This window comes from Stylophora pistillata, chromosome 7 (genome assembly GCF_964205215.1).
Source record: "Stylophora pistillata chromosome 7, jaStyPist1.2, whole genome shotgun sequence".
Taxonomy (NCBI): domain Eukaryota; kingdom Metazoa; phylum Cnidaria; class Anthozoa; order Scleractinia; family Pocilloporidae; genus Stylophora; species Stylophora pistillata.
The window spans coordinates 29,650,455-29,791,324 of NC_142525.1; the positions used below are offsets into that span (position 1 = coordinate 29,650,455).

Here is a 140,870-nt window from a genome sequence, read left to right on the forward strand (position 1 = left end):
AGTATCCGACCACAGCCCCTCCTTGAGGCAGGCCACGCCCCATTCAAAGTAAACCGCGCGTGGTACAAACTCTCGTCAGGGCCCCCACATCGGAACAAAATCACAACTTGATGGGTTGGTAGGGAGAAAGTGGAGTCCTCAGCCCCATCACGTTGTTTTTTTAGGAGTTTTTTCTCGCTGGTGTCCGGGGTAAATCGGTATCGGGGAGAACATACAGTTAAGTTAACTGTGTTAAAAAAAAAAAGAGATGAAATGCTTAACAATTGCAGTCACGTATTTCCTTTGCTTTTGTAATATCTACTTATTAAGAGAAGGGAGAAACTGCGTTAACTTGAACGGCTCCGGCGTTTTTCAATGTTTTTCTATGAAAGAGCGCGCGAGACAGAACTTGTCATATGAAAAATGGAATAACTGCTACAAAAATGATGTTTCCATCTAACAGACGACATTTCGAAACCTCAATGTCTCCGTAATGATATGTTCATCATCACTTTTGAAAGAGCAATCAGGCTAGTGTTTCTGTAATCTATTCTTTCTTAGCTTTGCTTTCAGTCAGTTTGCAACACAAACGACAACAGCATCTACACGTAAACCAAAGCACCACGAAAACTAATGTTATTATGGTAACAAGAAATGCTACGACGTCGAGTAAGTGGTGTTGGTACCATGGCATGTTAAACACTTGGGCTCTGAGGTGCTGTGCCCCTTTGTATCTAATACATACTCCAGCCATGGCCAGTCGCCGGTTTCTTCTAAAGGTGTTCGTCGACGATCCTTTAACAGGATAGAGATGTGTAGCACTTTTGTTTTAAATCTGAGGAGGGAAAGGAAAATCATCACATTTTACTGAAACGTTCTATAACGAACTATTCAAAGAACACCGAGGAGATTTGCTGATCCTTCCATCATTACCGTGACAGTGGTCTCCTCAGATCTCTCCCTTTGCCGCTCGTAACAAGGTCACGCAACATTGCGTGACATCATAGCACCGGCTGCGAAGAGCACTACATGACTGTTGTATCATCGCTGTACATCGGTCTTACCTGGGCTCACTAATAACGCGTTGAATTGTGTCGAAAAGATCCTGAGCATTACATCCTTTAGGATCCACAGCCAAACCAATACCCAAATTTTCTGCATGTTTGGCATTATAGTGTTGGTCTGCAAATTGAGGAAAAGCCACCAAAGGAACTCCGTGGTATGCCGACTCATAAAGGCTGTTGTGCCCAACATGGGAGACAAAAGCTTTGATATTCTTGTGAGCCAAGAGATCATTCTGAGGTAACCACTCCACTACTTTGATGTTAGATCCCAAGAAGGATGGAATGTAACCTGAGAGAGCAGAAACGAGCTTAGAGAAAGCACAAGGAATGAAACTGTATCAACAATCCACAATGACAAAGGAGGACAAATAAGTATTTGGATCTTTTTCTGTAGAAGAAAGCTTTGCATATACGCCTCCCTCGTTCATCAAAAAACATTTCTTTCAAGCGAAAGGCTTATCCCTCTCATAGGGGCTGCATTCGATTTTCCAAAGTTGTTATTTGCATTTCGTCCCAATTTTCCCATCTACAGTCGAACTAACCAGACGAAGTAGTCCGGATAATCGTGGGTCTGGATAATCGAGAACATGCCGGAATATTAATGAGGAACAAAAAGTGATTCAATTAAGAAAGCGACATTTAATCTTCACTGTCCCACGAGAATACCTCTACACGTGTGTATTAACAATTAAAATTAATGAAAAAATATTTCTTCATAGACCTAAAATGTTGAAGTACGTCAGTTTGTCTTAAAGAAGAACATCGCCTTTACTTCCCTTTTGAATGCTGTAGCTTTAAAAAGAATATGGCTACGGATCTGAATCATGACTAATAAATATTCATGAAAAAAGAATGAGAGCATAGAAAAAGTCCGGATAATCGAGGTTCGACTGTATTCAATTTCCATGGATACCACTACAGGGTGTGTGAGAGTGCGCACGCGCGTGTTTGTTTGAGTCATCTTCCTGCGTGATAGTTTTCTGTTCTCACCAAGCTGAGGAAAGAAAATTAGGAAGTTGCAAAGTCATGACCTAGTTTAAGTCATTGTTCTTCGGTATAGTAAGGAATTTCTATCTGTACGAAAACAAAATTGTGTCATTTAGGTAAAAGAATTATTTTAAAGTAAACGTCTAAAGCAAAGTTGTGAGACAAATACTATTGATACCTATATATTGATACCTAGATATTGAGGGAGGGGAAGGAAAAAATACATTTTTTCCTTCCCCTCTCTCTCCCCCGTTGCCCATTTTTCCACTTAACACCTACTCCCTCGGCAAATATTTCCTCGCCCCAATCCTCCACAGTTACTAAATCTAAGATGGCGGCCTAATACGAAAATTTGCACTCGTGCGCAGTCTCGTGCGCCCAAAATACGCCGGTACTGCAGGCTATCAAATACCACGTGGTAATTGCTGTGGTTGTCGCGCAATAGCTCGTTCGCGTCTACAGCTTTTTTCGGTCATTGGCGATGTTCACTTTGCTTTATTCGCCTCGAGATCGTTTTAAACTCTGTAGCAAATAAAAACAATTGTTTTTCACTAAAGATCTTGTCTAGCAAGCCAATTTTTCTTTAAAAATCTGACTGATGGACAGGATGAGTATTTACGGTGTTGTTGTCACACTCGTTCGCGTCTGAAGCTTTTATAGTCGTTACCGATGTTTATCTTGTTTTATTCGCCTTGAGTTGCTTGTAAACTTCGTTGGAAATAAAAATAATTGTTTTCTAGTAAAGATCTTAACTAGAAAGCTAAGTTTTCTTTAAAAATTCTGACCGATTGACATGGTGAGTCTTTGCGGTGTTGTTGTCACACAATAAATCTAATTTATTGTGTGACAACAACACCGTAAAGACTCATCATCCGAATGGGTCAGAATTTTTCAGAAAATTTGGTTTTCTAGAAAGATCTTTAGTAAAAAGCAATTATTTTTAGTTCAAAAAAAAATTTAGAAGGATCTCAAGGCGAATAAAGCAAGAGAAACATCGCCAATTACTATAACAGCTTCAAACGAGAACGAGTTGTTGTGGACTCGAACGACACTAAAGACTCATCATGTCAGTCGGTCAGACTTTTTTAACAAAACTTAGCTTTCTAGACAAGAGCTTTAGTAGAATGCAATTCTTTTTGTGTCCAATAAAGTTTTTAAGGATCTCATGGCGAACAAAGAAAGATAAACATCACCAATTATGACAGATTACGAGTTATAACTCGTTCGCGTCCGGAAGCTGCTACAGTAAAGCGGTGCAAATCAACCGCCCCCAAAACCCGTCCCAACACTCGAGACAACATGGAAAACAAAAGAAATATACATACATACAAAAACAAAAGAAATATACATACATACATACATACATACATACATACCTACACACATACATACACACAGACAGACAGACAGACAGACAGACAGACAGACATACATACATACATACATACATACATACATACTTTATTGACTTTCCCCAAAGGAGGCTTTTCAAAGACAATATACAAGAGTTACTAATCACAAATAAGAATAACAATGACTAAAATACGATCCCAAGACTCATAACATATACTAAGAAGGTTCTAAAAATTATAAAAATATATAAATAGAAAATTACATTTCTTTGAGTAATTTGGTTTTCAGGCGATTTTTGAAGACAGTGACTTAATCGCACAATCATGAAGAGAGTGATCTAAAGAATTCCATAAGTTAACTACTCTATAATAAAAAGTTCGTATATGTGCACGATCCTTCGCAGTAAAGCACTATTTGAGCAATAGTGAAAATCAGACCTGAAAAAAAGCTCAATTGGTAGAGCGCTGCACTAGTATCGCAGAGGTCAGTGGTTCGAGTCCCGTACAGGCCTGAAATTTTTTTCAGGTCTGATTTTCACTATTGCTCAAATAGTGCTTTACTGCGAAGGATCGTGCACATATACGTTTCATAACCGCAGTTCATACATATGTTTCATATGTTTGTTGTTGTTTAATAAAAAGTTCTTTGGCCGCTAGCGGTTTTAAAAAGTGGAGTATTCAACAATTGAGAGTTTCTTGTATTACGACCGCTCACCTCTGCTCGCTTTAAGAATTTTGAGGACATGTATTTAGGGGCGTGGCCCGTCATACATTTAAAGCCCATTGTAGCACTTCGATAATATAGCTGGTTTGCCACAGATAGCCAGTTAAACTCTTTACGAATGGGCGTAATATGATTGTACTTACGCGCTCCGCTCACAATGCGGCAGGCAAAGTTTTGCATAGCCCGCAGTTTGTTAATATTACATTTCGATGTATTTGCTCATACATTAGAACAATAAAGTAATTTACTGAAAACTAAAGAGTTAATACTCAGCAGGAGTGTACTTTTATCTAAAGCATGCCTAACGCGGTTTATTTGGCCAAGGCGGGACATGGATGAGGACGCGGTCTTAATTATGTGTTCATCGTAAGTTAGATGGGAATCTAAAATCACGCCCAAGTCTTTAGCAGTGTCTGAGGGGACAATGTCTCTTCCCATAAAGAGAATGAAGTGAAATTGCAATTTTGCACGCATTTGCCTGCTGCCAAATATAATTAACTTGGTTTTGCCAGGGTTGAGTAACAAGTGATTCTTAGAACACCATTCTCCTATTTTGAGCAGGTCATCGTTCAAAGCCGTAATTACATCCAAGTTGTCTTTTAGTTAAAAGGAAGCAATGAGTTTTGTATCATCTACGTAACGAGTGAGGGAATATTGTTCGTGTATATGATCCCAAAATACTCCCTTGAGGTACACCGCTGATCACGGGCAAAGGCTCACACAGCTTTGAGTGGATTTGTACGACAGACGATTCGTACTACTTGTTCCCTGTTGCTTAAGTAGCTGCGAAACCATCGTAGGGCGTCACTGGAGATTCCAACGTCTTGCAGTTTTAAAATTAATGTCTCGTGATCGACACTATCGAAGGCCTTACTCATATCTGAGAACTCAATAGCAGTTAGCTTTTTTTATCGATAGCGTTAAGAACTGTATCAGTAGTTTCGATGAAAGATGTTTCACACGAATGCCATTTCTTGTTACCGCTTTGGGTTTTTTGATAGGGTGTCATTTGATTGCAGGTGCGAAGTGAGTTGAACATGTACGACTCTTTCGCAAACTTTAGGGCCTGATCACATGAGCCGGGCTGGCCCTGTTAGCCGGGCTGATTTCTTTTGTTTTGGTGTTCGCCAAAGCGTGAAAACAAAAGAAATCAGCCCGGCTAACCGAGCCAGCTCGGCTCATGTAATCAGAACCTTAGATAACACTGGTAAAAGTGAGATGGGCCGATTGTTGTTAGCCTGTTCATGGTCGCCGTCTTTTGGAATCGGTATAACCTCGGCTGTTTTCCATTTTGATGGAAAAACACATGTTTGAAAGGATGTGTTAGTAATAGACGTAATTGTGTGAACGGTTGAATTTTGACAGTCTTTGATGAACTTTATTCATCTGACTTTAAAACGTTAAAATCTGCGTAATCGTGAAATATTTCCCTGTTGTAATAGTGGTATTTATAATCTTTACAGAGATTGGGTACTAGCTAGCCTCATCTTCATGTTCGGCGGGAGTTTCCCAGAAAAAGTACCCCATCCTTTTCCCCAGTAAACGAAAGCACTTCCGCCACTGAATCTGCGTAGTTTAGAGACATCTGTGATTCTCTTTTGGTAATTTACTCAGAGATTGATAAAAGCACACAGTCCTTGCATTTGTTCTCTTTTAACATGAGTTATTCGAGAACATACAGAAATTCAAACGGTGTCGGCGCCTACAGAAGAAACAGGAACGAAGGACGAAATGAAGGTCAAGCCGCTACTGGAATCCAAGCGGAACAGCCACAACAAGAAGAAACGGCTGCACCGAGCTTAGAAAGGCAAGTTCTGTTAGAGAAAAATGATTTAGACCCCTTGCATTAGAATGTATCAGTATACGAGTCAGTAATGGAGTTAGTAGAATATTGTTTAGTTATCAACGCCGTGAATCGATCGAATAGAGAACCGCCCCTTCAACGAACTTCTTCAACTATAAATATTGCAATTTACCCCAACACTTATAACAATTTTGTTTGATATGTTTGAATTCGAGAAACCATCCTTTTGAAGTATACACCGTTGAATCTTGTGGTTGAATTTTAGTATGGGAAATTCACGCTGAAATTAAGATTGACGATTGTGATTTGTTTCCAATTCGCTTTCGATCGAGACAATTGCCTTTAAGCTTTCATCTATCATCGATTGCTTGGAATTGCAAGTTTTAAAGGTTGTCAATTTTCAACATTCACCTTAGGGTTAACAGGAGAGACGGATTCACCATGTTTAGACCAGACGAAAAGAAAAGGGCTCATTTGACGGAAAGTATGCTTTTTTAATTGATTGCCCCTAAAAATATTATCTGCATGTAAAGAATAAGAAAGACGGTAGGTTTTGAGCTCGGTAAAGAAATATAGAAAGATGTTTTTTCGTCTTATGACGAGCGCGGGACAAAGAAATAAATTCTGAGTTCCTATGAGGGACACCCCATTCCCTCACCTGTAAAATTTTTAAGAACTGCAATTGTCTCTATAGGTTTAAATTTGATTCAGTTAAGAGCAATCAATACAACTCAGTTCAGTCCATCTAGAGAATCTGGAAAAGGTAAACACCAGTCCATTCTAAACTGGGTTTACAACTTTTAATGCAGTGGCAAGACAGGAAGAAGAACAGGCCAATGCTCACAGAGAGGCCAGACGTGTTCGGCGTGTTCATGAAAGACCAGCCCGAGTGGGTGGTTCAACTGGCTACAACACTGTCATAAACCAGAAACAGAAGGCTGTTACATCAGCAAGTAAAGGGCTAGAAATGCAGGTGATTGCCTCAGATATTACTGTACAAGAAAGTTAGAGGTGTGGTTATAAGAATGGCATGCATGATGAGTAGAGGTTATCCCATCCCAGTTTTTGTAGCACAGTTTGACCAGGGGTATTCTGTCTCCTTCTGATTGAGATGCTTTTTCATAAGAGGTAACTCTCAGTCTTAGAATGTGTTTTCTATGTCACGGACCATGAGTAACACTCGGGTGGAGTGAGGCACCTAGTGAGTAAGTCTCCTTCTAGATAACTTAATGAGGGGGGCTTTGGGATTTTCGGTTTTCAGTGTTTTTTTAATCGGTTTTTGGACCAAAAAGGTTCGGTTTTTGGGTTTTGATGTTCAGAGCAGTTTGCGGATTTTACGTGATTTTGCATTCAGTTTTTGGTTTTCACGAAAACTCTGATACGGTTTTCGGTTTTTCCTTTTTGACCCCTTTAAAGATGAAAATGTGCCTGTTTTGTCAGGTTTGCATGCGGTTTTCGGTTTAGCTGCCTTTTTTTGTCGGTTTTTCAGTTTTGGCATTTTTTTTCTCTGGTTTTGCAGTTTCCCAGTGGCCTCAATGCCCCCCTCCTTAACACTGCAGTTACCTCTACAAGGGCTCAATCTCTGATTATTGCAGGGTTTGACACTAAAGTTTTCAACTTACCAGCCAATTGGCTAGTGACATCTTAGATTTTACAACAATTCAGTTTATTTACTAGCCAAACTGGCTGGTAGAAATCAAAAACCACTAGCAAGAACTGAATTTCTACTAGTCTGTGGCTAGTGGGCTACCGTTAGTGTCGCGCCCTGTATTGGAGGTCCAGCCTCCCTCCTCTCCAGCTCAACAAGAATTAGTGTACATATAAGTGTACTGTGAGATGCTTGACATTAATTGCTTCCCTTGGAAGTGTTTACTCAGGGTTCAGGGGAATGGGATATTTGTGAGGTCCTGCTTGTTCAAGCTTGTGGTGGCCATTTTGGAGGAAAAAAATTGGGCACTGACTTCTGAAGGACAGGGAAACATAGATAGGAGCATTAGCAATGAATATTTGCTTTTCAGTGTTGGTTTGTTTTTTTGCCAGTGGTAATGTCATCACATTTATGTTTGTTATTTTTAGAAAAAACGAGAGAAATGGCAGCAAGAAAAGCGGGAAAGGGAAGAGAGAGAACTACAAGAGAAGAAGGCAAAAGCTAGGGCTCAGGTAGCCAGAGTGGGGTGTGAAATATTCAGAGCTTTCCTAACACTGCACACTCTTACCTAATTATGCACTTTCTCCATACTATTCTCTACACATTTCCTAAGGTGTTGACAAGGATAATTTGATTTACAGTCAAGAGTTTTTTTAGTTTGGTGATCATTTCCATTATTCTAACTTGTGACCTAAATGTTTGTCTTTGGGGGTGAAATTAGATGCTGGTCACTTTTGGGGTTCAATGGTTAACGACTTATAATTAATTAACTGCAGTTTACAGAGATTAGAAACTTTCCATGAACATCCTAATTGCAATGTGTCCTTCATTTCAATTGATTTCCTAAACAAAATACTCTTAACTTTGCTTGTTCTTTCTGTTTCCTAGCTTCATTTATGAGTATCTTGCCTGTGTCAGACTATTATATTAAAAAAATTTAACAGATTTTGTAAATATAATTGTTGTTCAATACTGAATCCTTTCTAATGTCTTCTACTGAAGTCAGAAAGAAATGAAGTTCTGAGGGCTGTTAGAGCCGAGGAAGCCATGGAGCGACACAGGGATGAACACAGATGGTATAATTGTAATTAATTATTTCATTTATGATGAAAACAATTAAGGAATATAGTATATATATCTTATTAACCAAGCGCGAGGGCCGTACTGGGAGAATATCGGCCTGAAGTCTTGACAGTATGGACCGAGTGCAGCGAGGTCTGTACAAAAAAGACCGAGGGCCGATATTCTTCCAGTGCGGTCCCAAGCAAGCTTGGTTAATAAGAGATTTATTATACGACTGAAGTTCAAAGGGACACAAGTGCGGTATCATTCGGGACCATTTGGGACAGTGCCCGGTCCAATACTTAGAGAATATTGGACTGGCAATAGAGCATTTTGATTGGTTGATTTTAGTTATTGGCCCTCTGACTGCCCGAGTCGTGTAATAAATAGTCATTGTGTTTAATGTATATTTATGCCATTTTGTTATTTTATCATTCACAGGAAGAATCAAGAATTTCTGGATAAACTGGAGAGGGGCAGCCATTACAGATATGATCATTACTAATGGAAGGTACAAAATCAAATGGTTAGACAGCAGCTACATTCTTATTGAGATGTATAGATTTCAAATGTAAATGAAACCCTAAAATGTATATGGTATGTTTTCAGGCAAATTAACTGTCAAAGGATCATGGTGAAGATTTGGCATGGGTCCCACTAAAGTACTCAAACTCATGACCAGTTTCATGGTTTAATGCCCCCCCCCCCCCCGTTATGCTTACAAGTGACTTGTATACTGCCGTTAACCATTTGATCCCTACGAGTGACCAGCATCCAATTTCTTCTTACTACATTGCCCCCAAGTCACACATTAACTCTCCCATGAGTGATCAAGACAGAATTTCTCCTTACATTATCAATACAATTTTAAGAAGACAAGTGATGAGAATAAAGAAAAATATCAAGTAGGGAATTACTAATTGATCAGATACCAAATTCTCCAAAGTAACATTGTAAGAATTGTATAACAGAGAGTAGAGAGAATTACTTATGAGATCTCGGAAGTGAAAGGGTTAAGGTCACAAGAATTAAGGAAATTATCACCAACTAAAGAAGCTCTTGACTTTTAAAACAAATCTCCCTGTTAGCACCTCAGAAAATGTATGGAGGACAGTATTTTTTAAATTATTTTTTTAATAATTTTTTTAATATAGACTAGTGAGCAGCACTTCTGCAAACAGCAGTTGTAAAACTTTTTTATTTTCTGATGTGTTTCGTCTAAATGTTGTAGACATCTTCAGGGGTTTTTTTTTTATTTTTTAATTAATTTGTTAATTTTTTAAATATAGACTTATATATGAGCAGCACTTCTGCAAACAAGAGTTGTAAAACTTTTTTATTTTTGCTCCGACGAAGGGCTAACACTCAAAACGTCAGCTTTTATAATCGTAACAGTGGCCAATTTACCATTTCAACTTTGTTGATATATTCAAACTATTTTGTTACCCCCACCGACACCGCCCCAAACAGTTTCTTTAGAAACTATCAGCCTTTATTCTTTTTTATTTTCTGACGTGTTTCGTCTCACTGTCGTAGACTTCTTCAGGGAGTTTAACGAGTATAACTAAACCCCTGTATTTATAAGCCAAAGTTACGGGAGCCAATGACCATGGAGGCTTGGTCAGACTTACAAACAGGAACAGGCAAAGTTGTGAAAAATTTTTAATTTAAAACGTGTAAGGCAAGGTGAGAAAAATAATTTAAAACTGTGGCCCCCAAAATATTTTTCTCACCTTGCCTTACACGTTTTAAATTTTTTACAACTTCACCTGTTCCTGTTCGTAAGTCCGGCCAAGCCTCTATGGTCATCGGCCCCCATAACTTTGGCTTATAAATACAGGCATTTAGTTATAATTGTAAAACTCCCTGAAGAAGTCCACGACAGTTAGTTTCAAGTGGAGACTTTGAGATGACTTAAATACACTGAGCCACTGACCTCATTGACTGTTTTTCTTTTTTTCTGTTGTTGAGTTTGAGGAGAAAAGCACATGGCACGTTTGTATTGTGTTTTCCCTTAGTTTATTACTTTCTCCGTTATCTGGGTACGGAGAACTTTGAATTGTTCTTTTGTTTATTGGATAAATTGTTTGTTAGTTAATTATTTGTTGGTTTGAATGAAACGATACAATTCAACACATGTAAAGAGTTTTGTTGTCCTCGATAACGGAGTAGAGACATTCGGTCTCTACAATGACAGACTAAAAATAAAAAGATGGAAAATAAAAAAAGTTTTACAACTGTTCACAGAAGTGCTGCTCACTAGTCTATATTTAAAAAATTGTGAAAAAAAATTGAAAAAAAAAAACCCTGATTTTTAAAACAAATCTCCCCGTTAACACCTCAGAAGAAAATGTATGGAGAACAGTATGGAGAATATACAAACTGATGTTAGGGTGTAAAAAGATTACTTCATGATCCACATCAACAGTGATTACACCCTGATTATACTCAGGTATTAAATTGTTTCAGTTCACTTTGTAACACTGATTGACCACTTCCATAAATGGCTGCCGGATTGATATTCTTTTGTTTAAATTTAAATTAGCCTTTCTGGCCTCGTTCTCCAGTTCAAAATTCAAAAGAATGCATTATCTCATGCGTGGCTAGTGAGGCTAATTTGAATTTAAACAAAAGAATATCAATCCGGTAGCCATTTATTAAAGTGGTGTATAATGTTCTTGAATGGATCTTGCAGGGTGTGAAACAAATTCAAGAGGAAGCAAAGTTATTGAAAGTCTTTCAGTGACGTGCTCAAGCCCACCTTGTTATTTTGTTTGATTGGTGCCACCATTTTATTTTCGTGGCTTGAACCTCTTTTTCATATGGTTAAGTAATAAACTTAAAGTCAAGGCCAATTAAAAGGACACTAGAGTGGTACACTCAAGCCACATACAGTTATTAAAGAGTTAGCCTTGAAGGGAAAACAAGAAATATTACACTGCATTCAATGTACTGGTATATTGAGCTTGATTACTAGCAGTCTACACACACGCCCAAAGTTCCTTCTTTGGGGTATCAAAGACCAGACTCAAGGGAAATGAAACCATCTGGTATATAACCTTGCAAACAGGCTTTCACTGGTCCATCATTTACTTGCGTACTCATTTCTTGCACCTTTTCCACACTCTCCACAGTTGAATAAAAGCCAGTTTTAGATTTTTGATGTACTGACCTATGTAGTTTAACCTTGGTTAACCTCATCATATAACTTTTTTTTGGAAAATTTACACGTACTAATGGGTTTGAAACATTGAAAATCAGACAGAAGTACAAGTTTGAATTTTATTGTTATCACTACTTCTAAGCTTTTTTACTTGAGTTATTTATATCCTCCCTACCCTAAATGCATCATGGAATGGCACTTCTTACCACAAACAAACTTATTTACCAGGAATTTAATTAAATATTTCAACATGTTATATGTATGCACAGAAAAGTAAATAATTTTGTTTAAAAAAGAATGGTGTGAGCTACTTTTGACTAGCTACTTAATTTACACAATTGTTTTCCGATGGTACAAAAAATGATCAATTCTAAAAGAAATTACAATTTCTTCTCAGTGTTGTGTCAATTAAATACTATACAGTGTATATCATTATTCCTAGTCATCAAACATTGACCTCCAAAAAAATGATTTTTCCCAAAGGGTGTCAGTTTGGTGCCAGTGGCATGACCACTTTTTGCTCCAAACGTCATAACTAGGGAGTCCTCATCTTGAAAGCCAAAGGTCTGTGGAGAAAAGTAAGAAAAGTTACAAGGCGTGTGAAATTTGAGAGAACCTTTCCCCTATACTCTTTCCTTTCCTTGCATGGCAGCCACAGAATGCCAGAAAATTAAACACTAATGACCTTTAAACATCACAGTTCCGCTGCAAAATCTCTCTTAAATACAAAGTTGAAGAGAAGGTAGTAACTACATGTAGTAAAATTAAAAAAAAAAAAAAATTGTGTAATTCAAAGCACTCCCCTAGAGTAAAGGGAATAGAAAAGTTTGTTAGTATTTTGTTAGCTGTGGTTAAAATACTGAAGTTATTGTAAGAAAGGTAATGCATGCATGGAAGCATGTTATGAAAAGGGAAAAAAAACTTTGTAGTTCTAGTAATTACAAAAAGACTTAATGTGAAGGACTAAACTTGAGCTGATTCTCTATGATCTGATGAAGCTCATTGGGGTTAATTACAAAAAGACTTACTTAATGTGAAGGACTAAACTTGAGCTGATTCTCTATGATCTGATGAAGCTCATTGGGGTTAATTACAAAAAGACTTACTTAATGTGAAGGACTAAACTTGAGCTGATTCTCTATGATCTGATGAAGCTCATTGGGGTTAATTACAAAAAGACTTACTTAATGTGAAGGACTAAACTTGAGCTGATTCTCTATGATCTGATGAAGCTCATTGGGGTTAGGAAGGCGACCAGACTCGAGTTTGGACCAAATCGGCATATCTGAGAACAGAATGGAAACGAACTTCACATCTTGACTTAAATGAGAATGCAACTGCAATTTTCTGAGGCAAAGTTTTGGAAACTTGTACATACCATTTAGTGAAACTTCAAAAGCTCCAGTGGATATTAACTGCCCTTCAATCATATTTGTGACAAAAAATATTAGGATGCAGGCATACATCTGTGAAAAAATAAAATTAAACCCTCGTGACTTTCAGCTTTCAACAGTCATTATTGAAAATGTTCTGTTAAATAGTTACTTAGTTCAGGTGTGCATGTTTTTTTTTTTTTTAAGTCAAGGATCACAAGTTAAGCTACAAATTAGCCTGATTGATCATCCACGCACACAGTTCATACAGGGGGCATGGTGGTAGCATAGAAAGAAAACTATAATCAGAATGTATACAGCTGTATCTGTTTGGTCAAATGTGACAATTTCTGTCTGCGAAAGGTGTCACAAGCCTGGAAATCATGATGGATGGAGGGATGGAAAAAGATTGGATCAATCATACAGCAGACAGTGTTTTCTAGAGAAATTTTAATAGCCAGCCATAAAAAAAGCACTAGCCCACAGATGGTCTTACTTTAAACGTCTTGTTCAATTAGCCCATGAATGAGAAACAAAATTGATGAAATCAGTAAAAATGTTGGGTGCTAGTGCTTCCTGAGAATACTGAGCCAAGCATGCTCTGCAAAGTTCCAAAAAGGTTAAAAGAAAAACACACGATTGAGAACTTTCTGCACAGTGTTCTGCTCAGTGAAGAACACCCAGACTATTCAAAGAATCTTGTTGCGGAGAGAGATGTGTATGTAATCCTCCAAATATGGTTTCTGATAGATTAAAAAGAATGCATCTAAATACCTTATTCTGTGTGGCCCAAATATAAGCTTGAGGTGGGTCAATATTAAGACTTTCCCATATCTGTAACCGCTCACCAAGAAGAACAATTGCCATGACTGCTAATTTAGCAATACTGAGAACACTGGCTAACATCTGACGGGGACGGGGTGGGGGATAATTGTCCCCTTCTATGCGGACCATTGGAAAGTTTTGGTGAATGAACTGCGCATACTCTTCAAACGCCTTCCTGTACCCTCAGGAATAACTAGAGAGAATAAGATAAAATAAAACTAAGGAGACAATGTGACAAAGTTTTGTCCAGGTAACAAGAATCAAATTTATTCTGCTTTTTTTCAAACATATGCTCAGCTTGAACATAGTTAATCAAGGCTTGAATAGAACACTTTCCCATTTATAATGAACACATGGTTGAGTACAGCAGCCAGAGATTAGAGTTTTCTCATCAACCATTTCAATTTTCTCCCTTATTTTAAAAGCAACTGGTAAAAGCAATTTCCAAACCAGCCAAGCAATCCTTAAACCTATTGAAATTTCAAGAATTTCGATTGATTTTAGGCAGTAATATGACGACCATTTACCTATTCCTTCCTGAAAAGGAGAACACCTTGTTCGTAAGATAGATCTACCATCAAAAATCAAATTCACAGAAATTTTTGCCAACATAACGAAGGTATACTGTGATATAATTAGTACCTGGGCAAAAAATTATTTTTAAATATCAATCTTTTCGTATTCAATCAAACAAAGTTTTCTTTAAATATGATAAGGTCAATCGCTTTCTCGACACACGCAAATGCCTGTCCTGCTTTGTCAAATCTTGTCAAGTCATATTGTATGTCCTGATAAGTTCATCAAACGAGTATTAACGTTTGTGGCAAAGAAAGATCCTTCCAACTTAGAAAATAAATTCAAAAATAGCTTCCTCGGCTAAAATATAAACAAACTGTCCTTTCAAAACATTCGATCCTCGGGAAATTACTATGAGACCTTGCTATCATTTCACCAAAACTAAATAAAACTCCTTATTCTAGCGTGGTACATGCTATTTTAGCCGAGCTTTTGTTGATAGACACAACGTAGATCTTAGCAAAAAAGAAACATAAGTAGACATTAAAAAAAAAACTGGTCATGATTTACACGCAAAGATGAAGTTTGTGATATTTCTATAAACCGTCGAGTCAATCTAAGTTACGTAAACCTATTCACGGAATTCGAGGAACTCGATTATAAGTAAACCACTTACCAATACAGAAATTTGATCGTTGGTCCTGTAAATGCAGCCGCTTTTTGTAATCTGTCCATTTTATCTGGATTTGAAGCTTGGACATTTGTGGGAAAGATGATTTCTTTAACAGTCATGAGAGAGAAAACCGACAAAACGGCCGCAACGAGATACACATTCAACGCCATCTTGAAGACGGCTTCCTTTGTGACTTGCGCAATGTAAAACTCTGACGTAAGAGAGATGAAACTTGCACATTGTGATCACGAGGGAAGGACTGAGAACGAATTTGATCTGGTGGCTGTCATCCTTGCCTTCCCATGAAAACCATCCAACTCTCTTACAGAACGTGAAATTTTCGTGTGATCGTGTGTTTGTATTTTGAATAGGGACTTGTTTTTCGTGGCCATCATGAGTGGTATTTGAGAATTATTAAAAACTTTTGCACACTGGATAAGCTTGCCTAAAAAGTAGACTAGACCGATCTAGTCTTAATCAAAGATTATCCGGTGTACAAAAGTTCAGATATTTCTATGCTGATTCTTCCCCGGATAGATGAAATTCCTAGATAGTAAGATTTCATAAATTTTAAGTGAATATGCTACGTGCAGTTCCTGAAGTCATTTACACATGCATTCTCACCTATGCATTTGCCCAAAAAAATTAAATTCGCAAATGATTGTGTTACACAACTTTACCTCCGGTATGTGCACCTTTTGTTCGGGAATGCGTGTTTTGCGATTGTCTTTCAAAGCTTTCGTTCCAAAATCATCAAAATATTTTAAAAGAAATATTCTAAAGCTTCTTAGAGTTTGATTGTATATAATTTTTAATGAATAATCATAGCTCTTACCGCAGTAGTTATAAGTCAGAGCCCACGATGTTTTCAGACGAAACACTTACGCTAACTGATGCTATATAGCATGCGCAGATAAGCGTTCGCGAAAAAATCACTGGGTTTCTCGTTTTGCCCCCGAATTTCAAAACTGTTCAATGTTTCCGAAATGTTTAATTCCGATTTTATCGGAAACTGACCACCGTTATCTTTGAAATTTCCTGGATGTGACAGATTTTTGCTCAAAAACCATGAGTTATCCAAACGAAGATCGACATGAACGTGATGTCGTTGGCGGCCAGTCTCGGAATCCTTCCCAAGACGGAGAAAAACACGACAAATCTAAAGTTTTGAACGCCAGTCCAGGAGGTATTCAGTTTTCCGTCTTGTCTGTGTAGTATTTTTTCTAATATTTCCTAGCATGAAGATTGCCATCCAATTTAATCGTTTCAGCGAATACGTAGTTGTCTTGAAATCGAACAGACTCCGTATAAACACTCATCGCATTAACCATATTTGAAATTTGTAACAAGATTTGATATGGTCGAATTCCCCAGTCGTTCAGGATCCCTCTCTGTATTTGAACATCCTGGTCGATTCCGAGCATGCCTGTGTTTTTATATTTGCTATTCAGGTTTTCATCTGAGAACAATTTCTTGAATAGCCGAAGACGTATCCGTCATCCAATAATTAACCGTAAATTTGCTAGTTAGCATCGCTTAATATTTCCCTAATCAAAGCGACACACACACGTGGTTCCTTAGGCAAAGTATGTCAGCAGTTATCACTTGAAGGCAGATTAGAACATTGCTCCTCCATTTTATAGAAATTGTAACGAACAGTGCTCAGCAGTTATTAGTCCACTCTATCAAATTCGTGTTCATGTAACGTGAAAAGAAGTATTATTTCATATCCTTGTCTTAGTATCTTAATATTTTGATCTGAATAATTGTTTACTGGTTGCTGCATAAGTATTTAGAACTTAATAAGTATTTCGGCAGCATTGAAATTTTGCAAATGTAGCTGTGTGTGTGTTTTTTTTCAATTTATAAATGTTGTTCAAATAAATCACTTCCTCCAGGTGATTTTTAACCCCTCCACCTCCAAAACCTGACAACGAATTCTGCTAACTGATGAGAATAGATTTAATTGCTGTCCATTCCCTGAGAATGTGGTGTTACATCAAGAGTGTCTTTTCAACAGTTTATAAAACTGCAAAGATCTATTATTTATCATTTTATCACCCCCACCCCCACCCCTGGGAGTCAAAGGTTTAACACTTTCACCCTCTATCATGACCAGTGATTGATTTCTCGTTATAGTATCAATACATTTCCATGTATAAGAGTAATGAGAAAATAGAAAGCTATCACTAAAGGGTACTAAAGTTCTTAGAGCCAAAATTTTTAAGAATTGTGTGGCACACATCCATAATGGTTCACCTGCATGGACCCCCTTATTCTCCAGGTAGCGCAGAGGTACTGAGAGAGGAAAGTATCTCTCTCAAGAACCTCTCTAAACGGTTTGAACCTGTAGTCTTTTAAACTGAGTTCCACTAACCCAGCCAATAGGACACTGAATTTTCACATTTTTATTTTGTACAGTACATACACCTAAAGATATTTACTTTCAGTGCATTATCCACCAATCCACCAAGTTTAGTATTTCTGTTAAATTATTTCCTTTCAAAACATTTTTTGCGTCAATCTAATACTGGACATTCTTTATTGAATTAAGTTCCAATGACAGGCCCAGAGAGTGGAAGTTATCACAGAGCACATGTTGATCAAGCAAGTATCAAGGTTTGCTGAAAGGAGTTTTTGAATCTTTAGTTAATGACATTGTCAATTTTTATCAGCCTCTCCTATTCATTATAGAAGGCCTTCAAGTAGGGACACTGCCTCCACAAATGTGTGACAAATGGATTTATAGAAAGCTTTTTTGTAGCACAGCTCTATTGCTGTATTTCTGTGTAATTTACAGAGTTTCCAGCTACAAAATCAGGACTGAGTAACAGTCAAACTCTCATGGAGTACTTTAAATTTTTCTTTATCTCTCACATTTGATAAATGATTGGTATCTCTTTTCACTTACATGTAGACTTTTTTTTTTTTTTAAATTTTTCTCGCATAGATGGGAAAACCTCTTCAGAATCGTCCTATAGCTCCAGCTTCAGGCTCTATTGGAATGATCCCTAGTCACCTTGCACCGGGTCTTGTTGCTGGTGCTGTGCCAGGATTTAGTGCTGGCCATCCTTTGATTGCTTCAATGATGAGGATGCCTCAGCCGGCTTTCTCACATGTCCCAGTGGGAGCTGCTGCAGGGGCACTTGCTGGCGTGACGCCCAGGAGTACTTCTTTACGTACCCCAGCAATGCCAGCTGCAGTGAAACCTATGGGACTTAACAGTCAAGCTCTTAGCAGCGGACAGTCACAGTCGCATGCTCCAGTAACAACAGGCACCTCCCGTCCTTCATCCCCTGGGACATCTTCCCATCTAGCTACTGTCGCAGTCTCCTCATCTTTGCATCAGCCTGCAGTAGAACACAAGTCAGGTGAAATGCGAGAGGCAAGACCAGGTTTGATGACTGATTTGGCAAGAAGAGGTGCATCACCCACAGTTCAGTCGGTGACAACAGCGCATCCACCTGCTTCTGTTGGTAACAAAGTCATCTCTATTGTCCCATCAGCACCTCTCTCACAGAGTCATCAAGTACCAAAACAGTCTGCTCCCACAGTGTCGTCACACCATCCCATTTCTGTACATGGCAGTGGACCAGTTACAGGTGCAGGGACATCTGTCAGCAGCGCCATTTCTCACATGCCATCAGCTGCTGTTGGCATGTCCGGTCATTCTCAACCGTCTAAAATGGTCCCGTCAAACACAGTCAGTGTGACGCCTGCTGTGTTGACAACAACAGCAAGAATTTATACTCCACCTCATATGGCATTTACGGCTCCAAGGCAACCACCGATCTCAAGCTCAGAATCTACCATGGTATGTACAATATTTTACTCCAGGCAGAAGTTGGTTTAAAGAACAGCAATATTAATGTTTTGTCAAGTCTTTCAGGCTGATCTTTGCAAATCATTTGCTGCTTCCTCTAGGCAAATCTTTGATTATTCTTTCCTCAACCTGGATTTTTGGGGCGTGATATATAAAGGCTCATTGGGTACATGTATGTGTCCCCCAAAATCCCTGTTATTTTTACTGTTATTGTTATTGTTATTGTTATTGTTACGCTGCCAGTTGGCAGCTTCATGATGATTCTTCTGCTACTACGGTTGTCATGAGATTCCAAGCTTCAGGGCAGTACTCTTTAGCTTACAATCTTTTTGTGATTTGTACTTTTCTACCTGGATAGATCAGTTTAGTTTAGTTTAGTTTAGTTTAATCCATTTGCCACGGGAGTGGCAGGAGAAAGGAACAGAACTTTCGTCCCAATTGACACCTAACCCCTTTGTACCCACCATCCCACCCAGGGGAGGACATCCATCATACAGTAATCTCGTGCGTGGGAAATTAACGTCTCCTACCCCCAACCCTGCAGGAGATGGGACCTCCATTTATTCGTCCCTATCCGAGAAGACTAGAATATCTAACCATTTCTAGATGTAATAGAAAGGTAGCAAACTCTTCTCAATTATTTTAAGACCTTGAGTGTTGGTCCGGCTGGGGCTCGAACCCTCGACCTCCCGCACAACAGTCCAGCGCACTATCCATTGGGCTAACTGGGCAGCGGTTAGCCACCCAGTTCTGGTTTCTTTCTCCTGAAACCCAGTTGGTACAGTCCTCTCACCAATTTAACACTCAAAAATTCTTTAGACACTTTTTGTGCAAGCTACCTTGGCTTCATAGTGTGCTACTGGTAATTGGTATTTTTTAAATAATTTTTTCTTAGAATCCAGCAGCAGATCACGCAAGGTTGAGCAAATCAAGTGGGACAGCATCACCAGCAACAGTGTCTTCTCACCATAACAGCACCATTTCCACAGTTCCTCAGATGGCTGGGGCTTCTCTTAACTCAGGTTCCATTTTTCCTAATCTTGTTTTGGCTATTTTTGCATTTGGTTTTCATGAAATATAAATTAAATTAAATTATTTTCACTTTGTACTAGTCAGTGCAAGTCTTTCCTCACTGTTCAAGAAACTCACAAATAGTGACATGATTTTGTGTTGTTTTTTTTTTTTTTTCCGGTTTTCAGTAGTTGGAAATGAAAGTCGAATGGACAGGTAAGGAACTCCGTCTTTTTGTAGAGTGGGTATGGTTAAATTTCAGCTGGAGTTGCCTTGCTGATTCTTTGGATATATCAACAAAGTTGAAATGGTAAATTGGCCACCGTAACGATTACAAAAGCTGACTTTTCAAGCGTTAGCCCTTCGTCGGAGCGAATAGAGGAATTGTGGGTTGTGTGTGCTTTTAAAGGCAGAAAGTGGAGCTACATTATTGGTGGGAACATGGCAACGAGAAAAACAAGAATAAATTAGTGGAATGAAAAGCGTTCGTTGATCCCTGTGGGATTTAGACTGCCGGTTTGAAAGATGAGCTTTTGTTCAAGATTTTTACGGCTTTCCGTGCTAAGTGTAAGGAAAGACCATAAGTTGCTGATTCTTTGGCACACTTATCCTAGGCAAGACTATTTCACAAGTCTGAGGGGTTTGAATGTGGTCTACCACTGCCTGTAAGGCTTCTTACCACTGTCTGAATAGCCTAACAGCAGGCTCCTATGGTTGGGTTTTTTCTTACGGCTCTCTCTCCAGGTACAGTGTTTTACTTCACCATTGACAGCCACTTATGGAAAAAGTTTTTGCAACCCCAAGAGTCTTGTAAATCTTAGACCAGACTATGGTCAGGTTTTTCTTTTTGGATGAGATTATAGGGTGACAGTCATACTGGAGGCTTAAGGTTCTTTTAGACATTTCTATCAAGGCTGTCGTCACTTATCAGCATATTTGACGAACAAAGCTCTCTAGGGAGTTAACCTTATCCCAGACAGAGTTGATAGGCTCAAAAGTTGACCCTTTACCAATTCTCTATCCATTTACTTTTTTTTTTTTGTACTCCAGGGCCCATCAGGCCTTGCCTCAGTTTCCTTATCACCATATGGCTGGGATGGCAAGTCTGTTTTATCAGGATGCTCTATCTGGTGAGTGCACACTTTGCTCCACTAATCATATGATCAAATTTCAACTTCTCCCAACCAAAATTTTGAGATAAGAGGTGCCGCTTATATCTTGTATATCAGTAATATCTTCTGGTTCAAATTCCATTCTCCCATGTGTTTAGTGATGGTGGAGTATGATAGTGGGTTTGATACAAAGAAGAACTTGAAACATTTATGAACTAATTGCTTTGATCTTTTGTTTCTTTTTTTGTGTGATGACTAGGAAAAGATAGCGGATATGTATATATATATATTTTTTTCAATTTTGCATGGCTGAAATTGCAAAATTTGAAAATTTGAAAATGTTTAACAAGAATTGCCTTTTATTTTTCCAATCGGTGGTTGGCGAAAGCATTCTAACTACATTTTTATGATGTCACAGTGCATCCAGGGCTTCATCCACAATATCACCAACCAGCCTTTGGCCCAATGCAGTCTCTTGCCAGATCACAGGGTGTGGTCACGTCCGCCGCGGCAGCTGCCGCAGCTGCGGGAGTGAACCCTATGCAGATTATGGATCATCCAAGGCTGATTTTCCAACCCTCTGCAGCACTCGGTGTCGGAGGTGGGTAGTCTGTGAACGCATTTACTTTTAGAGACCTTAGGTGGGATATCTGTGAACGCACTTTCGTTTCATTAAAATTGTCGCGGTAGAAAAAAAAAATACAAATATGGAAATAGAGAGAACTTCGGAAGGCAGTGGGATTTCTAATTTTGAAGACACAGGCATGTAATTGTGGGATTTTTGGACAGTTTGATATGCAGACTGTCTATTTCAAAAGGTTTGCTTGTTAAACTGGAGGGTAAAGTTTGCCATCCAAAAGCCGTTTCTCCGACAAGTCTCAATTGATTTCAGAGTATTGTCCACGATAAACTGGTCAGGAAACAACGTGTGATTGCGAACGACGCGATAAGAGCGCGAAAGGGAAAAATGTGGGAGGCTTGGGTCAGTTCGCGTTCTCTACGTTACCCGACCCGACCCGTTCCGAACCAAACTTCCCTCGTTTACAACGACACGTCGTCAGGCCTCGTTGCGCAGTATTTTGACCTTGCGGTTCAGTGTAAGGAAACTACCAGTTTTAGAAAATATTGATATCTTTTTTAACAAGAACGTCGAAAATTTGGTATCGTTGCTATGAAACCTAGAACCTATAAAATGGCCGAAGAATAATTGCACCTCATGTACACGTTACAACAGTTTTCAATTGAGTGTCGATAGTGATCCAGATTGCGTTGGTTTTAAGTTACTTTGCCCTGTGATTGGTTCAGAAAACTGACTCCTTCCTATCAACCAATCAGATGCAAAACTAAAAACAAACGCGACTTGGTCGCCCGCGTTTCCCCGCGCTTCAAGCAGTTTGCTTGTTTTCGCTCGGAGTTCTCATTGGTTAATGATGATTAAGCCTTTGTTCTGATTGGTCACTTTGATTGCTTGTTTTCACTCCGAGTTCTCATTGGTTTATGATAATTTAAACCTTTGTTCTGATTGGTTTTTCGACACTCGGTTGAACACTTCTCCTGATCAACAATTCTGATATTTGAAGGTGTAGTCTGATCGTCCGGGTGAGTGTAGTCCTGAGAAGGACTGTTGTCGGTGGTAGTGACTGATGTTTCGACAACCTGTGCGGAAGTCATCATCAGAGTCAAGTCAATGATTGTTGTCAGTAGAATGTTCTTATTCCAGTTAGTGTGAAATGATCGGTTGGTTTTGCCGTGATGTTATTGGCTGTAAGACTCAAGTGACGTAAGTTGGTCGTGATTGGTCTGTTTCGATCTGTCGGTAAAGTTAGGTCGTTCTTTTTCGGTCGTTTGTGATCTTTATGTCGTGAATGAGTCGTTTGTATGGAGCGGGTAGTTGTTGACATCTGTTTAGGGGAGTTTGTTCTAAGTTAGTAAACCAGCTTTCCAGAGTCAGTCGTTGAAAATAGTCAGTGCTGTAGGTTAGGCATTGCGCAGAGTCCCAGTCAATGTTGTGGTTGGTAAATCGATGGTGTTCAGCAATGTGATTGCTGATATCACCTTTCCTCGTCGCCCGTCTGTGTTCAGTCAGTCTTGTTGTGAGGTTTCTGCCAGTCTCACCGATGTAGGAGGCTTGGCAGTCGGAACAATTGATTTTATAAAACGTTCCCTGTCTGTTCCTCGGTTCGTCTTTGTCTTTAACGTTGGTTAGTAACTGACGTAGTGTGGTGATGGGTTTGTGGGCGACGCGGATATTGAAGGGTAGTAAGATGCGCGAGATGTTTTCAGACATGCCTTTTATGTACGGTACGGTTGCTGTAGTCGTAGGGGTTGCGGTGTCGTTTGTTTCGGTAGTGGTAGTGGGTCGGTGAGTGTTTCGTCGGATGAAGTCGTTGTTGTAGTTGTTCTTCGTAAAAACACGGTGAAGGTATTTGTTCTCGTCGGATAAGCTGTCTGTCGAGTCGCATACTAGTTGTGCGCGTCGTGTTAGAAACAGACCAGTCACGACCGACTTACGTCACTTGAGTCTTACAGCCAATAACATCACGGCAAAACCAACCGATCATTTCACACGAACTGGAATAAGAACATTCTACTGACAACAATCATTGACTTGACTCTGATGATGACTTCCGCACAGGTTGTCGAAACGTCAGTCATTACCACCGACAACGGTCCTTCTCAGGACTACACTCACCCGGACGATCAGACTACACCTTCACATGTTACCCTCGGGTTCAAGCCATTTACTGCAATTCTGCTATTAAGCTTCAGGTATAGCAAACTTAACAGGGACAGATACGCCAGCTAGTGCTGGTATTATGGACATCAGTGGTGCAATTGCTGGTACGTACAGTGTTCCAATCTTCAATGTCCCTCCTTCAGCCGGAATTCAGGCCACACAGCTGGCAGCTCCTAATCCCAATGCGACATCTCCGCGGCCGAGCATTCTTCGAAAGAGAACTTCAGAAGGGTAGGTGAAATAGAGAGCTATCGCTTTGATGTTTCTTTCGATCGTTTGGTGTCACGACCAGGGGCACACCTTTCAATAGCCTGAAGGTCTCTTTTTGAAGCAATGTTATAGGCGGCGAGACTCAGACTTGTAGCGTTCGTGAGTTGTGACTTCAGCTTAAGTTTCTGGTTGTCAATAGAGAGCTTACTCACAAACGTTGTGAAGACGTGGACGGCAACCGGAAGTTAAAATTTCTCGTTCTTGGTGTTTACTACACCTTTTTGGTCTGCACAATTTAGTTTTAATTGCTAAAGCGGCCACCGTATGGTCGATATATTGGCATCAAAGCCGGCGCGTCAGAATTAGTTTTATTCTTCTACCGGTTGCCGCCCGCTTCTCACAAAAGTCTCTGCTTAAGCTCTCTGATGTTGTATAGAGGGAATTTCGACTGATTGCTGTATAACAAAAAGCAAGAAAATCACGACGATCTATTAGAGCAAAGGGAAATAACCTAAAAAGCTCAAGTACTTAGTTACTTTCCATAACTGATTAAAACTGATCGCTCTCTAAAAATTAATTTTCAGGATACGTAAACCTCCAAGCCAGCTGCCCTTTACCGCTGAGATGCTGGTATCGAATCAAACGGAGGCGGCAGCCAGCCCAAGATCAGACAGTACACTGTCTGCACCGCACTCCACACAGAACTCGCCCAAACCCGCAAGGTATGTATGAACAAACACTACAATGTTTATGAAGACTGTTGGAAAGCTCCGGAAAATAGCGCGTTTATTTTTTTACTCTTGGAAGTAATAACAAAGTAATTTTTTACAGTAATAATGCGTTGTCACACAGACAGGTTGGTTAGAATAAAGAAACATTTGATGACCAAGTTAATACCAAATGATCGGCACTAACATGTTTAGAAATGTTTGTAATCAGTGAGGAGATTTTATATTCAGGTCTTAGAAGTAAAAAAAGTCTTCGAGTAGGCCCTCATTTTTCGCGCTTTGGCCTGGGTGTTCTTTCGCTTCTTTTAACATGAAATTTGTGGCCGCAGTGATTCTGGAAGTCAATCGAACGAAACTGCGGCTGTGACAACAGCCAGTGTTGCTACAACAGAACAGTCAGCTGTCAATCAAACCGCTCCCATGTCCCCGAGTAAAGTCAAGCGAGAACTGTCAAGTGAGGCAGCACCCACCCCGAGTGTGGCTACCACTGCTGTTATGAACGGAAACGTTCCTGCCGCCCCTGCCGCGCCCTTACTCCCAAATGCTACAGCTACGAGCAGCGAGGCGGCCTCACCGAGGAAAAAACCACGAAAGCAAAATGTGTAAGTATGCGTATCAGGGCTCACTCGTTCAGAGAGCGGATGTTATCCTACGTCAACAAAGCCTACTTTTTTGTTTTTGTGGTTGGTTTTTTTCTTTTGCAACCCAAGAGCGTTTAATCTTTGAAAACCTCACATTTGCAGTGTCGCTACGGAAGATAAGTTTGGTAGTAACGTTAACATGGAACCTGATTCGCCAACGGATGAAGAAAAGAAAGCAAAACAAGATGAAGGTAAGAAAAATGTCCACATTACAGTCTGCTGTGTCGGTGCATTTTCCGTGGGGAAACGTAAAGGACAGCTGAGTCAAAGGCAATTAAACTTCTACTACGAAGCGGGGGGGGTGGGGGGCTGAGTAAGTCGATACACGAAAGGAAGTAGAGGGGTGGGCTAGGGAATGTTTATTTTATTCCTCGCTCTCTCCCAGTGCCAGTTTTTTCAGTTCTGTATTCGCATATATTTGTTTCTTTTTATGCTCAACAGCAGATGAAGATTTGAAGTTCATACTACTAAAGAGACCGAAAATCTCCATTGTTGCGAATTACAAGATCAACACTAAAGCCGCTCATAACCATTTTCAGCGTTATTCTGATGTCAAGGCCAAAGGTCAGTGTAACTACCTCGTGGCTTCTGTGAGTCTTCTCCCCAGCCGTTCTTTGTGATGTCATGCAAGGTTCCACTCCTCTTCTCCCCCTTTCAAGAGAGGCGGGAGGAGTGTTGCTTTACCTTTCAGAGAAAGGCTGCAAAGGAGACTGGGCCAGTGCATCTTGGTCATTTTGAGATATCATGCAACTTTCCCTTCCCTCCCCCCTTCCGCCCTCCCCCTCCCCCCTGAGAGAATCGGAAGGAGTGTCGTTCTTGTTACCTCGCGGAGAACGGCTTCGAAGAAGACAAAACCAGTGTACCTTGGTCGTTTTTCGATCAACTGGACAATCCCTGAGATAGATGTCTTGTACTGTCTTTTTCCCTTGTTAATTGAGTTACGAGATGGTATTTTGCGGAATTTTGTTTTCAGATTTAGTTAGTTAAGTGGACGAACACATTGGCCGTTTTCACGCTAGAGGACAGACAAATCGTCTGATGTGAAAACGGGACGAACAAATTTTTCGACGAACAAATCGTCTGATATTTGGCCGTCTGGAAAGACGATTTTTTGAAGACGATTTGTCCGTCGAGACGAACAAGTTGACGACAGTACGACTTAAATTCATATCAGACGGTGAAATGTTCGATTTTCTCGCCGCGAAGAAATAGGACTAGCAACAGAGCGAGGTTTTATGGGAAGTTTCAACACAGCGGAACTCAAGAAGAAGTCAGCGAAATCGACGAAGTCAGCGAAAAACAAAGCATATGGCCTTCTCGAATTCAAATTCGATGAACAAATGCCAGACGATTTGTCTTTCCAGACGATTTTTCCGTCCTCTAGTGTGAAAACGGCCATTGTTTTCCAAAATAGAGAAACTTCAAGGCTGTAAGAATAAACCAGAGCGTATTTCGAGTGAGCGTCGTTAAAACCAAAGTTATCACTTTGGCCAATCAGCAAGAAAAGAAAAAATTACAAGGAGCGAATCATAATTTAGATTTTAAACAAGCAAACTGCCAAAGCGCGGGAAAACGCGACCGACCAAAACGCGGTTGAATTTTTTTTTTGTATCTGATCGGTTGGGAAAGTGGCACGAGTTTTCTGGACCAATCACAAAACGTGTTGAAGCAAAACCGACACTCAGTTAAAAATTGCTTTGCAAGGGAATAAGCAAGGCTGCAGTAGATTCTCACGTACTTGAATTTTATTAAAGATGTGCAAGTCGTTATGTCACTCGTTGTAAGAATACTCTTAAGTAACGTTACCAAGGCTCTGCTTATTCATCGTCTGTATTTTGTTTCTCAGAAGAAAGAAAACCTTCCATACAAGAAATCGCCAGTCAGAAGGGAATTATACAAAGAGCAAACGGCTGGCGGGTCCAGCATATTGCTGGACAAATGGACGAGCTGGTGAGGAAGAATGCTGGGGTGAATCCCACTCATTAACTTGTCCCTGGGGTCTCTGGTTCCCTGAGACTCTGGGAACGAGGCTGTCTTCATTTGTCTTCAGTGACCTGTCAAACTTTTCATTCGGCCCTGAAATAAACTGCTCCTTTTTGTTTTTTTCCAGATCGCTGCAGAACAGGAAGTGTTGAAAAAGATGGGAGAGATCAGAGAAAAGATTCCTAAGATGAAACCGGGTCAAAAAACGAAATTCCAGGACGATTTAGTGATGTTAAATGAGCTACTTCAGGTGAGACAATATTCCGCTGACATTAGAGTTCCTATAATAGAAATGTTGACGCATAACTCGTATTTTGACGTTTCGGTGTAACTCGATCAAAGCAATAAAAGCACAAACAAACAACTCCCACCAAAACCATGCAGTATCGGGGTTTTTTTGTCTAGTAAGTTACAGAAAATCCTTCCTGCTTAACAAGTCCTTGAACTTTGTAAACAGGCTGCCTAACAGAGAAACTGCATTTTGAATAACCATATTCAATGGTCTTTTCTGTTTTTTCTTTTTTTCTTTTTTATTATTATTTTCAGGGTAACATTCAAAGATCACAGCTGGTTGTCGAACAGCTTGGAGATTCGCGAAAATCTATGATCAAGGTGAGAGTTATTAAAATAGATAGATAGATAGATAGTTTATTAATAACCGATTTGCAACCAAAAGTTGAATTATACGATTATTAGTAAGTCTTAATACCTACAACCACCGATCACTAAATTGTAAATCTCAGGAACTATCGCAGTCACAAATATTTTCGTCCAAGTTAATTCATCAGTTGTTAATCTCCCTGAAGATTAACTGTTGGATTAAAATGGGGCGTCTCTGGGGTTGTTCGAAGGGAGCAATAACTCGTACACACCTTTGTAATTCTTTGTAATGATGATAATGGTATAAAAATGAATGATGACGATAATAATAATAATAATAATGTTAATAATAATAATATTAATAATAATAATATTAATAATAATATTAATAATAATATTAATAATATTAATAATAATATTAATAATATTAATAATAATAATAATAATGAGTATGATAATAGTATTTTTCGTAATGTTATCACAATTGCCAGTATTTGTTGGATTTACGTTTCCGATAATTGTCTCATTTAGTCTGCGTTGGAAATTGTACTTTTCTTTTTACAGATGATAAGTTACTGCTTTCAAATAAAACAAGCAAAATTATAGATACCATAGCCGCTCACTCGGAAAGAAAAAAATGTTTTTTTTTTTTTTATGTCTGGCTAGCACGGAAGAAGACGCCGTATGACAAGATCTGAAAAGTTGTTAACTTTTTGTCAAAACATTATGCACTAGGGAGGTGATGAGAATACAGAAGCTTATCAGCGAGAGAGTGTTATCTTGATTGAACACTAGGTTCTCATAACTTATTTACAAGGAAATGTTCAGAAGCTAGGTGGGAGAATTACTGGTTATATCTTGAGGACTAATAAGTTCGTCTTCTTATTTCTCAGGTTTTAGATCACAGGCCGCGCGTAATGGATATAATTCAAAAACAGATGAACAAGCGAAATCCCAAGAAGAAGAGCCAGTAACTTGATCTAAAGCCTGGACATCTTAAGATTGAGTATATTTTGATAAACTGTACAATTCTCAAGCGATGGTTTCATGGCCGAATGCCATGAAATATCTCCTGATATAAAAAAAGAGAGACTTAATCTCTTTGTTTAACATGCGGGTCTACCAGTTTTACTTTCCTTTGAACATCCATTTAAACTTGCTTAGCTGGCAGTTTAGTATGTGATTTGAAGTGTCAAGCGAAAGGCTCAGCTACAAGCCACAGATCGTGAAATGAGCCTGTGCTTCTCCCAAACCATCTTGGAAAGATCGAAGACCGCACTCGAGAATACGACGGAAATCGAGCCAAGTCAATCGGCGGTGCCGTCAAAACGGGCAGCGAAGCCGTGAGAGGTTAAAAACCGCAAATAATGGTAACAACCCAACCGAACGTTCGCTGGTTAATTTCGCCCAACTAGCGCCCCAGAAGCTGCCTGCATCACACGCTAGCTGTCTGAAAAACAAGTCTTTTCGAAGTAGGAAGTGCCAAGATGGTTAGGCATTTTTTCTTTGGTTGTTCACGCAACGTTTCTCTGAAAACTTGCTTTGATTATGATCGACATCTCTGCATGTGAGCCGGGAAACCTCGGGCGAGTACATGAGGTCGAGGTAATTTTCCCAGAACCATTTTCCCAAGGCAACTGCACACCCACCGCTCCCCTAACCCAACAAGTGGTGATTAATGTTCTGTTTGGGGAGGGGTAGGTGCGTAGTTTATTTTCCTGGGAAGTTTTCAAGTAATTGTGTCATCCAGTTCTCCCGAGTTTCCGTAAGATTCCAAAACTATCGTCGCACCAAATAAAAATAGAGTCCATGGTAGAAGTAGCTAAGCTTAAGTTTTTAAAGGTTCTTCTTAATCCTATTTTTAATGAAAAGTAGCTTCCTACCTCACGCGTCTGTATAAACATTGTGCCGTCTTGTACATACTACATGTTGTCTGGTTAAGGTAAGGAAGAGACTGTGATTGGAGAAGAGTACAAAGTGTAAACTTATGAGTTTTATCTGATTAAAACAAAATATTACCTCTAACAATTCTAATCGAATGAACGAAGCTTATAGACACACTTATTTTTCTTGTGTTATTCGAAATTTCATCCCCGCTTAAATTATCCTCATCGATTTTCGGCAGCGAAATCAGGTATAGCTATCAGGTATTGTCCTGCAAGGGGCGGTGTAACTTTTCACCTAGTCTCCTTCCCAGGCCTTTCACGGCCAAGCGGTTGGTTAGTTCAGTTATGGTAGGATCTGGCTATGAAATTACTTCTCACCAGCACCATTCAACCCTACAGGAAGTGGAAAAGGAGAAACGTTTCTCTTAAGGGTTGTTACGATCTTGATATTGTACCAGATTCTCTTGACGAATTTGTAAGGAAACATCAGATCTTGGAAGCTTAAAAGTTTATTGTAAATCAAACAAAAACTGTAGACTGATTGTAACCAGACTCGTATCTAGAACTTTACCGTTGGCTCATGTGCATTCGTTGTGCTTCGATTGCACTGAGGAACATATCAATTTTTTCAAACTTCACGTCCATTTCACACCGTTGCAAATTCCTTCTCTAAATTGTCAAAAAGGTAAATTGTCCTTAAAGGACACAGGAAGAACATTTTGCCCATTACACCATTACACTGTTTCGTAACGCCAGGAAAAAAAATTAGAACGATTCTCTGACAAGTTTTGATGTTGCCGACTTTGAGATAATTTTTAGATCTCTCATCTTATCACATTACTGAATGGAATGGGCTCTAATGCCAGTCTGCATAAATAGCAGTAAATCCTTAAAAATTCGTTTCCAAAGCCCCGATGCTATCGGCCAGCATCACGGATCAACGCGCTATGGAAAGAACCGCGATTTCTGTTGACAATTGATAATCCTTCGTACCCAGAGAGGTACTAAAAATCTGATCGGCTGATAGAACCAATGACAAATTAAAACAATTAGGTCACGGTCCAAGGGACGAGGTTTTCACTTCATCCTTTCAGGTGTAGTATTTTGTGTTAAGCTTTCTTATTGGGCGTAGGTTGCTGTTTTGGGCAGGGCTCCTCACATGTGTTGTCACGGTTACCAGGGAAACAAGGCTTACACGCAGCTGAATGTGACGGCAGCTCTGACTCCTGGGTGATGATAAGAACAAATGAGCTTGCCTTGATTAGTTCTGCGATAATTGCGCGCGGCAATATTTCTCTTAATAAAGGCTGATAGTTTCTAAAGAAACTGTTTGGGGCTGCGTCGGTGGGGGTAACGAAATAATTTGGATATATCAACAAAGTTGAAATGGTAAATTGGCCATCGTAACGATTACAAAAGCTGACGTTTCGAGCGTTAGCCCTATGTTGGAGCGAATAGAGGAATTGTGGGTTGTGTGTGCTTTTAAAGGCAGAAAATAGAGCTACGTTACATGGCAACGAGAAAAACACGAATGATAATTCTCTTAATATAGGGAGCTGTATGTTTTTCATACATCTTCATCAACTTTTCTCTCCTACCTCGTCTTGAGTTAGTCTGAGGTATCCGTCGCCTCGTCTGTTAAAAGTTTCTTCCAGCGGACTTTGGCAATTCGTTCCCGATGATGTGTCAAACTTCAGTAACCTGAACAAACGGGATCTGCAAAAGCAAAACACATTCACGTGTCATTAGAGCCTTGTTAATCACCAGCACTCTTACTTAATTAAGTGAACATGCATGGGGAAATGAAGGCACAAGATATGCAATCCAAAGCAGATGCAGAGGGGGGTCTCCTGAACACCCCCACCCCTCCATCATCATTTTCAACCACAAAGATGTGACAACAGTATCGCCTATTACTACCCAACTGGATGATTTGTCTTTGCGTGTGTGTGTGTGTGTGCGCGTGTGTGTGTGCGCGCGTACAACTGCGATTGAAAGGAGGGGAGTTGATCGAGAAGGAATTTTGAACCCACCCCCACAATATATTATTTCTGACCCGCCCCTGTGTAACTCCGTTCCATAACTAGTGACAAAGTTCTTACTTGAGACACGAGACGAATCTGTTGAGTATCAGAGACAGAACAGCGACAAGGACTTCATAAAGCAGTACATTTTCAAGCGATAAATTCACGTAATAGAGAAAGAAGAAGAACGTTGGCGCTGTAAACCACACCTGCAGCAAAGAACAATCAACACATAAAAATCAACAAAAATGGTTTCAGATTAGTTGGGAAATGTGTTAAATGGCTTGATACTTTTCCTTCGTTGTTTAAACCGAACGAATAAAGCCATTTCCAAGAGCCGGAAGTCCGATCATTCGATTTAAATCCGAACTGGAGTCTAAATCATACTCGATTTTACCCAAATCCGAATTCAGTTACATCAGTCCCGACCCGAGTGGAATCCGTGCCAAACCCGAGTTCATGTCGAGTCCAAAACGCAAGTCAACTTTAAGTGAGAGAAAGAGCATCGGAACACGGAACCTGAATGTCTGCGGTTCGATTCCGCAAGGAGACTCCGATTTTTTTCTTTGTCCCATGCTCGTGACAAGAGGAAAAACATCTTTCTATACTCCAAGTAAGACTTTCACCGAAACTCAAGTAAAGTCTGAGTTAACTTGCATTGGAGTCAAAAGCAAACTCCGGATCAAATCCGGGGGCATGTCACATCCGATCCAGAGCTGAGTCAAATCCGAGGTCTACTTCGGGCCAAAGTCAAAGCTTCAAAGTCAAAGGTGTGCGGCGAGATTTGCTACGGAATATCGTGACAAACAACGTGATAGGATATCGGCTTTCATCATTGCGATTTAACCATCCTATGAATAAGAGAGTAAGTTCTATCTCTCCAATGAGGTAAACAAAAGTAATTCCTACCAGCCATTCTGTGTAGCTGTAGAATGTATCTGCATAGTAATAGTAGTTTTCCCGTTGAAGTCTCAACATAACTATCGTAACAATGAACGAAGCGAAAATAAATCCGTAGACTCCGACCATAAAGCGATCAGCCAAAGTTAACTCCTGCCAATGAAGCAAAACGAAAATTAAATATGGCTAACTTATATACGGAAAAACACACTAAAACAAGGGACGAAATGGCAAGCATTTCTGTTGTAAAAATTTTAGAATTTCCAAATGCCAAGTTACCGGTGTGTCGGGTGTTTGTTCGCTGACAGTGGCGTGAAACATAACGGCAGACACCAAAAGCGAACTATGAGGAAAGAAGAAAAAGAAATAATTCAATTAAAGAAAAACAAATATGAAACAAAAAGTTGTACTCAAGACGCCGCTAAACGAAGAAAATTTAACGCAAACAGTTTCAAATTGTGATCTTTTCCTTGTTTAGTCGAGCGCACACCGCAGAATCTTTTCTCGAAAAGGAACAGAAATTGTTTGAGAAAGAGAGAAAAAAAGAAACAAATTAAAACAGAGAACAAACCAGCTCTTCCATATCGAATTTTCAATTTTTTTTCGCGCACAATATACTTTTATTACTTATTGAAATTCGCCAGTAAGAAAGACGTTTGTATTTTGTATTTTCATCAAAAATCCATCAATTGAGGCAATAATGAGCTATTCTTTGTGACTTATTCGTTTAAAAGAAAAATTGACATGTAGTTGGTCTCAGAAACACATGTATTTCATGCACTTACCCATCGATCCACAACCGCATTGAGGCGTCATTTGGTGGAATAGAAAATGAAAAACAGACCTAAGGAGAGAAGAAGAAAGTACATTTCATATGCCACCTTACCTCAATGGTAGGTTTTACGCCTTAATCATTCTGAACAGCAGCTCTCGTGTCGCAATCGGAAATAACTTTGCCAAGTCAAGTAAGAGACCTCGGTGACAGTATTTGCACTTTAATGCATCCTACTCGCTCGCAATTTAAATGCGAGCTAACTGACACCACCAATTGTAACGGGGGCTAACTGACACGTTAGGATGTTGCACCAAAGGAATGTGGTAAAATGCATTTAGCTCTACATGATGGGTTATGTATAGCTCATAGGATACCAAATAAAATGGGCGGGAAAAGTCAGCGAGAACTTGATTTTCCGTCGCTATCCCTCCATGCATTGCACTGGTGAATTAAGACAACAGATGGATACTTACTACAAGCACAATAAAAAGAGGAGGTAGAAATATCTTGAAAAACGCTGCACGCTTGTGTCTTCTCATGTGAAATAAAAACTCATAGCGTGACACTCCTTGGTCCAAAAACGGGTTGTACCTGAAAATCGTTTCATAGCAAAACTCATCTAAATCACTGGTATGTACAATATCTCTGATAAAGCTTCTTTTAATTGGTTATCGAAAGTAGAGCAATTTTTCAATTATATGACGAAAGTAATCTGGGATTGCATTGGTTTTGCTCCACTCCTCTCTGTGATTGGTTCAGAAAACTTGCACCACTCTCTCAGCCAATCAGATACACATCTAACACCAATCATGACTTGATCACCGGTGTTTTCCCGCGCTTTATGCGGTTCACTTGTTTTACTTTGAGTTCTCATTGGCTGTTTGGAAAATGCACTTTGCTTTACTATATACGCATTGTGATTGGTCCAGACATCTGGCACCAACCTCACATCAAATCAGATGTAGGTAAAACCAGTCACTGATTGGAATCAAGTTCTGGTTTATTACAGGTTTGCATCTGGTTGGTTGAAGAAGGTGGTGCATGTTTCCCAGGCCAATAAAAAAGATTGGAGAAGAAAAACCACTGAAATCCCAAATTCCAAATAAGTTATTAGTACTGATTCACTGGTGATGTACCTTTCATAAACCATCTGTGACCAAGAGTTGGTATCAAATAACCAACCAGTATAGTTTAACGTTGGTGAAACTCCCCCTTGGAATTTGAAATCACTGTCATCTGATCCCTACAAACAAATTTTAACCAGGAAGTAAACTGAAGTTGATTGTTGATGACCATATTGTAATTTTAAAAAGAAATCAACCAGAAGCACAGTGATGGTGCATCTTCACCCCATATGACCTGCTTTTATTAAGAAACATTGTCGATGAAAAGACACCCTGATAAACTCAGGATATGGCAGGGTTTTAACCAGCCTCCCATTCACTGGTCGGGTGAGCCACCACCAACTGAGCTAAGAAGTCACATGTCAGGAGCAAAGTAAATTTATCCCTTTAAATTTAAAAGAGTGATTACAGTGGTGGATCCAGGGGGAGGGTCCGGGAGGTCCAGACCCCCCCTTACAGACCTGACGCTTGCAACTTTGAAACTGAAATTCTTACATCGACAGGATCGTATATCCCTTTTTAACTGGCTGATCTTTTTAATGAATCCAAGTAAACGGTACTGAAGCAGCCAAGGAATTATAACGTGCAACCGCGACTGGTGGGAGGGGGTGTGGGGAAGAAGTAATTTGCCTCAAAAGTCCAACAGTCCTTTCTGAACCAAAGTTTGGACCCCCCCAATCAAAAATTACGGGATCCGCCACTGGATTAAGATGTAACTTCTCCCCATAATATCGATCCATTATCCACCAAAGAGGTAATGAGAATACTTGAACTTATCAGGTAGAACTTTTTACCTTATCTTACACCAAATTCTCAAAACAAAGAAATGTGTAGCTTCTAGAGGGGAGAGTTAAAAATCAGTTCTTGGGAGTTATACGGCTGTCATTTCAGTTAATGGAATCCAATCATGATAAAACAAAGTAATTAGTAATACTTTGATCTGGGCCCAGTTGTTCGAAGACCAATTAGCACTAACCCAATGTTAAAATTTTAATCTAGGTTTCTTTATTTCTATGTTTAAAAGCCTTTTGGGGATAATTTCCTCTATTTTTTAAGAGCATCCATCAACCAAATTCTAGACAAAAAGAAATATACTAGATTTCCTATTAAATCTTTCAGATCTGAAATCATTTTTCACGGTAACCATGGGTTATCTTTACCACAAGTTGAAGTATCAAATTCACTTGAACAAGTTGTATTAAATGGAGAATGGAATACTTATCAAAAAGAGGCAGTGCCTAACTGCATGCCCAGTATATGGAAATGAATTAACAGTACACTTCAGATTTTTTAAAATACGTATACCTGCATAACTTTCCATCTGAGCTCCTTGGCTGTCATTTCCATATCTTGTATTACAATTTTCAGTGTTTGATTGTCATAGCTGTACAAAAACAAAATTAATTCAAGATCTTTCATTCCAAAGTATTGGAACGATTGCTAAATATGGGCACAAATTGTCAATTAGTGAGTTTACCACACTTACGGATAGTCCTGAAGATCTGCTGCAAAGTTAAAAGCTGATTTCACCCTGAAATACTTTCCCTCATGGCTGGAAACCTGCAATAATTTTAAGTGCAAGTCAGTTTTTTTTTTGTCATTATTCACCTTGTTTTATCCATCTTCTCATTTTTCCATTCACCTCATTTTATCCATCACTTTTGTATTCTGCTCAGATTTATGGCCTGCGTGCTTTGTACTTAGCTGGGTAATAAATCCAGGGGGGAAAACAGTGGGTCAAAAACCTATGGCATGGACCTCAAACTCAGTTAATAAGAGGTATTAATGTTTTTTTTTATGAGGAAAAAATTTTCCAGTAAGTTGTGCCAAAAAATGTCATAATTGATCTAACTCCAGAGTTAACATAATAGAACATCTCTCTCTCCCAGAGATAAGTTATAAGCAATAAGTTCTGCTGACCTCTGCTTGGCCAGCAGCATTTACAAGCTCAAAGCAGGCTCCTCTAAGACCATCTTTACATTTCTGTTTTGTGTACATTGTCTGTCCTTCAGGTACTGTGTTATAAGAAAAAGAAATTGTTGCCCATTTAGTTCATCTATATTTCTTAAATATGGCAATATTCTAATGTTCAGTTAGTCCAATGTTGCTTAATTTGGCCAGCCTTCTATCCCCTTCTAGCTAGTTACTTAGTTCAAAATCTTGTTTTTGATAGTACTTAGACCCTTTATATAGTTACCCTAATATCAATATACATATTCTCCCTTTTGCTCTTTATACATTTATTAAGGTGCTGAAAAGGAGAATTTGTTTAACAATCAAGTGTTCTTTAACTGGTGATCATTTCTTTTATTCTCACGACCTTCATGTGAGATTCTTGGGTAAAATTTTGTAAGGAAGAATTAAATGCCAGCCCCTCTTTGAGGTCAAAGAGTTAATGTGACAATTAGGGGCAGAGACAGGAACCAGAGCAAGCAAGTATTGGCCTGAGGATTAGGCAATTATATACCACCATTGCCATCATCATCATCGTTATTACTGTTTTTTTTTAAATTATTTCTTCTAATGTTTAAATCTTTATCACTGTTATACTAATTTTATTGGTTTTTTCTGTTTTGATCATTGTCTGCATATCGCTATAATTGTATTTTGTGATTTTGAAGCTCCTGATAACGCATGCATAAAGGAAGGGGGGTAAGAAAAAGCTATTTGTTTCTCTTTAGTATGATCATATCTGCTGGTGATAAGCAAACAGTTAAAACCTAGAGTTTGAGATAACTCTTGTGTGTGGGAATTTTTTAAAGTACCTGAGAGATTGTCAATTCAATATAGGAATTTTAAATGTAGCACACACCTTTGAAGTACAGATAGAAATCAGCATGAAAGGTTCCAGCCTTTAAATCCACTGAGTGGAGATTTATAAGATAAAGAGCTATCTCAACGTACACAGTCTTCTGTTCACTGACAACCTCTGGGCATTTCTCATAATAATACCTGACGAGATAGATAAAGAATAAAGATAGGTAAACTTATTTTTAAAATTGGTACACTTAACATCTTAAAATTAAGAAAATAATTAAAAAATTTTTTGTCTAATTCAAAACTTAAGCAAAGATCCTGCGACAAGAGAGGGTGCTTTTTGTCAAATATAGATGATTTTCATCCTTTGGGATGTTTATAGGACAAAATCTTAATTTTATTTAAGGGTGCATTTCACAAAATTCCATGCTGAAGATATGCCACGTGTTCGCTGATTTCGTGAAAAAAATGTGAACCCATTTCAAAGATATATGAAGCTCAGCTTTTATATTTGTCCATCCAGAAAAGCAAAGCTTCTTTAATAATCTTTAATTCCCATGTAAAGGAGATACTGTATTCCCATGTAAAGATCTCATTGCGTGGAAGTACTTCATACAATTAAAATATGAAAATTAAAAAAGGTTAATAGAAGAAATTAGCAAAGAGAAAATAACGAAAGAAAATTGATGAATAACATTAAAAAAAATTTCAACTCAAAAGTAATTAACCACGTGAGTTAAAGTGGATTTTAACTTCTCCAATAAAGACAAAACCAGGCATTAAGTTCATTGAACTTCATAATTACCTGAAAATTAACAGCGTTAAAACAGAAAAATAATTTTAACATCTTTTACACCAATCCATTTATCGAAGTCGTATGAGGTGAAATCACGCCATCATTGTACAAACAGACGGTCGGACAAGACTGTAGCATTATTAATTGCCTTTTCTTTATTAAAATGTTCTGTAACACTCTTAACGTGGCTTAGTGGTAAAAATGGGATTCTAAATGACAGGAAAGTCTCATGTCCACCGTGGAACACTGGAAAAGCGCGGTTGTTGAAGCGAGAAAGTGTTTACTTTGATCGTGGATAAATAGCTTGTAATCGATGGATAAGCTTACCATTCTGCTCTGCAGTCGTAACCCTTCTTTGAACCCGCAAGATTCCCAGGAATACAAGAAGCACAGTTTGTACAGTTCTCTAAAGAATGGATTGCTCCAGGTTTGTGGCAATGATCACCGCATTTGTCGCAAAATCCGCAGTTTCCATCGTTCAGACACCAAGTGCAGTTTCGTCCTCGCGATAAGCAATCATCATCGTCAACATCGGCGACGGACGAACATAGTTTTAACGAAATTACGATTCCAACTATAATGCAAAAGCTGTTTACAATCCTACTTGAACACATCCCGAGTTAAAATTAATGGAAACGTACGTTTCTCATAAATTTCCATAAAGACAGACCAAGTTCCAGCAGAAAACTTAAATTTGGGGTTTTCAAAATACTTAACTACGCATGTCTGTTAAATTTAAATGACGTTATCTAAAACATGCGATTGGTTGCACTAGTCCCGCCAAATAAAGTGGCTTTTCCCTGAGAAGAGGAATAATTCTTGCTGATAATTTTTAAGAAATTGTCCATTTTAATTTTGTTCCATGAGAGCACTCAACTTAAAGAATCAAATAATTACTAAAATGAAATCAAGATTGAATTTTGGTCAGGTTTTGCATAATTTATGAAGAGGAAAGAAAAACAAATGATTAGAGTTCGCCACCAGCGACCAGATGCTACTATGAGCATTCAGCGGGAACTGTTCGATATAATCAGTGTAATATGTTTAACCTTACCACGAAATATTGCTTTCAGGGAAGGAATCGCGGTGAATTCTATCGAAAAAAAAGTGATGATGCGAGGATAGACTACTAACCTAAAAAGCTTGACAGTCTACCACGTATTGAATTTACTTTTAAGTAGAATTTTATTCTTTGAAAAAGGAATGGTAACAAGAAAATAGAAAAAAACATTCATCGTTTAAACTGGCAACTAGCATCTCCCACCCCTCCCCCATTGTTAAAACAAGGAAGCGTTCTCCATCAGAATGGTCAGCGGACAAGTAAGGACACAAGGTTAATCATAAATGACATGCCTGAAAGGGTTTTGTTCTTCCTGAAACAAAATGGCGGAGCTCAGTGCATATCGAGATCAACATTTTCGGGTAAGAATAATTCCAGAGATATCTTTTCCCAAGGTGATTCAGATATTGCGCTTGGAAATGAATGGAAGTTTCTCCTTTGTTTCGTTGTTATCATAGGGCACTCGCGGAGAGCTGGAAAATAGGCTAGAAACCAGTTCGACACTGTACGTCGGGAATCTGTCATTTTACACAAGTGAAGAACAGATTTATGAGTTATTCGCCCGGGCTGGAGACTTGAAAAGGATTATAATGGGACTGGACAAACTTAAAAAGACTCCTTGTGGATTTTGCTTCGTAGAGTATCCTTTTAATTTTACATAAAGCTTGGAGTGACAACCTTTTCTTGCTATAGATATGTATAGATGATCATGAAATCCGCGTGCGCCTGAAAACGCGACAATGAAAGGTTGTTGCTCATTAATTTACCACTGAATCAAAAAAATTATGAAAGAAACTTGTCACCATTCTTTAGTTAAAAATTTTGCCTCTGAACTTTTGGCTTTTGTTGTATTTGTAATGTTCATAAATCAGAGTGATTTCAGTCTCAAGTAAAATTTGTTAATTCTAGTAAAAAACCTTCACACGCCAGCTTCTGCATACATTTTTCAATACTGTTCTGTCAACATTTCCTGTGGTACTGACCAGGAGAATTTGTTTGACAATCAAGAAGTTCTTTAGTTGGTGATCATTTCTTTTATTCTCATCACCTTAATGTTTAATTTAGCAGTAATACTGTGACGATAAATAGGATAATAGTCACTCTTAGAAGTTAAGGGTTTACACATGGCTGTGCATGGGAGGTTGTCGAGTAGTAAGATGTAGTTGTGCAAGGGTTATCTTGTATTAGTTAAAATGATTTCACTTCCTTAGCTTTGCACAAGGTATTACACACGTGAAGATGCTCAAAATGCAATGTGGTACATTAATGGCACAAGACTAGATGATCGTATTATACGAACTGACTGGGATGCAGGTTTCATAGAAGGACGACAGTATGGACGTGGGAAAAGTGGAGGGCAGGTGGGGCCCTTCATGGTTCATGCACACAGAAACATAGACCACTTTCATAAATGGCTGCTGTATAAATATTCTTTTGTTTAAATTTAAATTAGCCCTACTGGCCTCGCTTGAGATAATGTAATCTTTTGAATTTTGTACTGGAGAACAAGGCCAGCAGGGCTAATTTAAATTTAAACAAAAGAATATTAATCTGGCAGCCATTTATGAAAGTGGTCTATATGATGTTACCTGTGCATTTCTCAGGTTTTAATTAAAAGCCTTCCAAGGGAGTAGGTAGCCTGCAGTGCCGGCGTATTTTGGGCGCACGAGTGCACATTTTTGTATTAGGCCGCCATCTTAGATTTGGTAACTGGGGAGGATTGGGGCGAGGAAATATTTGCTGAGGGAGTAGGTGTTAAGTGGAAAAATGGGCAACAGGGGAGAGGGAGGGGAAGGAAAAACTACTATTTTTTCGTTCCCCTCCCTCTCCCCCATTGCCCATTTCTCCACTTAACACCTACTCCCTTAACAAATATTTCCTCGCCCCAATCCTCCCCAGTTACCAAATCTGAGATGGCGGCCTAATACGAAAATGTGCACTCGTGCACCCAAAATATGCCGGCACTGCAGGCTAGGGAGTAGGCAGAGACTAAGGGTTAGCATTATTTCTTGTGGTTTTTTTTTTTTTTCTCACTGTGTTAGTCCCTTTGAATTGTGTGCTTGTAAGATATTAGACAATAGTCCCTTTTTACAGTTGTGGGCTTAGTGGCCAAGCCTTTGAACAGGAGTGAGGCTAAGGGTGACCCTGTTGTGATAGAGACCTGTATCTAGTTAGCATGATAACAAAGTAATTTTCATTTGAAAGGCAGCAACATCTCTACCATAACAAGGTCACCCTAGGCCTCACTCCTGTTCAAAGGCTTGGCCACCAAGCCCACAACTGTAAAAGGGACTATTGTCTAATATCTTACAAGCACACGATTCAAAGGGACTGACACAGTGAGAAAAAAAAAAAACAGACAAGAAATAATGCTAAAAAACAGACAAGAAATAATAACCCTTACTCTCTGCCTACTCCCTTGGAAGGCTTTTAATTAAAACCTGATGGTATGTGTAGGGTTTTATTGTTTAAGCAGTGAAAGAAACATTTCTCTTTCCTTCATTTTCAGGTGCGAGATGAGTATAGAACTGATTTTGACCCTGGCAGAGGGGGTTACGGTAAACAAGGGCAGCAGAATTCAGGAGTTATAACTAGTCCTCCAGTTGCTTACTCAAAGCGGTGACACATGCTTAATATTCAACGTTCTTGACAGTGAAAAGAAAATCTGTTCTTTCTCAAGCTTCTAAGCATGTGCAAGTTACTACTGATTGTAAAGAACAACATCAATAGGGGTGCAAGTCCAAATGTATGTTTAGCGCTTTCTGACACAGCTTTCACAAGGATTCTATGTGCAAGTGTCAAATAACAGAACAAATATTGAAAAGTAACAAGACTGAATTTGGTTCAGGCCTCGTAAAAAACACTTTGTTTCCTCAGAACTTTCCTTAAGTAGAGGGCAAACAAGTCTGGAGTAAAGTTAAGGTAGAACCATTTGCCATCATGGTGTACAGATTTTCTTAAGCACCAAAGCTGTTACAGTGATATTAGAGAGCACTACTCAAAAAAATCAACTTCTCCACATATGTTATAAGAAAATACAAGACTGTTTGGGAGGGAGGAAAATCTAGCAATCTATCACATGCACTCCTTCTTTTGATAAGGAAATTGGCATCACCATACAAAGCGATGGATTTTTTTTAACTACACTAAGCAGTAACCAGTGCACAAAAATATTCTAAAATTAAGTTGTTTTAAGTTGTAATATTTTTCTTTGTAGAATGGGTAGTTAATGCCATACCAATTCATTAATTTTAGTATCAAAGATGTCTTTAATCTTACAAAAAAATACAGTCCATAAAACCATGTACCAGTATCTTTCCAGTTATAATTGATTTTCAAACTCATCAAAATTTCAATGATTGACAACATTTTCTGAAACACTTGTATCTCCTACTATGAAGAATTTTTTTTTTACAATATATCGCAAACACTGGAGAATTAAATTTCTTTCATGACGAATATCTGGTGCCAACAACTGTGAGGAGAAAATAAAGAAAAATAGTGTTAATAACTTCTGATTAGATCATAAAACACTTTAATGAGTTGGCAGTAATGTAAATTTAGCAACAGCTTTTGCTTCCTTCAGATCTTTCTGTAATCTCACCTTTTCCAGTAGAGTTGACTTCCTTACTCCCACAAAGTTAGACTTTCCCTGGATGAAACATTTTAAAACAGAAAAGAACTCTAAGGAAATGTGGGTTGGAGAGGTCACATAAACAATAGCCTCCATTTGGTCCAAAAAGATGCTGGGATATTTGCCTTGGATACTATATACAAGCAAATTTTGTCCAAAATGGAGGCTTACGTGTTTTTTTTTTTTTTTTATCCTTTCAATATTTTTGCAATGCCCCCCCCCCCCCTCCACCCATGTTGATCAAAGCCACACTGAGCTTACTAAAAGAACTGTGCAAATAGTGTCTGTAATTAAAATACTTACCTTTGAAACTGGTTTTCCTGATCTTCTGGTACGTCGTCTTGTTCCTGTGAAATGATCTTTTTTCACATTTCTATCAGCAGATGTACATTTGGTGGCACCTTTCTCTTCTGTTGTTGATGCTTGTGGAGGGCTGGCAGTGTTGTTGTTTATTTCTACTGGAAAAAAAAAAAGAATGTATGGCTTGAATATCTTTACAAAATTACTTTTTGTTTGACAAAATAAAAAAAAAACATTAAATTTTTCTTTTACTTTATTGATTACAAAACTGACCAATCTCAGAGTTTGAATAGCATTGTAAAATAGAAGATATCAATGGTCTTACAAATGTCTTGAAAGATGGAGCTGCCAATCTACAAGCCCAACATCAAATGACAAATGAACTGCACCATTCATCATAGTTTTTGTTTATGGCCAGGTACTGAAACTCATTCTTTTGACCAAGCTTCAGTTACACAGTCAATCAATTTATAGTTAGTCATGCATACAATGTATAATAATATCAAACTAACCACCCCATGCCATCCTATCATTATGACCAGATTTCAATTTACAAGAGATCACTGAACAGCTGATCAAAATAGCCTGTCCAGGACCAAAAGGATAACTACCTACCAGTTAACTACAGATGGTAAATGGACTGTAGAAATTCTGATTCAACTGCCCAAATTTTTGCATTTACTGTTGACCCTATTAACTCCCATGTGTGACCAAGACAGAATTTCTTCCTACAATATCAATGCAATCTCAAGCAGACAAGTGATGGGAATCAAGAACAAATAGCAGTTAAGTGATTATTAGTTGATCCAGTACAAAATTTTCCAAACTAAAATTATGAGAATTACACCCATATGGCAGACAGTAAGGAGAATTTCCAAAGAGATCTTGGGAGTGGAAGGGCGAACAGTGGTACAGGGAAACTCCAAATGATACCTGATGGTTTGTCTTCTTCTGAATCACTGGCATACATTGTGCAGAGTGAACTTAGAGCTGATATCCCAGATGTTCCACTACAAGAAGCTGGGTCAGATTTAGCTGGGGTTTCTTTCAACAATCTTTCTTGAGATGCACACTCCTCCATTTGATTTCCTGCAGGAAAAAGTATATGTCTTGGCCATGCATGTCAAAATGGCTAAATGCAATACAATGTATACTGTAATTTGTTTTATTTTGCATTCTTATCAACTGATTTAATGTTGAAGTTTGCAGGAATTTAGGGGAAAATAGGAAGGAAGGAGTTAAGGCTCTGCGGCAAATAAGTAGGCATTCCCAGGTGGGCAAAGCAGGCCCAATTTGGTCAATAACCAATCATAACACTTGACTCACTTTATCTTGCACCCTTGTGGGGGCAACTATGTACATTACTGACCAAGCATGAGTAGAGATCGTGAGCCAAGTTTTTCTGTGATCCTCTTTCCAAGAAAAAAAGAAGGTAATTTGCAGTCAATATTGGTGTCTGGAATGATTCATAGTTTACCTCCTGATTAAAAGTAGAACTCACCTTGCCCATTTACCACACAATCATCAAGAACCAGTGAAAGTGGATCTTCAACATTGCATTGTCTATCAGAAGGTTGTACTTCCTTCTCCTGGTTCACATCTCTGAATTGCTTTTTTCCTTGGTCACCACCAGCTGTGTGGTCTAGCTCATTTGGTTCCTGTGGGAACCTCTTTGGATGACATCTGTTGTTAAAATGGTTCCGACCACCTTGCTGAAATGATCTACCTCTACCCTGGCCTCTGCGGTATCTTGAAATTTTAAACACAAACCTTTAATAGCTTAATTCTGCAGATAAGATTGTAGAGCTCCTTCTGGATGTGCATCTGGTCTAGCATAAGTTACCCCTTTGCAACAAATCCCCACAATTCTTCTCCTGCAGTATTCTAGGAGTTTTTTTATGACAATTCCCTATGACCCCCCTTTTTTTTTACCTGGGTAGAGAGAGAGAGAAAGTCACTATGAGAGTGAAGTATTTTTCCTTAAACCTACACTTGGGGCTTGGGCCCAGACCCTTTTGATCAAGAGTTCAGTACCCTCACAATTTTGCCATCAAAACTTAAAAAAAATTATAAGAATCTCTTTACATATTAATCAGCCTAACTACTGTGCAGATTCAGTTTCCAAATCTCTCACTTGCCACTCTTACTTTACAAAAATGTCAGTCTGTTTACTTAAAAGGATGGGCTAGCTAAGTGAATTAGATCTCTCCTTTTCCATTGAATTGATCTCAATAAACGTGTCACATTCTCCTATTCAAACCCAGTCCTTTCACCAGGCCCCAGGCCCCCAGTTGTTTGAAGCTTGGATAACACTATCCAGTAGATAGCACAGTATGTCTGATCACTAATCCACTGGATAGCAACAAATCTGTTGGATGGAGTTATCCTCCGTTTCTACAAATGGACCCAGACTGAAATTTGGACAGTAATGCTCAAAAGTTCCATCTGGATACATACGGAAAGGGTCTCCTGGACACATGAATTCTTAAGCTTACCTAAAATTCTTGGTTTTTAAAACTTGCCCAGAGGCTTTCCTCTTTGCATCTTCTTCCATTTTTTTCTGTACATTGGCCAGGGTGGGATACTTCCTTTATCAGATGTACAAGAAAAATAAAAATCAAAAATTGTTTTTTGACAAAAATAATACAAAATTTATAGAAAAAAATCAGTATTCTCAGAAAAAAAATCAATATAAATGTTAACAAAAAAAATCTCAAACATTATTTCAGGCAACTAAAACAGCATGGGGGACTCTGCAGTCAGCCTTCAGGGTAGCCACAATATAGGCTGCAAAGATACATTGTATTATAAAAAAAACTCTAACTGATTGATCTTCAAGCAAACCTTGAAGCCTTTCCCTGACATCCATGAATAAAATTTTGTCTTTAAATCCTCAAAGACTAACTTAGACTTGCAAAGATTATTTTGAAAAATAAAATGAAAATCATTGACCAATGATAAAGGTTTTGCTCCACTTTCTTTGCTCGGGGCCTCACTTTAGGCCTTGACTAAATTGGAATCCTAGATTACTTTAAAACAATTTGCTCCAATTGGGCATAAAGAATACTATCAAAAACACCTTTTTCTTTCCTCTCTCCACTTTTCTATTTCCTCAGGAGTATCCAACTTAATCTTCATTCTGCCAGTTTCATGAGTCTATAAAAACAAATTGTTATCAATTGATATTGATACATATATTTTTAATTTATCAACCTTTTTCCTCCCAAGATCTTACAATCAAATCTCCTTGACTCCAGCAAAACATTTCTTTCAATGCTAGTTTAGAGAAACTGGTATTTCATCCAACAATATGCTCTACATGATGTTTTTTTTTTATTCTCACCATCTGTCTGCTTGACAAATGTGATGATAATGAAGGAAGAAATTAGTTATTGAACACTCCTTGGAGTGAAAAGTTGCCTTTCTCTACTAAATGCATCATGCAACCGAATCTTTCCCAAGTTAAAACTGGGGAATATCCCAGGATAATATCCCAGGATAATAAACACAATTATTACACCACTTGGGAAGTCAGAGGGCCAATAACTAAAATCAACCAATCAATATGCTCTATTGCCGGTCAATATTCTCTCAGTATTGGACGGGGCGCTGTCCCGAATGGTTCCAAATGATACCGCCCTTGTGTCCCTTTGAACTTCAGTCTTGTAATAAATCTCTTATTAACCAAGCTTTCTTGGGACCGTACTGGAAGAATATCGGCCCTCAGCCTTTTTTGTACGGACCTCGCTGCACTCGGTCCTTACTGTCAAGACCTCGGGGCCGATATTCTCCCAGTATGGCCCTTGCGCTTGGTTAATAAGATATATTTACAGTATCTGTTCCTCAAAGCTCACAGTTATTCTCAAGCTTTACTCTCGGAAAACTATTACCAACTTGGAACAGACAATATCTAAATATCTATAATAAATAAATAAATAATTTAGCAATGGACCTCCACTGGGTAGCTATTCTTGTCCACTGTTCCAGATCGAATTGGAATTTGGAATGTTGGTTTTTAAGGAGGGAGGAAAACCGGAGGACCCAGACAAAAACCCTCGGAGCAAGGAAGAGGACCAACAACAAACTTAACCCACATGAGACGCCAGGTCTGGGAATCAAACCCGGGCCACAGTGGTGGGAAGTGACTGCTCTCACCACTGCACCATCCCTGCTCCATATCAACGCATATTTTCATGCCAAATAGAGGCTATTGTTTATATATTGCAGTAATGACACTTTTTAAGTTAAAATTACATTAACCCATTAACGTCCAGTGCGCCCGTATGCGCCCATGGGGACCCACACCCTTTCTACGCCCTGTGACGTCATCAATTTTAACTCTGGAGCACGAATTCGAGCATGTACTTGAACGGGTTGAAAATATCTTGCAGACGATACCAGAATGAGCGCAATTGAGTGGAGGAGATTGGAGAAATAGCCAAAAAACCGTGTCACTTTGACTGGAAAATCTGCACGAAGATCGTGTTTCACTACCCACCTACCTTTCCGAGCATGTGCTTTGAAAATAATGAGTAGTTTCTGAAAAATCTCTACACCAAAATGAAGCCTACTCAATTTCCAGCAAGTGAGGAGAAACTTTAGGCAAGGAGAGGGGAAAAAAAGGGCAGGAGAAAGAGAGAAAAGTAGAAGTCGTAAGTGGGGCGTGACTTTTCAACCCAAAAACTATGTCGAAATTTTGCTCTCTGCGCGTGCCCGAGATTTTCAGGCCGCCATTTTGCATTTGGATCGAAAGGCCGTCGAGTGCACGAGCTGTCAAGTGGTTTTTGGTAAGTTCGAGCTTTTAAAACCCCAACAGTGACCCGAAATCTGCTGGACTAGCTTCAAAACACAGTTTTCCACAAAAGCTGCGGCCATTAATGGGTTAAACAATAAATATGTTTTCAAAAAATAAAATATGAGCAATAAGTTTGACTGTTGACTGTTTATTTGACTGTTTATTATTATTATTACTATCATTATTATTATTATTATTATTATTATTATTATTTCAGAGAACATTAAAAGCAAATTTACACAACCTGCATATAGCATTAGCTAGTCTTGGCAGGTATTAGTAATAAATAAGTATTAGTAATAAATAAGTAAATACAAGTGACCTGTATCCAGTGAAGTTTCAAGACTTTCCTTCCAGCCTTGAATGTGCACCCCTCATAACTACACTGTTAAAAAAATACATGAATATATTAATAGTCAAAATCAATAACATTTGTATTAATTCAATGTTATCATGAGCAGAAAAATCAAATGTGTCAAATAACGTTAAGTAACCTTCCTAGGGAGATCCCTACACTTAATTTTTTTATGACCCCATTTCCCAATATCACTTAACTCCAGCCATATAAATTTGAGAACTTTCCAAAACTGTACCTCAAAATATAGATAAAGGGATTCTTTCTATGTCATTATCATCAACCAAATCATTGTCGCATGATTTTTAAACATTTCACAGTCTTCACTAGCTGATGCCCATTATACTGACAACAAAACTCTGTCTCAGGTCCCTAAGATGCGGGCTGATAACCTGGCATGGTGGTAAAAGCAACATTTGAGACATTGATCAACAATGCTACATTTGCAGCTGTCCACACTTCACTTCCAGGTCAGCATTTAAAAAAAAAAAAAAATCAAGTTTGAGCTAGTTCCATACAGGATTACAGGACAGTTTTCAAAAAGCTCTGTCCCTAGTGATCCTGTAATTTTAGTATGGGGAAGTCTGGCAAAACTGGGTCTATCAGCAAGATGTAGTTTAATATTGTTTATATTAGTTTAGCTTATGGTATAGAGCACAGGAGTGCCCTGCGAGAGGTTGATGGTTCAAGTGCCAGACCAGAACAATACTCGGTCTTAATATAACCAAAGAGAACGTGCTGTCTTTTATATGACATCTGCTTATAGTTAGACATTCTAGTCTTCTCAGATAGAGATGATAAAACATAGGCCCTATTTCCTGAATCTTCTCTGTATTTGCAAACAAATAAATCAAATAATAAACCTTTGCAACCTCCCTATGTTATACCTGAATGTGGGATCCTAAATGTGCAGTCAGAGTTTCCTTACTTGAAAAATCTTTCTGACAAGCATCACAACTGAACTCTTTCCTCAAGGAGACATTTTCCCTAATTTCTGTTGTTTTGCTTGCTGATCCCTTCATAAAACAGAGAATAGGATATCATTAATCATTAACATATTTTACAAAAATATAAGTAGGCTTTTTGCATACATGCCGTGATTTGACTCTCAGTGGTGGCGAGTTTAGTGGAGGCGAATTGACCAGATACCTCACAGAAATGTTGTAATATCCTTAATTAATAGCTAATTTGCAAAGCAAATGTTTATATCACACAGGTATACCAGCCCCTTACCCTCCATAACGCAAATCAAAAGATCTGATATTTCATGAGCTTTCTTAGTTTAAAATGACTAATTCTCACAGATGAACAAGTCAGAACAAAAAATCTTGTATCGATTATCGATCTAACAACGCAAATTACTTGGACATTGGTAGCCAGTGATCTTTGTTGTTGTAACGATGGGTTCCTTTCCTGGGATACCACGTGGTTGAAGGGAGGTCGTAACATGTGTATATTTGGCTGTAATCCAGGCATGATGTGACATCCAGGGTAGCCAGGAAAAGAGTGAATAGGTAGTAAGGGTGAAAAACTCATCGAAGAGCTGTGTGGTCTTCCAAAAATCGACGGTGCAGTTTGCATTGGCCAACCTGGATTTCCACCAGTGTTGAAAGCCGGTCGAAAGTTTCCAAAATTTGGTAAAGGTAGCTGTGACATCCTCGATTCAAATAATCTCTATGACAGAAAAATACAACGACGGGGAAAGAAGACCGAGCTTATCTCATCTGCACGTTGATCGTCGATTTCTTCGCGTCTTCATTCCTCGAGCCATCGGGGCCATGTGCATGTTTCGATCTGCAGAAGTCAGAGTTTCCGGCACCTTCGGAGAGTCTCCGGCAATCCTTCGGATATTGCCGACAAAAATTTATACGTCAAGTAACGTGCGTGAATTATCTCAACAGCCAACAGCTGATCAATAATGTATGCATTGTGGGCTCAAGTATGGCGGATATTTCGACTTTCATAAAAAGACAAATTTTTCGAAGGAATGAAACTTTTCTACTACTTCTTCTATTTGTTGCGTTCATATTTGCATTCTTCCTGTACCAGAAAGTCGGCTGTGATATGAAGGATGACTCGCTTTCCCGAAAGGAAATCAAAAGAAATGAACAGGCAATACCAGTGGAATTAGAATCGTTTCTATTTATTATGATTTTAACTGCTCCCAATGGCAAAGAAAGACGAGATGCTATGCGGAAAACGTGGCTTTCTAATATAGATACTCTTCATTCATCGGTAGTTCCAAGATTTGTGATTGGAATCAGGGAATTACCTCTAGAAGACATGAAGAATTTGGAAGAAGAAAACAATCGACACCACGATATTATATTCCTTCCTGAGCTTAAAGATGCGTACAAGGAACTACCCAGCAAAGTTTTGCAGGCACTCAAATGGATCGATCAGCATGCGAATTTTTCATATCTTCTTAAGGTTGATGATGATAGTTTTGTGCGGTTGAATGTTATCCTTAATGAGCTCAAGAGCACCTATTCCATGGAAAGACTGTACTGGGGTTTCTTTCGTGGCGATGCACATGTCAAATTTGCAGGTCCGTGGGCCGAAAAAAACTGGAATCTCTGTGACAGATACTTGCCTTATGCACAAGGTGGTGGTTATATACTTTCTAGGGATCTGGTTAATTTTATTGCTCGGAACTCAGATCTCTTGCAAAAATATAACAGTGAGGATGTATCTGTAGGTGAGTGAAGTAGATCAAGGGACGGTAAGCTATACTTTCAGCTAAATTAGGTTCCTTTCATTTGTGCATTGATAACCTGGTCCCAGTTGTTAAAAGGCTGGGTAATGCTATTCACTCAATAAATCACCATCTGGTGGATAGCCAAGTATCTTTTGTTTACACTTGTCCACTGGATAGTGATTTGTTTGTAAGTTGGCATTATGTACCCTTCACACAACTGGACCCAGGCTGGCACAGCCTCCAAGATCCTTTTTAACATCTCTTTCCTTTGGGTTTTAATCTAGGAAGTCAGTTTCACAAGATTATATTTTTCTGTAGTTGAGATCCAGGTACCTGTAATCAGGGTAGAATAAGTCTAAAAACTTTCCCATTGGAATACTTCAAGTAAGACATATATCTTATTAACCAAGGGGGAGGGCCATACTAGGAGAATATCGGCCTGAGGTCTTGACAGTACGGACCGAGCACAGCGAGGTCCCTACAAAAAAGACCGAGGGCCGATATTCTTCCAGTACAGTCCCGAGCAAGCTTGGTTAATAAGAGATTTATTATACGACTGAAGTTCAAAGGGACACAAGTGCAGTTATCATTTGGGACCATTCGGGACAGTGCCCAGTCCAATACTGAGAGAATATTGACCGGCAATAGAGAATTTTGAATGGTTGATTTTAGTTATTGGCCCTCTGACTGCTCGAGTCGTGTAATAAAATGGCAGTATCCCTCCTGGCCCATCTCTCTCTGAGATGAAATTTCCCGTGTGAGTTGTACATCTTAGCTTGCTGCTTGCTAAACAAGCTTTTCCTATACAAATGAAACAGAGTTTTGCTTGGTTGCTGGACCCAATCATTGTAACTGAGCCAAACAATAAAACAGCCCATAGAACTCACAATAACGCAATTTCCTGGTTTATTCCACTTCAATCTAATTCACGAAACTCTCACTAAATTCGATGGAAAAACTTTCCATAAACTCGCACTCTCGCAACCTTCTTGTTATTTTTTAACACGCACATGCTCACCACCTTATTTGGTAGCCCTAGCTCAAATTTGGTGGTGCTGCTCAACGTCACAAAACTGTGAGGGGTAGGCCTGGTAAAACTCTCGTACATAACTGCAAATTACAGAATGAAAGAAATGAAAACTACAGCAATCAGAGACTACTTGCAACACTCAATCAGAAATTTCCCTAATAAACAAGCTGGGGGGAGATGTGCGGTTGGATGTTCAAAGTACCAGCTGATGTAATGATGATTTCATTTATTCTAAGGGAAATCACAAATGGATAAATGACAATAATGATGATGTTATTACTGAAGAGTTTTTATTGATAATATATCATTCAAGGTGATTCCTAAAGTAATTTGGTATATCAACTAAGTTGAAATTGTAAATTGTGCACCATAAAGAGTTAAAAAGCTTTTCAACTCTTTATGGTGGCCAATTTACAATTTCAACTTAGTTGATATACCAAATTACCTTGTTTCACCCACCGACACAGCACCACAGTTTCTTTAGAAACTTACTCCTTTTATTCCTTAAGCAATCCACCTTGATTTCAGGATCATGGCTGGCTCCTCTCCGAGTTAATAGAGTCCATGACTACAGATTCGACACTGAATATCGTTCAAGAGGTTGCAATAACCTTCACATTGTTAGTCATAAACAGTCTGTTTCTGATATGTACCAAAAACACCGCCAATTAAAGGATGGAAAGCTTTGTCTTCAAGAATCTCATCTCATGAACTCGTTCATTTATGACTGGAGTGTGCCACCAACAAAATGTTGCAAACGAATTGGAGGTATACCCTGAGACTGATGTTTTTAAGGTGTAAGAGACACAAGAGATGGTAATGATTATTATACATGGCTGTCATTATCTCATTCCTAACTAGCTACAAGCTTGCAGCCAACAATCATAATTTTTTTCATTAGCTCTCTTTACTGGCAATAGCTTTATATTTTTTTTTGTTAAAGTAAGGTAAAAATAACTAACACATACAGGGCTCGACACCAATGGTAGTCAACTAGCCTCAGAGAAGTATAAATTCAGTTTTAGCTAGTGATGTTTTCTATATCCACCAGCTAGTTTGGCTAGTAAACAAATTGAAATTGTCATAACATTTAATTTGTCATGAGCCACTTGGCTAGTAGTTGAAAAGTTAGTGTCGAGCCTTGACATAGTTTTTAAGCCATCATGATATAACAACTCTTGGATTCAGTTTTGGCAGGAATTATCAAAGCGACAGGTTGTTTTGTTCTCGTCCTTGTTAGGTCTGAGTGTTGGCCCAATTTTATCAAGTTATTTATTTATTAGCCTTTCAACTCCCCAAATGTTCATTAGTTTAATTATTTATTTTTGTCAAAGTAACATTAAAATAACTAGGAATAATGAATAGTTTTAAGGCCATCATAATGTAATAACTCTTGGATTCAATTTTGGCAAGAATTGTCAAAGCCACAGGTTGTTTTATTCTCATCCTTGTTTGGTCTGAGTATCAGGCCTAACCTTATTGAGCTAATTTTTTTTATTAACTCCAAAACTCCCATGAGTGGTTGAGACAGAATTTCTCCCTTACATTTTCAATACAAAATCAAGAAAACGAGTGATGAGGTTAAGGAAAAATTTCAGTTAGGGTCTTGTTAGGTAGGTAAGCCTACTTACGAGCCATGTGGCCCATCGGGTGGGCACTTAACTCCGGTTTCCGTAGCATGAAGCAGCTAGGAGTAATTCTACTCCCCCCCCCCCCCCCCTCGATGGAATGCTAGTCCATCGCAGGGTTACCCCCAGAATTAAATTCGCCGGTACTCATTTAATTCTCCTGGGTGAAGAGAGGCACTGTGAGAGTAAACTGTCTTGCCCAAGAACACAACACGATGTCCCCAGCCGGGGCTCCAACTCAGACCACTCGATCCGGAGTCAAGTGCACCAACCTTGAGACCAATGACAGACAGTAAGAGGAATTACTCATGAGCTCTTGGGAGTGAACTGGTTACCTAATGACACTGGTATTATTCAGTAATTAAAATGGTAAAATTTGCTGCAGAATGTTGAAAACAAGATTTTAATGCAAGTAGTATTTACCATACATGTAATTTTAATTAAATTGCCAATAAATATATTTTTCATCAGTAGGTTGATGATGCCTTGGAAAATTGAGGCTACAAATATAATTCAAGACATAAGTATTCATGCAATAAAAGAAAGAAAATAAATAAAATTTTTATTCTTCATATTGACTGGTGTAACTTGCTTTGTGCTTTATAAATGGGTCTGTTCTTCTGATAAATAAATGCTAATACTTAAGTGACTGTCTCTAAAAACTGTGTCCCTGCAACAAATTCTGCCCCACAATTTTGTTTTGGTAGACTTTTATTGATGGAAATTGTTTGCCCCACAGATCTTATTCAGTTACTTACACAACCAAAACACCACTATGATGTCATGCGGCAAAGGAAAATACAGTATTGCACGAAATGTGTGTACATGCACTACCATTCCGTCTTTAAGGATTTGGGGTGATTTTCTGCCATTCTGTTTCTTAGCATTTGGAATATTTTTCAGCTATTCCGTCCTATAGGATTTGGGGTAATTTTCCACCGTTCTATCTGAAAGGATTGGGGTAATTTTCCGCCGCTCCGCGACTCTGTCATTCCGCCGTTCCATCATTTCGCCGTTCCATCATTTCACCGTTCACGTTTGCCGTCACAACATTTAGGGTCGACCACTCTTGCGCGTGTATTCCTGGATACAGAGTCAATCAGTCTGTCCTGTATATGCAAGTGAACGATAACTTGAAAACCATGCCAAATAAAAAGAAAAGCAATCAGGCGAAGAACGCATTTTACTTCTTTATGGTTTCTTTGCGGCCCCAGCTACAAAGGCAGGGGGTAGTTTTGGAAAATGGCATGCAGTCGTTAGCGGAAATTGCTGGCCCTCGATGGAAGGTGAGTTGGTCGATGGTGTCATTTTAAAGATTCCAGATCGGAATGTTAACAGGTTTAAAGGTTCATTGTTATTTTTCTTAAACCAAATTCATATATGACTGAAACTATGTGCCCATTGAGTGCTTTCTTAAGAAAGTGAAACGATCTTTTACGATTTTGCTGCTGCATCGCCATATTTTCGATTTGACAGGAATTCGAACATTGGTAAAATTACTACGTTATTCCATTTGTTGTGGGTTATATACTGTGTAATGTTATCTTTCTTTATCTGTAGCAACAGAAAAACACTCTTTTCTTGAATTGAATTAAACAAAGACTAAAATGTATAGAACTTTAGGTGTTTGAATGTATAAACCATAACCTTCGTTTGGGGCAAAAACATGCTTGGTTATTTGTTTGTGGACATTATCTGTTCCGAGATGCGAACAGTTTTCTGAGAGTTAAGCTCCAGTAAGGAACTGATAAATTTCAAGGACAAATATACAAGCTTTTTCTCACACCAAATGGAGTTCGATCGAAGGTTGTTTCGATCGAAAGTCGTTTCGATCGATAAAGTCGATTCGATCGAAGACAAGAGTCAGTTCGATCGAAGACTGTAACTATTGCTTAAGTGTATTGAACTTACTATTTATCAAACCTCTTTAAAAATATTTCCTGAAACAGTTAACTTCGGTGTTGTGCAGAACACATTCTTGAACCTGGTTGTCAAGGAACATGGCCGCCAGCTGCCTGTTTCCATATTTGGTATATCGCTAAAGATATACTACTAAAGTGGTATATCGCTAAAGATAGTAATTTTTCTACCGCACGGTTTGTTCCTCAGAGTCGACTTTTAATTTGCTTTAACAGAAAACAGACGCGACCATTCTTTATGTTCCACACGCATTTGGAAAAATGATGGAAAATATTTGCTGGTGGTTCGCATCATGGTTCTTCAAATTTTATTCTTTATTAGCTCACAAAAAGCTCGCAAGACATTGCCTCTTTTCCTTGAATCACTACTACATATACTACTATCATTTACTCTTCGATCTAACTGACTCTTGTCTTAGATCAAACTGACCTTTGGTTTCGATCGAAACAACCTTCGATCGAACTGACTCGCTTCCTTGACTGATATGCCAATCAACACCTGGTCGATAGTTGGTCAACATGTGGTCAATAGTTGGCTGATACCCGATTGAGACCTGGTCAATAGCCAGTCAATGTATTGGTCGAGATATCAACCATAGACTATCGACTGAGTCTCAACCATTTATCGACCGAGCGTCAACTGACTATCAACCAAGTGTTGACCGAGTGTCGACCAATGTATAGGTCAAGTATCAACTAACTCTTGACTCATATATTTACTGATACATTGACTGATACATTGGCCAAGAGCACCTCTGACAAACATGATCTGTTGATGTAAGGTTAGGCAATTGGAGAATATCACTTGGGGTACATCCTTGGATATTCCCCAGTTTTTATCTGGGGCATATTCAATCACATGATGCATTTAGACCAATCGCACATGAGAAAATGTATTTGATTGATTTTAACACTAGATATTCCCTAGTTATAGCTGGTGCATATTAATTTTGGTAACATGATGTATGTGAACCAATCAAATGTTTGATGGATTATAATTATTGTTATTTTTTAAACTTATCTAGTTCATTTTTGTAGCCCACCTGATATTTTAAGTATTGATGGATTTCAGTCCTCATTCCTTTGGAATGAAAACTGTTTGGGGGTTAAAATAATTTCTCTTGTTTCTTGTTTGGTAGGAACTGCCTGAGCATGAGAAAGAGGTTTATCAAGAAATGGCTCGGCAAGACAAAGCTAGTAAGAAATATCGCTCTGCCCGAAATGATAAAATGGACTGCACAGGAGAGTATATATCAGTAAGTTATTCACTGCAATTCTGAGGTAATGTTGGGTCAGGGCTAGAAGCTTCAGATCATTTTTGAGTCACCAAAATCAAAAATGCATAAAACAGTTAGCAGGGTTTCAAACTCAGATTTTTTTCAAAGTTAATAATAAAACGGTAGCCAGAAAAAAAAAGAATCCGAGCAATACAGGAGAACCTACATTGAGCAGTCACACTCTGGGAATGGCAGGGTGACTGCTAATACAGGTTCCACAGAATAGGGGTATTATAAAGAAGGGTAAAAAAAAAACACCCTCAGTCTATATCATGATTGACCACTTTATTTATACAAACTCACTTAAAAATTCTATAAATATTAAGTTCGGAAGAGGAATGTGGATTGAATTTTACAGAGATTCTTATTTTCACTTGAGCCGGATCCACTTAAGTGACTGTTCAGTACAGGAGGAAAACAATACAAACAGGGCAGCCAATGAGACTCAGTTACAGGGTGACCACAACCACTTATTATAATTGAGGTGACCACTTGATGAAGATGAAAACTACAGTCTGTTGTTAAGGGAGAAAAATTAAGGACTTTGGAAACCATGTGGCATGCTTAAAACAGCTTAATTTTGTGCCACTTAATACAAGTTCGACTATTTTACAGAACATAGTAAACCAGTAACAAGATCTAGCATCCATTTTACATGACAGTATGTATTGTTAGTATATAGTGCTTTTCATGTGTGCTGATTGGCTAGTTCTGAAATGAATGGCAGATACTATTCATGTCCAAGCAGCCCATATGACAAATTGCACATCAAGAGTTTAAATTGTGACCATTTTGTGGTATATTGAAAGAAATAAACAAATTTTAATGTATATACTATTTAAAACAATTATTCACCTCAGAGTCAGTGAACAAGTGGTGGATATTTACCTCATCACTTTGCAGCTTAGTAAATATCCACCACTCTTCACCTCCACTTTGGTAAACAATTGTGAATTATTTGACTGTTTTTTTTTTTTTTTCTAATTACAGAAACGTGTAGATACTGTTAGTTTGAATGAAAAACGTAGGAAAGAAGAAAGAGAAGAAGTAAAGAGGGGTTGGTTACCAGGACGAGGTAAGAGGACAAAGTGCTATGTGAACAATACCATTTCACTGTTACTGGTATTTGTGATGCCAATAGCTCCTGAAGGCACTATTTTCCAATTTCCTGACAACCATCTAGGCCTGAATAGTAGAATATTATCATCTCTGTCTTCCATTGCTACTTTTAGTAATCATTTTCCACCTTTTAAATTATTTTTTTTTAATTGAACTATGTGATTGAACTACCTGCAGCCTTTAATCAATATTATCATAATACTAATCCTAACTGGCCTGTAACATTCCTCAAATCAGGGTAAATTTCCTCTCACTTGATTTTCTTTTGATCTTTCAGCAATATGTGATGAGAAGTTTTATATGATTGGGTTTATGTCCCTGTATGATCTTCCTGATGAAGGATTCCTTCCTTGTGAGTTGGGTGTAGTGGAATATTCACTAAATGGAGGTATAATGCGGAAGATGCACTATTTTATCAAACCAGGTTTGTACTTTCTTACCTTCTTTCCATCAAAACTTTAACTGAAAAATTTAATGATTATGCAACTAAGCTATAAGTTATGCTTTCCATTATATAATCATCCAGGCAAGCAGTCATAATGTTGGTGAGCCAAAATCACAGCAGCCATCTTTGATTTTTATGGTGGTGTAAGGCTAGGAAGAGAAAGAGATTAATTTTGTATCAAGGGGGTGAGGGATGGTGAGGAAGGAGAGGGAGGGGGTCAAGCTATAGAAATTTCTTCTTGCCTTTTCCCTCCCCTCCCCTCCCCCTATGGTCCATTCTAACTCTGAATAAAACAATTGGCTTGTTGAATAAATGGTCGCAAGCTTGTATTAAGCGTTAACCCTGAAATGACACCTGCTCTGTAGGTTATGAGATAATACCCTTTGACTGCAGCTTTAAATTTTTTCATTTTGTATTTCGTTTTTTCTTCTGAGTGCAAAATCAAATTGTGATGATTTTGGTTTTTACAGGAAATATTAGAGTAGGCCTTCGGTACACAGCCATGAGTACAAGTAAGTAATGTCAGTCTGTGTTGACATCATTTTTATTCTTTATAATTGTGATTTGGTGTAACCACCTTGAGACAAATTAATTTTTCCCAGTTCAACCTCATTTTAGAACCAGGTAATATACAGATGTATTTGCATTATTGACCAAGTTTGAAGTCTTGAAGATGGCTGGACATTTGCCAAGCCTTTTTTTGTGTTTAATGGACCAATAGGAAGTGCAAGAAAATGCCCTTGCAGGACTGTAGAACTTCAAAATTTCCTGTTCGTCTCAGGAAAAAGAATGAGGCACACCAGGTCTTCAAACCTACATGTACCTGCCCAAACTACACATTTGTTGTATGAAAATGGGTTACTTGTCCTCAACCTTGTGTCTTTTACTGTTTAGGTGAAAGAACACATCAGATCCCAGTTGAAGGTTTGGCAAAGAGAGATGACAGCTACCGTAAGATCTGGCTGGACCTGTTACGCTTTGTCAATCAAGAACAAACTCCAGTTTTTCCTCCTGTGTATTGCAGGGTAAGTCTTGTAAATCATTCTTAGAAAATACTTTATAAGAACGATCTATACTTAGAAGCACAAACTTTGACATGCTCTTTAAATGTTGTAAACCCTTTACAGCCTAATACCTGTATGCATGTTCTTGTTACATACATACCTACCTACATACATACACACACACATACACACACACACACACACACACACACACACACACACACACACATGTTATGCACACACACACGTTATACACATGCACACACATACACACAGACACACACAGACACACACAGACACACACATGTTATACACATGCACACACACACACACACACAGACACACACACACATACATATATACCTACATACATACATACATACACACATACATACATACATACATACACACATACATACATACATACACACAGACACACAGACACACACACACATACATACATACCATAATTTCCGGCCGATTACCCATGGGTAATCTGTTGATTTTGCATTAAACACGTGCCACTGCGGGTAATAGGGAGGTGCAGGTTATGTGACAATTTTAAAAGCTGCTGGTTGTTGAATTGAAAAAAATTCTCACCTACCTGCGTTTCCACCTCTGAAATTAATTTCATTGTATTAAGAGTGCCACAAACCAGCACGAAAACATAATGCCGACTTGAGTTTATTTCACGCATAATTAGTTGTGTGTGAACAAATTTTTATCGGCACAGGTGTAAACAAAACCTTCACGGTGACAAAAATAATCCAAGAATATCCGGCGCATCAGTATCAAATTTCCAGTTAACACTAGCTTGAGCTAAAGAGAATTTTCCTGTTTTAAGGGACTCTTTATGCCCAGTAGAATGGGAGATATCAATTTTTTTAACAAATCACTGACAGTAGTTTGAAAGCCTACATGTATCAATAGATTATTGAAAATAATAGGTGTGAAACTCAACTAATTTCATGGTGCTGAATGATTGCTTGCACAAAATGTTAGTGTCTTTACCGTATCATTTTAACAATAAAGTACATGCCAATATAGACACAGAATTGAACATGCGTCTGAATTTCTTTGGCCTTTAAACTTCCTATCAACAAGTCAACATGGTGCTGAATGATTGCTTGCGCAAAATGTTAGTGTTTTTACCATATCATTTTAACAATAAAATACATGCTAATATAGACACAGAATTGTACATGCGTCTGAATTTCTTTGGCCTTTAAACACTCATTCAATAAGTCAACATGGCACTGAACATAAGGTGCAGGTTATCCACCAAAGCAGGTAATCTGTTGACTTTTTTTTTTCGCTGTAGGCAACAAATGGCCAGTGTGGGTAATCAGCCGGAAATTACGGTAGTTACATACATACATACATACATCATACATACATACATACCTAGTTACATACATACATACATAAGTACATAGTTACATAGTTTTTTTTTTTACATACATCATACATACATACATACATACATAGTTACATATTATTACGTACATACATACATACATACATACATCGTACATACATACATAGTTACACACATACGTACTAGCAACCGTTTTCCAGCTTTTATAGCCAGCCATTGTAAGTTAATGGTCAATCATTGAAATTACCTGATGAGTGTGGTCATTTTCGACCATACGAAACAGAGCTGTCATAATCAAACGATTAACTACCTCTGAAGTCTTGAACCAGTTTGTTATAATTACATAGTTTACATAGTTACATACATACATACATACATCATACACGCATACACATACATACATACATATCACGACCAATCGCGACCGACTTACGTTACTTGAGTCTTACAGCCAATAACATCACAGCAAAACCAACCAATCATTTTACACGAACTGGAATAAGAACATTCTACTGACAACAATCATTCACTTGACTCTGATAATGACTTCCGCACAGGTTGTCAAAACATCAGTCACTACCACCGACAACAGTCCTTCTCAGGACTACACTCACCCAGACAATCAGACTACACCTTCACATGTTACCCCCGGGTTCAAGCCATTTACTGCAATACATACATACATACATACAGATACATACATACATACAAACATACATACATACATACATACATACATAGTTATGTGCATACATACATACATACATACATACATACATACATACATAATTGTTGGAAATTGTCATAAATGCTGCTAGAAAGTGCTCAATACACATGAGTGTAGAGCAAAATACAATTCGAACTGACTAAAATGAAACACACATGATTCCCAGACGAGTGCAAAAGCACGAAACTCAGAGTAACAGGGAATTGTGTGTGCTTCATTTCAGGCAGTTGGAATTGTACATACATACATATACACCGAATGCAAATATGGCATCCAATTTGAGTTGCCATTGTTTTGAACTGACGAGCCTCTCACACATGTAATAATCCACGTGAATGCAAATATGGCATCCAATTTGAGTTGCCATTGTTCTGGACTGGCTAGTCTCTCGCACATGTAATAATATTTCCACGTGAAGACGAGGCTAGTGAGTCCAGAACAATGGCAATTCCAATTGGACACCATATTTGCATTTGGTGTATTAACCTAGTTTATTTCTGTGTCTAGTCATTCTAGTGCCAAGCCACTAATTGTACTGTTCTCTATACATGTTTTAAGTTTCTGATAAGAAGAATTTGTTGAACCCTTTCACTCCCAAGATCTCTTTAGTAATTCTCTTTCCTGTCTGCTATACAATTCTCATCATGTCAATTTGGAGAGTTTGGTATTGGATCAACTAATCATCCCCTTGTTACTATTTTTTTTTTTTATTCTCAGCACTTGTCTGCTTGATATATATATCTTATTAACCAAGCGCGAGGGCTGTACTGGGAGAATATCGGCCTGAGGTCTTCAGCGTACAAGAAAGACCGAGGGCCGATATTCTTCCAGTACGGTCCCGAGCAAGCTTGGTCAATAAGAGATTTATTATATGACTGAAGTTCAAAGGGACGCAAGTGTGGTATCATTCGGGACCATTCGGAACAGTGCCCGGTCCAATACTTAGAGAATATTGGACCGGCAATAGAGCATTTTGATTGGTTGATTTTAGTTATTGGCCCTCTGACTGCCCGAGTCATGTAATAATGTATAATATTGTATGTTGAAGGGTTAATTACATTGAACCTACACTGGACCCACCAGAAGAGTCAGCTTACAAATGGTGGTGCACACTTAAAATAATAGCTACCATTTTAAAGAAGCAACCAATCTGGCTAGTTAAGCTCTGACCACTTGTAATGGCCTTCACTGTGTGCACTATTGAATTTCTTTTAAACATGATGTATGTATTGTTCTTGGATGCAATATTTGGGGAGCTTTGCAAGAGTGATGTTTAAAGTAGACAACAGAATAATGGTTAATATTATTGTGATTTTTAGTAAGAGGTAACAATAAGTGATTTAAATCTCTCCCTTTTCAGATATCAGAAACAAAACAAACTGAGTATTGCCTTCAGTGGTTGGCTACAAAAGCAGGTTAGACAACATGAAACAAAGAAAATATTTGAATGGAAAATTCCATATTTCCTCAGCAGAGTAGAGGCCTGATAAAGAACCAGGACCTTTGAGAAACTGCCCCCTAGAATCAAGGATTTGCTTGACTCAGTTTCACTGTGATCAAAGTACATGTATATTTTTTGTAGCCTCCTCCCTTACAGTCTTTACCAACCTAGTGAAAAACTTACAGATTACTAGACTGAGTTTTGCTGTTTTACTTCAGAAATGCCAAACAAATTGAAGAAAGTGTATGAATTAGAAGGACTGGTGTGTGACTTACACTCACATTTCACAGCTGAATCTGGTAGTACCATGGGGATTTCCAAGTCAAAGGCAACAGAGCTTCTCTCCAGTACTATTTTTGATTATGAACCTAATTCAAGGTACATTTTTTTTAGTCACTTAGTCCTGCACTTGTTTTGTTTTCCTTCCTTTTTTCTTCTAATTCCATCATACTTCCTCCAGACCCCTCCAACAAAATCTGAATCGTGAACTCAATTTTTAATATATTTAGGAACATACAGTATCTTCTTTTTTCATGCCCTTGTTTCTTTTTTCTTCTTTTTTCTTTTTTTAAAGCCTTTATCCTTTGCCCAGACCAAAAAAAGAAAAAATGTAAATCTTTATGCTAGGAGTGTAATTGGCTAATCCAGGTGTTGTGCACAAAATGATGTACAATCCAGAGGCCTTCACTAAATTATTTAGAGCTAAAATTTTTCGAATCAAACATAATTTGGTTTAAAACTCTTACTAGCCAGGTATTTCCACTATTTTCAGCCAGAGATGGTTCTTCCCTCAATCAAGACAACAAAGAAACAAACGACGAAGAGCTAACACTCAAAACATCAGCTTGTTTATTCGTTATGGTGGCCAATTTACAATTTCAACTTAGTTGATATAACTAAATTACCAGGCTTGTAGAACTGAACCGGGCAAACCTGTACTTTTCCCACATCTGGGAAATTTAAATTATCATGTGCTCAGACAGCTTGCATCTGAGGCTTACATTACAATTCAGTGTTTATTACTTTTATTAGTTTACTGGTTTTAAAAAAATTTTCAGGTGTGACTGGCATGAAAAACAAGAAGTGAAGTTCTGTGCTTTGGGAACAGTCCTGCGGTACTGGTAAGAAATACATTAAAAAAATTATGATGGGTGGAACTTGCATATTTTGCAATTATCGATATACAAATTTAATCATGTTCTGTATGGAGAAGCTATGGATTCCTGGTTAGAGGGTCAAACAAGCCGTGTTCAAGCCATTGCTAGATCACTTTTGTTGCCCACTTCACTTAACCCTTTACACCTGAACATTGATATTCATATTCTTTGCACTGTTCTTGTTACATTTCCTATGGTGCTTACATGGAGAATTTGTCTAACAATCAAGGGGTTCTCTAGTTGGTGATCATTTCCTTTAATTTTGTCACCTTAATGTTTGATCACTGGGTAATATTGTAAGGAGATGCTAGTCACTTAGCAGTCAAAGGGTCAAATCTTGACAGTGCCTCATTTCACCCAGTTGTCTCATTGGGTAACAAAATACTAAGAAAATGGTGTGGAGGGGGGGGGGGTAACCTTATGATAGGCCAGCTTCCTTTCCAGGGAGGTGTAGTAATACTTTTAGCTGCTTCATGCTATTAAAACTGGGCCAAGCTTTCTAGTGCTGGTGATATGGACTCTCTGACCGATAAGCTGACAACCTTTTTTCAACATTTATTTTTTTTTTTCTAAGCTACTGCATATCAGATGTCCTGTGCTCAGTTTATGGCATCCCTCTGACTTCTAACCATCTACCAGAAAGACCAGATGGAGTCTTCTGCACTGTGATTAAGCCCATAGATAGCAAGGGATGGTCCTCCAAAGAAGAAACACAGCCCAGATATTCAGGTAGACCTGTGGAAGACAATGGGCCTTTCGCCTCGAGAGATTATCGCTATTATAATGGTGGAGCTAGAAGTGAAGGTAATTAAAAGTAGTTTTTGTTGTCATCTGCCACACTATATGGAACATCTACTCTGGCTCTCTAATGTTTTGTCCAACAGGCACAAATCCCCATGGTCATGAATTGGACAAGACCCTTCAGACAGTTTGACTTGGGTTGTTGTTTATTTCACAGAAACATTTGCTTGAGTCGAAAACTGGACTAACCAGTAAAGGAGAGGTTTTCTGCAAACAGAAAACACGCCTAAAACAAACAAAATTACAACATAAACAACTGAAATGAAAACTCACCGACTGTTCGAGCTTAGGGTTTACAAACAACGACAATACACAGCAACAAAATATTTTTTGAAATGAACGCAACTTTCAAAGCACATGGGCTATTGCCCGGATGTTTATGTAAACATAGGCCCACAATGGGAGCTACATGGATTATTTTGTGCAAGGTTAAAAAAACTTCAGAAAAAACAATTAGGGTATGGTACACCTTTTGCTATTCCACCGAAGCCATCCTGTCAAATTTTTGTATTGGTGCATGGGGAAAGGAGGAAGAATGATGTAGATTTGAAGACATGTGACAATATTAGGAATGGTGAGCAATTTACTGAAGGGAAGAAGGAGGACAGAACTACCTGTAATTCAGAATTTACATTGGTTCTTGTTTCAAAACGGGAAGATCCAAGCTCGGACTCACCCAAATATGATGAGACAAACAACATTGATTTGGGGCTGATAGTATCTAAAGAAACTGTTTGGGGCTGCATTGGTGGGGTTAACGAAATAATTTCAATATATCAACAAAGTTGAAATGGTAAATTGGCCACCGTTACGATTATAAAAGCTGACGTTTCGAGCGTTAGCCCTTCGTCGGAGCGAATAGAGGAATTGTGGGTTGTGTGTGCTTTTAAAGGCAGAAAATGGAGCTATGTGATTGGTGGGAACATGGCAACGAGAAAAACATTGATTAGGGTCGTAATTAGAAAAGGTAGCTGTGGATGAACCATGTACCGGTACTTGAAACACCAAAAAAAAATTGAGTACAGTCCCATCAGTGTTCACTTTATGAAGTTAAAGGTGTAGAATGATACTTTTTTGCTCTCTTTACAGTTTAAATTATGGGTAAAAGTCAGTAAATCTGTTTTGTTCCTCTTATCCTTTAACTCTCAGTAGTGATTAACATGTAACTTCTCCCCATAATATCCCTACATTATCCAGCAAACAGGTAATGAGAATACTCAAACTTATCAGATAGAAGTTTTTATCGTGATCGAACACCAAATTCTTGTAACTAACTTACAAGGAAATATGTAGCAGCTAGAGGAGAGAATTAACAGTCATATCATTAAATTTCTTGCAGATTTCTCCAGTAATCAAGGTGTGTATACTCGCTCAGGACCCACCTACGACCAACAGAGTCTGCGTGATGATGACAAAGATAATGATGATGATACTGTATACGAGAGGGGAGCTCAAGCACCACCACAGTCCACGGCTTGGCAGTTTTCCCAAAGGCCTCCGTCCCAAGCCCACCAACAAACATCTACCTTTGGAGTGGGTAGAGGTCGGGGAAGAGGACGTGGTAGTCAACTCTCACAACCTCTTCGGCGACCAAACGTTCTCAGCATGGCAGCAGGAGGAGCCTCAGCTCGTCATGGTAGGTCTTGAATAGATGATTTATTTTTTAGTGTTAGTTACTGCCCATTAGGCCAGCTGGTACAGAGGGCAGCCATGAAGGTTCTCCACTCCTGGCTATTTTGGGCCAGCTTGGTGATGGTGCCCATGTGTGGTTCCAGACTTATAGCTCTCCTTCCACTTTAAGAAGCCAGATGTTCTTTCAAGCTGCAAAAAAACTGTGGGGGTGATTCTAGGGAACTTTCAATTATACCTCTATCTTCAGTGTTCCAGTTAATTTTTTTGGCAAGGGTTCATGTAATTTTTCAGGGGATCACACAAAGTTGGTCTACCTGGCCAACTGCAGCTGCAGCACTACGCAAAGCTAAGGGGGTTAGGGGGGGTTGTTGGGGAAACAGATAAAGGATTGACTTTCGGGAATCTAAAAATGTTTGACATTTGATACCTCAGAATGCTGTCTGGTACTATAGACCATGTTTAATACAGTTTGTATACATTCTGAAAAATACATAGCAAAAATGAACAACTAAATGTGGCATTTTCATTTACATCAAACACTTCAGTTCACTTTAGTTTTACAGACTGAACCGATTTTTGGCAGATTATTTACAGTAGTTCTAAGGATTACACAATGAATTCTCTCCAAAATTTCCAGTGATAGTAGGCCTGTTGGGTCCGGCTGCTGTTCGTGTAACCTTATGGAATCTTGTTCACAAAGAAATGAAATTCGATTGGGGAAGAAATTGATCACGTGCTAGGCAACCGAGGAGAAAATCACACGAGCCAGAGCCGCTACGAATGAATCAGATGAATAGTTTCTCAGTTTCTTGAGCTGTAGTGAGATCATCGAACTATATTTATTTTATCCTGAACTAACAAGTATGGAAATTAACAATGCCACAGCAAGGCAAATTTTATTTCAGGGGCACGTTCTCTTTTATTTGCTAAATTAACAGAGGACCAAATGATTCGCAAGTCAAGTCGCCTTTGGAATTTTGTTGAGTCGTTCATTCAAACTTCTTTTCCTTGATATCTTGTATTAGTTATTTTTTTCAATCGTTTTTCATTAGAAACTCCACTCTTTTATTTACTTTTGTTTTCTTTCATAATTGTAGTATTTTAGTTTATATGAGTACTCTAGCCGATTTTCTTTTTCGTCAGTGTCGGGTCAGGTAGCGGTTGCCGTCGGGTTTTTGACCCGAGACCCGTCTCTTATCTGGAACACTGATCTTGAAGAAGTTGACCTGGGTGTGGTTTAGAGGCTTTTTGACCCCAAAATAGGTACCACTTTTCGTACCAGTGATGAACTTGGAAATTAGCTGTAGCCAAATTCCATAGGTTAATTGACCACTCTCCATAGGAGCTTTTCAGGGCCAACACCCACCCATCCCACCCCAGGGGAGGACATCCACCACACAGTAGTATCGTGCATTGCAAATTATCATCTCCTACCCCTAACCCTGCAGGAGACAGGGCCTACGGTTTATTCGTCTTTATCTGAGAAGATTAGAATATCTATTCATTTCTTGTTGTAGAAAGGTAGCAAATTCTCCTCAGTTATTTTAAGAGCATGAGTTTTGGTCCGGCCAGGGCTCGAACTCTCGACCTCCCGCACAACACAATCCGGCGCACTAACCAATTGAGCTATATTCTGCGCGCCATCATCTTAAATAAATCTTGTTATGTACCATTAGCAGTGTGAAGTCATTATATCTCTCCATGTTCTCATCTTACTATAGAAACATCTTGGAGCAGTACTGCTGTCACAAATAAGGCATCGCCCCTTGGAGGTAACATGGCAGCATGGACTGGAACAGATTTTCCACCACCCCCAGTCGGTCGAGGTGTGTTAAGACCACCCAACACTCGGCCACAGGCCTATGTTGGGGCGTTGAATCCACCTGCAGCTGCTAATACACCAATGCCACCAACAGCCTGGCAACAACCAGCCTGGCGACCAGGGAGTGGTGTAGCATCACAGATGAGTTCCCTTTCTTTGGATGACTAACATTATCTTCAGCATATGTTTCAATGTTACCATGTATCTATGTAAGGCATCTTCTTGCAGCAGAGGTCATGTTATTTTCCCTCGTGATAGCTCTATTACTCTTAACTCTACTCTTTGGGAAACCACCAGCTGTCATTCTTTGAACTACAAAGCTCTAAGCCAAATGTACTATCTTGTTTCAAATAATAAGCTGAATTTTGATTGGTTGGTTGTAATAAGCTGCATATTGATTGGTTCTTACTAACGATCGATTAGATGAGGACACCATTGACAGCATTTTGCTTCTTACTTCTGTAGAACTAATAGATTCCATAGTGGCATGCGTCTGTTCAGTAATAACCACGACAAGACAAAATTGCCCATTAAGACTACATGCAGTCCTTCCTTTTCAGCAAAGTTGGTCACGCAAGTAAAAAAAAAAAATCAGTGAAAAAAAAAAATTGATGTTATAGTGCCGCAGGGAGCTTTTGGAGTGGGAGGCCTCACTCTTAGATCACCCCGCGGCATGCTAATATCAATTTTTTTGTCACAGATTTTTTTCTACTTGCGAGAAGGACTTTGCGGAAAAAGGAGGGACTGCGTGTAGTCTACTGCCCATTCCAAGTTATGCACATTTAATCATTGGTTGTTCTGCCCTTCCAATGTAAACAATTTTTTATGGCATTATAATATTACCCTTGAAGAAATTCATGAAAACTTAAGCAGTTATCACTGTGCATTTGTCTCTTTCCCAAAGCCATCAAAACTAAGTTATTTATAACATTCTGTGGGCTAATTACTGTCTGCCCTCTTGACACTGTTTAGCCTCGTATCAATGCAACAAATAGAGAATACCAAATGCTTTTTAAGATTATTTATAACCACTCAGATTTAATTAATTATTTCAGTTTATGTTGTTGCAGTTTATAGTTTAACAGGATGCATAGTTCTCATTATAACGTTAATAAATTGATTACGTTGTAATACCTGGAATAATTTGTGAACTTAAAAATTTGTTAAAAGGCTGATAGTTTCTTAAGAAACTGTTTAAGGTTGCGTCGGTGGGGGTAACGAAATAATTTGGATATATCAACAAAGTTGAAATGGTAAATTGGCCAACGTAACGATTACAAAAGCTGACGTTTCAAGCGTTAGCCCTTCCTCGGAGAGAATAGAGGAATTGTGGGTTGTGTGTGCTTTTAAAGGCAGAAAATGGAGCCCACCAATAACGTAGCTCCATTTTCTGCCTTTAAAAGCACACACAACCCTCAATTCCTCTATTCGCTCTGGCGACGAAGGGCTAACGCTCGAAACGTCAGCTTTTGTAATCGTTACGGTGGCCAATTTACCATTTCAACTTTGTTGATATATCCAAACTATTTTTTGTGAACCAGACAACAAAGTGAGAAATAAAAGAAATTTGCAGAGATAAGTGTCTTGGTATGGAGTTTATAAGCAGACAGACCACAAAGATTCTACTTAGTAATAGGGGAATCCTTGTTTACAATATTTGCCTAATTAGCATAAGCAATTCAGTTTCTGATGGAGCAAAAAATAAATCAGTTCTGAATATTGAAAGGTCAAAGTACGATGAACTCGGCCAATGAATACGAGCCTGATGCATTGAATACTTTTTGTGCAACACGGGTTTAAAAACTCAAAATTTTACATAGAATGTATGAGCTCATTAGTGCTTTTGCCACCCAGAAATTTTGCAGTTTTTGATGGACTATTTCTCCTTGAATATTACACCCAAAGAGCTAAAAATTTCACCATGTACTGAGGCTTTCTAGCTCTTTAGCTGCCTGAAGTCAATTTGTATCTAAAGTGCTTCCTTCTTTACGCAAAGCCGTATGCAAATGAGCAAAAATGTAAACAATGACGTCAGCATGAATCCGCCTATAAGTAATAACTGTACTACTAATAATCATTGATTTGTAAAATGCTTTCGATATGGCCTGGGAATGAATATTTTTGTCTTATCACAACAAAATCGAGTGAAGAGGGACTATAGAAAATCGATGGCAATAAGAGGGAGGGGGCTCATCTGAATTCTAGAGAGCCTGGAGGAGGGGAGGGGGGGGGGTTGGGGTGGAAATCAGGTGAATTTTATTGTGACACGACCAAAATACTCTACGACCCCTCTCAGGCGATAAATAATAAGTGGCCCATAAATACTCCCTAAAACATTTCTAAGACATTCAACTTTGTTTGTGTGTCACAATCATTCTATGAAATATCCAATTTTAATTTTATCCGATGAAAACGCAACATTTTCTATACAGAGGGAGGAGGGGTAACAAAGGAAGAAGAAATAGAATGCCCCTTCGGTCGTGTGGTCACTTGACTTTGAAAAGAATTTCTGTGGCCTGGAAATAAAAAATACAGGGAATTGACCAACTAAACAAGCCGTGGTTAGACCTGCCCCAAGAGTGCTTGGCAACCTTGAACAACTTTTGCCACGAGCGCATATTAAGCACGATTAGATCGACGATTTCCTCGAAAACTTCTGTATATGCGAATTTATTGAGTGCTTTTCAATCTTTCACACACATAACTTGTAAATTGACAGCGCTTTGTAAGCCCATTATCTAATTTTAGAACGGATAATTGGCTAAAATGATATACAAAAATGGCTGTCTCTGTTAGATTATTTTCCACGAGCCGAAATGGATGGTCAGGTGAGAAGCTGCCTTTTTCTGCGAAAAACTATTGTAAGCTATTTTTTTAATTTCTTGTCTGATGTCAGTAATTATTGCGAAAAACGAAAAATATAACATTTAATTAACTTAATATAAAGATATCGTGAATTTTTTAGGTAGCAACTTTTTAAATTTAGGTAGCAAACATTTTGGATTTTTGGCAATTTTTTAGCAACTTTTTGGCATTCCAGTGAGCGCCCTTTCAGCATTTTAACGTGAGCAATCGAGACAGGCCTTGCCGCGGTCAACTTCGCTATTTACCAGTCTCTCAGGTTCATCCTCCAAACACCTAAACCGGACAAGTCCGCTGACCGATTCTTTATCCACCGTTTTTTCCCAGCGGTTTGCATCATCACAGAACAAGCCGGTCATATCATTCCTGTACATTTTTCTCACTCTCCTCTCCCCAGTGGGGGATCCAGCGGGGACGATACGAAAGGGTACTGAAGTCCAGTCCCCTGCCAGACCTGTAGGTATCGAAACCATAATTCTTCCTATGACAGGATAGAATATTGCTGTTCAACTTGTCCCCTCTCTCCCTCCATATAAAAAATCATGAATCTACCCCTGCTTCTTGTTTTACTCCATGCTCTGATTCATATCTTTATCTTTTACACAAGCTTACTTAGAGGGGCTTGGGAAGGCTCTAGTATGAGGGTCGCAATGGGCCTATGGGGTTAACCATTAGCCGTAAAACGGCCAAAAGCATCTCGCCGTTAGGAGTAAAAAGTGACAAATTTTAACCGTTAGTCGTTAAAAGAGTTAACTGTATATAATTTTTTTTCCTTTTACAATGTGTCAATTTGGGTTAACCGTAACCGTACAATGGCCAACATTTTAACTCAACCTCGTTCCCAGGGCCTTTTCCCTTAGTTGGGGGTGGAGTTTCCCTGCTAAGGGAAAAGCCCCTTGGAACGAGGTTGCATTTTAATCGTTAAGTCATCACCTCATTTAAACCCTAAGTATTGAATAGTAATGATAATTATAACAATGATGATAATCCTGATGTCAACTTTATCAAAATCCAAATCCTACCTAATAACAATCCTTAAAAATTGCATTTATTCTAAACTTGTATCGCTAAGTAAGAGTGAAATAAGAGTTACTGGTAACATTATCAACGTAAACAGGGTCAAACAGCAAATATTTGGAATTCAATCTTTCAAACATTTGTGAACGATAAATAGTCTAAAAGTCAATATTTACAGAGAGAATAGTAAAAAATGATGATAATGCAGGGCCGTAGCCAGCATAAGGCAAGACGAGGCAATTGCCTCATCTTAATTTTGGCCTTTTTTAATTTTTTTCTTAAAGATTGACTTTCTGAAGAAAAATGCCACGGAAAATCCTTAAAAGAGCATTTCTAAACCTCTAGATTTCAAAGTTTTCTGGGGGGCATGCCCCCTGACCCCTCTAGCGGCTCGCGCCTTCGGCGGAAACTTGCCTCGTCTTGTCCTGAAATCTGGCTACAGCCCTGTAATGATAATAATAACAATAATACTGATAATAATAACAATAATAATAATAATTTTTTTTTCAATAAAAAATCTTTATTCACTATAATCACTAAAAGTATTTACAAACATTATGATGAAATGCTTAAAAATCGAAAACAAATACGTCAAAATGTCCAGTAAAAATCCCAGAAAAAGCTCATGGATACACACTTCTTATATAATTATAATGATGATCACAATTAAGCTAGGTATAAATATTACAAAACAAATTTAAAAAGCCTCTAACTGAGAGAAAAGTTTTGAATCTCTTCGGTATTAACTTAATAATAATAATAATAGATTTTTCCTGAAAAATATTTCACAAAAAGCAGTTCTCTAAAAAAAAAAACAAAAGTTCAGTAAACTAAGCTACATACTAAAAAATTGACTACTTAAATTCTGGCTTGCGCACTTTCCGATATAATGTCAGTGTCAGATATATTGGCTACTCTTCTCTTTCTCCTGGTTCCTCTGAGACACAGCAAAGTTGAACGTAGAATGGCAAAGGATATCTTCGCCCTTATCCAAGATATGGTTTTAGCGTAGTCATCTCCTTTCTTTAAAGCAAGTAACTCTGCGAGGCGGCTATGGAATCTCTTGCATTCATCAGCCATTCCACCTGTACTTGTAAAAACTAATGGTGTGAATGTCGCTTGCTCCACTTCCAAAACCCGCCTGCTGTATTGCCTCTTCTTTTCATTTTCATGTAGTTGGAATATCTGTTTCGGAGACAGTTCTCGATACGAATCTGCGTTTGGGTGACACACCCGAACATCAAAGAACGCAGATTGTTGTCTGTCCCAAAACCGCGAGCGTGGATATCTAGTCGAGCATCGGGCGCTCTGTTTGCGCCTCTGTTTAGCTCTTCCCCAGTGATTTCCTGAAGAACTGGTTCTGTCTCTACGTCAGTGCAAACCATGCGCAACATTTCCGCTTCTAGATCCCTAATCTCACTGTGCCTTTGAATGATCAGCCCACCATGCCGGCAGACCATAGCATGATCAACGGTAAAAAAGTCCCCACATGTGCACATGGCAGGTAGGTCAGCGATCTCCCAGTCATACCTTAATTTAATTGCATCTCTAATAATAATAATAATAATAATAATAATAATAATAATAGTAATGCATGAGCTGGTGGGAGGCAGAAGCACAGACGTACTGCGAAAGATGCAGAGGGCAGTGCTCTCGGGCATGCTGAATATTGCACGGACTTTCAAGGTGGCAGTTTGAATTCCTGTTAGAAGGAGGACCGTAGACACAACGGAAAAGCTTTGTAGGATTTGTTAATGTAGACTCATTTTTTTACTCCATGGCTCACAGGTTACGGTTTTCGCCCTGTGCTGCCTGATTAGAATGTAGCATTCAGTTGATTTCTCTGCGACATAGTAATAATAATAGTAAATGAAATAATAATGATAAAATGAAATAAAATAAAAGGAGAGTTATTCTCAGTATTGTTCTAATATTAAATAACAACTAAAAAATATGTGTGGTTCACAACTCAAAATACAATGCTATTTAGTTGTTCTCACCCAATGCAAACTTTTGAAAGAAGGTAATTTTTAACTGGGCTCCTTACTTTTACGAGCTACGTGTGTCGTGAATGACACCATTTGTCTTTCTATAAATCGTTTGATGGCGATCTAAGTTTTCAACTTCTTTTTATTAGCCTTGTTCTTCGCATTCAGTTAGAGTAAAACAGTGCAAAATATCTACAATTTTATTGATTTTGATGGTAAGTGAAAAGGCTACATTTACGTGAATGGTGGTTGTTCAAACACTTTAAAAGTTCCTTTCACATCTAATGTGTCCACTTCCGGTTACGCAGAAATTCTTTTGGCTTCACGAGTCGATCGATTCCTACACAAAAAGCTCATTCGAGAGCTGGTTATCAACCTCGAGGAATGCACTTGAATGGTTGAGCAAAATAAATAAATCCGAGCTAGAAATAATCTTTAATCGATTTATGTCAGCTTGTTAATAAAAAGTTACATCATCTGTGAGAATGTGGATAAGCCATATTGAGCCACGTGTAGTGAGAGGAAAAACTACGCATGTTCGAGGCCGGCTCAGCTGACCAATCACCACTGGCCGCGTTCAGTGGATTCGCCGGCATTTTCAAGTTTCCTTCAAAGAAATTAAGAGTTTCTGTTAGTTTTCCATCCAGCCTAACTGATAAATTTCCTTTTATTTTGGTCGTGAGGTAGGTCTAAACTTCCATTTCTTTGTTGGTTATTGGTGGAAAATTTACGTAAGTCTGAGAAATACTTTTCAGGGCGAACTGCAAGTGTTCCTTTTGAGACTATTGTAGCTTTCTTTGACATTTAATTTTCTTGATCCATGTGTGCTAAAAAAACCCGCAGATGATTACGATGTATCTAGTTAACACTCTTCAGTTGTTACAATTTACGTTTTCGTAACTTATGCCAATACAAAACGCGATGTATTAATCTCGTTGAAAGTGTACTCGTGTACTTCCACTACAAACCATGGCATAATAGTATACATCTCAAAGGAGTCCCCATCAGTTTTATATACGTTTGCTAAATTTGATTACTAAATTCATAAACAGCACTGAACATTTTTTCAATCCACAAACAGAACTAGGGTAACATTTGGATAGTATACGACGATTGACTCCATTGAAACTAAACGTCAGCTGTTTTTTCTTACGAGACCAGGCTAAAACAGTGTACAAGTTGTAATCTTATATGTGAGTCACCTTGCTCAGAAATGTACTTGACATGTTAGCCAATCAAGGAGACAGGATAGTACATACTGTACATGCTAGTTTTGCAAACAGTTAGCACCAAGAGTCTGGTTTTGGAAGAAAAGGCAGACCTTGTGTCAAATAAATCCTTTCACAGTAGCTTGCAAGTACTGTTAGCTTGTCAGTTGCAGAAACAAGTTTTAAATGGATACTGTCAGGTTGTTGTTTGTGCATGAGGGGTTAAGTTCTGGTGCCATATGGGCCTCTTGGCTCAAGTGCAGACTTGAGGTTATAACCCCCAAGAGTGACCAAAAGAGAATTTCTCTTTGCTGTATCAATACATTTTTAAGCAGACAGGTGACGAGAAGAAAGAAAAATATCAACTAAAGGACACTGTTTGATTTAGTGATGATTGAACTGAGTAGAGTGCAATCTGGTCTGAAATCATACAGTTATACTTGTGATTTCGGGAGTACACAGCCTGTGTTTGATTCAAAATCACAGTTGTGAGTTCAGACCAAAATTGCATGACACAACTGCAAAAATCAGGTGCTTAAATACAGGATTTGTCAGTTGATATAAATACTTAATCTAGTAGTGAGCTGGGTTGTAAATGTATGCTCTCAAAAGATGTCGTTCCTGTCTTTCCTATAATTCAATTTTTTTTCAAACAAGCCTCAAAATTTGATTGGTTGTTGTGTTTTAGTTAAGTTTCCTCATTGGTTTAGGAAAAGATGCAATCTAGAGCAAAATGTGGTGCAATTTGTGAATAAATCACATCAATAAGTGCCAATCAGATTGCAGGGATCTTTAATGATTTCAAAATGGATGCGATAAATCACCGAATTCCCAGAGCAAATATTTTAAGAAATGTATGATGGAAATTAGGAGTTGCAGTGGCCTCATGGTTAGTGCATTCAACTCAAGAACAAGTGGTGTGGGTTCAAGCCCTGCCAAGGGACATTGTGTTGTGTTCTTGGGCAAGTTGCTTTGCTCTCAGAGTGCTTTTTTTCATCCAGGAGAATAAATGGGTACTAGGGAATTTAATGCTGCAGGATAACCTTGGACTAGCATTCCATTCAGGGGGATTAGAAATACTCCTAGTTGCTTCATGCTACAGAAACTGGATTTAAGTACCAGCCCAATGGACCACTTGGCTCTTAGGCAGGCTTTACCCCTTTTTGCAGTAATGGAAAGTTTGGAGGGTTTGATATTTTGATCATATAAGGGTGGAGGGGTCAACCTTTTTTAAACATTTGTTCAGGTTTCCTTAGTAGTTTGCTTGTACCCATCCAATGTAAATACACTTGGTGGTGAAATGAAACTCTTTTAGAGTGAGATGTCATGCCTGAGAATTCAATGTGATCCAAATGTCCAGAAAAATCTTATTAGCTTTTCTTTTTTGTTTTGTGTTTTTTTCATTATGAAGCAGTTCTGGACAACACCAGTCATCTACCAGTAATGTTAATTAGAAAGTCAGGAGCAGTGTTATTCAAAGTAGCTGTGGCACTATGCTTCTTTGTCTACTCGTCAGGTGAGAAATTGAACGTAATTATATGAAAAATTAGAGAAGTGAACTTCCAGCCCATAATTCCTTGGTCAATATTTTTCTGCTAGAAATGTATTGAGCTCTATCTCTGGAAAAAAAATAAATAAAAGCCTGATTGGTACAATGGTAAAAATAATTTGGAAGAGACAGGATGTTCAAGTGATTAGGGTGCTGGTGTAGTAAACTGGTGGTCCCAGGTTCAAGCCCTTCACCAGCTGCTACTCACTGGATTTGTTCTTGGTTTCTCTGAGTTCAACTCCAGCTGCTCTTTGTAGCTAGCCAACTGGTCTGCCCCCTGCCAGTTGGGGTTCTTAATTACTTTGTTTATTACCAATTTGTTTGAATTAATTATTTCTAAATTTGTAAATGCATTGAGACTCATGAATGCTTTCTAAGAACTGTTATTATTATTATTATTATTTGATACGATGAATATATAAAGTTCATGTATTTTGAACTGCGGTTATAGATACATATGATGCACGATCCTCGCAGTAGAGAGCGCTATTTATGCAATAGCGAAAATCAGACCCGAAAAAAATCAGGCCTGTACGGGATTTGAACCACTGACCTCTGTGATACTAGTGCAGCGCTCTATCAATTGAGCTAACAAGCCAACTGGGAGCAGGCCGTTAAGTTGATTCGTAAAAAACCCATGATGATATATCAGATATGATGAATATATGAAGTTCATATATTTTGAACTGTGGTTATAGATACATATGATGCGCGATCCTTGCAGTAGAGAGCGCTATTTATGCAATAGCAAAAATCAGACCTGAAAAAAATCAGGCCTGTACGGGTTTATTACGAATCAACTTAATGGCCTGCTCCCAGTTGGCTTGTTAGCTCAATTGGTAGAGCGCTGCACTAGTATCGCAGAGGTCAGTGGTTCGAATCCCGTACAGGCCTGATTTTTTTCAGGTCTGATTTTCACTATTGCATAGATGGCGCTCTCTACAGCGAGGATCATGCATCATACATATTATTATTATTATTATTATTATTATTAACTTTATTATTAGAACTGTGTGACTATTTTGATTGGTTAAAGAAAGTGTCTATTTAATTAAAAAGTAGCAGTCTGGTAATAGATAAATAGAACTCTCATGTTAGGTGATGTAAGATAATCTTTAGGATTGAGATTTTGAATTAATGATCTTGTGGTTTGTTTGCTTGTTTTTCTTGTCAACAGATGGTTTAGCTGTGATGTCTGTGGATCTTGGTAGTCAGTTTATGAAGATAGCCATAGTGAAGGTATGTTTTCATTTTTCCACTTTCAAGATTTTGATGTTAATTATCCTAACGTGTGAAAATACATTTCTCTAGTGGGTCTTCATGAGAATTAGAAGTCATGTCAATCAGAAGGTTTCCTTTTTTTTTTAAACAGTGTATCATAATTACAGGGAGAATGTATTGCTCACTCCTGTGTAAGGGAGAGTGTCTGAACCCTTTGACCCTTAACACTGATTAGCATTTAACTTCTCCTTAGAATATCAACTCTGCATCGAACTTTAAGGTCATGAGAGTAAAGGAAATGATCACCAACGAAAGGAGCTCTTGATTGCTGAACAAATTCTCCTTGTCAGCACCCTAGGAAAAGTGTAGAGAACAGTATGGATAATATGCAAACTGGTGTTAGGGTTGAGGGTTGATAAGTAAGTCAGTTGATCTTAGTCACTAGCTGGGCAAGCAATTTCATGAACAGGGTGCTTTTGGGATGTGGAGTTGGTTTCCGTTGATCTCCTGAGGTGGCACACAATGTTTTAAATGCAACTACGTGTATGGCTTCAACAATTTCTGTGTATTTGCTAGTTTTAATCAGATTATTGATATATTCATAATTAAAATTATGTGCATATTTCATTTTTGTTCTGTTTCAGCCTGGTGTACCAATGGAAATTGCCTTGAACACGTAAGTTATGACTGAAAATGTCAATTATAAGAAGTTAAGTTGCTTAATTGGCAGTGTATGTTAAAAATTTTGTCTTGTATCCTTACGTTCTTTCCTTGGTAGGGTATCACAGCATCAATTTGAAGGGTAGAGTTGGAATGGTTTCTTTGTGCAAATGAAGATATAGATATCTTATTTGATTTCTCAGATTCTTTCCTTTCATTTATGATTATTTACCTCAAGCGGTTTCTACTTGTAGCAGATATATCAAAATCATAACTGAAAAAATTCTGAAATGTGATTGGTTTTCAACAGCTTGATTTGAACACTAATTGGACAGTGAACACATGCCTGTGTAATTTGACAGTACACATGCGCATGCATATTCCGAGGAAAACATAGAACAGATGGCTAGTTTTTTTCTTACATTTTGACACAAAATTGGTAACAGAACTTTACGTTGCCTAATTCTGTCTGTAATCATACTGGTAATTAACAAATCAGACTCCCTCTTTGCAGTTGTATAATTTTGAATATCACTGGTATGATTACAGAATCAGTCTTATTACCATTACAAAATACATAATCTACAAATGTATCTTTTATTTGCCATTTTAATAATAACCTTGGATTGATATGTATTCTAAGGGAATCGAGACGGAAAACACCAGTAGCTGTATCTCTCAGAGATAATGAGCGCTTATTCAGTGATGGTGCTTTGACCACGGTATGTTTGAAAATTCTTGTGAGAATTATCTTATTTGGATCTAAGGATCATTACAATCAGTTGCATTTGTGTGCTTACTCAGGGCTCATGATAGTAAAATTCAGAACTTTTTTACACATTCTAATTTCGTATGCATATGAAAGGCATGTTAAAAGCATTTGAATAAGTTTCAGAAAATTGACATATTTCCATTAGATTGTTTTTGCATAATTTTCAAGTAGTTCTTGAAGCTTACATCCAAAACAATTGGTCTCATGCTTTGCTGTAGAGACTTGATGGCATTTTTATGACTCCAGGTGCTCAATTCATCATATCAGGTCTTCTTTGGCAGGGGCTCCAAGCTCAAGAGAAAAAGAGATTAGGACTGTAGATACCACCTGTACAATTGATTGTTTGACCAAACATGGAAATTTTTCAAGCGTTTTGTTTTGTTTTGTTTGTTTATCTTTTAGTTGTCAATTGGTGACTTTCCCTGAAATATTAGTTGCTGTAGATATTTTTCACTTACCATGGTTGCAACCTGGAGCACTGCTTACTGTTAAACTTTCTAATCATTAATTATCGTGTTTGCAGTCAGTCAAGTATCCAAAGAGTTCTTACATTTACATTCAAAATGTTTTGGGGAAAAAATTCAACAACCCAATGGTAGAACAGTACAAGCAAAGGTGTGTAGGATATAAACTCACTTTTTTACTCTGCAATTCCTAACTCAGAGGGTTCCCTATACCCTTTTGTAAAAGTCGGTCATGTAAAAACATTTGGCCTTTTCACACATCGCAAATAATAACCAAAGTTCTTTCAAGTTCATGCAAAAATTCATAATGTTTTTACTTTTTCTAATCTGTTTATAAAGCTATTGATCCTTCAAGTTTAGCTCTTTGAAGTAGCCAGAAATTCGTAGCTCAAAACAAAATGGTTCACGAATCATGTTTGATTCAGCTCTCCATTCACATGTTACATTTAAATAAACAATTCACAATTACCCAATCTTGCTCCATGCAAAAAGTATAGTGGACCCTCTGCTCATAGTGTCACCACTGTTGACAGGGTTTTCAGTTATAGCTAGTTAAACAACAACAAACATATGAAACATATGAGTGAACTGCGGTTATGAGACGTATATGAGCACGATCCTTCGCAGTAAAGCACTATTTGAGCAATAGTGAAAATCAGACCTGAAAAAAAAAAAAAAAAAAAAATTTCAGGCCTGTACGGGATTCGAACCACTGACCTCTGCGATACTAGTGCAGCGCTCTACCAATTGAGCTAACAAGCCAACTGGGAGTAGGCCATCAAATTAATTCGAAAATCAGGCCTGAAATTTTTTTCAGGTCTGATTTTCACTATTGCTCAAATAGTGCTTTACTGCGAAGGATCGTGCTCATATAAATAGCTAGTTACTTGCTGTCTACTGAGTACTGACATGGCTCTCTAAATGATTCCTAATTGGCAACTTTTACAGCAAATTTAGTTGCTTAAATGGCTGCAGCTTGGAGTGCAGCTTGTTTTTCTAATGTCGGCTCAGTACCTCTTTGAGAGGGTCACAATTTAGTGATCTCTCAACCCAGTGACTCTTTGAGACACCAGTGTTTAATTTCTCCTTGCAATATTACCCCTGAATCACACACCCAAGGTCAGGAGAATAAAGGAAATGATCACCAACTAAGGAAATTTTTGATTGTCAGGAAGCAAATTCTCTTTGTCAGCAGCTTAGGAAATGTATAGGGAACAAAGGCTGATAGTTTGGAAAGAAACTGTTTGGGGCTGCGTTGGTGGGAGTAACGAAATAATTTGGATATATCAACAAAGTTGAAATGGTTAATTGGCCACCATAACGATTACAAAAGCTGACATTTTGAGCGTTAGTCCTTTGTCGTATAGGGAACAGTAAGGAGAATATGCATACTGATATTAGGGTGTAAACGTAATATTTTCTAGAGTTCTTTCTTGTTTCTCAGGTTTCCATGGTATGACCTTGAGGAAGATAAAGAGACTGGTATGCGATTCATTACTTATCTGTGTTATCATTATGAAATGACTGTATAGTTAATTTTTTTTTCAGCATTAAAAATGTCGGGTTGCAACAGAAAAATCATCTCAGGTGTCTTCCCACAGTTAGTTAGACATCCTAACCAACCAAAATGAATGTCGTCTCTGAAGTTTTATCCAAGATCTTCTCAAGTGTGAAAGTTGAGCTGGTAGTACTGTTCATCTTGGACAGTTTTCATAGGCCAAAACCTCTTGACTAGCCAAGTTTCTCTCACATTTCTAAAGATATAATTATTTCAAATTCATGTGGTGGTATTTGTCTTTCCCGAGGAAACTATTATGTTATGGGTTTACTCCATTCGAAAGGAGTTTCTCCACTATTCAAATTGATTGAAAATGCTGTTATTGAATTTGTCTCAGATTTTGTACATTTTACTTCATTAAAGTTTTTTTCCCCCTTTTTTACAGGAACTGTTCTCTACAGACATGATAGTGAGACCACCTTTACTCCAGAGGAAATTCTGGGAATGATACTAAATCACTCTAGAAATATTGCAGAGAAATTTGCTGGTGAGTCCAAAAGATAAATGATTATGAAAAACTTTCTTTTTTTCCTTTCAAGTCAGATTAAACCTTTGATTGTTATGTTACAAGCTATTCATTTCTGTTATGACACCTAACTTTTTTCAGATCACCCAATGAAAGATGTGGTCCTCACAGTCCCTTCATTTTTCAACCAAGCTGAACGGCGATCTGTTTTAAGGTATATTTTGACATGTGCTAATTCCCTGTCTCCACTTTAGAGTAGAGTAGACATCTATATTTATACAGGATAGCCCTTTCAGTGTAGTAAACACTAGTATCAATAGGGGTCCTGTTAACCACCCATCCCACCTCATGGGAGGACATTCATCACACAGTAATCTCATGCGTTAAAGTCTCCTGCCCCTCACCCTGCAGGAGATGGGACCTCCATTTATTCGTCCCTATCCAAGAAGACTAGAATATCTAACCATTTTTTGATGTTATAGAAAGGCAGCATATTCTTCTCAATTATTTTAAGACCCTGAGTGTTGGTCCGGCCGGGGCTCAAACCCTTGACCTCCCGCACAACAGTCCAGCGCTCGTTGATTTTTGTGTCTTGTTTGAAATATTGCATAGTGCTATCTTTTGCACTCATTGTTAACCATGCAAACCTTTTTTTTTTTTTCCTACCAACAGGGCTGCAAAGTTGGTGGGGTTAAATGTTCTTCAGTTAATGAATGAAAATACAGCAGGTTAGTAAGAAAAGATATCTGAACAAGTCTTGTAACAGAAAATGAGGGTAGCTTTGGGATTTTCAGATTTGTGGTTTTAGCTATCTTTTAGGTTGGTTTTTTGGTCTCCGCTGTGCAGAAAAACTTCAGTTTTTCAGTTTTGGTGTTCATTGTGGTTTGCAGATTTTGCGTTTTTTAACATTTGGTTTTTGGTTTTCATCAAAAGTACAGTTTTTCAGGTTTGGTATCTAATGTAGTTTTTCAGTTTTTCCTAATGGGTTCTGGTTGCTCTTTTACACTCCACTCATCACCACAGTACAGCTTTGCAGGCAGTTTTTGGTTTTGATAGAATTTTTTGGCAGTTTTGCAGTTTTGGATGATTTCTTCTTTGGTTGTGTGGTTTCCAATAGACCTCAATGCCCCCCTTGATAACAAAAACCTTCAATGGTCATGCTCTAATTCAATGAGTTGCATCAACAGACTTTGATTTGACTTTGAAGTTCCATCAGCATAGCCTTGTACAGGATCATAACCTTAGCCATGTGAAAGAGTTGTTCAGTAGCTTAGGCATACACGCTATGTTCAGGTTCATATCTTGAAAATCTGTTAACAATGTAGAACAAAATATATTTCAAGTCAAACTACATGTAGTTGGTAGTCTTTTTTTTCACTAGAAATATTGTTTATTTTTATAAGTTGCCGCAAATATAATCCATGGACAGATTGTACTATTGAAATGTAGAGTAACCTTGTGAAAAATCATAAAGGGTAACACATCCAGTCTTATTCCTTTATTGTAAGCACAAAAGCTGTTCAAACTGGTTGAAGAACCAGTTTGAAGAATTCCAAGCAATTTAAGGCAGTAATGAGAGGTATACTGCAGGAGGTAAATTTTACTGGTTACTGCCTGAAAAGTAGACCATTCAGACCACACAGTTAGACTTCTGTGTGTATGTGAATTTTATTTTGAAATATTTTAAAAATCAGTTATGTTATTTTGTTTTAGTTGCGCTTCACTATGGAGTATTCCGTCGAGCGTCTTTTAACAATACTGAGAGAGTAAGTGAAGCACGGACTGTACCCTTGTTCAAATAAACATGTCTTTGTTTGAGTTTGCTAAAAACGTTGTATGCTCTTTGCTGAAACTTGTCTATTTTCCACTTCATTTTGACAGTTTATTATGTTCTATGACATGGGAGCCACAAGCACAGTTGCTACTATTGTGGGTGAGTAAGATCATGACAGATCTAAACGAGACTGGAACTGGCTGGAACTCAAATCATCACATGGTCATCATCTGATGATTTTAACCTTTTACATCTTTAAATATCATCATGCATATTTTCCAAACTGGTCTCTATATATTTCCTAAGGTTCTGATTAGGAGAAATTGTTTAACAATCAAGAGCATCTTCAGTGGGTGATCATTTCATTTCTTTTTGTGATCTTAATGTCACTTTTAACTCCAGAAGAAGGTTATACATTTATGAAATGCTACCTATTTTATAGTCATCTTAGTTAAAACAGGAGGCGTAGTGGCCTCATGGTTAGTGTGCTCAACTCTGGATCGAGTGGTCTGGGTTCGAGCCCCAGCCGGGGACATCATTTTGTGTCCTTGGGCAAGACACTTTACTCTCTTCACCCAGGAGAATTAAATGGGTACCGGCGAATTTAATGCTGGGGGTAACCCTGAGATGGACTTGCATCCCATCTGTGGGGGGGGGGGGGGGTAGAATATTACTCGTAGCCACTTCATGCTACGGAAACCAGAGTTGAGCACTAGCCCAATGGGCCACATGGCTTGTAAGTAGGCTTACCTGCTTACCTTAGTTAAAACAAGCCAAAAATGCTGCATGCATTGTAACATTATTCACTGTTTGTTTTAAAGGCTACAGTACCGTAAAAACAAAAGACAGAGGAATCACTGAGACAGCCCCTCAAGTAGTTGTGAAAGGAGTTGGGTGAGTGAGAGTTTCATTGTTTGTTCATTTACTGTCCATCCATCAATCCATTATTTTGCTCAGAGGAAATGGCTCATGTTTGAAACCTCGGCTTTTCAAACTTTGTGACAGCTAGCAGATATCCATCTGGATCAGCCTGTATTTGGCAATGATATATATGTACAGCAAGTGTTTCACTTGCTTGTCAAAGCAACAGAAAAGTTTCTTCTTTTATAGCCTTAAATGCCTTAACTTTTTCCATCTAGTTTTCTGTTGGTCTGTCTAAGGCTTATGCCTCTGTTTCTCTACCATGTATCAGTTGGTATAATGTATCAATTTCTTTGTCTGTCTGACTGATTCTTCCTTTCTCCATAAGCAGCATCTATTTTGATTTTAAAAAATCATATTTTGCGCCAGAGTCAGCATGAAAAACACCAAGTATCACTGGGATTTTGATTTCCAGCATGAATTTTGTTTTTAGTCATTGCTAGTAAACTATTAATTTTTGATGTATTACCTACTGTAGATTTGATCGTACTCTGGGAGGTCATGCCATGGAAATGTTAATGAGAGATCATCTCATTAAACTGTTCAAGGTATTTTACTGTAAATGTACTGTGCTGTGTGGAAAGTAACATATCAGTTAAGCAATTGAAATTATAAATGGAGATAAAATATCAAAGCATTTGTCTCAGTTTATTCAATTAGGTGACTTAATCAGAATCTCCCTATCTTGCTGTCTTCATTTTCTAGAAAAAACAGACCTTTTCATTTCTGTTTTGATGAGGAAATAAAACTGCTAAATAGTAAAAAAAAAAAAAAAAAAGTCACCTGAACAATAAAAAGTTTATGCACTATAAAATCTTGCTTGTTGGCTTTAACTGCTCAGGAAAATGAGAGATGGATGCTGTGGAATTTACAGTTAAATGTTTTTGACTGTGTGAAAAATTTGTTTTAACTCTTAAATATGAAGGCGCGCTATATAAGGAAGTCTTCCCTGGGAAGACTTAGGCTCATTTGTCGCTCACCCTTGACGTATGCGGGTCAAATTTAAATGCTCGGCTGGTAGACGAACAAAAGGAGCTAATGAGATATCTATTGTTTACTTCCACCGGCATGGTGGCATGAGGTAATGTGCGAACCACCGACTTCTATCTCAAATTTACCGCCACAAATAAAGACAGTTTCCATTGGAGAAAGGAAATACAAATCTCAAAAATTCTTGTATTGTAATGAAGACATAAAACAATTTTGAGGAATGCGCCCGCTCTTCACTGCTTTGGAGTAGCTGTAGCTCAAGCTGACTTGACTCTAAGAGTTCTACATCACACGACGGTTGATTGACAAATGGTCCAGTGGGACAGAAGGCTCCTTTTATAGCGTGCCTTCGTGTTTAACCCGCAAGGTTGACCAGCATCTAGTTTCTCCTTACAATATCACGCCAGAATCAAACGTTAAGGTCAGAAGAATGGAGGAAATGATCACCAACTTAAAATATGCTCTCTATTGTTAAACAAATTCTTCTTGTCGGCACCTTAGGAAATATATTATAAAGAACAGCAGGGGGAATATGCTTACTGGTGTGAGGCTGCAAAGGGTTTGAGCTTTACGTTTGAGTGATTAAAATCCTCTGGGGTTTGTTATTCCAGGAGCAACACAAGACACAGGGGGATGTGACGCAGTCTCCTCGTGCCATGGCGAAATTTCTGAAGGAGGCAGCAAGAGTGAAACAAGTTCTAAGTGCGAACACAGAGATCTATGCACAGGTCAGTATGAGTTTGCTTAATAACGATCATTATGGATGGAATTGCTGGCTTATTGGTGGTGGCTGATTCACTCCCTGATTGACAGACTAACTGCCTGATGTAGTATCTGATTGGCCAACGTGGCTAGTTGGCTGTCTGACAGACATACACATAGACTAAGTGGCTGGTTGGGATACACTGACAGACTTCTTGTCTAACTGGGTGACTGTCTGACTGACTGACAGGCATACTAACTGACTGACTGACATACTGTTCAACTGTTTGCGACTGAGACAGACCATTTGCCTGATGGATGGACTGACAGACAGACAGACAGACAGAAATGGCACATACTGTTTGTGGTTTGTCTTTACAGACAGGGAGGCAGACAGGTAAACAGATAAACAGACTGACAGACAAACAACACAGGCCGCAGCAGACACACAATAAAACATAGAGATAGAGAGACGGGTAGATGGACAGAACGAGATAAACAGACAAAAAGACAGAGAAACAGGCAGACATAAAGACTCAGACAGGCAGACGTAAAGACTCAGACAGGCAGACATAAAGACAGAGAAACAGGCAGACATAAAGACAGAGAAACAGGCAGACATAAAGACAGAGAAACAGGCAGACATAAAGACTCAGACAGGCAGACATAAAGACAGAGAAACAGGCAGACATAAAGGCAGAGAAACAGGCAGACATAAAGGCAGAGAAACAGGCAGACATAAAGACAGAGAAACAGGTAGACATAAAGGCAGAGAAACAGGCAGACATAAAGGCAGAGAAACAGGCAGACATAAAGACAGAGAAACAGGCAGACATAAAGGCAGAGAAACAGGCAGACATAAAGACAGAGAAACAGTTAGACATAAAGGCAGAGAAACAGGCAGACATAAAGACAGAGAAACAGGTAGACATAAAGGCAGAGAAGCAGGCAGACATAAAGACAGAGAAACAGGTAGACATAAAGACAGAGAAACAGGTAGACATAAAGGCAGAGAAACAGGCAGACATAAAGACAGAGAAACAGGTAGACATAAAGACAGAGAAACAGGTAGCCATAAAGGCAGAGAAACAGGCAGACATAAAGACAGAGAAACAGGTAGACATAAAGACAGAGAAACAGGTAGACATAAAGACAGAGAAACAGGTAGACATAAAGACAGAGAAACAGGTAGACATAAAGACAGAGAAACAGGTAGACATAAAGGCAGAGAAACAGGCAGACATAAAGGCAGAGAAACAGGCAGACATAAAGACAGAGAAACAGGTAGACATAAAGACAGAGAAACAGGTAGACATAAAGGCAGAGAAACAGGCAGACATAAAGACAGAGAAACAGGTAGACATAAAGGCAGAGAAACAGGTAGACATAAAGGCAGAGAAACAGGTAGACATAAAGACAGAGAAACAGGTAGACATAAAGACAGAGAAACAGGTAGACATAAAGGCAGAGAAACAGGCAGACATAAAGGCAGAGAAACAGGCAGACATAAAGACAGAGAAACAGGTAGACATAAAGACAGAGAAACAGGTAGACATAAAGGCAGAGAAACAGGCAGACATAAAGACAGAGAAACAGGCAGACATAAAGACAGAGAAACAGGTAGACATAAAGGCAGAGAAACAGGCAGACATAAAGACAGAGAAACAGGTAGACATAAAGGCAGAGAAACAGGTAGACATAAAGACAGAGAAACAGGTAGACATAAAGACAGAGAAATAGGTAGACATAAAGGCAGAGAAACAGGTAGACATAAAGGCAGAGAAACAGGCAGACATAAAGGCAGAGAAACAGGCAGACATAAAGACAGAGAAACAGGTAGACATAAAGACAGAGAAACAGGCAGACATAAAGACAGAGAAACAGGCAGACATAAAGACTCAGACAGGCAGACATAAAGACAGAGAAACAGGCAGACATAAAGACAGAGAAACAGGCAGACATAAAGACAGAGAAACAGGTAGACATAAAGACAGAGAAACAGGTAGACATAAAGACAGAGAAACAGGTAGACATAAAGACAGAGAAACAGGCAGACATAAAGACAGAGAAACAGGCAGACATAAAGACAGGGAAACAGGCAGACATAAAGACTCAGACAGGCAGACAGAGACTCGGACAGGCAGACATAAAGACTCGAACAGGCAGACAAGCACGCTGACAGACAGAACTGACGCCACTCGGTCTTGAAAGATTTACTAAATGCCGAATCAAGTTGTTACCATGTTTAAAAAAAAAATAATAATAAAAATAAAAAACTCATGCAAATGCACTGATTACTTGTTCTTGTAGATTGAGGGTGCATTTGAGGAGAAGGATTTTCGTGCCAAGGTTACACGTGAAGAGTTCGAAGAAATGTGCAGCGGCCTATTGAAAAGAGTCTCGGGTCCCGTCGAACAGGCTCTAAAATCTTCAGCCATTCCATTGGTGAGAGAAAAATACAGTATTAGTAGTTCTGTCATCTCTCTGTATTGACGTCTTTTTTGTGACGTGTTAAATTGATCTTCTGTTTAACAAGATGAAGTTGTTGTTGGTGTTTTTTTTTTTTTACATGAAGGAACTGCAAATATTGTTTATCTTTGCAGGATGAGATTGAAAGTGTGATCCTCGTGGGAGGAGGAACTCGTGTACCGAAAGTGCAAGAACTACTTTTGAAAGCTGTAAAAAAGTGAGTTTCAGTTCACCATCTTCAACAAGTAAACTGGCACTCATACCGAGCGGCCCACACCACTGAAGGCTTTTCTGATTTCTATGGCAAGAAGTGCTGAAAATTACTTATACTACCCTTGGAAGGGGTGCTACTCCCTTTGACTTACCCTCCCCCCTCCCCTTCACTCCCACCGTAGGATTTCAGGATCAGTTTACCAGTAGCCATATATATTTCTGGATGGAGAGAGAGGAACTGTAAAATTGAGGTGCTTTCCCAATAACACGATAGAAACTCTTTCAATAGCCCTTTGCCTCCTACTTCTGTTGGCAGAAGTGGAGGTGGTAGAAGCTCTTGAACCCTCCCAGTCTGCGCTCGACGCTTGGAAAAAGAGAAAAAAAATCATCCCTCTTTAGCTGGACTTGTGAGCAAATCTTACAAGACACTGAGCCTAACCAGAACTGAAATGGAGGCCCTTCAGTTTTGTCGCTCATCAGATATCAACAATTTCGATTGATGTTTTTGGTATATTTTTTTTTATAATTTCAGATCAGAACTTGGAAAGAATGTGAACACGGATGAGGCTGCTGCATTAGGTAGAAAAATTGTAGTTTTGAGTATTTGAACTTGTTGTTCCGCCAAAAGAAAAAAAATGAAGCGGGTCCGTCTCAACTCTTTAATTACCTAAGAGTGTCAAAGAAAGAAATTTCTCACCATGGTACCACCCTTGAATACAAATTTTCCTTGTCAGTAACATGGGAACTGTAAAGAGAGCAGTACAGAAAATCTGTATATCGATATTAGGGTATTTGTTCATTTGATTTTGATGTGGATGGTCGGTTGTTAAAATTTTCGTTGAATTTTTTTTCACAAATGCAGGCGCTGTTTATCAAGCTGCCAATCTTGGCAAGGGATTCAAAGTGAAGAAGTTTCTTGTGAAAGAAGCTAATATCTACCCAGTACAGGTTTGTATGATGTTTGTTGTTCTTGCAAATTTCAGCCCCTTTATAGATCTTTTATTTCAAAAATGTTATCATCTCTCTGTTTTTTTTTTTTTTTTTTTTTTTTATCTGGTGGTTTGAGTGTAATTAGAATATTAGAAACCTTTAAAATCCGTGCATGTTAAAGGAGCAATGCCTCTATTTTTCTCGTGAAACTGAACCATGGTTGATGTGGTTTTCTTTGTTTTTTTTTCTGTTCTGCTTGAAGGTGTCATTTGAGCGTGTGAATAAGGCAGAAGATGGAAGCGAGACTGTCAAACACATCAAACGTATGTTGTACCACAGAATGAACGCGCTGCCGCAGAAAAAAGTGATGACGTTTAACAGACATACGGACGATTTCAACTTCCACGCAAGCTACACTGATCTGGATTTCTTGAGTGAAGACGAACAGAGGTGATCATTTTTCTGTTTCTGTTTAGGGTTTCATTTTTTTGTTTCGTTTTTCGTTCTAGTCTTTTTGTAACAAAACGGAATCAATACCGCCGGAAGATCTTCCCAAAGAACCACAGTAGCAGGTCGTTTTGACAGCCCTTAAGCTATTACTTGTCCCAAAGATGAAAGAGAGATTTAGCAGGTGCGTTTACGTGAAACGTTAACTTCAAGGATGACCATCTGACAAACGTGAAAAAATAGCGGGAAAAAGAAGGTCACGTGGTCACTCTTGCCGTTCGTGTTTCACGTAAACGCGGTGCTAAATCTCTTTAATGAAGGTAAAAAAAAAAAGGGGGGGGAGTGCTGCCGGAGCTTATTTCGATTTCCATAGCGTGAAGCGACCAGCAGGATTATAACTACTCCTCCCTGGATGGGATGCCAGCCTGTCGCAGGGTTTACCCCCCAGCGTTTGATCAGCCTCCCTGATAATTCGTCATTACCGATTTATACCCTTGGGTGGAGTGAAGTGCTGTGAATGTAAAGCCGCGTTTTAAGTCATTGTAGACGGTATGCGTTTTGCCACCGTTTGGTAGAATTTTCATTAGCTATGTGGATACGATCGATTTCCAAGTGTTGCAGCTCATAGCGGAGTTTTGTTTATGTTATAGCATGCTTGGGTCATTGAATTTGACCACAGTGAACGTCAAGGGCGTGGCCGCTGCGTTAGATAAGCATACACCGAAAGGAGAATCTAAAGGGGTCAAGGCGTACTTTAGGATGGACGAAAGTGGAATTCTAAACCTGGAGAAGGTGTGTAAAGGATGATTTGGTTTATCAACTGAGTTTTTTATGTAAATTAGTTGTCATAGAGAGGTTTTTAAAGTTAGCCCTTTGTCCTAGCGATGTTGGCTCCTACGCAAGTAAAGTCACAAACCTAGACTTTTTTTACTAAATTTTGTTGAAATATAAGAAAAGCCTCAGGTGCAAGGTACTAGAGTAGGTTGACCACGTTAGTTACATTTATATCGTAATCATAAGTAGATCATATTACTTTGTATTGATCGATCCCGAGAGTCAGTTGTGTCGCTCTGTCAGTCAGTCCAGTAGAGTCATGACTCCGAAATTTTCACAATTTAGCTGCAGCATTAAAAGCTACTAAACGGCAGTCAGTTCAACTCAAGTCTTCAATACTTCTTTATTTTATCACAGGTGGAGTCTGTGTTTGAAAAGCCTGAGGAGAAGTCGGAAGAAGAACAGTCGACGTTTGCAAGTATGCTGTTTTAACATTTCTCTTAACAGCAGCTTTGTTTCATTCGCTCTTGGTTATTTCGCGTAGGGTTAGGCTGAACACCTCGAGTGGATACACCAGTACGAGGCTTTAAAGCGTACAGAAAACGAGAAGCGAAATGTACGGCTGTTGAGCTCCTAAGAGGGGACCGCTTAGTTGGTTTTTTTCTTTTTCTTGACAAAAACGTAGAAAGATACTTAGGCATTTTCTATATTCGTGTGTTGGAATTATCGCTTTTTATTTCGATAGAAATAGGAAGTAAGATTTCAAGCTTCTTTGGCAGCTCAAAGGAAGAGGAAAATAAGGAGAGTAAAGTTGAGGTAAGGGAGCTGGTGTTCAAAGTATCGATTTTCTCAATTGACTCATGAAATTCTCCGAACTTTGATGTAAAAATGTGGCATAACTTTGGTTTACTGGACGATATTTGTACCCTCAGCTGCGTGGATTTTTTTATTGCCATGACATGCTTACTCAGAATTGTCCAAACACTCTAGGAGAATTGACTTTTTGACCAAACTTGGCAGAGCAATTTAGTTATTGGCATCTCGACGCTGTTGCTCTGGTAAATTTTGTTCACGTTCCTATCAAGTGGACACGGGAGGGGTGGAGGGAAATCGAGAGCAACTCGTGCGTTCGTTATTGGGTGTTCTGGATCAGTGTTTCATCGATGGGAAGTTTGTAATAAGTGTAATTTCATTTTTTCCAGTTATTTTTTTCGTTACCTTTTTAAGGAAGGAGATAAATCCGAGGGAGTAGAAGGCGAGAAGACCGAAAAAGACAAAACTGGAGAAGAGGCGAAAGCGAAAGAAGATGAAAAATCTGAAGAAAAACCTGCAGAAAAAGACGATGACAAAAAACAGGAGGAGGTAAAGAATGAGGATAAACAGGATGAACAAGGTAAAGAAGATGAAAAAAAAAAGAGTGATGAAAAGAAAGAAAGAGAGGAAAAGGAAGAAAAGAACGAGGAGAAGAAAGAAGAATCGTCTGAAGAGAAAAAAGATGGCGACAAACAGGTAAGTTTAAACTTTCTCTTTTTAAATTTGAAACTACCATGAGGGTGTGTGCGCGAAAGACGAAAATAACACAAAAGAAACCATTGAAAATTTATTAGGCCAAAAGAATCTGAAGCGCTTTAAAGGTTTGTTCAATAAGCAAGGCCTAAGAAACGCGGGGGAAAAAAATCAAAATTTGGATCGTTTGGTGCGGCCAATTTCCTCTTTATGGTACAATGGCGTAATTCCCCATTTCAAAAACGAGTGGGGGAGTGGGTCGAGTACGCCGCGCAAGTTTGTCTGGGATAGTTACTCGGGACACAACTCTACAGTAAACAAAGATTTGTGTCCCGCGTAACGATCCCAGACAAACTTGCGCGGCGAACTCGACCCACTCCCCCACTCGTTTTTGAAATAGGGAATCGTGAAGCAACACTGACAGCAGTCTTTTTCGTGACTGCACCCTCTCCTGGACTTTCAGACATCGCAATCGACTGCTACTATCGGTTTTAAACCATTTTCCGTTCTTGATCGTTTGTAACAGGAGGAGAAGGCTGGAAACAAAACTGAGGAAGTGAAGAACGAAACAACGGACGCGAATAAGCCCAGTAAACCTGTGACTGTCCGTGAACCTCTTGAGATGGCGTTACAATGGGTGGACGTCAGTGACTCGAGCGATGACGCTATATCTGCCTCTGTGAAAAAGTAATGTGACGAATTGTGATGTAACGCAATCCTTAGCATTTTGAGTCCATGTCATGAACTTTCGCTCTTTACCACCTTCATCCTGCATAAGAAATCTATCCCACGCAATTTTAGGGAATAGCACTTTGCAAATGTCATTTCTTTTAGAGAGCCTGGCAAGGTTATATCATGCAGACGGCTGTTGGCGTTAGTTATGTCACGCAATTTTTGGGCACTTGTAGGAACGTGACTGCCTCCATGCCAGTATGTAATATCGAAGATTAGAGGTAACATCTGATGACTGATGGGTAACATTTTGGTTAATGAAACAAACTGTGACAAGAGAATGTCTTCCCCGTAGAAAGGTTTTAATTTTCCGATGAAATATTTTGCACTGGGCTCTGTTTTGAAAGTTGGGGTTTTTGAACTTGGAAATAACTTTTTTGCAACGGAATTTCCTTTGTTTTGACAGACTCAAAGACCTGCAGGCGAAGGACGAAGCAAAAGCCGCCAATGAACGAGCGAAGAACTTGTTGGAGACACACATCTACGGCATGAGAGAAGAACTGTTTACTGATACGGGAGTATTATTGTCTACTGAGGAGGAGAGAGAAAAGATCGACCAGGCCCTCAGTGAGGCCTCCGAATGGCTGGACGACGAGGGCTGGGACTTAACTGCCGACGTAAGCAAACTTCAACAGTGTTGGCATTAGTCTGGCACTAAACTTCAACAGTGCTGGCATAGTCTGGCACTAATAGCATTATTAGTGCCAGACTCCGGCAAACCTCACCCCGACTCGTTTACAATCTTCCCGCGGCAGCACAGGCTATATTTATTCAAAAGTTTGTTCCTGCGTTTGTTTTGTGGATTGTGGTTTGTGGTACAGAGACAATGCCTTCTCGCTGTTTAATTCGTCTGTTCTCGTAACCTTTTCGTTAGATATGCTTGTAATCAGGAAGCAAAATAATTATGAGAAGGAACATTTGGCTCTCAAAGGTTAAAAACCGTCATTTATTCCTTCCATGCCCAATAGGTCGAACTTTTATAGGCAGTCATTCTATTTACATGAAATTGTTGTTTTATGAGTGTAAATGTGACTTAAAATTTTTGTAAATTTCATGCAATTCAGTTTAGGAGGCTGCGAATTTGAATATTCTAGCAAACTATCTATCAATCCATCTCATGTTGTTTCATCAGGTGTACGAGGCCAAACTGCAAAAACTAAAAGATCAATCGTACGAGTTTAGAATCCGCCTAAAAGAGCACAAGGAAAGACCCAAAGCCTTAGAGATGTTGAAGAACAGCTTAAACCTGTCCAGAACTTTCCTGGTCCAGATAGACAATATCCCAGATAAAGATGAGATTTACACTGCTAAGGATTTGGAGGAACTCAGCAAATTGATCAATGATACAACGGTAAGGTGCACTTTCGAATCAGCGGGCGCTTCAGGAATGAAGCACTATTGTATGTTGAAAACTTTGTAGGTGTGTATAGCAACTCCTTACTAACTAACCAAGCGCGAGGGCGTTACCGGGGAATATTGGCCCGAGGTTGCGCTCGGTCCATTCTACCATGACCTCGGGAAAATATCCCTAAGTACGGCCCTCGCTGTTAGTGAGTAGTTTATTATTAGACTTATTTATTTTGAATTTTCTGGCTTTCGCAAAAACACGGCTTATGGGCGTTTCCGTGGACACGGTCCGTGTGACAAAGTATGGACTAAGTAAGTACCAATCAGAACTGTCGGATTTACCTCGGGACTACCTCACCATATAATAAATGACATTAAGGTCCCACGATTTTTAATTATGTACTATCCTTGTCAATTTTCCTCCTTTCAAATGTCCCCAGCTGCACCGCAGTCTCTTTCCCTGTCCTGCGTGCATGATAAGAAAAAATTATCTGGTGACCCCTATTTGAACTCATTCTTCTTTCTTAATTTCATTAGGAATGGATTCAAAAGAACGAACAGAAACAAAAGGAGACAAAACCCAGCGACAAGCCTGTCTTGTTAGTAAAGGACATCGAAACTAAGCAAGGCAAAGTGGACCGTGAGTTGGTTTATCTTTTAAACAAGGCCAAGTATTACGTGCCCAAGCCAAAAGTCAACGAAACAGGTATGAATCACGTGGTATTTCCTTAGTTCCACGTGACAAACATGTGATTTTCACGTGCTAAATAAACTAACTTAAATTAGAACTGTTAAAGTGCCCATGTCACAAAATTTTTTATTCTGTTATTCAAAAGTCCACATTAAAAAAGGAACTTCGGCGAAAAAAAAAATCTCGATTTGAACAAAATGCGAATTTTTTATGATTTTTTTAATCCTATTTTTGTTTGGTACACCCCTTCCGCTGATCGAGAAAGTATGGGCTCATAAATGACGTAGATTCAGGAACGCTTGTTATCGTGGTTCCTGTGTTTACTGCAAACGAATGAGGCTACCCATGAAAATTGCTATCATCGTATACGAACCGACCAAATAATGTCCTCCATGGAGAGTGCTTGGTCAAATCTCCCTTAAGTTTATTAGCAAGTGATGTCACGTGATCCTTAACCTACGTCACAATTCCTTTGTGACCGCGAGAAGTGGTGTGCCAAAAGGGCGGTCAATTTCAGCGTTTTTAAAAAAATCATAAAAAATTCGCGTTTTCAAATCGAAAACTTTTTTCGCGGAAGTTCCTTTTTAATGTGGACTTTTGAATGACAGAATAAAAAATTTGGTGACATGGGCACTTTAAGAATTGAAAATTTAATTTTTTTTTTCCATGCTTCTCAACTGAACTATTTAAAGTTTTATTCATGTATATATTTAATTTATCTGGTCGAGATCATTGTTGTATTTTCACAGATGGAAGAACACACGATATAGTTTTCCTCGTTAAATAGTAGCTTAGGGAAGGGCCAGGGAATACCGTTTGCTCATGTCGGGGGTGGAGAGGGAAGGTAGTTTAGCTGTGATGGAGAAGTATTTCTCCAAATGAGAGACGCCCTCTTAAGTCCTCAGTGTAGTGAGATAGCCGTATTTTCATTCACTTAAACAAATACTGGAATTTTTTTCTTAACTATTCAGCGTCAAACGCGACAAAACCCAAGGCGGACACTAAGAAAGAAAAGCAAGAAAAAGGCAGCAAACCTGAAGGAGCGAGTGCAGATAAAAAAGGAGATAAAAAGGAGAAAGAAGGAGAAAAATCCACCAAAGATGATGATGATGAAAAGAAAAAGAATGAAAATATGGGAACACAAGAAAAACCTGACGAGTCAAATAAGAAACAGGATGAACAAGATAAAAAAGACTCGGACGAGGCAGAGCCTTTGCCTCTCCCTAGCGCCGAGGCTGAGTCCTCAACAACTGGTGAGCCCGCGGAGAGCTCAAGCTCATCAGAAGGAGATAATACAGAACAGAATGCACAGTCGTCTGATAGCAGCTCTAGCAAAAAACCTGGCGACGAATTATGATAAAAAATTCTAAATGACTTAAAAACTGATAGTTTGTAAAATATTATGCAAGTCCTAATGATGTGCACGTATAACTTATTGAGAGATATAGCAACGGTGTAATCAGCTCTCCACGCTTTGATTTCTCAACCTCAGTTCTGATTTACAGACGTTTGCTGTCCGTCATGTTTTGGGATGCATGAAAAAAGAAACTTGCACTAAGATGTTTGTCAAACTTTGCCATTACATTGCTTTTCTTATAGGAACTTAAATTTTGAAATAAAACCGATTGGTTCCCACACTCGTCTAGGAGCCTTGCGTTTTCGCAATAATTTCTCGTAACGATCATTTGATTCTTTCACTCCCAAGATTTGAACAGTGATTTTTCTCTCTTTTTGTCATCCGTCATCTATTATTTTAGACCTAGGAATTTGGTGCGGGTTAATCCAACAACATCCATATAGTTGATAATGTTTCCACTTCTCCTTACCTCTCTGCTTGAAAATATATGGATGTTGTGAGGAGAAATACTTGTTTGGTTACTTCTGGGAGTGAAAGGGTCAATAATGTACGAGACTACTGCTAACTTCACGTTTTTAAAATTTTCTGTTTAATTGTGGGAATTAGTCTGCTTTCTGCACCAAGAGAAAGTTGTTGCGGGAACAAGTACGTGCGCACAAAGTTATTGCCTGCCACATTTCTAACAGCAAAAGGACGATTTACCTCGTTGGACAACGGCCTGTCCCTCCATCTGGGCAGTTGGGAAAGCCGCAAACTCAAGAAAAAACATCTTTCATTCGGCACTTTTAATCCTCACGGTCTTCATTCAACCAATTTATTCTTCTTTTTGACGTTACCATGTTCCCATTGATAACGTAGCTCCTTATTCTGCACATAAAACACACGCACTACTCATAATTCCTCTTTTCGCTCTGACGAAGGGCCCGAGCTCGAAACGTCGGCTTTAGAAACTCGTACTGGTAACCAATTTATATTATCTATTCAGCTGATAAGACCAAATTATAATGCTAAGTAGCGACCAGTCCCCGGCACGAGAGATGTTTCTTGGGAAGTCCTTACCCTCAGAAGCCACCGATCTTTTCCACCGCAACTTGCGCAAAGTTCCAAACTTGTATTGATGCAAGTACGTCACGCTTTAGTAAAGGATTCATCTGCAGCGGTAAACGAAGTTTACGAGTCAAAAGAACCGTTCTTTTTTGGCTCCTTCCGATTTCAAAAGTGTTATTCAACTAAGAGTACCTTAATCTCGTGCCCAGACCTTCCACGCCGTTTAATGGGAGGATCTGGGTACGAGACAAATACTCCCCTTGGGATAAGTTGCTTGTTCATTGTAGGTTTTTTCTCTCAGAATTTTGTCAGGCTTACCTGAAAGTTTGTTCCCACCTATCATTTATACTCCTGGAAAGAAAGAGGCACTGTGAGAAAAGAGCAATTTTCACTTGACTGTCGAAAATGGATTGCATTGCTTTGCTTTTCTTTGCTCTGTTTTCGTGCGAATCTCTCAACCAATCAAATGTAAAATAATCGCGACTTGGTATCCCGTGCTTTGGGGGGTTTGCTTGTTTTTACTTTTTGTTTGCTAATTTATAAATTCGTTGCAAAACATTACCAAGAAGAAATTTACAAATAATCAATAATTGCAAAGCAGTGCTGGTGAAGTTGTCATCAAGTTTCGTTTCATCTGAAAGAAATTACGTTCCAGTTTGCGTAACTTCAAGAGTTAAGCTTGAAATTTTTGAAGCTTTTTCATCCTTTTCCATCCTTGATCGGTCTTTGTTTTCCATTATCTTTTGAAATATTTCTCTGTCTTTTCAAGATCATAGCTTGTGGTTTTTTTTTTTCAAAGCAAAGAAAACACCAAAAAAGAAAGTAAAAAAAAAAACAGAAAATGGTGATAATGATCAAGAGAAAAGAAATGTCTTACTACTTATTCTCACCCCAATCTATCAACATCTTTTTTATTTAGTTTTTTTCTTTCAGAGGTGAAAGAAATCGAAAAGAAAACAACTCTCAGGAAGTTTTGAAAATAATAGAAGAAGTAAATCTATTTTAGCCACTTCCCCCTCCCCCCTTAGTAGAAATTAACACTCTTACTGACCTCTCCCTCCTTGGAAAAAATTGTCCGATGCGCCAATAGAAAACGATGAACTGAAGATCCTTTGAGAGCTTCGAAGGAAGAATTTACATTTCAATCAGTGCGTGTGTATTTAAACTTCTTCTATCTATCACTGAATCGTGGTTAATTTGTTATTTTCAACTCTTTTGTTCGTGTAATTATTTTTTGTACTTTTAGTTTACAGATACCAGTTAAAAACGTTTTTTCGCCGGTTTTCCCCCTTACAATTAGGTTTTCTCTCAGATCAGATATTTAATTTCTCCTTAAGCCCAAATTTTTATTTTCTTTCTTCGGCGAGGGTTCATGGCATATCAGAAAGTATGGATTTGAACGGTATTAATTTTGAATTGTCAGTATGGCAAGTGTCGAGAGTTCTTCAACTTTAGAGACGACAACTGAGATCCCCAAGAACTCGAATGACAATCGTGAAGCTTCTGTTGGAGTCAACAACATTCAAAATGGCAGCCATGTTGTTTCTTCAGTAACCACAACTCCATCTCAGCAAAATCCTATTACGCTTCTTGTTCCCACCGCGCCGGCCACGCAAGCTGGTAAGCGAGTGATCTATCCTTAATCAATGCAAATACCGTCAGAAGTCATGATTATTTTACCTAGAAAGGCGCTATTTTACTCGATTTTTAAGTAGGTAAGCGTTGATTTGCTTTGCGAATCTTAGTTATCGATGCAAAGTGAAGGAAAACAGCTGACTTTGACGCGAAATCTTCAGATAATAATGACGCTATATTTGGTCAGGAAATAGATTTTTTTCCTATTCTTTAGGTAACCTATAGTGTTAAACAAGCAGATGTTATCAATAATTTGGCTACCAAAATAGACTTTTGTACGGTACTAGTGTTTTCTGAAGTGTCTTTCAATTCAATTTATTATTTTCACATTTGAAATCCACCGTAGATTTGAGCATATTTTCAAGATTTCTAGGAGTTACTGTAGAGATTTTTATACTCTGATTTCACTGGATCCATAAAATCAAAATACTTTTCCACTGATCCTTTGCAGATATTGAATTGACCTAAAGATATTATTATGAGTAACAATTTAAAATTCTTGTTGGTTGAAGTGATGTTGATTTGGATCATGTACATGTGGCTCAAAAGGCCTAAAGAAGGAAATGCTGTTTCATTCTCCTAGAAACTGATTAAATAATTTTAAATGTTAGCAAAATTATGACAAAAAATTGTAGTATAATATTTATTATTACACGACTCGGGCAGTCAGAGGGCCAATAACTAAAATCAACCAATCAAAATGTTCTATTGCTGGTCAATATTCTCTCAGTATTGGACCGGGCACTGTCCCAAATGGTCCCAAATGATACCACACTTGTGTCCCTTTGAACTTCAGTCGTATAATAAATCTCTTATTAATCAAGCTTGCTTGGGACCATACCAGAAGTATATCGGCCCTCGGTCTTTTTTGTACGGACCTTGCTGCGCTCGCTCCGTACTGTCAAGACCTCGGGCCGATATTCTCCCAGTATGGCCCTCGCGCTTGGTTAATAAGATATATTTACTACTATGATGTGTATTAGAGGGCTAGTTTTAAATATAAACAATGTCTCTCATTATGTGAATTATTTGTTCATGCACAGCTCTTTACTGAAAATTAGTCACACACTTTGAGTTTACAGTGGTCTATGCCTGCTTCCATTATCAGGGATAGAAAATATGAATGTGAATTATTTTCTGTCCATGGATCTGTTGCCACAGAAATTGTGATCTTTTGGACATCTTGCATTGATTTCCAAATGAAATTTCCTTTTTTATCAGAAGGCCTTTTTATTTCTGTATTTTTATTGTACTCAGTAGGCTGAAAGTTAGGACTGTATTATTGCATACTAAACTGAAAATTGTTCCTCTTTGTAGTGACCACAGCAAATGGCATGGTTCAAAAAAACCTTGCTGTTCTACAGAACACGACAAAGCCTATACCTGCCAGTGTATTCTCGTACAGATTTGCTTCTCCGACAAGTAACCAGACTCCTTACTATGTGTCATCAGATATAGTGCTGAGGTATACCTTTACCTTTTGTAGCAATATTTTATCTACAGTAAACCATATATTTAGTACCCTACTAAAGCCTTTGTGGAGCAACATGAGGGAAAGGATACTTCTAATGAGCCTAGTTGCCCTATTCTATTAGCTTTTTCCAGTTTCCTTTTGTATCAAGTGACTGGTAGTAGTACAAATCTTTCCAAAACAAAAAATTGTCTAGTGTGGGTTACACTGCCTACGATCTAGCAAGTTTCCTAGTTGGCTATTACACTATTTACACTCCAGGAGCCTGTTTCTCGAAAGTCCTGGTAACTTATTTGGGCCTGAAGCCATGTCTTAAAATCAAAATCTAAAGGATAGAAAAGCAGGTTCTGGCACCCAAACCTGCCCATTTTGTTTCATTAGCTGTTAGCTAGTGTTCAAAATTTTACCAACTGTATTTATTTTGAATCATTTTTATGTAGCGGGGGCATTGCTCAACAGACCAGGAGAAGAATTGTGCATAATGAAGGTAAAATTGTGTTTAACCTCTCTGAAGCAATGCACTGTAGACATATAAGCCATTCTTTCCGATTTATTTTTTAACATATCTTTATTAGCAAGTCTAACACATCAAAATGTTGTACATGGACTCACCGAAAACAAATTTGTAATGAGAAATTGATGCTCCATAATACTCCATTCTGCATTCATTCAAGCCATTTTACTGAATCCTTTTTGGTGCTGCTTGAGTTTTACTTTCACTATGAAAGACCCACTTTTGTTGTGCTGTGCACTTTTCTTGTGTATTTTGATAACCTGACCCCTTAACGCCCAGAAGTGATTAACAGGTAACTTCTCCCTATAACTTCCATATAGTATCTAGCAAACAGGTCATGAGAATACTGAAACTTGTCAGGTAGAAGTTGATAATCAGTTTATGAGGAAATGCACAAAAATTAGAAGAGAGAATTAACAACCAGATAATTAGAGTTAAAGGGTTAAGTTTTGAACAAAAAAATTATTTTCAGTGGAACGCAGGCGGAAAGGCAAAATAAATAACTGGATACTAAGGCTAGCAAGTGTTGTACCACAGTGCAGCTGGGGAAAACAGGTATGAAAAGAATCTAAAAAAGTTAACAAACTTTTTTCCTGTCTTAGTGTCTACCTGCGTATGCGCAGTAGACACAATAAATTGATTTGGAGGTGGCCACCAGGTCAAGTATGTTACACAGATTTTTTGGAGAAAATTACAATCCATATGAGTTTTATTATGGGCTGGGCTGCAGGCAAGTTGAGCAGCTGTGAGGATGACTTTGTCTGGCTGCTTTCAAAATCTTAACCAAAGAATTTAGTATGGGTTAGTATGCCATGTGTCTTGCAAAAAATACAATAGATTTTAAATAGTAGAATAGAATTTGTGGCAATTTAATGAATAAAATATTGTGAATTTGCATTGGAGGATTTAAATTTATTTGTTTATTGAGGTATCAAATAATGTTTGAGCTATCTGAAGAAATACTAGCTCATTGGAAACCAAAGCATGTTTTGCTACTAATACTAATGCCCCCTTCCCCCTCAAAGACAAGAATGCTACACCTACCTAACTAGTACAATACCAGAGAAAATTTTGGGACAGAGGGGGAAAGTCAGTGCGTTGGCTGAAATATGTAATTTTTACCTATGTTACTTTTAGCGTGGGCTGGAAAGCACTGTGGATTTGTTATGTAGTTTCTTATTCCTGAAGTCAGTTTATTATTTTGAAAGGACCAACACATCAGTCCGATAGTTCTCTCTTGACAATACCCATTTCCACTGTGTCATTAATATAACAATCCCTACCATTCTTTTGAGGTTGAAAAAATGCTTATAATTTCACTTTGTATCGATTTCTTTAAATTGATTGGCTTTCTTTTTAACAGAGTAAGAACATTGTTCTCGAAAAGACAGTTGACTACATCAATGATGTCAAAACCCAACTAATGGAATTAAATGATTTGCAACAAAGGGAGCAAAAACTTGGTAAGGACACTTCATTCTTCCCGTTTCGGGAACTTTTGGGAAGTTACTCTAAACTGTTTTACCAGAACTTTCTAATAGACTGTTATATCTGGAAAAAAAAGAAAAGAAAGAAAGAAAAACAGTATACGTCTCCTTTCCTTCATACACTTATTTCATGTTTAGCTTGTTTCTTTTCGATTCAACGTTTTAAACCCAAAACGGGCCAATCAGAGCAAAGGAAGTATTGCAAGGGGCCAATCATAACTCGAGTGAAAACGAACACCCTGCTCGAAACGCGGGAAAACGCAATACACCAGGTTGCAGTTGTTTGCATCTGATTGGTTGAGAGGATCGTGCAATTTTTCCAGACCAATCATAGCGCAACATCATGCAAAACCAATGTAACCCAGAATATTGTGGACACTACATTGAAATTTTCTCAACTATTTGATTTATCAAAAACTTCCTTGTGAGATCTATGGTTTGTAGAATACCTAGTGGCTTGGTTGTTAGCGCGCTGAACTCCGGGTTCAAGCACCTGTCCATGTTTTTGTTTTATGTTCTGGGGCAAGGCTCTCTACTCCTACAGTACCCCTCTCTCTCCATGCAGGAGTATTGCAAACTGTAAGGGATACGTGACAATCTGCGAGGGGAGGGGAGGGGTAGGTAGGTAACCTGCGATTTCCCAGCGCTCCCTCAAGGAAAAATGGTTTCAAAATTTCTTGTCGCTTCGTGGTACAGTTTTGTATGCAGACATGGCCATACGTATATTTACTTCTTACAACAGGAATAAATGAATTCCTCGAACTTACATGTTTTCTGCTCCTTTTAATGAAATTCAGCCCAAGAAAATGAACTACTGAAAACCAGACTTGGAACGGTGACTGAAGAAAACAAGCAGCTAAGAGGTTTGTTAAAGAAGAACGATATAGCAATTCCCGGGAATTTTCCATCGACATCAAACGCTTTATCAACCTCAGAAGCATTCACATCATGTAAAGCTGGTACCCCAGTGACTGTGACCTCAGAGGCTCCAAAAGTAGCGGAAGTGTCGACTATGGCTGCGTCCAACTCATTACATGCATCAAGTCAGACGGTGACTAACTATGTAGTTCCCCCTTTTACCACGGCTACCACAGCTGTCATGAACCAGCTTCCCACAACCTCAGTTGCTTTCTCATGTCCACTAAGGGAGCAATCGAGGAGAGAATCGGTGGCGTGTTTAGCCCCGTTTACCATAGCAACCAACCCAATTTCTCTCACGACGACTACCACGTCTGTCGTTTCCCCAATTTCGTCAACCTCTGTTGTACAAGCCCTACCAACGTCTGTAAATGGGCAGAATAGTGGACACAACCTTTATCAGCCTCTGATAGGCCAAGGTACAACGTCAAGTGTTGTCCAGCATAGTCCAAGCATTCCCACCCAACCTGGGCTGAATCAGATACAAGGAAATCTAAGTAGTTTACCGAATCCAAATCCCATTTCAAATGACCCAGTTACGCAATTTGCTACCAACTTAGGTTATCCTTTGACTCAGCAAGCTTTGCAAACTGTCAGCACTTCCTCACAAGTTTTGCAACCCCAAGCTGGATACTCCCAGCACAGCGTAGCCGCCATCATGAAAGTTGCCCTTCAGCCGGGGACATCTGTTTCTCCCATTAGTGTAGTAAACGCTGTTCCTCTCGGTACTACAGCCTCGGGACAAAACACTAGTGCCATCTTAAATCTTCAACCGGCTGTTATCAACTCGACCACTGCTGTTCCAAGCACGATTGTGGTGCCTTCGTCGGTACCCATGGCTCTTCCAGTGTCCAGTAACCTTGTAACTGCACACACTGGAATTGTCAATAATGTTGAGTCACAGACAAGCAGCTTACCAACATTTTATGTCACTGCTGCTCCGAGCCAGTCTGCAGCTGTCGCAAAAGTGAACAGTTTAGGGAATGTGTCACGACTCAAAACGTCAAGTGATACAAGTAAGGGACAAACAGGGAATAAAACAAAAAAGTCTGGGCCTGCGAACAAGAATTCCAAAAAATCTACCACGTCTGGTCGGACTCAAAATGCGACGGGGAATTCTCAAAGCAAAGCCCCGTCTAGTGGCAGCAAAACTGGCCCGTTTACAAATAAACGTGGAACAAGACACTTGACTGATTCAAATGAGGTGCCATTGGCAAAGAGAAACAACACTTGCGGATCTCAAGAGTCTCAGGGAAATATGAGTATTTGTCAACCCCAACAGGAAATTATGACTATACACACTTTCAACGTGAATGCTTTGATACCAGGAATTGCCTCACAAGCATCCAGTCCGACAAGCACTATTGCCACGGTTGTACCTAATAGGACAGATTGCGGTGGAATCGGTAAAACTACCAATCAGGTCTCTAATTTGGGTATGAGTCAGAGTGCTCAGGTACCTCGTTTGTCACATAGCATTGCTTCTTTAGCAGGCTTACCCCGGAGTATGGGGCTTTCACAGTCCTCTTCAGATCTTCAACAACATCAACAAGTTTCCCAGCTTGGGTCTGCTGGCAGCCTAAGCTTCTCAGCAGAGTCGCTACTTGCTTCAAGCGAAGTCGTCTTGCCAAACATTCCTCACATAACAACCACTTCTGTCAATTCTGAGAACAACCCAAGCCAGCCTAGTAGTTTGAATATGGCTATGGCATCATCGATGCACAGTACACCCAATGATCAAACCCACAGCCAAGGGTTTTCAAATTACTCCGCAGAGACGCTTATTGGCGGGAATGAACTTATGAGTGACTCGGTCATGTCACAGGAATCCCAACTTCAGACGCGACCGTCCAGGACAACCTATTCAGACTTCTCCGCCGAATCTCTGATCGGCTCCAGCGATTTAAACTCAGGTCTGTCGTACGCAATAGACAATCTCATCTCTTCGCGCTCGGATGCGAATTACAACAGCACCACAATGGTGTCTGTAAATCCAAACTTGCTTCATTCTGTGAAGGCGAATGTGGGCCAAGAAACCGGAGCGAATCATTTGCGTACGATGGCGAACATGGCGGATCTTGGCGAACAGAAGACAACATTGTGTAGTAGTCAACCGACGGTAATGTTCAACAATCCGATGTCAAACAGCAGTTACGGAATGGCGCCGACAAATTCTACACCTCAGTTTACATATGTACATAATAGTTCCCAGAGAAGACTTACAGACACTGTAACGCCACAACATCAAACTGTCAATGCAACAAATAATGTCTCCGTCGCGTCATCCACCAGCTTTTTAAAACATTCTGTCGACAGTATCACATCTTCATTATATGCGGTTAGTAACGCGGGCTCAAGTTTCTCCTTGGGGTCAAATTCGGTTTCTGGAAACTCTTTCTTAGGACCCGCCTCGTTCGGAGTGGATTCTCTCACAGGAAATCAGCTTTCTTTTGGTTCGTTACCAAACCCTTTTTCACCGACCCGACCTTTCTTCAACCATAGCTCTACTATGGGAAGTTTCGTGTGACTCCTTGTGTTTTTCGTTTTGACTTCTTAAAAGGCGGACCATGCCCTATTGGCTCGCACTGCAGTACCTTGTGACATGGCAACTCAATCACATGTCATAGATAACTGAAGAGATTGTGACAATTCAGGTATTTGCATTTGAATTGTCACGCTGGAGCTACCAAGCCCTGCGTGACATGTAGATTCTGCGTTTCAGAAACAAGGTAACAAGGTTATCGTGAAAATGACCGGAATTTCTTAGTCCTAACTAAGACTATTTGCTGCTGATAAAGTATTTATTTGCTCAGACTCCCAAATGTTTGCTTGGAATGGCTATTTCCGTGATCTCTTTACTGCTATATTTTCCAAAGAATGCAATTATCATTTTGAAAGCGTCTCATGATAACAGAGATCGGAAATACTATTCCGTGGTTCATTGACTGAAATCTTAGAAACTAGTTTTCTTGTAAAGCAAAAGGGCATTTTTAACTAGCAAATTTCACATTATTTAAACACGGTGTCAACGGATGGATTTCAGCCTCTATGAAATACCTAATATGAATCTCTTTTATAGAGTCCTTTTCAATTAAGTGTCCCCAAACCAAAACCAAAACCAAAAACAATCTCAACAAGCAAACATAGAAAGGAAAATATGACGGGGAACCAATGAGAACTCGAAGTAAAAACAAACAAACTGCCTGAAGCGCGGGAAAACGCGTCTGACCACAAGTCGTGATTGGTTATAGTTTTGAATCTTATTGGTCGAGAAAGTGGCACGAAGCTTTTTTAGACCAATCATATAACGAAGTAAAGTAAAGCCAAAGAAATTCCCGGATTATTTTCGACGCTTAATTGAAAATTGTTCTAAATGCTGTTTCTGTGTATTAGGGTAATGTACCATTGTAAGTAGTGGAAATTCTACTCGATCTTTGATCAGTTGACTATTTTCAAAGCTTCAAGGTTATAGATTTTACTTAAAAGTAACTCTGTGCACCTGTTTAAAGTCAATTTTTAGTGGGTAAAGCTGGTTAAAATTGTTGTAGTTATAAATTATTCTGGTGCTTCAAGTCTCAAACGAATGAATAAAACGCGGAGCATATTTTGTAAAATTGCGTGGTTTCCCTTTTAATCTCAACCCTCGGAGGAGATGAAACTTCGGAGGAAAGATGGTGTGTATGTACTTATCGACTAAATGGGAGGACAAAACTGGAAATTATTGGCCTGAGGGACTCAAACGGAGATTTTTTAAATAGTGCTTTTATGCAAGAGTGTGTGGCGCTGCATCGCATTCGATGGGCTCGCTCGGATAAATTTTAAAACGCAACTTTATTGTTGAGATTAGATGTTCTGTTAACACTAATTTGCATAGGTTGTCCAGTGAAAACGGGACGTTCTGGAACCGCTTTTTAAAAGTGGTTTAAGCTAAAACGCCGAATTTGCGAGGAATATTGGTCGGAAAACATTTCGAACTTTTTGAAAATGCTGACGTCGTCACGTAGCTAGCAGGGCCCTTAAGCAAACCACGACGGCGACGGCAACGAGGACATGAAAAACAAACGATCTAATTGGCAGAACAATAGCTAAGCACATGCATTTTAAAACTTAGTACATCTCTTGGCCGTCCTTGCAAAACAACGTGAAATCCCCAAAATTTGCGTCGTCTGCGAACCGAAACCGCGACGGCAAATTATTTTAATTTTCATTTGGAACTCGACGCTACTTTTATACGTTATGTTGAGGTTAATTTGTGGCGCCGTATGAGATGGTAAACGCATGCAGCCATTTTCGAAATTCTGATTAAAAGTAGAAATTCATTTTTTAATCGACGTTTTCCTTGGTGTTGCCGTTCTGACTGCTGAAGGTCCCTACTTACGCCTCGAGAGTGATAAATCTTAGTTCTGGCTTGACATCCCTAAGCTCAAGGGTGCATCTAACTGACTCTGCCATCGATCTTTCTCGTGTTTTGAACGGAAAACATTGATTCGTTTTCTGGTGTGGAAGGAAACCTTTTATGATGTTTCAATACGGAAATCGTTCTCTTCAAATTCACCAGGCATAAATTGGAATTAAGCTAATACTCGAGCTTTATTTTGTAGCAAATGAACGGAAGCGGCTACAATATCGCTTCCATACTAATTCTTCATTATTTATTAATTATAAAGATAGAATCTAGCGTTGCTACGGTTATCAAAACAAAAACAAAGAAGCCTTGTTTTCTTCATCCAAGACAAGTGTATCTTAAAATGATTAAAGGTGCTGAGTCGAGAGGGTCTTAATGGGGTTAACCGATAGGCGTAAAATGGCCAAAAATTTAGTCGATAGCCGTAAAAATTGAAAAATTTTAACCGTTAGCCGTAAATGGGGTCAAAAGAGATAACCGTAAAAAAAATTGTTCCCTAAATTTCTTAATTTTAAGGAAGGTGCTAAACTTACTTATGACCTGTTTCATTTCTTATTTTGCTGAGTTTGACTCCGTACATGTCGTACATGTGGTTCATACGTTTACAGGCCAAGCTCGTTTCAAGGACCCCCCGGTAGTCTCCCTTGACCTCACTTGGCCTGCGTTTTGTAGGACAAGTTGACAGCTTTTTGTTTTAAGATCTCCAAATTCTTCACCCAGTGTGCACGTGAGTTGAACGATGTCGGTATTGAAAGCTGTTGTTAGTTTTTATCGAACGGGTGAGGAAAGGCCAAGCGAAAGGTACAAGGCAAGACTCAAAGTCCAAGAAGAGCATCGGACACTTTCAGCGTTCAAGAAACGTTATTGACTTTCTTGGTCTTAACGAGCAAGCCAGGAAGTTCGGTCTTGGGCAATTTGACCTTAAACTTTAGCGCTTCGCCAAAATCAGCGGCAAGATAGAAAATTATTCTTTATCGACCCAGCAGCAGCTAGATTTGGAACTACCCCTGTTGCTTGACTCAGATAGTGAAAGCGAGCTGAACTCTTAAAGTTATGAATTTTGTACGTGACTTGCCGCGTGGCAAGAAATTTTTGCGGGTCTTTTATCTTGCGGATTGCAGAAACTAAATTAGCTCCCCACATGTTTGGGGAGCTAATTGTTTCGATAGCGAAAGACTGGTTTTCTTTCTGAGGATTCATATTTGTTATTTTCAGGAGATCGCGAGCTTGAAATTCCTGAGTAAAGCAACTAGCAGAGATGTCACTGTTTGCAAAACGATTACTGTTGATCACTAAGGCATGGGTCGCACTTGGCAAAGTTTGGTGTGAATGTGGTGACTTTGGTGTAAAAATCTGTCATCGGGGCACATTGCCTAATGCGACCCTAACTTTTCCAGTTCGCAAAAACTTTGAAAACCGGGCAAAACATCAAAGACACTGTAGTGCTTGGGTGGAGCAGGTAGATTTCGGAAAACTCGGGCTAAACAATAGCTATTACAGCGGTAACTACCATCGCTTGTCAGTAAACAGAGAACGACTCGACTGGTCGCGGAACTGACCAGGCATATGGCGCTCGAAGTAATCTTCGCTGACGTCGATTTCTCGCTCTCATCATAGCGGCAGTTAAACAGGCGTTAACCCATCTTTCAAAGATCATACGAAAGACAAAAAAGTGCTCGTGATTTAATTGAATAAGAAGAATAAGCATCACCGTGATCGTTATTAACAATGCTTCAACGGGACGTATTTTTTCAACGTTTGTTTTCCTTTTTCAGCTCACTGCTCTCTCCCCATAGCACGTCGATAAACGTGTGTCTGGTTTATCAAAGTGTCATCACTGACATTTTTTTGAAATGTCTAATCTCGTATTGATCTGCACGTTGAGAGACTCAACAGATTGTGATGTCCGCAAACCTTTGAGAAAATTGCTGACCTTAGAATGCGTCAGAAATAAGATAGGATGGCAGTCGAGCCAATAGTACGACTAACCAGACCTGAGGTGGTAAAAGTATTAAGAAAGGTGGCACTTGTGGTACACACGCTTGTTCCAAAGAAGTATAGATTTTGGACCTCAAATCAACAAGGTCTTTGTTGTCATCCTGTTGCTATCTCTCCTGGACCTCTTGGTAGTGTTTTGGCACTTGATTACGATTTTGTTTCCTGTTGCTCTCGATTACTCAAGATAAGACTTCACCAACCAGCAAATGTAAAAGAGCTTCAAAATGGGCGGAGAGATCCATGCCTCAGTAGAGGTGTAGCCTTTATGGCAGAGCGTGGTAACGCGTGCGTAAGATTTAAAGACATTGAAGGGAACGTTAGACTAGAACCCAACTCTCTACGTTCACGTGCTGATCTGGAGAGAATACTGGGAAACTACAACCTCTCCCTGGATGGAACCGTTCCAACCTTACGCAAGCGCCTTTCTCAGCACTTAGGCCAGCTAGAAGCCAAGGTGACGAAATTTGTTTTGCAAACTAATGTGCTGCTTTCAAAGCCTGCAGCTTTATGTATGGTTAGTGATGACATACTATTGTGCGCTGATGATGGTCACCGAGCCATCTATCAGATTCAGCTAGAAAGAGATGGAGTCACCATAAAAGGCAAATCGAGGAAACTCGTAAGATATCCAGAGGGTGCTTATCGCCTGGAATCCATGACAGTCTCTAATGCTCCACATGTTTACTTCACAGCGGCAAAAAGTGGCCAATGTAACGGTGGTCTTTATTGTCTTAGCATGGAAACCGGCGAGGTCATGACTATTCTTGAGAACATGACAAACAGTTGCAAGAAGAACAAGAAAGTAGCAAAATTTAATGACACACTAGTCTTCAAAGACATTGAGGCTCGTCAAGTCAAGCGTTACAATCCGTTGACCAAAAAAGTTGATGCTCTTGCCGGAGATGGACGTGAAGGAGAACAGGACGGAACTGAGAAAAGTTGCAGCTTTGTCCAAGTGCATGGAATATGTAGTGTTGCAGATACGCTTTTCACAACGGATGCGACAGCAGGGAAAATCAAGCTGATTACTGGTTTGTCGGGAACAACGAACTTTTTAAGTCACCTGGGCATTTTATATGACAGCTTTGGCATAGGTTGTAAAGGTAGTACTTCTCAGACAATTACGCCAGAGGAGGTAAGCAAGAATGTTGAGAAGGCAAACGACTACATCAAATCTACGGTAAGAAATGTAAAAGAAACAAATCACCTCAAAGAAGATTCAGAAACGAATGGTCCGCAGGGAATTGTGTCTAAAAAGACGTAAGATTCTGTCGAGCTCTTGTTGAATGGTGTAAACAACCTCTTCAGAAATATCACAAATGTCAGCCCAGAGTACAAAGATAGCATTGACTGGCGAACTTTACTAGCAACTCAAGTAGAGAACCTACATGCGGTATCGCATTTTAAACATGAGACATTTAGCACCCTTCAATATCCAATGGACTTTGGTACGATATCGAAGGAATCTTTAAAGCGAATAACTAAATGGGGGGCTAAATACTATACTCATCCATCTTTCTACTACACAGTGCCCCAAACGGGAATGTCATTCAAGGAAGTGCAGTTTATGACTCCACTTCTTTCTGTGGGGCTATCGAAAAAGGATGAAGAAGTAATTAAGGAATGGTTGGAGAATTACCGTCCAGTGAGGCAAAGAACTGTGAGGAGTGAAACGACGAAAGACAAGACAGGAGCCTTGCCCCCAGCAGCGTACGCCAAGCCAAAGCCGGATGTTACTCCAAAGGTACGATTTCCCGATGACCAAGACGACAGAACCCTCCCTGCCTCCTCTGAGGTCAATCCTCTAGTCTCCGATCTGTCATTAAGTTTCATAAGCGATTCCAACATTCCGCGAGTGAAGCTCGCGTCTGCTGCTGATTTCAACCAGGTGGAGGAGTACGAAAGCGATTCTGAAATTAGCGATGTTGATACGGATAGTTACTCAGAGGATCTTGTCATCAGTAAGCCAGTAGTAACAAGGTCCGGAAGGCAAGTCAAGGTGTGGACACGGTTTGGTGTCTAGGCAAAAAAAGGTACCCGAGACAAGCTAGACTGTACATTGAAGGATTTTGAGGCGTCAAGGATGGCTATATTTTGAGACAATTTAACAGGCATATAACACCATATAAGGACAAACAGGTCACCACTCCTACAAGTAAATGTAAGAATGCATGACGTAAGTTAAGTTGTGTATGGCCTTGTATTGAATCCTTTTTCGTAGTTCACAGTCCTATTCGTAAAATAATATTAGAAGTGGTATGATTTATCAAATATTAAATTTTTTCAAAAGAATAGCTCATTTAAGCCTCAGATGACCATAACATCTTTATTTTGCTTTAAAGATTAAAAAAACACAGGCTTATTAATATTTAACCTTTTGGAACCAAAGAAATTAATTTTTAACTTTTTTGTTAACCGTAACTGTAAAAAATTAACCGATAGCCGTAAAAGAGCCAACATTTTAGCCGATAACCGTAAAAGCCAGCACCCCATTGAGACCCTCAGTCAAGGTTGATTGACGTAAGTTTGAGAATATTGGGATAAGTACCAAATGGTTTGGTTAGTTTTCTGCAGTTTCACTTTCGAAAGGAATTACCACGAAGTTAACATGTTGGTAAGTACGAGCATTCAAACCGAAACTTAAAAATGTTTTAAACTGTTTTGTTAAACACGGTTTAATCTTTTTTGTTCATAGAAGTTGCTTAAACCAATTGTTTGTCGACGTGAAATTCTGCGTATTTTTTGTTTGATGCGGAGGTGATATTGTAAGGAGAAATTAGATGCTGGTCACTCTTTGGGTTTAAGGTTTAGATTCTTTGATTACTACGATTTTGCCTTAAATCGGTGTTTGATTTGTCTCCACATCTGTGATCATGTTTTACTCTTTCATTACATCGTAAAAGGACAATGTATGAAAAATACATGGGTAGTTGTCTGTCGCAACCGATTGCATCTGTGATCATGCCATGCCGTTTCGCGGCGCAAACCGTATGGTATCGGCAGAGTGATTCCCTTAAAGAAATGGGGTAGTATATATTGTTCAAACGAGAAAAGGAATTGATATGTGGTTTGTCCTTACGTGGTGGTAATGAATCATATCAACCGATCAACCGATGAATCAATGCACAAAAACTAAAACTAAACTTTTTCTAATTGTGTCCCGTACTATTAAAACAAATGTTCATCGCAGGTAAAGAAAAAATTTATTCGAGAGAAAAGCCGATGGGATTTATTCGATTTCATTCAGCTTGAGACAAATGATAAACTTGAAATTGTTTATCAGAGTCATCGTATTTCATCTCATTTTCTTCTGTAGAGATATCAGTAATTGCACGTTTGGTTATTTTGGTGTTAGCTACTTCAGTGAAGTTTCGTATAATCGTTTCCGACGGAGTGACTGCGCTGTAGATTATGAGAAGATATAAATAAATGCTCAGCCAATCAGCTGGAGCGCACAAATCTCTCCATATATTCACGAATTACACCTAATGCATATAGGTTACATGGGGCTTCAGGGTTCCTTGCATTGGAACTAGTCATTATGTATCATCTGGGAGGGGAGGGAGGTGGAGCATTTAGTGGGGATCACGTGGTTATTGAGGGAAACGGAGGAGGATCAGTCGTCGCTAACAGAGAATAAAGGGGGAACTAACGAGAATTGATTGCCCCCCTCCCCACCCAGGCCAGGTGATAAATAAAGATAGGTCCCTAGGAGGGGCTGTGATTGTCATCCTTTTTTACTTTTCTACTTGAGCGGAAGCAATCGAGAAGGTAACCGCGGTAAAAACAATTTCAACGAAAAGCTCTTCACTAACGTCACGCCCAAAATAGAAAAGTGTAAAGGAGTTGTGTATTTGTGAAGCCATATTAACGTCCATCCGCCATTTAAGAAGTAAATATGTACAATGGATACAAACCATACAGGAAAATATCGCTTTTTGCGTGTGTTGAGTTGCGGTTCGGGAGTGATTAGTTAAGTAAAAGGCCGCACATTCCATCGGTTTACCGGCCTAACAACCCATGCGGGATGTTGGGATAACATGAGAATGGTTTGTATAATACGAGCAGGAGGCGAATGGTTCACAAACTTTTCGAGAAACTACAAAGTTGATAACTGCAGGCTACTTGCCTTCAAGTTTACTTGCACGTAAACTATGGATTTGATCCACTTCAACGTGCCATGTTCCTTTCCAGCCCTTCACGTCCATGTGGGTGTAGGGGTGTGTTTTGAAAGTCAAATGTTAAAGTTTTACCATCACCTCATTCATTGAAGGGATCATCAGTTCTTAGCAATAAAATAGTAATCGTGTATAATCGACGATGTCTTTCACCAACGTTAAAATCAGTCGCCAATTCCTCTTACCCGTAATTTGGTTTGAATTACAATTTTATCTGCCAGATCCCCGCCAGCACAAAATGAACCTTGAAGGAATTCGCCATATCCATGGGGATAAGTAACCTCCTCTGTTACCAGCAAAATTATTATCATGATGTGCGTATGCTGCTTGAGACCCGAAGATTCTTCGGAAGACTCGTATACCGAGATAGCACCCGACGAGAGAGCCAGGGAAGCGTCAGAGTACGAGGAGTTAGCAATGGTGTGCTCCTCTCGTGGTGAGTACGCTAAGGCTAAAGAATATTTCGAAAAAGCTCTTGCGATCAATACTGAAACTGGCGACTTAGAAAGTAAAGGTACGTACTACGTAAATTTAGGAACTGCGTGCAGCTCACTTGGAGAATACGCCGAGGCCAAAGAATATATCGAAAAAGCTCTTACCGTCGCAACTGAAATTGGCGACAAAGAAGGAGAAGCATTGTGTTATCGAAACTTGGGAACTGCGTGTTTTTTCCTCCATAAATATGTCGAGGCTAAAGAGCACGCCGAAAAAGCACTTGTGATCAGAATTGAAATTGGCGATAGAGCAGGTGAATCAGATTACGCAATCTTAGGAATGATGCATACGTCGCTCTGTGAATATGTCAGGGCTAAAGCAAGTCTCCAAAAAGCACTTGAGATCAAAATTGAAATTGGCGACCGAAAATGGGAAGCAACAGATTGTGCAGACCTGGGTACTGTGTTCAGCTTGCTTGGCGACCAAGTCCAAGCACAGGAGTGCTTACAGAAAGCACTCGCCCTCCTGAATGAAGTTGACGACGAATCAGGGGAAGCAGAAGTTTGCGAAAACTTGAGTGCGTTGTTTTATTCGCTCAGTGAATACGCCAAGGCGAAGGAATATCTAGAAAAAGCACTTAGAATCAGAATTAAAACTGGCGACAGATATGGTGAAGTAAAGAATTACGAAACCCTTGGAGTTGTGTGTAGCTCGCTTGGTGACCTCGTCAAGGCTAAAGATTATCTCGTAAAAGCTCTTGCGATCAATATTGAAACCGGCGACTTAGAAGGTAAAGCAATGTACTACTTAAATTTAGGAACCGTATGCAGCTCACTTGGAGAATACGCCGAGGCTAAAGAATATTACAAAAAAGCTCTTCCCATCTTGACTGAAATTGGCAACAAAGCTACGTACTACGTAAATTTAGGAACTGTTTGCAGCTTCCTTGGAGAATACAGCGAAGCTAAAGAATATTACGAAAAGGCTCTACCCATCGCAACTGAAATTGGCGACAAAGCTACGTACTACGTAAATTTAGGAACTGTGTGCAGGTTCCTTGGAGAACACGCCGAGGCTAAAGAATATTAAGAAAAAGCGCTTTCCATCGCAACTGAAATTGGCGACAAAGAAGGAGAAGCATTGTGTTATCGAAACTTGGGAAATGCGTGTTTTTTCCTTCATAAATATGTCGAGGCTAAAGAGCACACCGAAAAAGCACTTGCGATCAGAATTGAAATCGGCGATAGAGCCGGTGAATCAGCAGATTACGCAAATTTAGGAATGACGCATAGGTCGCTCTGTGACTATGTCAGAGCTAAAGCATGTCTCCAAAAAGCACTTGAGATCAAAATTGAAATTGGCGACCGAAAAGGAGAAGCAACAGATTGTGGAAACCTGGGTACTGTGTTCAGCTCGCTTGGCGACCAAGTTCAAGCACAGGAGTGCTTACAGAAAGCACTCGCCATCCTGATTGAGGTTGGCGACGAATCAGGGTAAGCAACAATTTACGAAAATTTAAGTACGGTGTTTTATTCGCTCAGTGAATACGCCAAGGCGAAGGAATATCTAGAAAAAGCACTTGGAATCAGAATTAAAACTGGCGACAGAGATGGTGAAGCAAAGAATTACGAAACCCTTGGAGTTGTGTGCAGGTCGCTTGGTGACCTCGTCAAGGCAAAAGATTATCTCGCAAAAGCAGTTGCCATCAGGATTGAAATGGGCAACAGAGAGGGAGAAGCCCCAGGTCACGCAAACCTAGCAACGGTGGTTTGGTCCCTTGGCGACTACAATAAGGCTAAAGAGTACATCGAAAAAGCACTTGCGATCAACATTGATATCAGCGACAGAGAAGGGTTGTCATCACGTTACGGATTCTTAGGAACTATGCATCGGTCGCGAGGGGAATACCTCAAGGCTAAAGAATGTTACGAGAAAGGACTTGCTCGGATTAGGGAAACTGGAGATAAAAAAGGAGAAGCAACAATTGCTGGAATGCTAGGAGCTGCATTTTTTTGGCTAGGTGAATATGTCAAGGCTAAAGAACATCTTAAAAAGTCCCTAGCGATCAGAATTGAAACTGGCGACAGAGTGGGTGAAGCATCAGATTGTGGAAACCAAGGAACGGTGTTTTGGTGGCATCAAGGCCAAAGAGTATCTTTTAAAAGCAGTTGCTATCAGAACTGAAACTGGCGACAAAAGAGGAGAAGCATCACAAAAGAAAGTTAGGAATTGTATGTAATTCGCTTGGTGAATACTTCGAGGCTAAAGAATTTCACGAAAAAGCCCTTTCAATCAGAATTGAAATTGGTCACAGAAATGAAAATGCATCTGGGTTGAGTAATTTACGAACTGCGGGTGCGTCGATTAGTAGATACCTTGAGCCCGAAGACCAGCCATAAGCGATGAAAATTGAAATTAATGACAGAGGCAGGGAAGCAGCACATTACGAAAGCATAGCAAATTCGAATTGTTTGCTTGGTGACTTTGTCAAGGCTAAAGAGTGTTTCGAAAAAGCCATTACCATCAGAGTTGAAATCGGTGACAGAAGAGGAGAAGCATCAAATTACGGAAACTTAGGAACTGTCTTTGAGTCGCTTGGTGAGTACGTCAAAGCTAAAGAATATCAAGAAAAAGCACTTGCTGTCATGATTCAAATCGGCGACAAATCAGGTGAAGCAACAGCCTACGGAAATTTGGCTACTGTGTTATGGTCAATTAGTGACTACAACAAGGCCGAAGAATATCAAGAAAAAGCGCTTGGAATCAGAATTGAAATTGGTGACAGAAAAGGAGAAGCAACAGATTATGGAAATTTAGGAACTGTGTTTCATTTTCTTGGCGAACACGTCAAAGCAATAGAGTACATCGAAAAAGCACTGGCAATTAATATCGAAATTGGCAATAGAGCAGGCCAAGGAGTAGATTTCGGAAACTTAGGAACGGTGTACACCTCTCTTGGCGACTACGTCAGAGCACGAGAATATCTCCAGAAGGCCATTGCAATCAGAGTTGAAATTGGTGACAGAAGAGGAGAAGCATCAGATTACGGAAACTTAGGAACTGTGTTTCATTCGCACGGTGAATACTTGGAAGCAAAAAAATATTTCAAAAAAGTACTCGCGATCAGAAGTGATATTGGCGACAAAGGAGGAGAAGCAACAGCTTACCCAAACTTTGGAACGGTGTCTCTCTCTCTCTTGGTGACTACTTAAAAGCACGGTAATATCTCCAGAAAGCCCTTGCAATCAGGATTGAAATTTGTGACAGAAGAGGAGAAGCATCAGATTGCGTAAACTTAGGGAGAGTGTTTCATTCGCTTGGTGAATACGTTGAGGCGAAAAATTATTTATACAGAGCACTCGCGATCACAACTGATATTGGCGACAGGAGAGGAGAAGCATCAGTTTACGGAAACTTAGGAACTGTGTTTAACTCGCTTGGTGATTACGCTAAAGCTGAAGGATATCTCCAAAAAGCACTTGCCATTAGGATTGAAATTGATGACAGATCAGGTGAAGCAAAGACTTACGGAAACCCAGGAACTTTATTTAACTCGCTCGCCGACAACGTCAAAGCTAAACAATGTTTCGAAAAAGCACTAGCAATCAGCATGGAAATTGGTGATAGAGGAGGAGAATCAAGATATTACGGAAGTCTCGGAGCTACTTTTATCTCGCTTGGTGAAAATTTCAAGGCTAAAGAATACATTCAGGATGCAATCGCCATTGTAACTGAAACTGGTGACCGGTCAGGTGAAGCAACAAGTTATGGAAACTTAGGAGCTATTTTCAGCTCACTTGGTGAGTACATCAAGGCTATAGAGTATCAAGAAAAAGCATTGGCCATAAGAATTGAAATTGGTGACAGAAATGGAGAAGCATTTTGTTACGGAAACTTAGGAACTGTGTTTAGCTCACTTGGAGAGTACGCCAAGGCTAAAGAATATCACGAAAAAGCACTTAGCATCAGAAGTGAAATTGGCCACAAAGCAGGAGAAGCAACCGACTATGGGAACTTAGGAACAGTGTTTTACTCGCTTGGGGAATACGTCGAGACCATAGAATATCAAGAAAAGGCACTTGCAATTAGAAGTGAAATTGGTGACAGGAAAGGAGAGGCATTTTGTTATGGAAACTTAGGAACTGTGTATGCCTCGCTTGGCGACAATGTCAAAGCAGGTGATTATCACAAAAACGCACTCGCTATCAGAATTGAAATTGGTGACAGAGAAGGGCAAATATTCGATTACTTAGATCTAGGATGCATTTTTACATCCCTCGGTGATTATGAAGTTGCTAAAGAATATTTGGAAAAGGGATTGTCCATATCAAGAGATATTGGATGTGCTGCAACTGAGATGAAAATGCTTCTTATATATGCACAGCTTAAACTTTCTCAAAACAGAATCCAAGATTCGTTTCTTTACCTCCATCAGTGTATTGAAAAATATGAAATGCTGCGCGTGCTTCTTGGGGTGAATGATCGGTTTAAAACATCGTTTTTGGAGGATAGTGGTGCAATTCCTTACACGATGTTCAGTGTATTGCTCACAGTCCATGGAAATCCTTGTGGTGCTCTTTATGTTGAAGAGCTGGGACGAGCAAGAGGTCTGGCAGATTTGATGGCAGCAAAGTACTCTGTTGAAACGCAAATCTCTGCTGATCCACAGTCGTGGTCTGGAATTGAAAACATAATGAGAGCGGAAGCAAACTGTGCTTGTCTGTACATTTCATATTTTCAAAATTTTGTGCATTTATGGGTGTTGAAAGCAAATGGAGGCATTCATTTCAAACAGATACCAACCGAGTTGGAATTTGCCAGAGGCTTAACTGTCAGCCAATTTTTAGCTAATTTGAGTTTCCGGCAGATTGGTGTTTTGCCAGCACAGTAAATATTGCGAAGATCGATCTTTGAACGTCGGTGAGCCGCAATCAATTTCACCCAAGCAAGAGAACACCACAACATTGCGACTTCTGGAGGAAGACGACGAAGAAATCACAGAAGAAAATATCAATTTTTCATCCTTTTGCTACAAATTCTTCATCGCCCCTGTGGCTGACTTACTCGAGGAGCCTGAAGTCATCAGTGTACCTCATGGCAGCTTATATAAAATTCCATTTGCTGCCCTGAGTGATAAGGAGGGCAAATACTTATCGGAGTCTCATCAGATCCGTATAGTTCCTTCATTGACGACACTCAAGCTAATTCAAGATAGTCCAGTGGATTATCACAGTCGGACTGACGCACTGATCGTGGGTGATCCCACAGTTGACTGGGTCATGTACAAGGGAGGTATTCAGCACATCAGCTCATTGCCATGCACAAGAAAGGAAGCAAAGATGGTTGGACGACTGGTGGGCGTAGAACCTTTATTAGGAGAGCAAGCGACGAAGCAGGCGGTAATGAAGAAGATAGCATCAGTGAGCCTGATACACTTTGCTGCACATGGCGATGCCGAAAGAGGAGAAATCGCTCTTTCTCCCATCCGTACTCGTGACAATCCTGATATCACCCCACAAGAAGAAGATTATCTATTGACGATGGCTGAGATATCAGAAGTTAAAGTCAGAGCTAAACTGGTTGTGCTCAGCTCCTGTCATAGTGGAAGTGGAGAGATCAAAGCCGAGGGAATCATTGAAATTGCTCGAGCATTCTTAAGATCCGGTGCTCGGTCAGTGTTGGTTGCACTGTGGGCTATATCAGACACAGCAACAGAACAGCTCATGAATTGTTTCTATGAACACCTTGTGCGTGAAGAAAGTGCCAGTGATTCTCTTCAACAGGCCATGAAGTGGATGAGGAATAACGGCTTTACAAAGGTCTCTGAGTGGGCTCCGTTCGTACTCATTGGAGATGACATAACATTGGAGTTTGAAAAATCAAACTTCGAAAAGTAAGCCATCTGACTGACATGCGTAAATCAAACCTGAGTATTCGTCTTAGCTTTTTCTAAAGTAATAAGGTAACTACGTCACGTTGATAAGCAGTAACTGAAAAAATCTTTCCATGGAACAGTTACGTACGCGCGGAGTAGCCATTAGTTTTGAACAATTTTGGTTTTACCAACTGAGTTGATAACGTAAATTCACCACCGCAAAGAATTTACAGTGAAACTAAGTGAAGCGTACCCCCCAAGATTGCATTAATGAATTGATCATTTGGATATTGAACCCGCCAGTCGTTTCAAGAATGCAATAATGAATTGATTATTTGATTATTGAACCCGCTAACCGTTTCACGAATGCAAAAATGAATTGATTATTTGAATACTGAACCCGATAGCCGTATCCGTTTTAAAAAAGGCGCGGATCATTGTTCAAATTAGAAGTCCATTTCTGAAGTCAAATAAGATTGTTCTATTTGACGAGGAATCCTGAAAATGAACAAACTGCACTGTAAAAACACTGCGAAAACAGTCGATCGCAAATATTAACGAAATAAAAAAAGTCTTGCGATGGCTTCGCCCGTAAACTATTTTTTTCGACCATGAATACACACAAGAATTTCTACAAGTTCGTCAAGATGTAAATATGCGAAAAAACTTTCGATAACATTCCATTTACAACATTTACAAGAAGTTCTACACAACACTCGAACTCACCTTTCCCCCCATGTCTGACGCCATGTTAAAATAGTTCCGATCCATCGTCACGTGTTCGCATAATCCAATCAGAAATGGACTTCTGATTTGAACAATAATCTGCGCCTTTTCAAAACGAATACGGCTATCGGGTTCAATATTCAAATAATCAATCCATTTTTACATTCTTGAAACGGTTGGCGGGTTCCATGTTCAAATATTCAATTCGTTATTGCGCTCCTGAAACGATTAGCGGGTTCAATATTCAAATAATCAAATCATTAATGTAATCCTGAAGGGTACGCTTCTCTTAGTTTGACTGTAAAGCTGGCATTTCGAGCTACCTGTTAGCTTTTGGCAACGAGCCACTGAAACGGACGAAAGTGTCTGGAGATGTGACAACTGTATAGATGTATTCGTAGGTTTGCTCGTTTAGTTTACGAGCCCCACAGCACACGTGCTGCTGTCATCAGCAGAGCTAACCTATCATTGTAACGTACCGATTTCGTGTATAGTAGGAGCTACTACGTGGGGCTCAGATTCTACCTTTCATAGATGTTATAATGGCAAGTTGATCAAGTAACAAATACGGTCAAGCAATTTTGTTGGATGTCACTGATACCACAGAATTAGATTCTTTTCATTAAAACAAAGTAACTTTGTTGCATGCTTAGCCTTAAAGGCATTTTCCTTCGTCTTTCCAAGTCTTTAAAAGCTCATAGAATAGAATTAAGAAGTAAACGAGGCAGAGAAAAACAAAGATCACTGCCCCTCCCCCTCCCCCATTTATAAAAGAACTTCCGCCCCTCTGAAAATCCCCAGGTTGCACGTTCTACGGGGAAATTTCCCTGGAAACACTCAGGCTTGATTTATCGCTTGATCTTTTAGTTTTTTTGGCAAGTGGACGAAAGCAAGCAAGGCTAGATACCTACAAGAGGAGATTTTTCCTTCGCAATCCCCCTCTTGGGCAAGTGTGGCCCTTCGTTCTCTTTTCACATTCGTCTCGCGTTTTCCTCTGCTATGCCTAAAAACACAAAAATGGCGCCTGCTCCAAAGCCTGATGTGACACCGCAATTCGTCGTGTTAGACGAGGCAACTGGGTGAATGGATTTTTTTTAAATCGGCTGTAGGTTAGGGCATACATCGCTCTCTCTAGGGTAGAAGTAGAAGTAGACATCTATATTTATACAGGTAGCCCCTTTAGTGTAGTAAACACTGGTATCAACGGGGGTCCTGTTACCCACCCATCCCACCCCAGGGGAGGACATCCATCACACAGTAATCTCGTGCGTGGGAAATTAACGTCTCCTGCCCCTAACCCCGGAACCTCCATTTATTCGTCCCTATCCGAGAAGACGATATCTTTCTATATCTTGATGATATAGAAAGGTAGCATATTCTTCTCAGTTATTTTAAGACCCTGAGTGTTGGTCTGGCCGGGGCTCGAACCCTCGACCTCCCGCACAATAGTTCAGTGCTCTATCCATTGAGCTAATCGGGAGGCGGGTTACCGATAAAATTGTGCAACCTCCCAAATAAGAAAGATAGAGAAGTGATAGGGAGAGATTTTTATGCGTCTTGTCTCTGTCTTATTCTGTCCACACATATGACGCTTTCGAAATTACTTCTCGTAGCTGTGCAGGACGCATGTCAGATTAGGATCTCGTGTTGGCGTTAGTTTATCGTGGTGTCTCTGTGGCACCGTTGTAGAACATGTGAGCGCGTCCGAAAGTTCGATGTTCGATTCCTTATGGGGAGTCGGAATTTTTTTTTTTTTTTACTTGCTCCCACTTTCGAGCCAGAACGAATGATCCTCCTCCTCCACAACCTTTGAAATTTATTTTTCTCTTTTTTTCTTTTTTTACCTTTTACCAGAGATAACTGTTAACTACTGCAGCTCAATGTGTGGTGCGGCTAGTCACTTAGCAAGAAATAACTCAGAGCATATGTTGCTTTCTGCTTGTGTGATAGAATGGCAGCGCTTTTAATTCATTTTACCTACTTTGAATCTTTTAATCGTGTTTTTTTCCTACATGAGAGAGTAACAATTCCGTTAATTTCTTCCTGTTTATTTCCTTCTCTGGTAAATTCCACTGCGTTGTTATTACCTTTGCGTTCTTTTTGTTACGTTCCCTTCGTAAGAGAATTACAATCAATTAGTCCGGCATTCATTTTCGCAATTTTACATTTCTTTATTTACCAGTAAGATCCACTACTTTTGATGATACCAGTCTTTCATCGTAGCTCTTTTCGAGTGTCAGAGTAATTTCCTGATCACATAGTAGTTCGTAAAATTCAGTACCTGTTTCCGCTTGTCATATGCCAATTCTTCCTTCACAATGCTTTTTATTAAGCTTGATTCTTGATTAGCTGGCTGAGCGTGCAAACAGAACTTCGCACCAAATCTGTGACGTAGAAGCCGATTATTGGCTGCGGCAGTTAATCCATATTCATCAGAAGTGTAGAATTTTCTGCAAACCACGCTGTCCGTCGTGGAGTGAAGATGTGCTAAATATAACGTTGCGTTCTGGGAAGAAGAATACTCTGAATCCGTAAAGAAGAGCAAGGAAAGCTCTTTATGAGAAAAAAACAGCAGCTGAGGACTGCCTTTCGAAGATATCGCTCTAAGCACCCTCACAGATCTGAACGAGTCGTACTACCTCAAGTTCAAAGACGTAACACGAATCGGTTGCTCGGTCTAGGAAGCTCTTCGACTCGAAATTCGACTGAATTGGGGTGATGGCTTCGAGAAAAGCAGAACTTATGATCGTATAATATGTTTTCAAAAATGTTTTGCTCGCTTAATCTATCCGCGGTGTCTTCATTTTGTATTTGAATGCCGCCACGTGGAGGTTTGATGTTTCTTCTATTCAGTGGCCTTCGCCTCATTAATTGTGAAACGTTTTAGATAGTTTCGATGTTTTCCCTTTTTCTATCATTGTGTCAAAGAGGTCAAAGAGCAAAACAGTTGTGCTGAATTTTAATTTTTTTGTTTTCGTTTTCATGGCGAGTGAGCATTCCCTAATCACCTTCATATTTTCTACTTTCAGGAAAAATATTGTTAGAGGGATGGAAGAACAAAGATTCTGGTCAAGAAAAGACACTGGAATAACTTAATTTTCAGTGGATACCGCAAAGATAAGAACTTTGAAATTATTTAGTAATATACTAGCAAAAATGGTGGCCCCTTAGATTTCAAATTATTATACGAAGTCTTCGTTCTTTCACCAATTGTCTCGGAATGAAAAACCCTGATTACATGGTAAATAAATAGTGCTCAATTAGCCACCATTTTTGGAATAGTTTGTTGTGTTACTGATTGTTATGCAGACCTTGAGCGATCATTTGATTCATTTGAAGTACCAGCTCTAATTTGTTGTAATTTATGTCAGATAATCTCGTTCCTCGAATTAAAGACAGGGGCAACTGGAAACTGATATAATCCCGCCTGGTCACGGAATGCTGACACATAAATTATTCATTTCGAAGCTCTGATCGCTGGTTTTTTTTTTTTTTTGGTTTGTTTAACAATTAGTAACACAGGTAGAACCTATTTGATGTCACACAACTGCAAACGCTTGTTGGAAGAGAAAAATTGCATGCAGCCCAAATGTAACAGAAAAAATGTAACAAGAAAACGGAAAAAAATATCCTGCACAGCAGATTGCTAGAAAAAAAAAATTTCTCGATGACCAGAAATCACCCACTCCCCCCCCCCCCCCTCAAAAGTTAAATGGTCGGCCTTAACTCTGACTACTTGTGCCAAGGCCAGACACTAGTTTCGACAACAAACCTTTCAGGCAGAGAGCTACTCCGGCACCCGAACGATCGTGTTTCACAATTGATTACGAGAGAAAAAGTTGGCTGTAAACATATTGATTCATTGGAAATTCATTATCGGCATGGACTTTATTAAACTAGAATTTTGTTCAAAAAGGGAAGGATTTGTTTTCCATACACGAAGCAAGAATTTAGTACAGTGCCATCTTAGTTATATCCGTTACTTTGTGCCATCAACTGAGTTCGATTTCTGTTTGGGAGAAATATATGATTTAAAACTCTAATGCTTGGTCACGAGTTCTTTCGAGAAACTGATAAAGTTAAAATTGTGTATAAACCAGTTTAATTTGACTTCTTTTTACGACGAAGAAATAGAGATTTTCATATTTCGAGAAGAGTTTATTCAATAGAAATTAAGGAGACGTTAAAAATAGTTTACAGATTGGACGAAAATCAACGTGAACATACTAGCCAATGTTTTGACAATTGAACCAAAAATACGTCTATTTGAGAAGATTATTTTTCATGAAAGATCAAAATTGTCTCACGCGAGCAGGAAAATAGCATTCTCATTGCTAATGACGATTTGAAATTTTGATAAAACACATTTACTTTTCCTGGCAAACGTTGGAATTCGGCAGAAAAAAACTAGAGAATTTGATAGTTCCCCAAATCAAAACGGCAGTTGTCATGTTTCGTTGTTTCTTACACAGATGACGTGTTTTATGACAATTCAAGGAATTTTACACATATCAGAGTTGAATATTTAGAATTGGAGTTTGCACAGAGTGCAAGTTAATTTTACGAGACCGAAGCGCGAACCAAAAATAGATATTCATTAAATTCAAATTAAAGTTTATGGAGAAAAAAATTAGTTATTCTTGTTATTATATTCACTTTGAAAAGCTAGTCCATTTTTCTTTCCGCGACGGTTGTCATTTTGCTGGTTTATACAAAAAATTCCACGAAACTTATTGCATGGTCACATTCGCAGAAAGGATCACTTATTAACCTTTGAACCAGGTATCTGGTTTTAAAATATATCGTAGTTAGTTTATTTAATTCTTATTGTAAGTGGAGGGAAGAGCTTTTTTTTAGCAAGCGCTGGGTGTAACACAGGAATACATAAAAGAAAAAATGATCAGCCAAACGAAAACCTTTTTATCTTCAAATTCGGTGTGTAATCAATTACAATAAAACAGAAATTGAAAGTGTTTAACGACAAAATCTCTAAAAACAAAATCGTCGCAAATAATAATAAAAAACAACAACAACAACTTGGAGTCCAGGCTTTCTTTTAAATGTTGTAATCCGTTTTTGGCTTGAGTCGAACTCGAGTCTCAGCTCCAATAATTGATATTAGTATATACTAAAACAATGGATAGCGTTGAAGGCGCGCTCTGATTGGCTAGTCAAACTCCGAATATCCTTTGCTCTTTACCTCCGAGCAACTCGAGAAAAAATGGCGTCCCGGTTTGCATCCGTGACAAGCGAAGAAATCACTCAAATTAACGACGGTGGTGTATATTATCTCACTGTTTTAGTATATACTAAAACAACTATTCACCTCAGTGTCGGTGGTTAGCGGTGGATATTTACCGAGCCGCGAAGCGGCTCGGTAAATATCCACCACTAACCACCTCCACTTCGGTGAATAGTTGTTAACTATTTCATTTTTCAAATAACTTCACGAATCTAGTAATGAAGCTTGGAGCCTAATTGTTAAATGTCTAAGCCTGTAAGGCTAGAATCAAATTTAAAGAGTTCGCTTCAATTTTAAAACTTATTCTGTCAAATTTCTTCACAAGATTACTATTGGAAAATTTGTAGCCTAATCGTGAAATGTCTCGGCTCTTGTAGCTAAATTCAAAGAGTATACTCCAATAATTCAAAACGCTGGTTTCTCATTTAAAGTTTATCAGAATGAGAATTTTCGAATAAAGGAATCTGCTCATAGTCTGGTAAACATTTTCGTTACTTTTCCAACTTGTGTCCTGTGTTACATTCGAAAACTGGTGGCTTGAACGATCTTTTATTTCGGAAAAAAGCGTCAAAGCAAGCTATAGGCTTACAAATAATGATTTAATTTGTAAATTAACTTGGAGTTGAAAAATGTATTACAATTTTGGAGATAAACTAAATATTTCTCAAAGTATGCTTCATAGCTTGCCCTGATGCTTTTTCGGTAGGACCTTCCACACATCATCTCGTGCAAAGAAATGAAGTCTAAATTAAATTGGTCTAGGAGTTGAACATTTTTGAGTCAAAATCATTTATAGCAACGAAAACAGGAGGAAAGGATTTTCTGGACTCGTTATTTTTCTGAAGAAAATTTGGCCCGATAACTATTCCATTTTTTTGCACGAGATGCTGTTTTACAATTTTTGGCAGTAATATTTGAAGGAAGCGTTATCAAAATTTTTTCCGAAATGTTGCCAGGGTAAACTCTGTGCAAATTGGTACAAATTTTCCCGCCGAAAGTCTTAGTATATATACGAAAAAACTTCCTTAACACCTTTTTTACTGCTTTAATGGAAAGTTAATAAACTCATGATTAAAGAGATATTCAAAACACATGACACTTTTGGGGCTTATTGAGTTTACATTGTGGAGCAATAAAATTTGACTCAAACTGGACTCACTTGCTTTACTGACTTGTCTACTAATAATACAAGAAGGTAATAAGTAAACAAATGTACAGTTAATTGGCAATAAAGGCGGCGCATGCGTATTTTGAGCACCCTATTTTGGCGGGAAAATTCGCCACATTTGAACAAATGTTACTTACAGAGTATATAAGGTAAAAAAATTAGCGCATGCGTTTTTTAAGCACCCGTATTTTTCTAAGTTTTTTTGGCAGGAAAATTTTTCATCTCAAACAGCCTTTGACATTGATTACACCGACTAAAAAAAAGTCACTAAATAACTTTTCAGCCCTCGATTTTGCCGTTTGAATCTTAGGCTTTGACTCGAAATAATAGGGACCTTAAGCAGCCACGACGGCAACGAGGACGTGGAAAAACAAGAGATCTAATTGGCAGAACAATAGCCCATCACGTGCGTTTTAAAACTTTGTACATTTCTTAGCCGTCCTATGCAAAACAACAACGTGAAATCGCCAAAATTTGCGTCGTCTGCGAACCGAAACCACGACGGCAAATTAATTCAATTTCCATTTGGAACTCAACGCTACTTCTATACGTCATACTGAAGTTCAGCTGTGGCGCCGCATAAGACAGTAAGCTCATGCAGCCATTTTTGAAATTCTGACTAACAATAGAAATTCATTTTATAATCGAAGTCTTCCTTGGCGTTGCCGTCCTGACTGCTTAAGGTCCCTATTGTTGAAAGAACTGCGCTACATCTGTTTTGTACTTCTAAATAAAATGTATTTTACTTGGATCTCAGCCTTGTTTGTCGTGCAGCATCAGAGATATTCACCAGTCAGTCTGAAAAAAAGTTAAAACGAAACAATAAATTAATAAATGCAATCGAATTCGAACTCCGCTTTCTCAAGCGATAATATAGTCCAGAGTTGGTTTGCCGCAAAAAGGTGTATATGGTAATATTAGACGAGTCAGTCTGTATTTAAATCTTTAATCATTGAGTGACTACACAAATTAACGCGAACGGGACCTGGGTCTAACAGTAAATTTGATGCCATTCACAGAATTTTGTTCTGGCTGTTGTCGTCGAAATGACTTCAAGTTAGATTTTAGATTTTAGCTTTTCACCTGCTTGATTTCGGGGATTAAACCATTTCATTTGAAAAAAGAATTGACAATTTAAGTCGGGTAATAACAAGCAGATAATCTAGAACTGATAGCCCGCAATTCCGCCATGATCACGAAGGAATTTACATGTCACTACTGCATCAATCTAGTCTCTGCTAGCTAAAATTATATCACTGATTATTCGCAGAGTGCCTGTCCAAAATAAAGATAGTGCCCTTGATCAAGTCTTCGACGAGAAACCAAAAAGTAACAGAATCAGAGCATTGCACGTTACAAGTTCTTGCTCGAACCGAATTCTGTTAGAACCATGAATAGATAAAGGAATATATAGATGCAAATCCTGGTGCGTCAGAATTCGTGGAAAGAAATAAATATGTGAATAACGTTTAACTGCAGACAGAACTGTTTCGGCCTTCTGGGCCTCATTAGTGCAGTGCTGATACTTGGATGGGGGAGAACCTATCTGGTCACCCCAAACGATCCCACATTTGTGGTATCGTCTAAGCCATGCCAGAGTGCTCAAACTAGAAAAGTCTAGTGAGCTATGCGCAATGCTAGCGGCAATGCCTCATTCCACAGTGCTCAATTTGGACATGAAAGCAGGGCTTTGTATGCCAAAGAGCTACATCTAACTGCGTTTATTAATTAAAATGAGTGAGCGGTGATTTTCAATGATGTAAAGCTGCAAATTGCCCCTTTGACAAAATGTATTTTTTAAAGAACTCTCCTATAATTAAATAGCTTTGGTAAGGTAATGAAATCGTGTTACTCTATTTCTTTCATAAACTTAAAACTAGATTACTTTTGGTGTCCCACCATTGTCAAGCAAAACAATACCGAGATTTGGATTATAAGGCCCGTGGCAGTAAATGTTTCACAGAAATGAATAAGTACAACTAACAAAGCAAATCCAATTAAAAAGAATTGTTCCAAAAGTTTAAACTTTTCTATCCAAAGATTTTCTCATGATACGTTTTCAGGATAAAATATAAGTCGAGCCCGCTTACTGTACCTATATCTTACACAGGAATAAACTGAAATGCACGCAATGAATTTAACTAACATTTTAACCGAACTCCCGAGCCAAGAAAAGAATCTTTAATATTTATGAGCAAATTGTGTTTTTCTTTTTCCTAATCGAAAGAGCTGACTTAGATAATAAAAAATTTAAAAAACTACTGAGATTTAGGAATTAATTCCGCGAAAAAATTAAGAAATATTAAGTTTTGAAGTATTGTGTTTCACTTTACTTTCAGCCTCAAGAACTCAGGCTTTACGATGTCCCTAGAATCACGTCAAAAAAAAAAAAATCTTTTTTAGTGGTACATGATGATAAACTATAAGAGCACGTTGGGATACAGAAATAAAGTTTTGGAGTATATTATTTCAATCTGGCTTTCGTCTCAAGAACTCAGACATTGTTAATGATTAGGCTCCGAGATTTTCATTGAATCAAAAGAAAAATATATATATATAAGTTAATAAAAAACGTTAAACAAAACTAAAGAATCCAATATCAATATTTGAGCATATTCTTTCAATGGGCTTCAGCCTTACAAACTCAGAATTTTAAAAAATTAGGCTTTAGATTTGAATTGAAAAGAAGGAGTACTGTATCATGCAGTTGATGAAAAACTCTGGAAGCAATTTGAAAGACAGAGATCAGCTTTTGAGCTCACAGTTCAGTTTGGTTCAGTTCAGTTTTATGGCCTTTTGGTCTGGGGCCAAACCTCAAAAACAAATCTTGAAAAAATCTTGATACTTCAGAAAAGAGCTCCACGCTTAATTTGCTTCTCTAGCAACTCTGAGCATGCAATTCTATTATTTCTGCGATCAAATATTCTTCCTATTGATATGCTCTATTATAAATCAGTAGATGTTTTGATGCATGGTATTGACAATGATTTTGTACCATAAAATCTGAAGAACCTAGTCACTGGGTAACCTTCGATTCACTCTTATAACACCAGAGCTGCGGCTGCTGGTAAATTTCATGTAATTCACTTTCACGGACAAAACAGAGAACTAATCCTTCTCAAGGCTTGGAGCTAGAATCTGGAAAAATATCCCAGAGTCTTAGAAATCACACCCAAAGCAATCATTCAAAAAGCGCCTTCAAACTGAATTGTTGCAGTTTTTAGTACATGAGGGGGTTTATGCTAATGTGTATAATCCTGCTGATGAATTATTTCTTAATCAAAAGCTTAATATTTTATTAAAAATTAGATATATTCGCCTATCTTTTTAAGTATTATTCTTATTTAATTCCTTTCTTTTGTATTTAATAATCTTGTTCTCTCTTTGTGTAATAATTTTCTAGCAGATATGTAAATGCTTATGTTTCCCTATATTTATTATTTTATGTTGTATATATCTTAACTCTACATCGCCTAGACTAACTATACTATTTGCGGTGTACAGTTACCTTTCTTTCGTTAATAATACAGTAATAATATAATAATAATAATAATAATAATAAATGTATTATTGCCTGGTAATGTTTATAATTTTGTTAAGGAAAACCAGTAATAAAGATAGTAAAGTCTGTTTACGAGCCTAGTGGCCCATCAGGCCGGTGCTTAACTCCGGTTTCTGTAGCATGAAGTGATTAGGAGTATATCTACTCCCCCCTGGATGGGATGCTAGTCCATCGCAGGGTTACCCCCCAGCATTAAATTTGCCGGTACCCATTTAAACACCTGGGTGGAGAGAGGCATTGTGAGAGTAAAGTGTCTTGCCTAAGAACACAACACAATGTCTCGGCCGGGGCTCGAACGCAGACCACTCGATCCGGAGTCGAGCGCACTAACCATGAGGCCACCGCGCCTCCACAGTAATAAAGATAATAAAGATATATGGGTAAACTCGAACAGTTTTGGTGAATCATGTTGGAGTGAAATGTATCAGTTGATGATAAACCTTGGAGACAGTTCGAGAAACAAACATCAATTCATACTTTTCTAGCTTTTTTTTTTCAGCCCTAAGAGCTCAAAAATTTTAAACAACTAGTCTATAAGATTTTCAGATCAAGTCAAAATTTAAAAAAAGAAAAGATCAACGTCAATTGATGCCGGATAAAATCAATAAATCAGAAATTAATAGGTGCATACCATTGTGACTTGGCTTTTTAGCCACAACAGCTTAAGCAGTTCTTAGGCTCAAAGATCTTCTTCGAATAGCGTCAAAAAAATTCTTAAATAATTTGATGGGCAAACTCAGGAAGAACTTCAACATAAAAATATCTACTTCTGGAGTATACAATTTTAATTTGGTTCAAGACTTAATTTCATGATAGGTAGGCTCTACTCAGCTGTTAAGGAAAATGGAAGACTCTAAAACTCTTCAGAGATCTCAAAAGTAATTCACAAAATAAAAATTTTGAAATGGATAATTGTTTCTTGCCTCAAGGGATGAGACATTCAACAACTGAGCTCCAAGTGTGTTATCGAAGGAGGTGAATAGTGTCAGAAATCATCAGGCTCTAACTTATCGGAGATCCTAAACAAAATTCTGTAGCTTAGCTTGAGAAATATGAAATGATGAACTGTGTTTAGTCTCAACAGCCGAGAAATTTAGGCTTCAGGTTTTCTGAAAATTGTAAATAAATGAACGCTTTCTTTGACATCTTATGACCATCATCCTAGCTCTAGTTACGCAATGTCATTGCAAAAAATTCCCTAGACGAGCATCTGTTGTAAGTGCTCAGCGAATAAATAATCTCCGTCGCGTGACACCATTTTCTTTTTTATCAGTTTACTCTTAAATAAAGAGTGCCTTACTAAAGTAAAGCATTCTGAAAAATCTAGAATAGGGTAGTACTACGTTGATTTGGAGGTTAGAAAAGTGGTTATCCTTGTGTGAGGCTAGGCTAGATTTAGACATTTATATTATCACCTTGAGGCGAGCAGACATTCAAATGCGATATTCTTCGCACTTTAGGCGAGTCTTGGATGAGCGCATGGGCAGACGTGAAACATACTAGGCTTATACCTTGAAGCGCCTGCCAGAGGCGCCTGATATGCTGACGTCTGTTCTCAACCTTACACTGCACCCGTAATTCAGCCTCTGGGCTGCAAGTGGTCACATATAAACTATATTCATCTTCATGTTCATATTCAAAATGTAGCTTCTCAAATGAAGCTCGCGAGTGACGTAAAACAAAGACAACAAAACATTATAAACAATAGAGTACAGCAAAACAATATCTCATGAATCAAAGAATACCTGGTCAGGTTTTTACACCGAGGATGACCCGAATTGTCTGTGCTTTGCTAATAAGTGCGTAATCGCTTTATAAAGATCAAGGAAAAGCTAGAAGATTGATATCATTCTTATAATTATCCTCTTATCGTAGAACTTGAAAATAATTTGATAGACTAAACCGTTGTTATGGTAACTTGATTGGTCTGGTGAATCAGAACAAGCACAATGATGACAAGGTATTTCCTTGACACTGGTGCCAAACCGACAGAAAGTATCAATGGAACAATTAATACATCAAATTAAACGAACACTACTGAAAACAAATGAACACCAACTCAACCAGAAAAAGATTCAAGAAATCAGACAGTGGAAGAATTGAATAATTTCTTAATAAGTTCAATATATCAACAAAGTTGAAATGGTAAATTGGCCACCGTTACGATTATAAAAGCTGACGTTTAGAGCGTTAGCCCTTCTTCGGAGCGAATAGGGGAATTGTGGGTTGTGTGTGCTTTTAAAGGCAGAAAAAGGAGCTACGTGATTGGTGGGAACATGGCAACGAGAAAAACACGAATAAATTAGTGGAATAATTTCTTAGTTTGGATTTTTCATCACTACTAACCGAGCTAGTTTCGAATTGGAAACATTCGCTAAATCCAGGTTACATCGTTCTGAATGCAGACGAACAGGCGTAGAGAGCCATTTTTTGGTAAAATATATGACTCTACAAGCATGTATACATCTTATTGTTCTCTTTTTCTTTTTCTTCATTAATTGTACATATATTTTTCACTGTATTTATATCTCGGAGATATTAGTGCTTATATACTACTCTTCAATTCGATTTGAAATTAAATAAAGTTTTACTTCTACCACTACTACTACTACCACTATTACTAGATTTGTTTCTAACCTTAACTTCCGTAGGCCTCTAATACATAATAATTATGGAGCTTCTACTTTTACTTTCATTGCATCGAAAATATGGGAGACTATTCCACTGCATCTAAAAAAATTATGTTATTTTCGCTTCTCCAAACAATTCAAGCTATATCTGCTAACTTCACAATCTACTTCTTAGAATGCATTGATTTAGTTTACTTTAGTTTCTTTGTTCTTAGTCTTTGTTCTTTTGATTCAATATAAAAAAAAATTAATTCTCCTTCTTTTAACTTAATTAAATTTTTATTTATTTATTTCCTTATTTACTCACTTCTCTATTCTCTTTGTTTATAATACTAATTGTGTATAAATACCTTGGTTAGTGTAAATATAGAATTAAAGTAAGGTAAGTCTTGTGTAAATGTTAAGATACACCAGTTAATTATACGTGACAATGGCCAACTCGAAAGCTATGCTACCTTGGTCACTGTACACATTTTACTTTTGATTATTGATGTAATTTACTGTTTTTCTATATAATCTGACTTTTATAATCTGCAGTAACCTCTTGAAATAGTGCTAATAAAGAGTTTCCTACCTTCCTTCTTACTACTACTACCGTGTGACATCTCACCTTGTTAGAAGTTGTCATGTGTTTGTTTCCTTCCTTGCCGTTCTTGATTTCGATGTGTTCTTATTTCTTTCTTGATACTGTCCTATGAAGAAAAAAAAGAGACAAAGAAATCATGAATGTGCACATACTTGAGTGATTTTCAAACTAAAAGGTCAATGTCTGGATCGGAAAACTCATCCAGAGCGAGCTTCCCACCACATTCTCTGCTGACAAATTTACAAATGATGTCCCTTAGTCTTATTAGAAGAAAGTAGAAAGTAAAGTAGAAAGTCTCAAGCACTCTAAACAACAAACGTGTCTAGTTACAATGATAAGGTTGAGATCGGACGTCAGCATTATCAGGCGCCTCTGGCAGCCGCTTCAGTCCATGTAACGATCTCACCTTCCCTCCCATCCCACCCCAGGGGAGGACATCCACCACACAGTAATCTCGTGCGTGGGAAATTAACGTCTCCTACCCCTAACCCTGCAGGAGACGGGGCCTACGGTTTATTCGTCCTTATCCGAGAAGACTAGAATATCTATCCATTTCTTGATATTATAGAAAGGTACCAAATTCTCCTCACTTATTTTAAGACCATGAGTATTTGTCCGGCCGGGGCTCGAACCCTCGACCTCCCGCACAACACAATCCGGCGCTCTAACCAATTGAGCTAACCGGGAGGCGGTTATTAAACAAACAGATGGTGATCGACGAGAAAAGAGATTGTTAAAAAAGGGTTTCAATTCATTTGCAGTTTCCGTTATTTTTACTTTGGTTAGCCTTCAGCATCGATCAGATTACAAGCTTTGGTAAATTAATTTCTTACAATTTGACGATGGAACATTGCAAAAAAAAAGGCGAAAAACTTAACTTTTAAACAATTAAAACATCTAGGTTTAAAATTTGACGATGAAAAATGGTAAACAAAAGTCGAGAAACTTAAACACTAAGCTATTAAACTATCTAGATTCACAATGAAGAAAAAGTCTTAAAATTTGTCACAACAATATAAAACCAACCTTATCGAGTGTTCTTCTTTGTTCTTTCCTCTCTTGCATTCCTTAATCTCCGAGCTTCTTATCCCATACTCGATGCTTTTCTAGAGGTAAAAAGGGAAAAAAACAGAATCCATGAATACTTTCTTCGATTGTGCTCTTATAAATGGAAATTAGTACATATAGAAATAGAGAAAACTTTGGATGTGGCCCTCGTATTTGATGCTGAATGAAAATATAAGGAAAGTTCTCGAAAAAAGGGTCATCATAAATTTCACCAGTGTAATGCAGTGATGTGCCTTAACATCTAGTATGCTAAGTGAGAATGATTACGATGATTCCCAAATAAAGGCCTGTCACGGCATTCAGGATTGTCCTGTACAGCTGCCAGAGTTGAAAGTGGGGTTTTTGCAGTGTGAATAAAGCGACAAAGAGTATAACAACTATCTGGTTGGCAAGTTCAATCGTAAAATATCTCTTTAAGATTCCTGACAATATAAATAGATATATCTTATTAGATGTTTTGTTGTGTAGTATCGCTGAATATTTTTACGAGCTGTGCCGTATTTTGACGATCCCGTAGGGCGAGTCAAAATAAAAACAACAAGTAAAAATACTCACAACAAAACGTTCAATAAGAAATTTATTATCCAACAGGCCAAATTGTCATTTCAATGCGGGCGAATTTCGCAGATATTTCTGGGGTACATATATCGCGTGATATTTGTACTCGTCTCGCACGTTATTTGTACTCTACGAAGCACAATTGGATAATAAAAGGAATTATTGTCCCTTACAACCTCTGTATGAAAGATGGGAATCAATTTTACTGGTAACGAGAAAATAGTGTCTACGTTATGGTATTTTCACGATTGCCCTTCCCTTCTTTGGCGAGGTTGGAGGAAAAGAGAAAGAATAAGTGCGTTTATAACATAACCAAAGTAAAGCGCGCGCTCTGATTGGTCAATTTAGCGTTCCCCATTTGCCCATGGGTGTACGCTACCGACGTGGGCATATGCAAAGACTATTTTTCCGCGCGCGTTTGTTTTTTCTGGTCGCGTAAGATTTGTTAAATAAAAGGGAACTCTTTAGCTACAATGTATCAATGTTAAGTTATAAACGAATGGAAAACACCACAGCGTACACTATTGAGTTATGGATGCACTTGAGAGGTTTGGTAAGCACTCCGGAAGCTAGAGTCGCTCTCGGCTATCGCCTCGAGCGACTCTTACGCTTCTTTCGTGCTTAGCAACCTCCCGAGTGCATCCATAACTCAATAGTGTACGCTGTGGTGTTTACCATTTGTTAATTAAAACACACTCAAGGTCAACATTTTAAGATCATAACAGCTAGTGAAAAATATATCCAGGAATGAAAAAGGAAATAAGTAATTAAGCGGTGATGACACTAACAATAAACTGCGAATTTCTCGCGTTGCCACTAAAGTCTCGCTCAAGTAGAACTGTCATAGCGGCTGAGTACTTGTCCTACGTTGTGTCATATGATCCAGCATAAGAAACACTCGCCGACGTGGACAGTACAGACATTATCCGGGGTAGTAAGGTCGAAATGACGTGCTTCTTGACTCCATAGAAGCTAAAAAATTACGCTCAACTTTCTTGTAACTCGTAAGCTCTTTCCACGTGCAAGATTGAGCGCAAGTATGAATATTATTTGTTATTCAAATGAGTTTTCCGTCCTCAAAAGGCGTGTTTAAAATAACTGACACCGAGTTCTTTGAAAACGAGGTAGGATGCTTTCCTTTAGTTCGATTTTCAACCAAGAGAGATTCATTAGATAGCTGCAAATAGTGCCATAATTTTAGAAATATCAACTCGAACTTAATCATTTTGCGTGGACAAAATTTTTATTTATATAACCAAGGCTATGTGCTTCTGGTCATTGACTATCCGTTAACCACAAGTCCCCGATATATCGAGTTAACAAGACCTTGCTGTTTTTCAACCTGCATCGCTTTCGTTTGTTTGTTTGTTTGTTTTATTGCAATAAAATAAGTCAAATATATTTTATAATTAACGGGGAACATTGAAACAAGCATAGTTTAATCACTATTGAAGCTTAGAGGTTGGACCAACAGAGAAACGGTGAGGTTACGTTCTTGAGCTAGTCCCTATAAATTATCATTGCTTATTATAGCTATTATTATAACTTATATAATAATTATTATTTGTTACCATTTTGAAATTATTGGTTGAGGGTCAATTATTCACTAAATTCTTGAATCATCTTCCTTTTGTGGAACATGGTACTCATAAATGTCAGTGTTGGAGCAGCAATTTTACTGTTTTGCATGTAAGACAAATCTGTAAAACTACCTTCTGGCATCATTATACAAACACTTTCTTTTTAATGCTATAAAAATTGTACTATATCTGTAGCCATATGCAGTCTTAAACTGCCCATTTTTCCTTTTTGGACATTAGTGGACAATTTCGGGTTTTGGATATTAGTGACCGATTTTGGGTTTTAGACACTAGTGGCCGATTTTGGAAGCTAGAGGTCGATTTTGGATTTTGAATACCAGGGGACTAGTGTCCGGTTTTGAACACTAGCTAACGATTTTTGGTTTTAGATACTAGTGGCCGGTTTATTATTTTGAATACTAGTGGCCAATTTACGATTTTCGACATTAATGGTAGTTTTTTGATGTTGGACACTTGTGGCCGATTGGAGTGACACCGAAGCGCCGCACCAAGAGTTCCCCTACAGCGTACTTACATCATTTGTTTTTTTCACTGATTTTTTTTTTTTAACTCGCGCGATGGACTTAGCCGAAAAGGACGGCTTACTCGTAGTCTAATTTCACAATGGCGTCTCCGGCAAGTAATTGAAAAAAGACTTCAACTTGCGGAAATGACATCGTGGAAACTTTGAAGAAATATTTTATCTATTCGAAAAGAGAACATTTTACCTTTTTAATCCGCGACAAATGCTATGAAGAGCTGCTAAATTTGCGGGGTTAATAAGGTCCGAAATACGATACCTTGAGTTTCACAGGTTGACCCTATTTGATGGGATGATGGAACGGTGGAATGGAGTATTTTGTTGTGTATATTAAGTCTCACAAGAAAGGAATTGCGATTAAATAAGAAAATTGTCCATGATTAAAAGGCAAAATTAAAAGTGAAGGAAGCCTAGTTAATCATTATTGGAGCCTAAAGGAGAAACCAACTGAAAGGAACACTTACGGTTCTTTAGCTAGCGTCTAAAGGTTATCATTCTTATATTTATTATATCACTTTTTTGTTAATATTATAATTTGTTGCCATCTAGTTCTTGGTTGAGAGTCAGCTATTCACTACAATGTTGTGGAACAGGGCACCCATAAATATGTGGGATGCGGTAGCAGTAGCCAGATGCAGTCTGAACTGCCTATTTTTTTTTATGTTTTTAAATGCCCGCCTCAGGATTGAAGCCAAACTTCAGAGGTAAATTCGCTCATAAGATTATCCACAACTGGCAACTGCAATCGAAAGCAAATATTTTTTCTCCTTGTCCAACGCAGACTCCACTCACTAGTTCCCGAGCTTTAGTTTTTAAGCACATAAAACAACCATATGAATTGATTTTAAACTTTTATTTTTGTACTGTTACAGTACATTGTTTCAATATTGTCATTCAGTTTACTTCATAAATCTATGTGATTTTATTCCTCTACAGAGCTTCTCTCACAACAAATTCTGGGGGTTTGAGATTAAATAAGAAAAAAAAAAAAATGTTTACAAATTCAGAGTTTCCTCCTTCACACCATCACCTTCCACAAAAGGTAACCCCAAGATTTTTTATCTGATGTGATCTGAAAAATTATAGTTCGAAGTGATTCAAAGTAGCCACAAAATGCGAGTTTGGTAGAAAAATGCCACACTGAAATGATTGAGACACAATGCAAATGGCCAAAGTGGGACACTTAAAGCCAAACTAATGATTACCATGGTGAAAATCTGGACTCTGAGGTACAGTTGCTGCAAAACTGGATAGAGTATTTTGAGAAGCTGACAGAGCAGCATAGACATGAAAGCCAAACATGTTTCCTGTTACCAATCATAAATGTCAAGTAAAAGGTTTAGAGATCTGCATATAATTTCACTCTTACACGGCTCAGTTCTTGTTGGTGAAATCTCACCATGACTACTTCCAGTTTGGTCAAAAAGGCATTGACTGTGGGCATTTCAACTTCTGAAATGCAATTCAGAATTGAACAATCTAGCAGCAAGTGACAAAACATTTCTCATAGGAATGCATTGCATTAATATATTCCCCTGTAGCACAAGGTCCTTACGTTTTTCAATTATGAATGGAGCTCTCTTTGTACATGAGGATTTTCTACAACTGAACACAATTACCTCAAATATCAAACCAACCCTTACTTTAACAATGTATGTTGTAAAGCACCTTGCCACATGAAATTTTTGCAAAGTCATACTTTTGGAAACCTGATATTTCACAAGGTAACAGTCATAACTTAAAAATAAGTCATTTTAGTATTTGCAACTTCACAGTAAGGAACAAATTACCCTGGCCTGTGAAGGCAATTTAGCTTAACCCAAAAACAAACAAACAAAAAAAAAAACAACAGCAAAGTAATGAGATCAACATTCTTCACTGTGAAAATAAAATAGCTTACCTAACAAAACAATTATGTTAATCAAGAGACTAGTTATTTCAGAAAACAAATATTGATCTTAAAACTATTTCTTCAAGAGTGACTATAATAAAATTCATGGAACACCGGACGAGGAATCTCAACCTCACCATGGAAGCTTTGGGAGACTGCCGTCATATGAATTGCTTATATACAGGGTGATGACAGCTTAATAAAAAAGTAACACACTATTACCGAGAAACTTGAAAAA

The 140,870-nt window shown here is 38.7% G+C and overlaps 11 protein-coding genes, 2 long non-coding RNA genes and 3 pseudogenes across 19 annotated transcripts in view; 9 read left to right on the top strand and 7 right to left on the bottom strand.

Moving 5' to 3' along the window:
* The first annotated feature begins 5,511 nt into the window (after positions 1-5,511).
* LOC111320735 (uncharacterized) lies at positions 5,512-14,175 on the top strand. Of its 2 annotated transcripts, none has more exons than XM_088728498.1 (7): positions 5,512-5,913; positions 6,327-6,394; positions 6,720-6,883; positions 7,987-8,070; positions 8,561-8,634; positions 9,062-9,146; positions 11,316-14,175. In XM_088728498.1, the coding sequence occupies exons 1-6, from the start codon at positions 5,765-5,767 to the stop codon at positions 9,123-9,125; spliced, it is 603 nt and encodes a 200-aa protein (XP_088584624.1). In that variant the 5' UTR covers positions 5,512-5,764; the 3' UTR covers positions 9,126-9,146; positions 11,316-14,175. The 2 variants fall into 2 exon arrangements, with proteins under 2 accessions (XP_088584624.1, XP_088584623.1); XM_088728497.1 differs by having other exon boundaries at positions 5,520-5,913; positions 9,062-9,131.
* LOC111320737 (selenoprotein T2) lies at positions 11,889-15,376 on the bottom strand. The gene is made up of 5 exons (XM_022923422.2): positions 15,174-15,376; positions 13,931-14,174; positions 13,162-13,249; positions 12,968-13,068; positions 11,889-12,349 (listed from the first exon to the last, which is right to left on the bottom strand). The coding sequence occupies exons 1-4, from the start codon at positions 15,338-15,340 to the stop codon at positions 12,968-12,970; spliced, it is 600 nt and encodes a 199-aa protein (XP_022779157.2). The 5' UTR covers positions 15,341-15,376; the 3' UTR covers positions 11,889-12,349.
* Positions 15,377-16,068: 692 nt separating this feature from the next.
* Positions 16,069-30,043, top strand: LOC111320710 (uncharacterized). 3 transcript variants are annotated; one of them, XM_022923383.2, is made up of 16 exons: positions 16,069-16,356; positions 17,725-17,789; positions 18,121-18,984; positions 19,889-20,015; positions 20,193-20,220; positions 21,055-21,134; positions 21,535-21,717; positions 23,880-24,084; positions 24,648-24,785; positions 25,121-25,393; positions 25,535-25,623; positions 25,874-25,996; positions 27,279-27,382; positions 27,543-27,665; positions 27,962-28,027; positions 28,909-30,043. In XM_022923383.2, exons 1-16 carry the CDS (start codon positions 16,239-16,241, stop codon positions 28,987-28,989), a joined length of 2,667 nt encoding a protein of 888 aa, XP_022779118.1. In that variant the 5' UTR covers positions 16,069-16,238; the 3' UTR covers positions 28,990-30,043. The 3 variants fall into 3 exon arrangements, with proteins under 3 accessions (XP_022779118.1, XP_022779120.1, XP_022779121.1); XM_022923385.2 differs by having other exon boundaries at positions 25,877-25,996; XM_022923386.2 differs by having other exon boundaries at positions 23,886-24,084.
* A 349-nt stretch (positions 30,044-30,392) lies between these two features.
* LOC111320711 (uncharacterized) lies at positions 30,393-38,994 on the bottom strand. Its single transcript, XM_022923387.2, has 13 exons — positions 38,605-38,994; positions 37,537-37,676; positions 36,645-36,739; positions 36,211-36,284; positions 36,030-36,108; positions 34,737-34,843; positions 34,074-34,191; positions 33,611-33,669; positions 33,105-33,168; positions 32,835-32,978; positions 32,004-32,134; positions 31,500-31,617; positions 30,393-31,127 (listed from the first exon to the last, which is right to left on the bottom strand). The coding sequence occupies exons 1-13, from the start codon at positions 38,889-38,891 to the stop codon at positions 31,011-31,013; spliced, it is 1,533 nt and encodes a 510-aa protein (XP_022779122.1). The 5' UTR covers positions 38,892-38,994; the 3' UTR covers positions 30,393-31,010.
* Positions 38,995-39,549: 555 nt separating this feature from the next.
* On the top strand, positions 39,550-42,796 carry LOC111320740 (nuclear cap-binding protein subunit 2). The gene is made up of 4 exons (XM_022923427.2): positions 39,550-39,699; positions 39,796-39,977; positions 40,560-40,698; positions 41,847-42,796. The coding sequence occupies exons 1-4, from the start codon at positions 39,661-39,663 to the stop codon at positions 41,958-41,960; spliced, it is 474 nt and encodes a 157-aa protein (XP_022779162.1). The 5' UTR covers positions 39,550-39,660; the 3' UTR covers positions 41,961-42,796.
* Positions 42,583-50,233, bottom strand: LOC111320738 (nuclear FMR1 interacting protein 1-like). 3 transcript variants are annotated; one of them, XM_022923425.2, is made up of 10 exons: positions 49,784-50,233; positions 49,309-49,437; positions 48,389-48,451; positions 46,351-46,427; positions 45,767-45,859; positions 44,773-45,020; positions 44,205-44,360; positions 43,275-43,426; positions 42,942-42,989; positions 42,583-42,812 (listed from the first exon to the last, which is right to left on the bottom strand). In XM_022923425.2, exons 1-10 carry the CDS (start codon positions 50,075-50,077, stop codon positions 42,690-42,692), a joined length of 1,383 nt encoding a protein of 460 aa, XP_022779160.1. In that variant the 5' UTR covers positions 50,078-50,233; the 3' UTR covers positions 42,583-42,689. The 3 variants fall into 3 exon arrangements, with proteins under 3 accessions (XP_022779160.1, XP_022779159.1, XP_022779161.1); XM_022923424.2 differs by having other exon boundaries at positions 43,275-43,429; positions 49,784-50,232; XM_022923426.2 differs by having other exon boundaries at positions 43,275-43,429; positions 49,350-49,437; positions 49,784-49,924.
* Positions 50,234-50,340: 107 nt separating this feature from the next.
* On the top strand, positions 50,341-54,351 carry LOC111320722 (beta-1,3-galactosyltransferase 6). Its single transcript, XM_022923401.2, has 2 exons — positions 50,341-51,119; positions 52,678-54,351. The coding sequence occupies exons 1-2, from the start codon at positions 50,363-50,365 to the stop codon at positions 52,926-52,928; spliced, it is 1,008 nt and encodes a 335-aa protein (XP_022779136.1). The 5' UTR covers positions 50,341-50,362; the 3' UTR covers positions 52,929-54,351.
* Positions 54,165-55,794, bottom strand: LOC148727399 (uncharacterized). The gene is made up of 2 exons (XR_015989822.1): positions 55,689-55,794; positions 54,165-54,886 (listed from the first exon to the last, which is right to left on the bottom strand). It is a non-coding gene; the product is annotated as an uncharacterized LOC148727399 (long non-coding RNA).
* Positions 54,882-70,078, top strand: LOC111320721 (protein maelstrom homolog). The gene is made up of 12 exons (XM_088728137.1): positions 54,882-55,063; positions 56,836-56,952; positions 57,964-58,048; positions 58,370-58,516; positions 59,008-59,049; positions 59,432-59,562; positions 63,007-63,061; positions 63,306-63,465; positions 64,146-64,208; positions 64,819-65,048; positions 66,385-66,681; positions 68,399-70,078. The coding sequence occupies exons 1-12, from the start codon at positions 54,893-54,895 to the stop codon at positions 68,665-68,667; spliced, it is 1,767 nt and encodes a 588-aa protein (XP_088584263.1). The 5' UTR covers positions 54,882-54,892; the 3' UTR covers positions 68,668-70,078.
* Positions 70,079-73,207: 3,129 nt separating this feature from the next.
* LOC148727400 (uncharacterized) lies at positions 73,208-73,922 on the bottom strand (annotated as a pseudogene).
* Positions 73,923-74,908: 986 nt separating this feature from the next.
* On the top strand, positions 74,909-97,397 carry LOC111320732 (hypoxia up-regulated protein 1). Of its 2 annotated transcripts, none has more exons than XM_022923415.2 (29): positions 74,909-75,049; positions 76,989-77,090; positions 78,301-78,362; positions 78,989-79,020; positions 79,648-79,726; positions 80,300-80,391; positions 81,685-81,722; positions 82,184-82,285; positions 82,406-82,478; positions 82,937-82,992; positions 83,978-84,030; positions 84,146-84,197; positions 84,860-84,932; positions 85,438-85,507; positions 86,561-86,677; positions 88,962-89,096; positions 89,255-89,337; positions 89,866-89,912; positions 90,196-90,281; positions 90,526-90,713; positions 91,361-91,502; positions 91,902-91,962; positions 92,230-92,300; positions 92,712-92,993; positions 93,517-93,677; positions 94,129-94,339; positions 94,855-95,073; positions 95,607-95,775; positions 96,732-97,397. In XM_022923415.2, exons 2-29 carry the CDS (start codon positions 77,018-77,020, stop codon positions 97,115-97,117), a joined length of 3,213 nt encoding a protein of 1,070 aa, XP_022779150.2. In that variant the 5' UTR covers positions 74,909-75,049; positions 76,989-77,017; the 3' UTR covers positions 97,118-97,397. The 2 variants fall into 2 exon arrangements, with proteins under 2 accessions (XP_022779150.2, XP_022779151.2); XM_022923416.2 differs by having other exon boundaries at positions 74,911-75,049; positions 76,986-77,090.
* A 1,967-nt stretch (positions 97,398-99,364) lies between these two features.
* Positions 99,365-107,803, top strand: LOC111320745 (uncharacterized). Its single transcript, XM_022923432.2, has 6 exons — positions 99,365-99,784; positions 101,117-101,264; positions 101,711-101,757; positions 102,257-102,339; positions 103,148-103,247; positions 104,069-107,803. Exons 1-6 carry the CDS (start codon positions 99,589-99,591, stop codon positions 106,714-106,716), a joined length of 3,222 nt encoding a protein of 1,073 aa, XP_022779167.2. The 5' UTR covers positions 99,365-99,588; the 3' UTR covers positions 106,717-107,803.
* Positions 107,804-110,486: 2,683 nt separating this feature from the next.
* On the top strand, positions 110,487-113,157 carry LOC148727401 (uncharacterized; annotated as a pseudogene).
* Positions 113,158-117,446: 4,289 nt separating this feature from the next.
* Positions 117,447-121,208, top strand: LOC111320777 (uncharacterized; annotated as a pseudogene).
* A 6,990-nt stretch (positions 121,209-128,198) lies between these two features.
* LOC148727402 (uncharacterized) lies at positions 128,199-136,224 on the bottom strand. Its single transcript, XR_015990166.1, has 3 exons — positions 136,021-136,224; positions 135,019-135,100; positions 128,199-129,014 (listed from the first exon to the last, which is right to left on the bottom strand). It is a non-coding gene; the product is annotated as an uncharacterized LOC148727402 (long non-coding RNA).
* A 3,357-nt stretch (positions 136,225-139,581) lies between these two features.
* Positions 139,582-140,870, bottom strand: part of LOC111320718 (upstream stimulatory factor 1) — a 5,350-nt gene continuing 4,061 nt past the window's right edge. The window contains exon 5 of the mRNA XM_022923396.2: positions 139,582-140,870. This exon is cut by the window's right edge and continues 642 nt beyond it. The gene's annotated coding sequence lies outside the window, so the exon portion shown is untranslated.

Excerpts from the sequence above, each read along its gene's own strand:
- LOC111320735 (XM_088728498.1), top strand. The coding sequence starts at position 5,765 with ATGAGTTATTCGAGAACATACAGAAATTCAAACGGTGTCGGCGCCTAC. Across the intron at positions 6,395-6,719 it reads AAGGGCTCATTTGACGGAAA|TGGCAAGACAGGAAGAAGAA; the intron begins GTATGCTTTTTT and ends CTTTTAATGCAG. Across the intron at positions 8,071-8,560 it reads AGGCAAAAGCTAGGGCTCAG|TCAGAAAGAAATGAAGTTCT; the intron begins GTAGCCAGAGTG and ends CTTCTACTGAAG.
- LOC111320710 (XM_022923383.2), top strand. The coding sequence starts at position 16,239 with ATGAGTTATCCAAACGAAGATCGACATGAACGTGATGTCGTTGGCGGC. Across the intron at positions 20,221-21,054 it reads AATGAAAGTCGAATGGACAG|GGCCCATCAGGCCTTGCCTC; the intron begins GTAAGGAACTCC and ends TTTGTACTCCAG. Across the intron at positions 24,085-24,647 it reads CGAAAGAGAACTTCAGAAGG|GATACGTAAACCTCCAAGCC; the intron begins GTAGGTGAAATA and ends ATTAATTTTCAG.
- LOC111320711 (XM_022923387.2), bottom strand. The coding sequence starts at position 38,891 with ATGTGTTCAAGTAGGATTGTAAACAGCTTTTGCATTATAGTTGGAATC. Across the intron at positions 32,979-33,104 it reads AACAAACACCCGACACACCG|GAGTTAACTTTGGCTGATCG; the intron begins GTAACTTGGCAT and ends CTTCATTGGCAG. Across the intron at positions 31,618-32,003 it reads AGATTCGTCTCGTGTCTCAA|ATCCCGTTTGTTCAGGTTAC; the intron begins GTAAGAACTTTG and ends TTGCTTTTGCAG.
- LOC111320740 (XM_022923427.2), top strand. The coding sequence starts at position 39,661 with ATGGCGGAGCTCAGTGCATATCGAGATCAACATTTTCGG. Across the intron at positions 39,978-40,559 it reads TGTGGATTTTGCTTCGTAGA|GTATTACACACGTGAAGATG; the intron begins GTATCCTTTTAA and ends GCTTTGCACAAG. Across the intron at positions 40,699-41,846 it reads GTGGGAAAAGTGGAGGGCAG|GTGCGAGATGAGTATAGAAC; the intron begins GTGGGGCCCTTC and ends CTTCATTTTCAG.
- LOC111320738 (XM_022923424.2), bottom strand. The coding sequence starts at position 50,077 with ATGTCACAGCTACCTTTACCAAATTTTGGAAACTTTCGACCGGCTTTC. Across the intron at positions 44,361-44,772 it reads TTGTGTGGTAAATGGGCAAG|GAAATCAAATGGAGGAGTGT; the intron begins GTGAGTTCTACT and ends TTTTTCCTGCAG. Across the intron at positions 42,990-43,274 it reads CAGGAAAACCAGTTTCAAAG|GGAAAGTCTAACTTTGTGGG; the intron begins GTAAGTATTTTA and ends TGTTTCATCCAG.
- LOC111320722 (XM_022923401.2), top strand. The coding sequence starts at position 50,363 with ATGGCGGATATTTCGACTTTCATAAAAAGACAAATTTTTCGAAGGAAT. Across the intron at positions 51,120-52,677 it reads CAGTGAGGATGTATCTGTAG|GATCATGGCTGGCTCCTCTC; the intron begins GTGAGTGAAGTA and ends CCTTGATTTCAG.
- LOC111320721 (XM_088728137.1), top strand. The coding sequence starts at position 54,893 with ATGCAAGTGAACGATAACTTGAAAACCATGCCAAATAAAAAGAAAAGC. Across the intron at positions 55,064-56,835 it reads TTGCTGGCCCTCGATGGAAG|GAACTGCCTGAGCATGAGAA; the intron begins GTGAGTTGGTCG and ends CTTGTTTGGTAG. Across the intron at positions 56,953-57,963 it reads GCACAGGAGAGTATATATCA|AAACGTGTAGATACTGTTAG; the intron begins GTAAGTTATTCA and ends TTCTAATTACAG.
- LOC111320732 (XM_022923415.2), top strand. The coding sequence starts at position 77,018 with ATGTTAATTAGAAAGTCAGGAGCAGTGTTATTCAAAGTAGCTGTGGCA. Across the intron at positions 89,338-89,865 it reads CTTTTGAAAGCTGTAAAAAA|ATCAGAACTTGGAAAGAATG; the intron begins GTGAGTTTCAGT and ends TTATAATTTCAG. Across the intron at positions 89,913-90,195 it reads GGATGAGGCTGCTGCATTAG|GCGCTGTTTATCAAGCTGCC; the intron begins GTAGAAAAATTG and ends TCACAAATGCAG.
- LOC111320745 (XM_022923432.2), top strand. The coding sequence starts at position 99,589 with ATGGCAAGTGTCGAGAGTTCTTCAACTTTAGAGACGACAACTGAGATC. Across the intron at positions 99,785-101,116 it reads CGCGCCGGCCACGCAAGCTG|TGACCACAGCAAATGGCATG; the intron begins GTAAGCGAGTGA and ends TCCTCTTTGTAG. Across the intron at positions 103,248-104,068 it reads ACAAAGGGAGCAAAAACTTG|CCCAAGAAAATGAACTACTG; the intron begins GTAAGGACACTT and ends AATGAAATTCAG.